The sequence below is a fragment of the Hemicordylus capensis genome, chromosome 1 (assembly GCF_027244095.1).
Source record: "Hemicordylus capensis ecotype Gifberg chromosome 1, rHemCap1.1.pri, whole genome shotgun sequence".
Lineage (NCBI taxonomy): Eukaryota > Metazoa > Chordata > Lepidosauria > Squamata > Cordylidae > Hemicordylus > Hemicordylus capensis.
The window spans coordinates 68896971-69041149 of NC_069657.1; the positions used below are offsets into that span (position 1 = coordinate 68896971).

Consider the following 144179-nt stretch of genomic DNA (forward strand, 5'->3'; position numbering starts at 1 on the left):
AATTTGAAAACATTTTAAAACAACAATTAAACAATTGCAATAATTAAAAAACCTGAAACCAGGTTAAAATATTAAAACAGATTTTAAAACCCTGGAAAGCCAGGCCAAACAAAATATATTTTAAGGGCTCTCCTGAAGGCTAATAGAGAATTCAAGTTACGGATTTCCGCAGGGAGCGCAAACCACAGCCCCGGAGCAGCTATAGAGAAGGTCCACCTCTGAGTCGCAACCAGAAGAGCTGGTGGTAACTGGAGACGAACCTCCTCAAAGGACCTTAATGTGCGGTGGGGATCGCGCAGAAGAAGGCGCTCTCTGAGGTAACTCGGGCCTAAGCCATTCAGGGCTTTAAAGGTAACTAGCTGAACCTGCACAGAGCATCTGTGCGGTAGTACACTGAACATCCCCCCTCTCCGCCCAGCAACTTGCCCTCGGCTTGCACTCTCACCCCCCCAACTTGCCCTCTCGCTCTCGCTCCTGCACCCAACTTGCCACCTCGCTCGCGCTCCTGCCCCCCAACTTGCCCTCGCCCTCTCCCCCAACTTGCCCTCTCACTCGCACTCTCCCCAAACTTGCCCTCTCGCTCATGCTCTCCCCCCAACTTGCCCTCTCACTCGCGCTCTCCCCCCCAACTTGCCCTCTCGCTCGCGCTCTCCCCCCCAACTTGCCCTCTCGCTCGCATTCTCCCCCCAACTTGCCCTCTTGCTTGCGCTCTCCCCCAACTTGCCCTCTCGCTTGCTCTCTCCCCCTAACTTGCCCTCTCGCTCACACTCTCCCCCCAACTTGCCCTCTTGCTCACACTCTCCCCCAACTTGCCCTCTCGCTTGCGCTCTCGCCCGCCAACTAGCCCTGTTGCTCGCGCTCCCGTCCCCAACTTGCCCTCTCGCTCGCGTCCCCCAACTTTCCCTCTCACTCACGCTCCCGCCCCCAACTTGCCCTCTCACTCGCGCTCCCCCCAACTTGCCCTCGCACTCTCCCCCAACTTGCCCTCTCGCTCACGCTCTCCCCCAACTTGCCCTCTCGCTCACGCTCTCCCCAACTTGTTCTCTCGCTCACGCTCTCCCCCCAACTTGCTCTCTCGCTCACGCTTTCCCCCAACTTGCCCTCTCGCTCGTGCTCCCCTCTTGCCTTCTCGCTCGCGCTCTCCCTCCAACCTGCCCTCTTGCTCGCACTCTTTCCCCCAACATGCCCTCTCGCTCGCACTCTTCCCCCCAACTTGCCCTCTCGCTTGCGCTCCCCCCAACTTGCTCTCTCGCTCGTGCTCTCCCCCACATCCCTCTCGCTCGTGCTCTCCCCCCACTTCCCTCTCGCTCGTGCTCTCCCCCCCACATCCCTCGTGCAATCCCCCCACATCCCTCTCGCTCACGCTCTCCCCCCACATCCCTCTCGCTCCCACTCTCCACATCTCTTTCATTCCCGCTCCCCCCCCCCACAATTCAGCCCCCATCCTTGACCCGTTGTCGGCTGCTTCCCCCCCACATCCCTCTCGCTCCTGCTCCCCCCACATCCCTCTTGCTCCTGCTCTCCCCCCACAACTTGCTTCACTTGCTTCCCTCCCCCCCCCCGCACAACCTGGCCCTCATCCTTGGCCTGCCGGCAGCCACTTTCCTTCACTCTGTTGGTGGCCACTCTCCCTCAGCCCGCCAGCGGCCCAGCAGCAGCTGCTTCTCCTCAGGCCACCAGCTGGCCTAGCAACAGCCACCTCCTCAACCCAGGCCCGCCACCGCCTCCTCCCTCCTGAGGCAGGTGGGGCTTCTCCCCCCCCCCACCAGGCCATATCTCCCCTACCAGGCCGCTTCTCCCCCCGCACCCCTTCCTAAGTCCACCAGCAGCCTCCTCCGGGGCGGCGAGGCTTTGTCCGCCACCCACCCACCCACCTCCCTCCATCCCTGCCTGCCAGCCAGGCAGCCATTTTTGGGTGGCCATTGCCTCCTAAGCCCATTGTCTGTTCCTGCCTGAGCAGTAGCTCCGCACCCTCCTTTTCACTGGTCGTAGCTGTAGTGGGGGCGGGGCTTGCCAAAAACCCACACACATCCCCACATAGTTCTCTCCTCAGTCCTCCATAAGAGAATTAAATATATAGATAACCAGCACTTTGTATTTTGCCCGGAAACTTATCGGCAGCCAGTGCAATTGTTCCAAAACAGGCATAATATGGTCTCTCTGGGTTACCTCAGAGACCAGTCTGGCTGCTGCATTCTGAACCAATTGAAGTTTCCGAACTACATTCAAAGGCAGCCTCATGTAGAGCGCATTGCAATAGTCAAGCCAGGAGGTTACCAGCCGGTGCACCACTGTTTTGAGGTCATCCTCTTCAAGGAATGGGCACAGCTGTCGAATCAGCCAAAGCTGATAGAAAGCACTCCTGGCCATGGCCTCCACCTGAGATACCAGGGTGAGGCCTGGGTCCAGGAGTACTCCCAAGCTGCTTCTTCTGGGGGAGTGTAACCCCATCCAGCGCAGGAAGATCTAACTCACCCCTCAGATTCTGAGCCCCCACAATGAGCACCTCTGTCTTGCTTGGATTCAGCTTCAATTTGTTCTCCCTCTTCCAGCCCATTACGCCTGTAGGCAGGCATTTAGAGAATGAGTGTCATTTCCTGAAGATGAAAAGGAGAAGTAGATTTGGGTGTCATCAGCATACTGATAACACCCAGCACCAAATCTCCTGATGACCTGACCCAGCGGTTTCATGTAGATATTGAAAAGCATTGGTGACAGAATAGAGCCCTGGGGGACTCCATATAACAGCTCCTGCTTTGAGGAGCGACTGTCACCAAGCTCCACCATCTGGGATCTACCCGAGAGATAGGAACGGAACCACTGCAAAGCAGTACCTCCTATTCCCAACTCCCCCAGGCGACCCAGGATACCATGATCGATGGTATTGAATGCCGCCGAGATTTCCAAGAGGACGAACCATAGACCGTTCTAAAGCCAGTTTGAAATGGGTCTAGATAATCAGTTTCGTCCAAGACCGCCTGGAGCTGGTTGGCCACCACCCTCTCGATTCCCTTGCCAAACCAAGGGAGATGGAGATTGGCTTATAACTATCCATTGCTGAAAGATCCAGGGAAGACTTCTTAAGAGGTCTAACTATCGCCTCTTTCAAACAAGGAGGCACCCTACCCTCCCTCAGCGATGCATTTATGATATTAACTACGCCATCTCCAATCTCTCAGCTAAATCAAAGCAGCTAGGTTGGGCAAGGATCCAGAGAACAAGTGGTAGGCCATACAGCTCCAAGCAGCTTGTCCACGTCTTCAGGAGTCACAGATTGGAACTGATCCAACCCAACACTGCAAGAGGGATCCCTGGATACCTCTCTCACAGTCCCTGCAGAAATAGTGGAGTCCAAGTCAGCCCAAATACAGGAGTATAACATGACCATAAATGGAGGGAGAGGTCGTGCAAGAAATACAAGGAACAAATAATTAGGATCGGGGATAACTTTCCAAGAACTGGGCTCTTATACATAAACTCCAGTCTGCCCAGCTTTTTAGACAAGGTTCCGGAGCCCTTAATTGCTGCCAACAGTTCGGTGTCCCTGATCGCAGTATATCCACGTTGCAGAAATTCTGCCTACTGTGTTATTAAGTCGCAAGAACCGCACTTGGGGGGTGGCAACTCCTTTTTTACTCATGGCGAGGAGCTGTTTTTGTTTTGTTTTAGATGGTTACTAAATACGGGGAGGAAAGCTGAGAAACCTCAGTGTGAAGCGTGTCTTGCAAAACGGCAAGAACAGAAAAAGAAAACAAGAAAGCGTTAATTCCACAAAAGGCGTCCGGGGCCTTGGAAAGCAGAGCCTCCGTTGGATTCTTCTTCCTTGTGCTGTCGCAAGGGGCAGCACCGATGTTTGTTGCGGCCTGCAAGCAGGGCGGAAGAGGCCCTCGGTACCGCCCACCGCTGTAACGGTGGCAGCAGCCAGGGGCCTGGCGCAATAGCGCTTGCCCCTTTCCTTCCCCTGGGCTCTGGCTCGGTGGGGCTGTCATGGCTCAGGTGAGCGGTGCATGGCAGCCGCGGACTGAGGCTGCCGAAGCGTCCCCGGAGCAACCCGAGAGCTATCAGCTCCGCCAGGAGAACGAGCTGCAAGTGTTGGACTCTATCTACGGGCGGGACTTCCAAGACTTGCGCCTTGGCCAGCCGTGGAAGGTAAACGCGAAAGAGACTGGTCTAGCCTGCTCTCTCAGTGGCAGGCAGTTTCCTGCAGAGGGTCTCTGTGTGTGTCTATAGTTGGTAGCTTAAGGCTGCAATTCCAAGCACACATTCTAAGGAGCAAGCCCGTTGAACATTATGGGATTTACTTCTAAGTAAACGCGCATAGGATTGTGTTGCAAGGGAATTTGCTTAAATTTGGACAGAGAGGTAGGAGTATATATGCCCCTTGAGAGTGAACTAGAGCATTTCCTTGGCTCATCATAGCCCTTATTTTCTCCTCCTATCACTTGCAAAGTTTGCCTACTTATTTGCCTAAAATAAAATGTATTTTAGTACCTACTTCTCAACAAACGTTTTCAATGCTTACTTGACAAAAGGAAAGAGAAGATTTTTCCCCTGTCCCAAAGTGGCTCACAACTTTTAAAAGACACAAGGGAGGCACTAGTGAACAGGGGCACATTGCTGGGTGGGTAAGAAGTTGCTCTCCCCCTGCTAAATATAAGAAAGCTGCCATTTTAAAAGATGCTGCTTTGCACCCAGCTAGCAAGGGTTAACATGCTTTAGACACCTAGGCACTGCATTCATAATCAAGAATGCCTGCATCCAGGTGTGTAGCTATAATGGAGCAGATGGGTTCAAAGAACCCTGGGGGCCCAGCTCCTGAGGCCCCCCAGCTCCATCCCACCCTATTTTCTTCATTATCACTCTGAGGGGCCGCTGGGGAAAGAGATGAACACTACCCTCTCCCCTAGGTATGCCCCTGCCCACATCAAACTTTTTGATGTGTGGTTTTGATTTCAGTAAAGAAGGAAACTAAAGCCTGCTGCATCAAAAGAGATGCCACACAGCTTGCTTGGAACAGCACCTTCTAATGTGATGAGTGCACCATTTGTTGACCTCTTTGCCTGTGGCTGAGATGGGTTTTTTCCATTTGCTTGGAGCAGGGTAGAAACAAACTACATGGCAGTAGCTAATCCACACAGCGGGCCACTGCACACAAATGGCTCACTGGATGTTGCTGAGGCTGCACAGTAGCAATTTCCAGTGTGTAGCAGTCATCTTATTAGAAACAGACCTTAATAGTTGTGTTGGAGTAATAATTATTCTGGGGAACTAATCTGCTTTCTATTGGTCCATCTAGCTCAGTATTTTCTACTTTGACTGTTGGTGGATTATTCCCGGCCAACTGTCTGAGATTCTCTTAACTGGAGATGCCAGGGATTGAACCTGGAATCTTCTTCATGCAAAGCATGTGCTCTACCATTGAGCTGTGGCTTTTCCTCATTATATGATCTTCTGTATATGATATAAAGGGAGAAACCCTCAGGTTAAAGGAATTGATTCTGCTTTTGCTAGCTTATACCTCTGAAAACTAATATCCATTGAGTGAAACTGACTGTCATGACCGCATCTGCTACTATGAAAGAGTTGCACTGGCTACCAGTTCTTTTTCCAGGCCCAGTTTGAACCTTTTAAAGACCCAAATGGCTTGGAACCAAGGTTTTTGAAACTCTACCTGCTCATCAGCTGAGGTTGTCTTCTGAGGCCTTTCTCCTGGTACTCCTCCCTTCAGAGATGTGGTGGGTGGCAACCAAAGAGGGGATCTTTCCAGTGGAATCTCTTCCCAACACTTGTACCCTTGATGCCTTCATTTGGTGCTGGGGAAAGTCCATCCTATTCTCCCAAGCATCTTGTAGCATTGTTTAACTTTGGTGGTGTGTTTTTTAATCTCTTCCATGTGAAATGATATTAACAGCTATTGTTTGTAGTGCTCTACGACTCGACGGCACAACTTTAGTTTACTGCTTATCACCACTGTATTTTTATTGATGCTTTGTTGTCTCTATATCTATGTGTTATAATTTTGTTTGCTGCCTTGAGACTTGTTTGTGATAAGACAGGGTATAAATCTGTATAATAAATAAATTACTGATAGGAGAAACATTCAAATATACTTAGGCTGAACTGTTTAATAATTGACAGTGGTATGGTAAGCACAGCTCAGTGAGCAATCAAATATTCTTCATCATAATACTAACATGGTGTATCACACTTGTATCGCACTCTTCCTCTTAGGAGCTCAGAGCAACATTCATGGGTGTATCCCAGTTTATCCTCAGAACAATCCTCTGAGGTGGGTGAAGCTAAGAATTTGTGATCTGTCCAAGGCCATCTGGCAAGCTTTGTGGCTAAGTGAGAATTTGGGCCTAGATCTCTCAATTTGACATCCAACACTAGTCATTATGCAGCAACTTTGATAGTAACATATATACAAATGATACTTTTTAAAGTGTCCAGTTCATTTTTTAATTCTCTGTATTTTTACTCTCACTCTTTTTCTGGTGACCTCTGAATAATTCTTGTTCAAATAAAAATCTGCAATAACATCAAACTTTGGTGAGGGGATTAAAATAGCTTGGAATATTTCCTGTATAATCTTATTGAAAAACCTAGTTTTGTTTTATTACAATGCAATACAACAATGTTCTAAAATATTTGACTGTGTTTCAGTAGTCAGCTGACAGTTATTGTTTGACCTGTTGTATGTCTAGCAGTCAGTGCATGAAAATGTTCAACAGTGGAGGCTTCCTCAGATTCCCCTCTGATTATCATGGGCTTGCCCAATTTGTGACCCACTAACCTCAATGAAGCCCACTAACCATCTATTATGGCCTACTAAATGCCCGACAGTCCCTCTACTTGCTGTCCCAGGCAAGCAGCAAAACCAGGAACTTTGTGTCTCTGATGAGCTACCATATGGGGCTGGTACTCTTAAATCATCTTGATGGGTCACAAATTTTGAAGACCTGGATTATCACAACAAGTTTGGGAACCTGCTTGATTCAGAAATTATATCATTAGTAAGTACTATTGTAGTCACCTAATGGCGCAGTGGGGAAATGACTTGACTAGCAAGCCAGAGGTGGCAGTTTGAAACCCTGGTGGTATGTTTCCAAGACTATGGGAAACACCTATATCGGGCAGCAGCGATATAGGAAGATGCTGAAAGGCATCATCTCATACAGTGCAGGAGATGGCAATGGTAAACCCCTCCTGTATTCTACCAAAGACAACCACAGGGCTCTGTGGTCACCAGTAGTTGACACCGACTCGATGGCACACTTTACTTTTAAGTATTATTACTGCATTAGAAGCTAATACTACAAAAGTCCAGGAAGATGAGACCTCTCTAGCTAAAAGAATGGTTGTCACGCAAAGGTCCCTCTAATATAGCTGCTACTCATGGAAGTTTTAGTATAGAAAAAATTGTGGCAATGGCGTAATTGTTGCATTGTGACATTAACTTTTGTGACATGAATTAAGCTCTGGATTTTACATTGCACGCAAATAGCTTGTAGAACGATTAGAGAAACTGACAGTACACTGGCATAATTGTTGTTAAAGCTACTTGAGTTGCTGAATAGATCACAAGGATGATTTTTGCTGGACTTTTCCATTGTGCACAAAACTTGGTATGTCTTGTCTCATCCCCTCTCCTTTTCTTCCTGAGTGTTCCTTCCGATACCTTAGTGTGTGGTATTTACTAGACATAATTTCCTTTCTGCCAAAGTGAGCAAGTTAGATGATAAGTACCAAAGGGAATTGTCTGCTTTTACATCTCCCAACTGCTGCTGCTAAACTGCAAAGCATCTTGTGTATACTAATAACACCAATAATTCCTCTTGCATTCTGTTACATTAAGCATAATTAGCAGGGCCCTCTTTGTGCTACTTTCCCCAAAGGCTGTGCTGCTGCAGTGCTTCTCCCAAGATATTTGTGTGTGTCACTTGATAGAATTTCCTTTGTACTATTTAATGCTATCCTCCCATGATCTCCTGTTGTGTGTGTGCTTACATATGTGTATGTATATACATACTGTACACATGTAGTGTGATAACCTGGGGTTTGCATTCAAGGGGAATCATGTTGGATCCTGTAAAGAAAGAGCCCTTCTGTTTCCAAGATCAACTTGTAACAACTTTTTAATATACTTGTAACAGCCTTTTAATAAAACATTGTCAGAGGAGGATGACCTCAGAACAGTGGTGCACCAGCTGGTAACCTCCAGGCTTGACTACTGTAATGCGCTCTACGTGGGGCTGCCTTTGTACGTAATTCGGAAACTTCCGTTAGTTCAAAATGCGGCAGCAAGGCTGGTCTTCGGGGCAACCTGGAGAGACCATATTATGCCTGTTTTGAAACAGCTGCACTGGCTGCCGATATGTTTCCGGGCAAAATACAAAGTGCTGGTTATTACCTTTAAAGCCCTGAATGGCTTAGGTCCAGGTTACCTTAGAGAGCGCCTTCTTCGGTCTGATCCCCACCGCACGCTAAGATCATCTGAGGAGGTCCGGCTCCAGTTGCCACCAGCTTGTCTGGTGGCGACCTGGAGGCGGGCCTTCTCTGTAGCCGCTCCTGGACTGTGGAATGCGCTCCCTGCAGACATCTGTAATTTGAATTCTTTATTGGAATTTAGGAGAGCCCTAAAGACCTACCTGTTCGGCCTGGCCTTCCAGTGCTCTTAAATTGTTTTAAAGGGTCTTTGTTTGTGAACCGCCCTGAGCTATTTTGTAAGGGCGGTCTAGAAATCGAACAAATAAATAAATAAATAAATTGAACATACCTTGTCTTTTCCAGTCAAATAAATGGTTTGAGAAAATAATTTGGGCCCTCATCATAAAGAAGTCCTATTTTTACAGATGCCAGCCAATGAAAGATTTTAAAACATCAGTTGTTTGCTTGAATTGGTTTACGTTTAAGACGTCAACATAGCAATGAATGTGACTTTTAGAGGCTCCTGAAGGATGAGGTCAGTTCCTCTTTTTGTTTGAAATAATTTACAACTTGGAATGGCTCATTCTATATACAGACCAGGAAGAAAAGCAATTTATTTGTTTTTTTTAAAAACAATTTGGCTTAAGGGGAAAGAAAATAATGCACAAGTTCTACAGATGCCCTAACAGGCCCTTCAGAAGTTTCAAAGAGTTTTATTTGTTCTGTGCCTCATGGTTAATGGTGATGGTGGATTTTAATGGTTTGGCTCAAACATATACATGATAGATTGCATTGATTAATTCAGCCCTGCCTGTTTCTTTGTTTAAAGAGGCTGTGGTTCAGCAAAGTTATCATGGATAGTAGTGTACTTCCCCCAAATTGCGACTATGCTTAGGTAGTCTTGTTTAGAATGACCTGCTTACCTATAGTTTTATATTTTATTATTTCATTTGTATACTGCTCATCCAAAAATGGCTGAGGGCTGTTTACAATAAAAACTAAAACCACTTAAAATATCAACATAAAACATTAACATAAAACTCATTTTAAAAACATTAAAGCCACTTAAATGTTATTAAAAGCCAATCTGAAAAGATGGGTATTTATGATTGTCTTGAAGGCCTCCAGGGATAATAAATTCCTTATATACATAGGAAGCGCATTCCACAACTTAGGGGCAACTACTAGGGATGTGCACAGAACTGGGCGGGGTCCCTCGGTCCCTATGTCACCAGAAGTACCGGACATATGCACATCACGCTCGTTCGCCCAATGCGCATGCTCGCAAGTGCACGCACCGATGCACGTGCTCCTGGGGCACTTCTGGTGATGAAGGGACCAAGGAGGCAATGGGGCATCAAGGAGGTAAACTGCTGTCCCAATGGTCCCTTTGCAAACAGAGTGCTGGTGGGGGGAAAGTAGAGGGAGGGCTAAGTGCACCCTCGCCCACCCTTAAAGTCAACTGCCCTGCCTTCAAACTGGTGGAACTGCTAGTCGTTCAAACCAGTTCAGAGGCCCGTAAAGCAACTACTGAGAAGGTCCAATCCCATATAAAAACAAGGCTGAGAAATGAAACCCAGGACTACACAGGTGAAGAGAATGAGTTATACAAATTTGGCCGCAGGCAGTAGGAAGCAAGTTTAGACCTCACCCTAATGGTCTTCCCAAGTGCATTCCTTGTGCTTTTTCTCCCACCAAAAATCACTCTTTGAAGCTGCTGCTTCAAAGGCAAATAACAGTTTTAGTGGGCAATTTTTGACAGAAATCCCATAATCTATGGAAGTCGGGACTTGTAGTGATCAGACTCCCCTCCCCGCAAAGAGTTAACAGGAAGTGAAACCTTGTCTTGAATGGTGAACTCCAGGAAAGCCAATCTCTAGAGAGCAGTTGCTGGGAATTCTGGGAACAAGAAGGGCAGTCTTTGTTGGAGAGAAGTGTGTGTGGAAAGGCTTAGTGAGGAGCAATGGAGTTTGCTCCCTCATGGTCAAAGCCAGCATGGAGGTTTCTCTCATGGAATAACTCTGCAGATTCTTAAGAGAAATGATTGCAGGAAGCCTGATTCTCCTCAGGAATTGGGTGAGTTCAAGGAAAAGGAAATTCTGCATAGGGAACAGTTTGTTAGTCAGATTGCATGTTAAAAACTTATATTTCTTTGTGTGTGTGTTTTGTATAGTCCTAATACTGTTTTATTATAGTTTAGCTGCAATGTAATTGAAATAAGAAACACTAGCCTATGCCTATCCTAACTAGGGTGTTGCAAAAGTCTCTATGAACACTTAAACTTGCCTAAGACAACCTATTTTTGTAATCTACTAAGTATTCTTAACTGTATCTAAGAAAGCTAGAAAGCCTCAGGTGGAAGCAGGAGAGGAGAGCTGGTCTTGTGGTAGCAAGCATGACTTGTCCCCATAGTTAAGCAGGGTCTGCCCTGGTTGCATTTGAATGGGAGACTTGATGTGTGAGCACTGTAAGATATTCCCCTCAGGGGATGAAGCCACTCTGGGAAGAGCAGAAGGTTTCAAGTTCCCTCCCTGGCTTCTCCAAGATAGGGCTGAGAGAGATTCCTGCCTGCAACCTTGGAGAAGCTGCTGCCAGTCTGTGAAGACAATACTGAGCTAGATAGACCAATGGTCTCACTCAGTATATGGCAGTTTCCTATGTTCCTATGTAGTAATTGAATAAAACAGGTTCTTTAAAGTCTTTTCTTTCTACCAAGCCTCTCTGAGTTGGTTTTTAACTCAGGAAAAAAGCAGGGGTGAAGGGGATTTCCTTTAGTGAAATCACATCCTCAGACAGTTAGAAGCTATCAGTTTTCTCTCCAAGTGCAGGCTTGCATGTGGAAGACTTTTATACTTGCCCAAGAGCAAAATAAAGAGAGTTTTCCCTGGGATTCCACCCCAAGCTCAGGGAGGTTCAAGCTCTGTCATTAAGAGGAGTGGTGGCAGCAGCATTTTAAACCTACTGGGAATATAGAATAGCTCTAGGAGAAGCCTAACCAGGCAGCTCAAGCAGGGATGATTCAGCATTTCTTTCCCTCACGTGAGCTTGCTCTGAGACAAAGGCTTTAATCCGCTACAGGACCAAAGCTGGACCAATTCAAACAATATTCCAAACTGGCCCCCTAAATGTGGGGAAGGAGTATAGATGCACATGACTTTCCCCATGTCTGGCCATCTGGTGAGCCATTGCCTAGGTTGGGGTGGGGTGCTGTTTTAACTGTAGCAGTAAAGCTGTACATTGAGAGGGTGGTTTGAACTCACCTGCATGCCCCCTGAATGATTAGGCAACAGTGTGCCAGGGTGGGAGGAAGGTGTTCCCTTCCCCGTGTATTTGGAGTATTGTCCAAGCTGGCCCAATGTATAGTTTGATCCTTACTCTCACCGATTATAAGATTCTACAGGGGGAAGATGTGTGAGAGAAGCACTGTACTCTTCCTCTATGATAGGAGGAAGCCTTCCCTACACACACACATAGAATGTCATAATGACAAGTGTTTTGCTAGTTAACCATAATTTTCTCTTTTCTTTGGCATGGACTTTGAATAACTCTGTATCTGTAACTTGTGGCTCCATCTGCAAGGCAGTTAAGATAAAATAACTTCAGTCTTTTGTGCTGCTGAAAGACACTTGCACCAGTGCAATGTTGTGAGTTTAGTAAACTCAGTGAAGCACAGTGTTCTCCGCTGTAAGGCCCAGGGGCCAGTGGTGGCTCCCATAATCCCTAAGTGTGGCTTCCTGACAAATTCTTTATTGACTGTGTGAAGCTTCAGATGAAGTGAATGCTCTGCAGAGTCTTCCTGGTACCATGTAGAGGTGAACATTATGACCAAACAGTGCTGCACTTTCCCATCACTGGTGGTGCTCCTTTAAGGGAAACTGAACCCTCCTAAGCCCCTGTACCCTCTTGGGAAGCCTGCACAAAGTACTGGGGAGTGTAGCCCTTCCCAGAGTTTTCCTCCTAGACCTCGGAAGAGAGGGCTCTGTCTCTCTTAAAGGGCACTCCCAGCACTGAAAAAGCACAGTGCTGTACAGAGACTTACACAGTGGGAAATATATTTTACATTGAAGAGTGCCTGCTTGAAAAACAGTGAACATCTCTGGCCTAGGATGTTGCACTGGTGCATCAACTAAAAAATAGTGCAGCTGAGCAGTGCAGATGTGGGCAAGGAGTGTGAGGCAGTGGGCAGCAGCAGCTCTAAACACAATCCTGTTGGGTCAATGGGGGTGAGGACTCACTTGTAACTTTGTGGCTACAAAACACAAGTTCTAGCTCAAAAGCATAAATTCTATAGTCACATACAATCCCAACTAATAAAAATGCTGAATGGAATTTCAATGTTGACAATTTTTTATGATATGCGTAGAAGTAGTCGTTACAGATCTTTGCAGAATGAATTAGCCTATACATCGTTTTGGATATTAGGCTGTCAGTTATTTCCCTGTAGCCAGGGGTGTGCACAAAACTGGAAAACCCAGTTAAGTTTGAGTATAACCAGATTCGAACTGAACTGGATCTGTTCCGGTTCTGTGCACACCAAAGCCAGGCCCAGGCTGGCTCTAGTCTGAACTGGTTTGGGCCCAGTTCAGGGGATAATTTTTTTTAAAGAACAAAAATGGTGAACTTGCTGCCATTTGTTGGGTGCTGTTGAAGCCACAGCGGGTGTGTGTGTGTGTCTCCTGATGTCCCCCCTTCACCCCAGCCATTTTCAGCCCATTGCAGGCTGGTTTTGGCACATCTTGGGCATCTCTGAGGTGGCGGTGGCCATTTTGAAGGCTACTGTGCATACCCAATGGCCATCTGCATGGTCTAGGTCATGACCCAGCCACACAGATGGCCATTGGGCATGTGTGGCAGCCTCCAAAATGGCCACGGCCACCACAGAAACAGGCCAAAAACAGCTTGAAACAAGCCAAAAATGACCAGGGATGGTGGAAGGGGAGACATCAGGAGGCACCCCACATCGTGGCCACAACAGTGCGCACGCACACACACACACACACACCCAGAGCCCAGCAATGGCAGTAAGTCTGCCATTTTTGTTCTTAAAAAACAAAACACCCCGTAGTGGTCCCGGACTAGCCCAGTGGGTTCAACTCGAGCCCATGAGCTGGGCCAGGTCATTGTCAGACCAGCTTGATTTCAAGCCAGTTTGCACATCCCTACCTATAGCTAATAGTTAGTAAGTTTATTGTTGTAACCACAGGTCATAACACACATATTAAAGCATAACAAAACAACATAAAATGTCATAGCTAATACATCATGCTTCAAGAAAAACAGATAAGACATATTAAAACAGTAAGAAAAACATAACTAATTAAATAAAATGCATGAAAATAAAGAGAAATAATCCTAAATACCTAACTGTAGTTACAATTCTGATGGGTACAACTTGAATAAGAAAGCTAGACCTGGAATGACAACTGCTGGATGTGTAGCAGGGCTAACAGATACAGGTCCCCCTCCCCACCTAATTTTAAAAGACAATAAAGCAAAAAATGGCTCCTTGATAACTAACATAAGGAAACAAATCCACCTGCAAGTAATTAACACATTCTGTTTCAGAGCCTGTGAATTTATCAGTGATCAGACCCAGTGTTTTTTCTCTTATTATTCTGTAAAAGAAGCAACGTAGGACATAATGTTTAATGTCCTTTACCTGCCCCTGGCCACAGGGGCAGAGGTGCTGTTCCACGGGAACATTGTGAAATCTACCCTCAAGATATGCCTTCCTTAGTGGTGCGTTGGTGAGGTTGAGTAAGTACTGCAAAATGGACCTGTTTTTCTTAAAGTGAGGATACCACAGGGATAACTTTGAATGCTGAACCGAACTAGTGTCTCGGTTGGCATCCCATTCAAGGAGCCAATCATAGATCCTCACCCCCACCCCAGGACTTAAGTTCCTCTAGTGAAGGCAGAGAGTACATTTGCAAAATATGGGATAGCATATCTACCCACTGATTCCCCTCTTGTTAGTGCCAATAGCATGTCTTAACTAGATGGTCTTCTGGAAGGTTATCAAGTTTCTTAAAATATTTTAGCATATCAGATGGACTCTAATAGCTAATCATGCAGAATGGCTTGGACAGGAAATCTTGTAAATTAGCAAAGATGCATTCTGTCACTTTTGTAGCAGCAACAGGGAAGGTTCCGTTTCAGAGTTTTCGTGGTTGGCTAAAAGCCACCTAATGGTGCAGTGGGGAAATGACTTGACTAGCAAGCATGAGGTTGCTGGCTCAAATCCCCGCTGGTATGTTTCCCAGACCATGGGAAACACCTATATTGGGCAGCAGCGATATAGAAAGATGCTGAAAGGCATCATCTCGTACTGTGTGGAAGATGGCAATGGTAAGCCCCTCCTGTATTCTACCAAAGACAACCAAAGGGCTCTGTGGTTGCCAGGAATCGACACCAACTCAACAGCACATTTTCCCTTGAATGGTGTGGCTAGAGTCATGCTTTTCTCAGACATAGCTAGCATCATGCTGCGTGCCACTTGATTGCTTGTTGTTGTCCTACATTTGGATGCCCTTGCTAGAACATGGGCATGCTGTAGTGAATCCTCACCAGGTTTCATGTTCTTTCCTAACAAATAAAATGTTTAATTCAGTACTTCTAAAAAATTTACTGCCTAACTGCAGAGTTTGATATAACTGCCTCCCTCTGTGCTTGCTGGATACACCTTATGACTCTGTTTTTAGAAAATATAAAACCTGTCAGTTCCTCTCTTCTGCTTTGGTAATTACTAATTTTAATATTTCCTAAGAATGCGGGAATATTGTTCCTTTGTTACTCAAGTCCTTTGTGCATGTGGAAATTGGTATCTAGCACCTAGGGGGCTGATCAACTTTAATTTAGTTAATCTAGTTTAATTTAGTTCCTCATCAAAGACTCCTGAGAAAACTTAGCAGTCATGGGATAAGGAGACAAGTACATGTGTGGATCGCTAACTTGTTGAAGGACAGGAAACAGAGGGTAGGGATAAATGGAGAGTTTTCACAATGGAGTAAGAAGTGGGGTCCCCAAGGGATCTGTACTGGGACCAGTGCTTTCTTATTTATTCATAAAGGATCTAGAAGTAGGGGTAAGCAGTGAGGTGGCCAGATTTGCAGATGATACCAAACTCTTTCAGGTAGTAAAATCCAAAACAGATTGTGAGGAGCTCCAAAAGGATCTCTCTAAACTGGGGGAGTGGGCGACAAAATGGCAAGTGTGGTTCAGTGTTGGTAAGTGTAAAGTGATACACATGCAGACGAAAACCCCCAACTTCAAGTATACGCTGATGGGATCTGAGCTGTCGGTGACTGACCAGGAAAGGGATCTTGGGGTCGTGGTGGACAGCTCATTGAAAGTGTCAACTCAATGTGTGGCAGCTGTGAAAAAGGGCAGTTCCATGCTAGGGATCATTAGGAATGGGGTTGAAAATAAAACGGCTAATATTCTAATGCCCTTATACAAAACTATGGTGTGGCCACACCTGGAGGACGGGAGTAATGTGACTGTTAAACCTCTGTTTTCTTCCTTTGCTTTGTTTATGCTTCAGATACGACCGTCTCCAGAAATCAATCTTGTTTTGCGACCTCAGGGCTTGACTGGTGATGATGGAGTTTATGCCAGAGTTGACTTGTATGTCAAATGTCCTCAAAATTATCCTGATGTGTGAGTAAATAATAAATATATTATGTAGTTTCTTAGATAACTAAAAACAAACAAGAATTTGGTAGTTGTATGATTTGTTATGAATAATGAAATAGATTTTTATCTGTGTAAATTCATCATGAAGCATGTTTCTGGGTGCACAGCATAAGTGCCATTGGATAATGAAGAAGAGTGGAGGCTCCAGCCCCAAGTGGCCAGGAGCAGAGAGAGACAACAGCAGTGTCTTATGCCAAATGAGCAGAAAATGGAAGTGCCACAGCCTATGGGGTGTGCAGTCTCCGAAAGTGTCTCTTGAGCAAGGACTCACATTCCAGTTGTGTTAGAATTCCATCCTTCATCCTGATTGGTTTCCTTACTGAGCTATTTACTGTGATATATATTTGGGAATGTATTCTACAAATAGCAAACGTGGAAGAAAAAGAACAAGAAGTCTTATTAGTAGGGAGAGGAACATAACTTGTAACAGTTGTAAGGGTTAGCCTCCTTTTATGGAATGATAAAGTTCTTGTGATTCAGCAGCTTATATTGGAGCAGTACAAAAATATACTTGCTAAGTGATGTGTGTGATTTATTACTTCGATGATGTATCACGATTGAGGGATATATTGCTGTTGTATACCTTGGATAATTATTTGTAAAACCTAGCTCTTGTCTCATTATTCTTTCCTCTGCTCTAGTGTTCCGGAACTTGAGCTGAGAAATGCAAAGGGCTTGTCAAATGAAAACATTAACTTGTTAAAATCCAAACTTGAGGAACTGGCAAAAGAGCGTTGCGGAGAGGTAAGCATTTTTTATTTTGGCATTAATATGTATGTATGTATTTGTATCCTGCCTTTCGTATGCTCAAGGTGGTATACTAACATTGTATACGTTAAAAAGAGTATGTTAACTAAAATACAAAAAGTAAGTAAAGACTTTTTGGTGGTTTCCCTTTCCCTCTGTGCTGAAACTACCTCCTCAAGGGTCCTCAGCAGAAGGTTAGCCTGGATGTTGGTCCCTGTGGAATGCATACATCAGAGCTGCACAATTTTGGCCCTCCTGCAGATGTTCCATCATCTCAGACTATAGGCCACTGTAGCTGGGAACGGGGTTGATAGGAGATGTAATTGATGCTGGTCTTGCGGTAGCAAGCATGAATTGTCCCCTTTGTTAAGCAGAGTCTGCCCTGGTTTGCATTTCAATGGGAGACTACATCTGAGTGCTGTAAGACATTCCCCTTAGGGGATGCGACCCCTCTGGGAAGAGCACCTGCATGCTTTCATGCAGAAGGTTCCAAGTTCCCTCCCTGGCATCTCCAAGATAGGGCTGAGAGAGACTCCTGCCTGTAACCTTGGAGAAGCCACTGGCACTGCCAGTCTTTGTAGATAATACTGAGCTAGATGGTCTGACTCAATATATGGCAGCTTTCTCTATTCCTATCAACAGCTGGAGGGCTGATGTTGTGCAGCTCTAGCACAAGTGATACTACTTATAGAAAACTGTCCTTGGAAGCAAGCTCTTTGGGTTAAAGGAATACGGAATGTGTAAGAATAGAATTGGGAGAATTGCACAGTTTTTCTGTTGGAAACTGCCTCTGTGTTGGAGGATAGGAGGTTTTCCCTTGTGAGAAGTTCCAAACTCTGTTACACTAAGAGTATTCTAATGGCCCCTAGTTTGCACCCTTGGAGCAACCCTTCTTGGAAGACACTTGCCTTTCCCAATACTTCATAGAGCATATGAAAGGACATGTCAGCAAGGTGAAATGCATTTGGGGTTGTCTTGCAAGTAGTAATTATTAATAAGAGGCAGCCCACTAGGCTTATTTAATGTTCACAATACTGTATTTATCAGAATAGAAGATGACTTCAAATATAAAAAGAACCCCTTAAAACAGGTTAAATACAGGTCTGGCATGCATCTGTATACAGGTTTTACCTGTATTTAACCAAAAGGAACAGGACTCTGAATTTAAGACAACCCCCTGATTTCTAACATCAAAGAACTTGGGGTGGGGGGAACGTAGTCTTGGATTCAGGTAAATATAGCTTTACGGAAATTGCTCACCTTGATTACTGTGTGACACCCTGACCCCTGTTTATGGAGTCATTTAGGTTCATAAAACATGAACCTGATGCAGCTTGCTGTTCAGTCTTGGGTAACTTGTTTTTTGGACCACAACTCCTGTCATCCCTGGCCACAGTGGCCAAAGGTTGTGGATGAAGGGAGTTTTCCAAAACCAACAAATTATTTAAGAATATATTTTGTCGAGTTTCTTTATATTGTTTTGCTGACTAAAGAGCAGCAGGTCCTGTGTAAGTGGGGAGTAGCCCTACTAGTACATACGTATATTTGTTTTTGTAACCACTGGTCATAACAGAACATAAAACATAGCATAACATCACACACACACACTCTCTCTCTCTCTCTCTCTCTCTCTCTCATATTCGTCGTATAACAGAAAAGGAAGTCTTAATAAAATACAATTTAAAAATAATTACCTAAAATACCTATCTACAGTTACATCAATAAAATAGCATATAGAATAAGACTAGACCTAAACTACAATTTAGAAGAAGGTTTAGTAGATATACATCTCTTTCTAAGTGTATTAGACAATAAAGCAAAGTAGCAACTTGATAACTAACATATGGAATCGCATCTGCGAGAAGGTAGTTTAAACATTCTGCATCGGAGCCCTTAAATTTATCAGTAATTTGCCTTGGCATTTTTTCCATTTTCCTATCATAAGAGGAGTAGTGTAGGACATAGTGGATAATGTCCTCCACTACGAGGACAGAGATGCTGTTCCATAGGGAGTTTGCAAAATCTACCTTCAGGGGGGGGGAAAACTTCTGTTTCTCATAATAATAGTACCAAGGTGAACACTTTGAGGACTGCACTGCAACGGGGCGTCTTGACTCTCATCCCACTTGAGGAGCCAATCTCTGATTTTTTCTCTCTGCTCCAAGACTTAAGTTAATCTATTGAGGGCAAGGAATACAACTGCAAAATATAGGACAGCAAATTTGCCCACTTGTTCCCATCTGTATAGTACAAATAGCAGGATTTAACTAACTGATGTCTTGGGAGGCTTTCTAGTTTCTTAAAATACTTTAACAATGCCGGATGTACTCTAACAGAAAATGAGGGCAGCCCTATCTCCATTCTTAGATAAGCAGCAGGACTGCCCTGGGGGAGGCCCAGAATTTTCCTCAGGAAATTGTTCTCAACTATTTCCATCTGGGCAATAATTTTCTTAACCCACCCCCAAATCTCAGTCCCATGTAGCATCTGTTATATCACCTTGACCTGAAATATTTTAAGTGCAGGGGCTATATTTCCCCCGCTTTGTAATAGTTGTTGTTGTTGTTTAGATAGCCCCCACAAAGTGTTGAGCACTTGTTAGAGCTACATTGAGATGCATCTTCTACACAAGAGACTTAGGGAAGGAAACTCTCAAATACCTAAAAGAAGAACATTGCTCTATTTGTTGAGCATTGATTGGCCACTTGTGCTTAATGTTTCTGCTACCAAAGACTACCACCTCTATTTTATCACAGTTAAGCCTCAGTTTCTCCTTTTCACACTAATTGGCCAGTCTAACTTACATTCTTCTAAGTCCACTCTCAGCACTGGAGATAAGTGCCATATCACTGGCATACATTAGGATCAAACCTTTGCATCCACTGAGTGAAGAGGAAAAAAGTTGTAATTCTATAGACAATGCAATACCATTGATATAGAAATTGAATAAGAAAGGAGCCAACCAGCAGCCCTGTTTAACACCTCCCTTCAATAAAATAGGATCAGGGAGAGACCCTCTATCTATCTATCTATCTATCTATCTATCTATCTATCTATCACATTTATGAACCGGCCCATCCAGAGGCTCTGGGTGTACAACAACTTTTTAAAAGACATAAAAACACACAATGCTAAAAACAATATAAAAACCATTAAAACCATTTAAAACCAATTAAAATACTTTAAAAACAACAACACTACTTTACAACCTTGTCAGCCCACTCTCACCCTAGCCTTGATATTGGAATGTAATTCAATTAATAACCTAAGTAGCTTGGAGATAATTGGGAGATAATTAGAGGGATCCTGCCTGTTACTTAAAAAAAAAAAAGAATATATGATACTTTGTTTCCAGTTTATGAGGTATAACACCTGTGTTATTTATTATTTTATTTATTACATTTATAAACCACCTCATCCAGAGGCTCTGGGCGGTGTACAGCAAGTTTAAAAAACATAAAAACAAACATCATTTAAAACACACTACTTAAAACAATATAAAAACAGTTTTAACACAATTTTAAAACAAATTAAAATACTTAAAAACAATTTAAAAACCTTGGAAGGCTAGGCATGCGCCCCACACACCAGTGAGGCCCCTTGTGCATGACCTCACATGCATGAGGGTGTGGCCCGCTCGCTGAAGGGCCTGTCCAAGCCCCTCTGGAGTGCATTTTCAGCCAGCGTTTGCTGACTGGGGATATTTATTTCCTTTTCTGTGGCCATGCCCACAGGTGCGTGACATCACATGCAAAAGGAGTGTTTTGCCCTCCAGGACTCATTCCCAGCCAGTGAACGCTGGCTGGGAATAAACCTTACCTTAACAATATGGGGTCTACTTATTGTGTTAAATTAGACAATGCCATTTTATTGCCAGAAGAGACTTCTATCTTGTCAGTCTAATGTTAGTTTTTAGGGGCAACATGCCTAATAAACTAGGGTTGGTCTGGATGGCAAGCTTGTCCTGAATCAACTTGCTTCCCAGTCCATAAGAATGTTTGCAGCAAGTTAAAACCAAAGCAGTTTTCCATAGCTATAAACACAGCTTGGCCTGTGTTTCGGAATAATGGGATTTTAATACCTATAGCTATTGCAACTTAGATTGTAATATCTTCTGCAGAAAGGGACACAGAGGTTGAACTTAGTAAATTTTGATCATCCGTTCAAAGTGCTCTAATACTATACTTCACATATTCACGAGACAGACTGCATAATTATAAAGGACTAGTATTTTTAAGCCCGTTAAAATAACGGGCGCTAGTTGGGTTACGTTTTTCCCCTCTCCTCTCCCCTGCCCCACTCCTTCTTGCCCCTCCCCTGCCCCCCCCCAAATTTTAAATTTTCTTCTTACCGGCCCACCGCTCCTCCTCCCGGGTGGCAAACAATTAATTTTGGAAGCGGCAGCAAAGCAGCAGCAGGAGGTAGCGACTGGGTCTGATGCCGGCTGCGGCGGGCCCGCCATGCCACGCGGCCTGACGTGGCCGCTGCCGCCGCTTGTCCGTTGTTGCGGCCGGCTGCCGGACAGCCACCGCTCCCCCCCATTCCCACCTTCAGCCCCTGGTATCAGGGCCCACTGCGGGCTGCCCATCCGCTGCCGGGGCGGCTCCGCAACCACCAACCGTCGCCCCGCCGCCGCCATGGGCCCCATTTGCCGCTGCCATCGCTTCCTTGTTGTCCCGCCGCGGCCATCGAGCCCTGTTGCCCCACCGCCGCCGGCATCGGCCCCAGTCGCCGCCGCCTCCTGCTGCTGCTTCGCCGCTGCTTGGAGGTCCAGACCAGGACCCAACATGGCCACCTGGTGCCTGCGGCCGTATCTTTCTCGGATGTTCTGGGCATGCGCTCCGCGCATGCCCAGAACAGCCAAGAAAGACACGGGCGCAGAGACACAGGTGCACACCCAAGCCTTTTATTATAGAGGATTCAACTAATGTGATTGAACTAGAAAGTTCTCCAGTTTACTTGTATGATTAATTTTTACGTCATTGCTAATTGCCTTCTATACGAATTGCATATCTTGTACATTTTCTTATTATTAACCCTGAATGTTGTAATTGGAGATGGCTGAGAGGAATTTTTCTTTTTTGGGGTGTGGGGCATGGGAGAGTGCTTCTTCTCAGCCCCATTCTGAAATGTGCTGCTAAGAGCTGATTCTGGTGCATTCAGTTTAAGCAACTTTGAGCATTGAAAAACATGCACGAAAAGATTCTGAAACGATATTTGGCAGACATTTCCCAATACTGATCTTATGTGTTCATGGGGTTTTTTTAAAGTTAGAAATGGCCCAAAGATTTGCTCTTGTGCAAGTCTAAACTCCAAGTATTCCTTCTCACTTGCTGTACAGTACACACTTTAGCAAATCAGATTTTACATTTGTTTTTCCTCCCCAGGTGATGATATTTGAGCTGGCACACTATGTCCAGTCATTTCTCAGTGATTACAATAAACCACCTTCAAAGTCTTTTCATGAAGAAATGCTAAAGAATCAACAAAAGGAGCAAGAAAGGCTGGCCCAAGAAGAACAGCGACGGATACAAGATATTCAGAGAATGGAAGAGCAAATGGTGAGAACAATAAATAGTTGATGTCTTCCCCCTCCCATCCCACTGTATTCATATAAACACAGAAATAGCCAAAGCCTTCAGTCATGAACTTTTAGTGCCAATGGGAGTCTTGTAGTGGAAATCGATGTGATGAATATTGTACAAGCAGGCTATAACTGAGTCTTTTACATTTGTATAAGTAAGGTAGTTGTCTTCCTGAACAGCAGGAAGTCCTTCAAGCATCCATGGGGTCTTCATTAAGCTTCACAAATGGCTTGAGAGGGGGTGGGAAATGGATTCTAGTGGTCTTGTTTGTTTGCAGAATTGCAGTCTACTGGTTGACATTCAGGCTAACAAAGCATTGGTGCTATTGGGGCTCTCTGGTGCTTCTGGAGAGTTCAACTAACTCAGTTCCACCATTTGTCAGTGGGAGGGCAAATTTCAGTTACCTCTCCTTCCCCCAGCATGCCCTGTGCCACCCAAAAACATGTCTCTTAGGGACATCTTTCGATATGACACAGTGCTTCTGGGGGAAGGGGCGGTCATCAAAATTCACCCACTCTACAGGTGAAACTCGGAAAATTAGAATATCGCGCAAAAGTCCATTAATTTCAGTAATGCAAATTAAAAGGTGAAACTGATATATGAGACAGACGCATTACATGCAAAGCGAGATAAGTCAAGCCTTAATTTGTTATCATTGTGATGATCATGGCGTACAGCTCATGAAAACCCCAAATCCACAATCTCAGAAAATCAGAATATTACATGGAACCAAGAAGACAAGGATTGAAGAATAGAACAATATCGGACCTCTGAAAAGTATAAGCATGCATATGTATTCAGTACTTGGTTTGGGCCCCTTTTGCAGCAATTACTGCCTCAATGCGGCGTGGCATGGATGCTATCAGCCTGTGGCACTGATGAGGTATTATGGAAGACCAGGATGCTTCATTAGCGGCCTTCAGCAATTCAGCATTGTTTGGTCTCATGTCTCTCATCCTTCTCTTGGCAATGCCCCATAGATTCTCTATGGGGTCAGGTCAGGCGAGTTTGCTGGCCAATCAAGCACAGTACACTGTATACTTTTCAGAGGTCCGATATTGTTCTATTCTTCAATCCTTGTCTTCTTGGTTCCATGTAATATTCTAATTTTCTGAGATTGTGGATTTGGGGTTTTCATGAGCTGTACGCCATGATCATCACAATGATAACAAATTAAGGCTTGACTTATCTCGCTTTGCATGTAATGCGTCTGTCTCATATATCAGTTTCACCTTTTAATTTGCATTACTGAAATTAATGGACTTTTGCGCGATATTCTAATTTTCCGAGTTTCACCTGTACGTAAGCACTGATGCAGTATTAGTCTGGAACTCTTCCATAGCACCAGTGCTTCATACTCCAGATGCCAGGCACTGTGTCTGCAAATCTAGCCCATATACTTACCAAATCACATCCATGGTATCCCTTTCTGCTGATGTAAAAATGATATTTGATTGATTGATATATAAACTGCCTAGCACCTAGATCTCAAGGTGGTGTTCACCTTTAGTTCACCTCTGAATATCATAAAAATTCCTGGGACCAATATTATTCCTTGCATTGGTTCTGCAGTAGCCTATCTTTGCCATGTACAATGGGAAAGTACTTTTTCCAAATTATGAAGCTCTTTTCTCTTGACATGTTTACTTCCGTTCCATACTATGTCTGCAGACTGATGTAGTCTGTCTTCATTTGTGGTGGTTACTCCTTTTAAAAAAAATATGTGAGAAATCAAATCCTTATAGTCTCATTGAAGTAAAATTACAGATAATTTCATTGCAGTAACATTTATTACAGCAACGTGAAATTCTTAATGAGATTCAGAAAAGGGAAGAAGAAAAGAAAGAAGAAAGGAAAAGGAAAGAAATAGCAAAACAGGTATTTTATAAATACAGGTGTATAAAAATATTTTTTAGTAATCTTGGATTACAAAGGGCCAACATCCAGACTAATGTTGCATTATTGGACTAGTGTGTATTGTCATACAGGGTGGGAAGGGCATTTTTCAGTGATCGCTCCCTGCTTCCCTCTGCAGACATCTGTGCCTCTTAAAATATGTCCCTGTGGTCTTCACATCCCTCAGGAACATATTCTTGGGAGGCACAGGCAGCTCCAGAGGGAAGCGGGAAGATCACTGAGAATGATCCCCTTGCTCTCCTTGCATTATGAAAAACATTCCTCCACTAGTGAAAGTTTTCATTCCAACACATTAATTATTTCAGTGCTCCTCTTGATACCTCACTCCAGCCTGCAGGCCCAGAAATAAAGCATGTATTTCTCTGTAAAAGGAGGAGGAGAATGGGACTTTAAAGTGATGGTGTAGACGTGGCATTCATTTGTCAAAAAGCTGTTCTGTAAAATACTTGACTCAACTGATTAAATAACTTCTTAAAAAGAAGTTGGGGGGCTGTATGTGCGCGTGTGCTTTTGTGTGCATGTACAGTTTTCCCATGGCACACTGTCTGCTGTTTTGTATAGGAGGAGAACGCCCAGGTGTGTTCATATATGGGTGGGTGAGTGATTGCATACTCAGCTACTCAGAAACTTTGATCTGATTGGTAAAAGGGTGCACAGGTCTACCTTGTCTATCCTTCATTTTAGGGAGAGGGTTTGCCACCAAAGCATACAGCATTGAGGGGGCTTTTTTAGGATCAAAAACACAAAAACCTTATTTGTATTCGGCATAGCTACCGCGTCGTCCCTGCACAGGCGCAGAAACCCACTTCTTATGGATCTCGACGGATCTCGATCCAGATCCATTCTGTATCCATTGCTTAAAGGCCTCAGATATTTCTGATGTACACTGCCCTCTTGCTTATATTTTGAATCTGACACAAATATTGATTTCATGATTTTCTGTGGTGTTTCCCCAAATCTCTGTATCTGCCTCAAAATATGTCTGCCACAATCTCCCCTTTAGTGCTGTGATTTCCCCCACCTCACCTTGCTATGTTCCTTTGCCAAAAGTAAACAACCCACATGCACAAAGAGCAATGCAAGAATTGTGCATAAATGCCCTGCCTGCTGTGTAGGATTGCCGATTTGCAGCACTGTTCCTCACAGTGTCAACCTTGACATTTGTGAATAATGTTTGTTTGTTTTAAATATAACTTTTACAAAATTCTGTTGTATTTTAATGTTGTGAAACCGCCTTGAGATGCATTATGAAAGGTAGTATAGAAATTGAACAATAAATAAAATAAAATATTGCAGGGAATAAATAAAAAAAATTGCAGGAAAGCTCATAGTAGTTTGTGGAGGTGCTGACCTCCCCCAATCTGTCCAACAGCGGAGTGAAGCCCCAGTCAGGTACCCTACCTGTTTAGCTGCTATAGTATTATAGTGCAACACAAGTATTCAGTTCTCTCCCCTCGCTCCTTTTGGTCTTTCTAGGAACGGTTGGAAAGTGCAACAATCCAGGAAATCTCTACAAGTAGAGACATTATAGGGAACAAAATAACTCCAAATGGAGGTACTACAGAACATGGAGGGAACAATAAATATCGTGCAAATTCCACTGGACGTTCAAAGCAAGTATTGGTGTTCCTATCCTCTGAATGGGAGTGTGTTAGTAAAATAAGGGTACATGCATGCACCTCATTTCACATTGTACACATGGTGGAGGAGGTATGTGTGCAAGCCTGTTGTCCCAGTTGCTCACAGATTTAAGATAATGCTTCTCTGTACTTTTGCAAAGCACCACTAGCTCTCTTTGCACATGATGTTCAATGTACAGACCATCTTTGTACTGCGTATGCATATATAATTATTCACATATGTTCAATGCACATACATGCACACCCACATATCCTGCATTTGGTGGGGCTTATACCCAGGTTCACTTTAAAAATGAATGCATATACTGTACAGTCACTCACACAAAAACATGTACAGACAGTGTAATGTTTGAATGGGACTGAATTCCTTTCTAAAACTAGAATCCTTACAGGTATAATTGGGAGATGTCAACTTAGTAGCCCAGCATTACAAATACATAGCGACTTTGTTGAACATAGAGAAGTGCAACCTTTTATTTAGTGTACATAGCTCTCCAAATTGTCATATTGATGATAAACTTAGTTGAAATGTGGATTGATGGATGTTTCTTTTTTTTGGTCCTTACAATGGTAGTTGGGAGTCTTGGGTTTGAACTGAGGTTTTGAGGCTTAGGCTGGTACACCAGCATGGATATGCAAATGGAATCCATTTCTTGCCTGTTGGAATATGGAATTGGAAGTTATCTCTTAGGTTTTATGACACCTATTGTCTATTCAAGAGTTTGGTTTTCTTAACTAAAGTTTTGTTGTGGCTTTCTCTTTGCTATATTGACTAATACAGTTGTTGCTCGGAATTAACGTTTTTCAGTAGCTGTAATTTAAATTGTCACTGAAGCTGATGCTGTTGGAAACACAATATGACTTTGCATTAAGCCTGTACATAGGAAGCTGCCTTATCCTAAGTCAGACCATTGGTCCACCTAGCTCAGTATTGTGTATGCTGACTGGCAGTGGCTTCTTTAAAGTTTCAAGCAGGAGTCTTTCCCAGCCCTACCTGGAGATGCCAGGGAGTGAACTTGGGTAGATGCTCTACCACTAAATTATGGCCCCAGGGCTTAATTAACACCCCTAGGGAACTAAAGAAGCTCTCATTGAGCAAATAAGAGAGTAAAAGTTAAAACTAGGGATGTGCAAATTGATTCGGGTACAAATCAATTTGTACCCAAATCTAGCTGATTCAGGTGATTTGGAGACAAAACAAATCACCCCTGTGGTCCATTGGTTAGATTTGGGTACAAATCAAATTGCGCTTGATTCAAATCGATTCGAGATTTGCACCCCTCTTATTAATCCCCCCAGAACCCCAGCTTTCATTTTAAAAAAGAAAGATAAGCACTAGCCCTTGTAGAAGTGGAGTTAGGGAGCAAAATGTGTGGTCACTATTTTTTAAAGTGTTTGGATTCTTTGGTGTATAATAACTTTCCTTCAATGAAACCCTATGAGGATTCATTACACACCTTCATTTCTTCTATTCATTTTGACTGTCTTTTCAACAGTGCCCTGTCAACTGCCATGTACCAACTACACCCCACTACCACCCACAAGGCAGTGGGGTACTACTCAGTTTATGTTCTAGGATTTTTTTCAAGTGTTTAGGCTCTTTGGTTTCTAATAACCTTTCATCATAATGAATCCCTATGAGGATTCATTACACATCAAAGAGTCTAAACACCTCAAAAATTCCTAAAATATAAACTAAGTACACAGTGGGTTGTAGGGTAGTTGGAACATGGGATGCCACTAATTCCCCCCACCCACCTACAAAGTAGTGGGGTCAAAATGAACAGAAGAAGTGGTGTGTAATGGAGACACCAAAGAATCTAAACACTTCAAAAATAACTAAAAAATAAATTGAGTACCTCAGTATATATATGTATGTGTGTGGCGGGGTGGTGGTGTAGTTGACACATGGCAGTTGACAGTTGGCCCTGTCCAATGATAGTCAAAATGAACAGAAGTAATGAAGGTGTGCAATGAATCCTCATAAGGATTCATTATGAGGAAAAGTTATTAGACACCAAAGAATCCAAACACTTGAAAAATAATGATTGCACATTTTGCTCCATAATTCCACTTCTACAAGGGCTAGAACTTAACTTTTTTTTAAAAATGAAAGCTGGGAATCCATTTTAGGGTTAGGATATAGCAACTTCAAATTCCCATTGTTTCCTATGACGGAAATGTTCAAAATCAATAAAAAATAAAAAATTCATTAAAAATCAACCAAATGTCCCACTGCCTTGGAATTTGGATGGTAGGTGTCACCCATGGGGACCTACTTACCACCCAAATTTGGTGCCCCTAGGACCTTGTTAAGTGATCCAAATCAGCCCGTATCTGAATCGAATCAAAGCGAATACAAATCGAATCTGGGGTGATTTGGAGGGGGTAGATTTGGATTCAAAACAAATAAGGGGTGATTTGTTTGGGGCACAAATCAAATCCAAAAAATCGATTTGTGCACATCCCTAGTTAAAACTATTGGTTTTTGCTTTGTAGAAGAGAACGACAACATTCTGCATGCAGTAATGAGGATTCTCCAGGAACTTGTGAATTGTTGTATTTCAATACCAGTGGTATTGGTCAGCTTAAAGTACACAAAGGAAAGTGTATAGGTAAGAGGAACAGTTGTTTTGCATGAAAGGTTTCACTGCTGCAGATGGGCAATGACCGAGCTAAGGGGGAGATCAAACAACGCATCATTGATGTAGGATTGCAAGAGGAAGCTGCTTCTGTTTCTAAGCCCGTCTGTCTCGGGGCGCAAAGATAGCCAGCAGGCTATCTGTATTCTATTATTATCCCCAAATTCAGACGTGCATTGACATTAGCCCGAATGGACGCCCTTCCATCTGCCGTTCTAGAGGGCAGGTTCAAGGGCATCCCTTTCCCTGCCTGCCTCTGTCCTTGCGGTTCTGGCCAAGTGGAGACCAGTACACATTCAATTTTACATTGTGATTTTTTTTTTAGGAAGCCCGCTTGAGATTAATCTCCCCCTTATTGTCTAAGTTTTTAGGACACTCTGATTTTTATTTGAAGTTTTTATTACTTAACCCAGATGAAAAAATTATTAATATAGTGGCCAGGTTTTGTTTTATAATCTGCAAAACTCAATCTGATCTTTAGCAATGCATTTCATAAGTAGTTTATATATTTCTCTCCTCTTTTAAAATTATATTTACATAATGCATTGTTTGTATTTCTTGTATATTGGTCTATGACCATAATAAAGTTCTGTTCTGTTCTGTTCTGAAAGGTTTCAGTGCATGTGAATACAAGACACTTTTAAAACTGAATAATACCTTGCTTCTTTTGCAATCTGCAATAACAGCTGGCCAAACTTTAGTATAGGGTGCAGTTCTCTGTTATGCATCCCTACCTCCCCTTTTTTATCCTGGCTTGTGAAGACTGTGAACATTAAGTTCTCATTAAGAACCCTTGTGTGCAATTTTACAATATTTGCCCAAAATATAGCTTTTTCATTCTGCTACTGGAATTGTTGAAAATTTTACAAATGTTTTGGTTTATTTTTAACTTGAACTATCCTAAGTTCATACAGAATAGTATTTTAGCTGTAAACTGTTTAATGGCTTTGGCATCTAAGAATTCCTGCATCAAAAACTGATGTGTCTTCTTTCAACATTTCTGTGTATAGATAAAGATGAGCAGCTGGGTAGATCAGTGTACAATGCTTTGGAGATGTGCACCGGCAACTTTGTTCTAGTGTATGAATGGGTACTTCAGTGGCAGAAGAAAACTGGAAAATTTCTCACAAGTCAAGAAAAGGAAAAGATTGAAAAATGCAAAAAGCAGGTGATTACGCTTTTATGCATGTTTGACCTTGCACTTGTGGTGTAGAACAGGACACTTTTTAATGCTGAATTCAGTTGAAATTGGTATACTGAACACTTAGCATGCACTATATGGAACTTGTACTAAACTGGTTGAGAGCCAGACTGTGAATTGAGAAGGCTGCATTGATAGCTTTGGAAGAAGAATAAAGGAAAAAGCTTGTTGCTTCTACAGAGCGTGTCGGCTAAGAGCAAAACAAAGAAAAACCCTGGCAGATTCTGAGGAAAATTACTCAGTTAGGCATTACCTAATGGCCTTTTAATTTCAATGGGACTGCTTTGAGCAAACTTCCTCAGTGTGTCAGACCCTGTAGAGATACAAGGGTTGGTTTTAAGGGGTGGTATTCTAAAACAGTTTTACATAGAACTTCTGCATACGTACACTTGTGCCTCCCTCACCACCACTCCCAGGACCTGTGCATTCTAGTTCTTTCTTGTCTTTCCACTATATAGGGCATTCAGTACAAAGGTGGGAATGTTAGTGGACACGAAGTGTTGTGGCTTTTCGTCTGCTTGGTTGACCCTGTTAAAATGTCTTAAACGGAGGCCCTCTTTAGTGAGAAATTAGACCAACTTGTTAATTTGGCCAACATCCACTGTTTTTTCCTTTCTAACAGATCCAGGGGGCAGAAACAGAATTCAGCTCTCTGATGAAGCTAAACCACCCAAATATAGTCCACTACTTGTCTATGAGCAGTAAAGAGCAAAATAATTCAATTGTTGTCGATATTTTGGTGGAGCACATTAGTGGGTCCACCCTTTCGATGCACTTGGACAAAGAAATCCCCATTCCCATGGATCAGCTGCGTCATTACACAACCCAGCTACTGTTGGCTCTTGACTACCTGCACAGTAATTCAGTGGTCCACAAAGTTCTGAGTGCCTCCAGCATTGTGGTGGATACTGAAGGAAACATCAAGGTGACAGACTACAGTATTTCCAAGCGCTTGGCAGATATCTGTAAGGAGGACATCTTTGAACAAACCAGAGTTCGATTTAGTGAAGATGCCTTGCCGAACAAACCAGGGAAAAAGGGAGATGTGTGGCGACTGGGCTTGATCCTGCTTTCTCTCAGCCAGGGACAAATCACTAAGGAATATCCAGTCACGATCCCAAATGACTTGCCTGCTGACTTCCAGGACTTTCTGAGAAAGTACATAGATAACTAATTACTTTTCTCCCTCTTTGATCAAATATAAATATATTGTGGTTGTTGATTTAGAATATATTTATACACAGTTTTTCAATTTAAAAGGTTCTCAAAGCAGTTTGGAATATGCAAACTGCAAAAGAAATATGAAGATTGTGAGTCCCTTAGCAATAATTATCTATCTGAAAAGAAACATCAGTAACAGCTGCTGGAGAGATCCTATGCTGGATTGAACAGAGACAGTTGCTCTCCCCCTGTTAAATATAAAAGCGCCACCATGTTAAAAGATGCCTCTTCTTAGCATATGCATTTACAGATAAATGCTTATGATTAATTGGCAGTGTTAGTTAAGACTGGGGTCATAATAGTACTTATCATAGTGGTTTGTTTTAAACAATTCCTAACCCAGACAGGTAAGTTACATTAACTCTAAGTTACAGTTAAGTTATATTACAGATAAGTTACATTATTGGACAGCTAATAACAATTAAACAACAAAAACATTTAGAGTGTGTGTGTGTGAATGAAATGGATAAACAATAAGAACCAAAAAGGAGACCCAAAGATAATCACAGGCCAAAGAGAAAATGTAATTCAAATTAAGGCACACCATAAGCCTGAAGAAATAAAACTGAACTGAATAACACCCACTCACAGAGGAAAGAGCCAGACGGATCTCCTAGGGTAGGGAATTCCACATCCTGAGTTCCTCTATAGAGAAGACTTTCTCACATACACTGCAGTCACGCTTTTGATGATGAGACAAAAAGCAGAGCCCATTCTGCTGATCTCAGTTAGGAATTATATATGGAAAGAGGCAGTCCTTTAACCTAGTCCAATGACATTTAGGGCTTTAAAGGTAACTATCTGAACCTGTACAGGTCATTGGTGCGCTAGGACTTTTTTGCTCTCCATGCCCCCAGCCACAGCACCTGCTTTATTGCCTCCCCGCTGCTCACTCGCCCCACTCCTCTTCCCTATCTGCATATGGAACCTCCACTGCCCAATCACCACAGTGCTTCTGTTCTGTTACCTCCGATTGGTAAAGCACTGTGTAGGCGGGGCTTGCCATGTACGACCTTAGTGTATTAGATAATAGAAGATATATAGATGATGACTAATTAGAATTCCATTCAGCAACAAATGAGCATCCAATTACATTGAAATAAAAATGAAGTTACATGTTCCAAAAAGCTGGCCCCAGTTAAGTCTTTTGCACTAGCTGCAGCTTTCAGGTGATTTTTCTGAGGCAGTCCCACCCACAGTACATTACAGTAGTCCATTTCCAGTATAAGCTGTGCATGAGTGTAGATAAGTCTTCTTTTCCAAGCAGTGTTACAGTTGACTCAACAGGTGAAAAAGTACTCCTAGCCACAAGCACACCATTTGAGCATCTAGAAGCAAAGCTAGGACTGGGAGTTATCCCAAATTATGTATCTGATTTTTCAAGGGAAGTTCAACACAATCCAAAACGTGGACTGCAGGGTCACAATCTAATAGGGATGTGCACAAAAACAGATTCTGCATTTTGTTCTCGAAACAAAAGGCAAAGTGTTTGAAACGTTTCATCAAAACAACCAAGCCAGTTGTTTCAAGGAAACAAACTTGAAACTATTTGAGTGCCATTTTGGAGGGCTGGCTTTCCAAGGAGATCTGGTCTACCGATTGAGGTTGGAGGGTAGACCAGGCCTCCGCCCTGGAGTACCACACGAGGCGGATAGATCAGGCCTCCACCCCAGGCTTAGCATGCCAGCTCACCTCAGAGACCAGATCTGCCCTCCTCAAGTGGCGGGTAGACCAGGCCTTCGAGGCAAGCCAGTGCACGAAGTCTGGGGCAGGGGCCTGGTCTACCCGCCAACCCCAATTGGTAGACCAGCTCTCCCTGGAAAAACAGCCTTCCAAAATGGCACTCGAAATGTTTCAACCCGAAAAGGGATCATTTTGTTTCAAGCTTTAGATGGGCCTTTTTGAGGGTGTTTGCTTTTGAGCTCTGAATACTCGAAACATTTTCACATCCCTACAATCCATATGTTCTGGGTTTCTAGGTGGGAACTATACATACTGTGTATGAAGGCATTTATAATTGAATATTTTTATTGTTAAAGAAGTATTTGTTTGAACTTAGTGCCCTTAGAGGGGAAGTAATACAGGATAATCCTATATTTCTCTTAACAGCTGGGTTGCTCCCTACTTGCAGCTTATCTGTAAATGTTACATTTCAGTGTACATTAATTTTCTATAGGGCTCTTCAATCAATCAATCAATCAATCAATCAATCAAATCTTTATTACAGTCATAGACCAGCACAACTATAGGGCTCTTTGTTTATGTAAAAACAAACAAATAAGATTAATAAATTGTTTAATAAATAAGATCACAAAGGATTATGAGTTGGGGTATTGAGTTAGAATCCTGTAAATTTCTAATTATTCGTGTATGGGAGAGGTCATTGTTTAGCATTTTAAGGTGCTAAAATTATGTTAAGCAAAACCATAATTTAAACCTGTATTGTTTTGGATTATGTTCAGGTGTGTTTGCTTGGAAGATAAAGAAAGGTGGAGCCCTCAGCAGCTATTACAGCACAGTTTTATAAACCCACCACAAATGAAATTACCTGTAATGGAAGAAAACCCAGATGGTAAAAAAATTTCAGTCATTTCTAATATATGCTAGCATGTCAGTAATGGAAATTAAATATACCAGTGCACATGTAAAAATAGTTCAGATTGTGCTAAGGTAATAATCAAAAGATTACATTTGTATAAAATGCCTTTCAAGATTGAGGCAGCTTTTATGATCCTTTGGAGTTGTTTGACTTTTTGATGCACATTTATTTAAACATTTTGTTAGAAGTTTTCATATATAAAACTAATGCAAATCTGTAATTTCTAAGAACGGTTGATAGTATAAAAGTAAACATTGGAAGACAAGAAAACATTTTGTACAAAATATTTGCAAGATGTTTTTTACCCTCATATATTTCATGTTGAGAACAGTGTGAAAACCTGTTAATTCATTGAGCGGATCTCTTTATTTGCACATACCCGTGCTGCTTAGATTACTTGTATGACAATTTTAAAATGTTCCAAAAGGCAGAAAGCAAAGCGCTGGGAATAATTCATTCACTAAATAAGAATCAAAATACACCAGTTACATTACAACATATAACACCAAAATATAGCTCACTGTTCCACTCTAGAATCTTTGGAAGTAGATAATCAACTCTAGCATCTTTGGAAGTAGGTAATCATCTTTCAATAAAATCATTTCAATCAAAGATGTAACTGAACTCATTGAAGAGTTCAGTTGAAGAGTTTTGGAAAACAATAGGTGAAGGCTCTATACTGAGGGAAGCTGAAGTATAATACAGAAATGAAGCAATTATTCATGGACTTAATATTTTACTTATTGCCATCTTTCTGTTCTTGTATTGGCCAGGCCTCAGTGGCCTTGGTCACATTAAGTAGAGAGCATTTTGGATTTCTGAACATGGCAATGCCTTAGCCTGGTATCTTTATTGTTTGAAGCTTAGATACTCTTCCATTTAAGTTTGCAACATTAGGACAAAAGAGTCAAAATTTAAATACTGTTTTTACCTGAATCCAAGATTAGGGTTTTTCCAGGTTCTTTGATGTTAGAAATTGAGGGGCCATCTTACATTCTGGGGGCTGTTTCTTTTGGGTAAATAGAGGCATAACCTGTTTATAATATCTCTTTTTTTAAGGGGGTCATCTTGAATTGCAAGGATATATTCTGTTCCGCTTGTGAGCCCTTTGGGGCTCCATCTTATTTATGTATTATTTGTCTAAATAAATAAATAATAAAAATAAATACAGTAGCTTGTGCATATGGCTTTGGAGACTCTGAAATACAAATCAGTTCTTAGTATTTCCTTTCATGAACTGGCACTGGCCTTCCTCTTTTATAAGCGGAAGAGATTTGAAACTTCTCCCAAGACTTGATAATGATTCTGAGTTTTATTGGAAGATTCTTGCTCCAAACACAATTTATCAAATAAAATAAGCCTGTGTTTCCACAGAGGTTTTTAACCTACCATATTATGCATTATATCAACTCTTGAATACGATCATTTAACATTAAATTGCTTTTCTGTGCTTTACTTCTCACTGATGACTTTTCTGTTTTCAGATTCAGCAGGAATAGATGATATTGAAACTGTTATTCCCAGCAGTCATATTGCTAGTGATGTATGCTTCACAGAAACACAAAGGCAATTTTCTCGTTATTACAATGAGTTTGAAGAATTACAGCTACTTGGAAAAGGAGCCTTTGGAGCAGTCATCAAGGTATATAAGAACAGCCCTGCTGGAACAGGCCCAAGGCCCATCTAGTCCAGCATTCACAGAGTGGCCCACCATATGCCTCTGGGGAGCCCACAGGCAAGAGGTGAGGGCATGCCCTCTCTCCTGCTCTTACTCCCCTGCAACTGGTATTTAGAGGCATCTTTCCTCTTAGGCTGGAGGTAGCCTATAGCCCTCAAACTAGTTGTGCAACTAAAAATGCTGCTCTGAGCTCCTTGAAGGAAGTGTGGGATAATAAAACCAGAGATAGTGCTAAGAGACTAAACTGTGAGCCAAGAAGCCCATGGCTGAAATCTTGCTTCTGCATGAACTCACCTAGATGGCCTTGGGCAAGCCACTTTTGCTCAGCCTCAACCCATCATTTCCAGTATGTGGATAATCATGCTAATGTCTGCCATCCAAACTGCATATGACATTGAATGCATCATTAGCCCAGAAGCACTTAGGGTTTTTTTGTGAAAAGCAGCTGGATCAGGGGCAGATATTAGACATTTTGCTCTGTGGAATCTTTCTTTTGTGAAAGAAATAATGGAGCAAGCATTATTCTTTTTAGTCCGTAGTAGTAGTAGTGAGGATTATTATTACTAATAATTGTCATTATTAATTATTATTAAACTTCTTAGCTGCCCCATAACAAATTGTTCTCTGAGCGGCTCACAATAACACAGTGGTAAAAACATTGAGTTTAAAAAACACACACAAAGGAAAATTACAATAGGAAATAGAAAATACAATACAAAACCTTTAAAAAACCTTTTTTTAAAAAAATCAATTTTAAAAAGCCCGAATGAACAGAAATGTCTTCACCTGACATCTAAAAAAACAAAGGGACAATGCCAAGTGATCCTCACTGGGGAGGCTATTCCATAGATGGGGTGCCACCACTGAAAAAACAATTTTCAAAGGGAGCCCTATGTACCATGCTTTGCAGTAATCTAAGCAGGAGGTTCCCAGAGCATGGGTAACTGTGGGCAAACTTATCCCCATCCAGGTAATATTGCAACTGGCATATCAGCTGAAGTGGATAGAAGGCGCTCTGAGCCACAGAGGCCACTTGAGCCCCTAGTGACTGCTGGGTCAATGACACCCCCCAGACTGTGGACCTGGTCCTTTAAGGGGAGTGCAACCCCATCTAGAACAGATTGAACAATATTTAACCAAACAGATGAACCACCAGCCAACAGTACTTCTGTCTTGTCCGGACTGAGTCTCAATCTAGGTTGAATCAATCAACCTAGAAGTGAAGCAGTCAGTGCAGTGGGGTGTGGATGGGTGTGTGTTTCCACTGACTAGAGCAGGAATACACAGTTTTGGGCTGGCCTTGGTTGTTAAGCCAATGTTGTGGTCACCTGACATTTGTTCAGCCAAGGAAACTTTATTTATTTATGTATTTTATTGTTAAATTTGTATACTGCCTTTCATTAAAACAATCCCAAGGTGGTTCACATAGAACAATTAAAACAAGACTGTAAAAATTACACAATTAAAATATTAAGCTATAAAATAAAAACAGAGATCTAACTAAAAAGATTTTAAAATACATGCATAAAATAACCATGCAAAATACAAAGAAGCAGCAGAGGAGACAGTCACATAAAAGCCTGGGTAAAAAGCCAAGTTTTCAAATGCTTTCTAAAAACTGTGAAGGAGACCGGGGAGTGAATAGCCACCGGGAGAGCCTTCCACTGTCTGGGGGCAGCAACAGAGAAGGCCCTGTCCCGCGTGCACGACAGCTGAGCCTCCCTTGTTGTCTGCACCCGGAGCAGAGCCCCCTCAGATGACCTTGTCAAGCAGGCATCAACCCTTGGGAGCAGGCGGTCCCTCAGGTATCCAGGGCCCAAACCGTTAAGGACTTTAAAGGTCAAAACCAGCACCTTGAATTGGACCCAGAAACAAACGGGCAGCCAGTGCAGCTCTTTCAAAATGGGTTTGATGTCATCCCAAAGGGCAGCTCCAGATAAAATCCTAGCTCCCGCATTTTGCACAAGCTGCAGTTTCCGAATATTCTTCAAGGGCAGCCCCACATAGAGCGCATTACAGTAATCCAGCTGTGATGTGACTAAGGCATGGGTAACTTATCCCCCACTTTGTTTACTGCTGCAGGAAAGGTGACTGTAGGGCATTAAGGTGCCGCTTGATTGAGGTTTCCCCAGGTGCCACGACCGATCAGGAGCCAAAGACAGCCTCACTTCCTTTCCTGATCCAGACCAGGAAAGTGTGGTGGAGGGGTTGTCAAATTGGTCCTGCGACGTGCCTAAGGCATTCTGTGCACCTTAACAACACAGCAACTAATCAGCCCCCAGCCTCCCTCCTAACTTTGAACCAAGCTAGCTCCAAGGCTGGGGTGTGTCGCACTTGTGAGATGGCAGTGGCACACTCGCTGTGGAAAATGTGGAGGCCTGGTTTAGAGCTTCCTTGGGTGAGAGAACACGAGGCGGTTGTATAGAAGCTACTATGTTGCATGACTTTGACGGAAACCTCTATCCTGCTATATTACATTTATTCAACGGACAGGTCCAGAACAAATTGGATGGCTGCTGTTACGCAGTAAAGCGTATCCACATAAATCCCACAAGCAAGCAGTTCCGGAGAATTAAAGGGGAAGTGACTCTGTTGTCACGTCTGAACCATGAGAACATTGTGCGATATTACAATGCTTGGATAGAGAAACATGAGAAGCCTTTGCTCAGTACCCCAACAATGGAAAGCTCAGAAGGGAAAAAAGCAGTTGACAAGCAGGCTCTGAATGGGAAGGGAGAAGAGTCCATGGATGCTATTGAAGCAGATGCCCCTCCTCCTGTTCTGACCAGTTCAGTTGAGTGGAGCACCTCGTGTGAGAGATCGTCAAGTGCCAGGTTCAGTGGAGCTGATCAGGAATCCAGTGATGATGATGACGATGATGAAGGTGGAGGAGTATTTTCACATTCATTCTTGTGAGTAAGGATGTAGGCTGTATGTGTGAATGCGTATGTGTCTTTGGGGCAGGAACTGTTAGTGGGCCAGTTAAAACCATGCTCTCCCTGCTCATGTGATTAGGAAGGGGATGTGCCAAGAGTATGGACACCCTGATGTCCTCCCAGCATGTCCCTATCATGGAGTGGCGGCACCTGAGTGGCCATTTGAATGAACATGGGAGGGCTACTGGATGAGACCTGCTGGGAGTTCATCAGTCATCTGCTCTCTTAGCAGCAGTGTTCCTAATTGTGTGGACAGTAATAGAATCATCCAAACACGCTCATTGTGACAGTGCAAACAAGCCAGGTTCACATGACCCATCAAGCCATAGTTTGTTGCACAGCAACTCTGAGCCTGTGTGCTCCCTCCTTCCCTTTAGCTAGCTGCTGCTCTGCTTGTCATGTGGATCCTGGAGCTGTGGTTTCACAATGGTGTACAAGCCAGGATATGGCCCTAGGAAACAATCCTGGTGTGTAAACCATAGCTAAACCACAGTTTCCAGGTTCAAACAGCTTGTGGTGTTGTATTAATCAACTAGGATTTTTCGCATGCAGTTGAGCACGAATGGGGCGGAATGGGGCAGAGGTAAGCAGGCTCAGTGCTTACGTTCCACTGTGTTCCTGATACAACAAATTATAGCTTGTTAGATCATATGATCTTTCAGGCAGCTTTTCTGCCATTCCTGATCTTCTCCTCATGGAATCTCCCTCTCCCTCTCTCCAGAATGTCAGGGCTCCATGGTTTGGAAAGCACTGCTTACAAATACTCTTTTCTTCCCTTTCCCTTTTATATATTTATTTAGGCCAGCAGCAGATTCTGAAAGCGACATCATTTTCGAAAATGAAGATGAGAGCAGCAAAAATGCTACAACGGTAAATATGAAATAGTTGCTGCCGGGCATATATATGTCTGAAACCTTCTCCTGCAAAATTCTATCCTGGCAATCTGATGATGCTCATAGATGGGATGGCAAAGCCGGCTAATGGAACATCTAATGTTTGGCATTCATCTCTTCCCAACTTAGCATTAAAAGCTGAAGCTGACAGATAAAATCTCATGTAGAGGCAGGCAGTCAATGGAGGGGACTAGGCCATGCTAGTGCTTCTTAGTGTATGTGGCTGTCACCAGCATTCTTTAGTTCACCTTTACCTGTGGCATCTTTGTGTGTAGTGAGGGTTCTACTCAACAAGCATTGCTACTTGCTCTGGTACTGGACTCAGATTTGGAGTCAAATTTGATCCAAACCTGGAGTCAAATACTTGCACTGGAACTGGAGTCAAACGAGGATTTACAATACTGTGAAAGTAGCAACTGGGTTTTCTTTTGGATTCTGAAATGCGGAACATTCTAATGATTATGGCTGTTCAGGCATCTGCTTGCAGTAAAGATATTGATAGGTAATTAGATTGCAGGTTGCACGAACAGTGAAGCAAGAGCTCTAGCAGTCTGCCTAGACTCTTGATTGGCTGCTCATGTTACTGCCAGGCTACTTTGAGTGGTTAGCTTGGGGAGCTAAGATGTCTTCCTACAGTGGCCTGCCATGAAGGCCAACCATCCCCACTGTTGCTACCTGATAACAGACCCCTTTTCCATAACTTTCTGTGGCCATTTAATACTTCCAGTTTAAATAATTATGTTTCTTTAGTCAAAGTGCATATGTTGCATGTTTCAGCCTTCTCCCTCTTGAGGATGAATGGCTAATGGACAAGATCCAGTGGTGCTAGAATGCTGAGTAGGGATCAGCATTCAGTTTGCTATGGATTTGCATATATTGGCTTGGAATCCACAAATTGGTCATAGAATGGAGCTTTCCTGTCCCTCTGCATTGTAGCCCCTCCAATGTCTGAAAAGCTGATTCTGAAGGTTGCTGGGCCCCTGAGAACAGCATGGAATGTGATGCAAGGGCGAGTTGATAGAAACTGCAGACTTCCTCTTTTGTTAATGGAAGTGCTTTCTACATATATTAGGGTCCATTAATTTATCTATCATATCTATATACTGCCTGATGTATGTATCTCTAGGCAGTGTACATAATCCAGAATAAGAATTTTAAAAACCATTGAAACGCTTTCACAGAATAAAAACCAAACAGTTTCACAAAATAAAACACATAAACAGTTTAAAATTAGTTTTAATTAAAAGTCTGAGAAAACAGGTATGTCTTAAAGGTCTTTTTAAAATCAGTCAGAGATGGAGAAGCTCTTATTTTGATTGGAAGTGCATTCCAAAGCCCAGGGGCAGCCACAGAGAAGGCCCAGTCCCAAGCCGCCACCAGATGAACTGGTGCCAAGCATCTCCAGATGAGCTTAATAGGTGGCAGGGCTCATGACAAAGGAGGCACCCTCTTAAGTACCCTGGACCCAAGCCATTCAGGGCTTTATAGGTAATCACCAGCACTTTGTATTTCGCTCAGAAACATATCGGCAGCCAGTGCAATTCTTTTAAAATTTATTTATTTTTATTTAACATATTTATGTACCACCCAAAATGCAAGTTTTGGGGCAGTTTACAACAATGCAATAAAAACAATAAATAAAACACTATAATTTCAACAAATTATAACAATTTAAAATGTAATAGAACTTTAAAACTTTAAAAATCATTGAACTATTAAAACAGTATCTAATTAAAAGCCTGGGTGAACAAATGTGTCTTGACTGCCTTTTTATAAGTTATAAGAGATGTGGAGGCTCTTATTTCAGCAAGGAGCGCATTCCAAAGCCTCAGGGTATCAATGGTGATGGCCCGTCCCCGAAAAGCCACCAGACGAGCCGGTGGCAACTGCAGATGAATCTGTATTATATGGTCCCTTCAGGTTGTCCATCAGACCAGTCTGGCTGCCGCATTCTGTACCAGTTGTAGTTTCCAGACTACATTCAAATGCAGGAGTGGAGTACATCACAGTGGAGTGCGTTACAGTAGTCAAGCCTGGAGTTTACCAGCATATGTACCACTGTTTTAAGGTCATTTGCCTCCAGAAATGCAGGTAGCTGACATATTAGCTAATAGCCTCCTTAAGACAAGGAGGCATCCTACCCTCCCTCAGATAAGCAGTTGTTATGTTTATGTAATGTACCAGACACTCTCTGACAACCTGATAGTTAAAAATAAGCCAAGTTGGGCAAGGGTCAAGAGAGCAAGGGGTAGGACACACAGTCCAAAGCAGCTTGTCCAGGAGTTACAAGTTGAAAGTATGGCCACATAAGAGGAATTGCTGGATACCTCCATAACAGACTCTGCCCTAATTGTAGAATCCAGTTCGGCCCAAATAAGATTTTGTCCCTTTTGTACTTTTATATCCTGCCCAGTATTGGAATGTGCTCCCTGTTGAAATAAGAGCCTCCCCATCTCTGGCAAACTTTACAAAGGCACTGAAGACACATTTATTCACCCAGGCTTTTAATTATTATTTCTCTATGTAAACCACTTTGGAAACTTTTGTTGAAAAGCGGTATATAAGTTGTTGATGATGATGATGATGATTTATGGTTTTAAATGATTTTAATTGTTTAATTGATTTAGTTTTAGTTTTAATTGTTTTTATTTTGCTGTAAACCGCCCTGAGCCATTTTTGGAAGGGTGGTATATAAATCAAATAAATACATACATAAATATTAACATGCTGAATCTACTGTACTGTAGTTAAGTTTCTCTCTGCATGATAACTTATAGCAAAAGCAAGCACTCACATTTATATGCAAGGTCACATGCTTCTATATGCAGATAACAAACCTCCTCTTGCTTGGGACATATTAATTTGCACCCAGTACCATGTGATGATAGCCACCTAATGGCACAGCGGGGAAATGACTTGACTAGCCAGCAAGAGGTTGCCAGTTCGAATCCCCACTGGTATGTTTCCCAGACTATAGGAAACACCTATGTTGGACAGCAGTGATATAGGAAGATGCTGAAAGGCATCATCTCATACTGCGTGGGCGGGAGGAGGCAATGGTAAACTCCTCCTATATTTTACCAAAGACAACCACAGGACTCTGAGGTCACCAGGAGTTGACAACAGAGACGTTCAATGGCACACCTTACCTTTACTTTACTATGTAATGATGTTCAGGAACATGCATGCCAGTGCTTGATATAAAGTTAAATGCAGAGGGAACACAGCTGGATTTGGCATGTTAACAGCATGTATAATTCCACTCTGATTAAAATTGGAATAAGTGATCAGTTGATTTGTGAATCTGGTTATTTGAATGTGGCTGGAGAATGATGGTTGCTTTCTTTCTTGCATTCTATTTTATGTTAATATGCCACAGGATGAAGATTGCAATGGGAAGGACACTCATAGTGAAGAGGGTAGTGCATCCATGATCCAGACTTTACACTATCTATACATTCAGGTCAGAAATTTTGAATGACATTTAGTTGCAGAGTCATGCACTTTCATTATCACATATGTGAACACAATTTTGTTCCTGGGTCATGAACAAAGTTATAGAATGTAATCAGCATTCATGTTATTGGCTTATAAGAATTGGAGATACTGGTGAGATTCTAAATTGTCATACTTCTGTGAGCACATTTAAGACTTTGGAGCATGCCCACCTGAATTCACTGCAGCCTCCATTATTAATACATCATTTTAAGAAGAAAAAATCCAGTGCATCCCATGTTTAATTGGTGACAAGATTTTTGGATGCATCTTAAACTATTTTAGATCAGATTTTAATCTTTCATCCCATCTCAGAAGTTCATGTTGGGTACTGTGTCTGATATCCAGAGTAACTACAGAGAAAGGGAGGAGTTAGAATAAAATGGCGGGGAACACTGAGGTCCTTGGAGAAAAATTAACCCTCAGGGATGTATTTTTGGGAGGCACAATGGGCTGCAGAATAAAGTGGGTGGGATGGGGGGTTTGAGGTCAGTGAAAATGGCTTCCCTTCTAGCACACATGCCAGTGAAACAGGAAATCTACAAATTGGAACTATGAATGAATGCAATATATACATATTAGATCCTCACAGCACTGCAATTCAGAATGTGTTCTGTACTAATCACAATCACTAACCAAATGTAGCTTCCCTTTTTAAAGTTATTTCTTCCTCTTGCATCTGAAGATGGAATATTGTGAAAAGAGCACATTACGAGATACTATTGATCAAGGCTTATACCAAGATACCAGTCGCCTTTGGAGGCTTTTCCGTGAAATTTTGGATGGATTAGCTTACATCCATGAAAAGGTTTGTAGTTTCATGCCAAGTGAATCTAACTCATCTGGTATTCTCTTTGTTTTATTATTGTTTACCTCGGGATTGTCCACCATTTTATTCTCCCTGCAACCCTGAGAGGTAGGTTAAAGGTAAAGTGTGCCATCAAGTCAATTTCGACTCCTGGCGCCCACAGAGCCCTGTGGTTTTCTTTGGTTGAATACAGGAGGGGTTTACCATTGCCTCTTCCCGCACAGTATGAGATGATACCTTTCAGCATCTTCCTATATTGCTGCTGCCCAATATAGTACTAGTGGGGATTTGAACCAGCAATCTTCTGCTTGTCAGTCAAGCATTTCCCCACTGCACCACTAAAGGTGGCCAGAGGTTAGGCTGATGGAATAGTAAATGGCCATAGATACCCAGTTAGCTTCATGACTGGTCTCCCCAATTCTAATGTGATATTCTGTTCATAACCTTATAATGGGCTCACATTATCTGTTTTTGCATTGTTTGGGAATGATGTATCATTTAATAAGCATGTGTTTTTCATTAGGTACTGCAGACTTGGCTGTTGATTAAAAGTTTGTCAAGCACTGGATAGCAATCAGATTTTGGACAATTGTCCTTGTGACCATTGCAGTATATGTGTCTATTACATCAAAACAAAAAAAAACTCAAAATCCTGTGATTGGTGAAACATATGGTATTAGGTGGATGAAAAATATTTTAATTCTGACATTGCTGAGCTGTTCTACATGATAACAGGCCCATGGGATCTGAACTATATAGCAATAATGACAAAATCTAATTAAACTGTGTCGTGAAACTTTTAAACATATTTTAATTAGTTAGTAGAGATTTGAGCATTCTTTTAAAATATGTGAAACATCCCCCCATTTAAACATATGTTACCTATTGATTACTAACGATACTCAAGTCCCCTCATATCAAATTGTTTTTCTTTATTAACAGGGAATGATTCATCGAGATCTAAAACCTGTCAATATTTTTTTGGATTCTGATGATCATGTGAAAATTGGTGACTTTGGTTTGGCAACAGATCATCCAGCATATGCGGCAAGTACTGTAACTAAAACTGAATAATAAAATATACTTTTAAAATCATCTTGAAAATAATGTGGATGTTATCTAAATTTGTGTAAGTAATATGGAATAGCATCATTTCTATAGAAGAGAACGTTAATCTCCATAGTGCATTGCACAGTTCATTAGTGTTTTATTGCTTAAATAGTGTTTATGACATTTTTATCTCGTCCTTTCTCTAAGGTGCTTAGGGCCCTGTATGTGGTCTCTTCCCCTGCTGTCCTTATTAGGTAGGTTAGGCCAATAGTGATAATGACAAGGTCAAGTTTCATGACCAAGATTTGAAGCTAGTAAACCATAGGCTTAGCATCGATTGGACAAGGAGGGGACAAATGTCCCCTGCCCACAGGGTCTGAGGGGCCCCCAAGGTCAGTCCCTCGCCCTCATGAGTCACCCTCTTCTCCTGCTTGCCCTGGTGAGCTGCAAGCTAAGTAGCCTGCTGCAGTGCTTCCTTCTTTCTGCCAAGCAGCTGCTTCCGAGAGGGACGGAGCGAATGGCCAAGCCAAGCAGGGGAGAGGCCGCTGCAGCCGTGCAGGAGCCTCTGGAGGAGGGCTGTGGCCCTGATCCGTCGCTGCCCCCAGCAGAGGAGGATGGCGATCCCCGGGGCCCCCGCACCCGGTTCTGCTCCATACCGTATTTATTATTTCTCTGTGTAATAAACCCTGCTAACTTGGCAAAGAGGCACCTTTCAATGTGGTGATTCTCTTTATTTAGCAGGGGGGGAGTAACTGGCCCTATCCACCCCCAGCACAGTGCCTCCAGTGACTGTTGCTGGTGTCTAGCTTATGTTTCTTTTTAGACTGTGAGCCCTTTGGGGACAGAGAGCCATCTTATTTATCTATTATTTCTCTGTGTAAACCTCCCTGAGCCATTTTTGGAAGGGTGGTATAGAAATTGAATTATTATATAATTCAATAATTATATAATATTAATATATAATATTAATATAATATAATTCAATAATATAATATATAATTCAATATTATATAATAATAATAATTGGGAAGGACTCAATGTCTAGATAAAACAAACGAGTCAATAACACTTGTCTGACTGTGTAAATAAATACTACTAATAGTAATACAATTGTTATTGAATTACAAATACAAAATGGTTTCAAAATCAAAATCAGGCAACCTCCCCTTTGCTTTCACCTCAAAAACCCAAATGCTGTTTAACAGAAAAGCAACAAGAACTAAAGCAAAAAATAACTGAGCGTGTGAACCAAACAACCACCAGGGTTTGACTTCCAGCTGTAGTGGTTAGAGTGCGGGACTAGGAGCGGAGAGACCCGAGTTCAAATCTTCATTCAGCCATGATACTAGCTGGGTGACTCTGGGCCTGTCACCTCTCTCTCAGCCTAATCTACTTCACAGGGTTGTTGTGAGAAGAAATACCGCTCTGGGCTCCTTGGAGGAAGAGCAGGATATAAATGTAATAAATAATAAATAAATTAATTAAAAGATGTAAATGCTGCACTTGCAGAAATAACCAATAATTTGCAAGGAACAAACCAACTAATGTACAGTGCAGCAACAATAACAACACAAGAGCTCGCATATAAGATCAGTGGACCTGTAAAAAAAAAAAAAAAGTAGTACATCACCTAAATGGAAGATTAGATTAGAAAATAAAATCACCAGGCTTAGATCAGATGCAAGATATGAAAGACAAGAAGCTGAAGAATGAAAACACCAAACAGTGTCTGATCCAAAAATACCATCTAGATTCAAGGAAAATTAGAGAAGTCCTGGAAATAATAAAGCAGCAAATAACAGCAGTGTCAAAGAAGATTAGCAGATATGAAGCCAGAATTACACAACACAGGCAGAATCTCCAATTCCAGTCAAATCAGAGATGTTTCTACCAAAGCATAAAAGGAGACACTGCAAGAAATGTAGAAACACCAAATAAAGAAGAAACAGTGCAATTCTGGGGGAAATTATGGGACAATCCAATAGATTATAATAAAAAAGCAGGCTGGATGAAAGAGGTCAAAATATGTAATCAACAAATGCAAGATCTAATAATAACACCAGAATTAATAAGTGAAAGGGCAGAGAAAATTAAAAATTGGACTGCACCAGGCGATGATGAACTGCATGGCTTTTGGCTTAAACACCTAACAAGCCTTCATAAACAACTATCAAAACAGTTCAATCACATTTTGCAAGGACGTGATATTGAACAATGGCTAACAACTGGGAAAACCCATCTCATAATGAAAGACCCAGCAAAAGGTGCAGTTCCAAGTAAATATAGACCATTAACCTGCCTGCCAACCATGTTCAAATTATTAACTGGAATAATAGCAGATGAAGTAATGCAACACTTATTAACTAACTAACAGCTTCCAGTTGAACAGAAAGGAAATTGCCCGAACACCAGAGGCACAAAAGACCAGCTGCTGATTGACAAAATGATTTTAGAAAATTGCAAGAGAAGAAAAACAAATCTAAGGGTTGCATGGATTGACTACAAGAAAGCCTTCGACTCATTGCCTCACACATGGATATTAAAATGTTTAGAAACAACTGGTGTCAGCAAAAACAGTCAGATATTTATTTAAAAAGCAATGAGCATGTGGAGTACACAGTTAACAATCAATGGTGAGACACTTGGACAGGTTAGCATTAGAAGACGTATTTTCCAAGGGGGCTCACTATCCCCTCTGTTGTTTGTAATTGCCATGACTCCACTTTCACAAATACTAAACAAAACAGGCCTCGGATACCAAACATCAAAAACGTCAAGTAAAATCAACCATCTGCTGTACATGGACGATCTGAAGTTGTATGGAAAGTCTCAGTCAGAAATCAAATCACTGCTAAACACTGTCTGTATATTCAGTAGCGATATAGCAATGGAGTTTGGACTATACAAGTGTGCTGCATTAGTAATGAACAGAGGAAAAATAAGAAAAACAGAATGAATAGAACTGCCCAATGGAAGCAAGATCAAGAACCTGGAAGAGAAAGAACATTACAAATACTTGGGCATTCTCCAGGCTGATAACATCGCACACACTGAAGTTAAAAGAAAAATTGGAAGTGAATACATCAGGAGAATTAGAAAAACCCTAAAGTCTAAACTCAGTGGTGGGAACACCATACAAATAGGTGTTTTTAAAAAACACCTAAAAACATATCTCTTCAACCAGGCTTTCTCAGCTTTTTAAAACTTGTTTTTAAATTGTTCTGATTATTTAATTGTTTTACAATGTTTTTAATTGTTATTGTTTTTATGCTTTATTATTTTTGTTTTAATTATTAACTGATTTTAATGGTGTTTTAATGTAAACCGCCCTGAGTCTTTTTGGAAGGGCGGTATAAAAGTTTTAATAATAAAATAAAATTTTAAAAAACAGTAGAGGAGGAGAAAAGAGGCCTTGAAGAATATATCAAGGACAGTGAAGAAGATGGACTTCAAATGGTCAAGAATGAGAAACTATTCAACACCAATGAAACAAAGCAGGCCTACAAGAAAGAACAAGTCAAGAACCGAGCAGAAAAATGGAAAAATAAGCCAATGCATGGTCAATATTTGCACAATATCAGTGGAAAATCAGACATCACCAAGATCTGGCAATGGCTTAAGAATGGCAACTTGAAGAAAGAAACAGAGGGTTGAATACTGGCTGCACAAGAACAGGCACTAAGAACAAAAGCAATAAGAGCAAAAGTGGAAAAATCCACAACAAACAGTAGGGGTGAGTCCGAACAGGTCCGGCGGCCATTCTAAAGAATGGCCGAACTGCCGGACCGGTTCGGCCCTTGCTGGTTCGGGTCCGGGTGGGGGGTATTGCTTTAAGGGCGGGAGGGCTTGCTTACCCCTCCCGCCTCTTTGCTCCCTCCAGCGCCCGTATTTAACAGACTAACGGGGTGCTGGAAACCAGCCGCCCCACCGCCACCCCCCCCCCCCACCGCGGGCAGATTTACCCACCAAAACTACCAATACCCCTGCCGCCGCCGCCCGCCCGAGGACTCACTCGATGCTTTAGAAAAAACGAGAGGAGCTACCGGACGGAGCTCCTCTCGCTACGAAGGCCTGCTGCATACTGAAGGCGCTTTGCGCGCGCATGCGCACGCCGCAAAGCACGCCGATCGCCAGAGGCCCGGTCTACCCGGCCCGGCAGGTAGACCGGGCCTCCGACGATCGGAGGCCCGGTCTACCCAGCCTTTTCCCGGCGGGTAGACCGGGCCTCTGGCGATCGGTGTCCTTTGCAGTGCGCGCATGTGCGCGCGCGCAAAGCGCCTTCAGTATGCAGCAGGCCTTCGTAGCGAGAGGAGCTCCGTCCGGTAGCTCCTCGCATTTTTTCTAAAGCATCGAGTGAGTCCTCGGGCGGGCGGGCGGGCAGCTGGGAGGGAGGGCCGGCGGGCGACGGCGGCGGCAGGGGTATTGGTAGTTTTGATGGGTAAATCTGCCCGTGGCGGGGGCGGCTGGTTTCCAGCGCCCCGTTAGTCTGTTAAATACGGGCGCTGGAGGGGGCAAAGAGGCGGGATGGGTAAGCAAGCCCTCCCCGCCCTTAAAGAAAGGCCCCCCTTCGGTGCCGGTCCGGACTGCTCCGGACCGTGCACATCCCTAACAAACAGCAAGTGCTGCCTTTGTAAAGAAGCAGATGAAACTGTGGACCACCTAATCAGCTGTTGTAAGAAGATCACACAGACTGACTACAAACAAAGGCATGACAAGGTAGCAGGGATGATACACTGGAACATCTGCAAAAAATACAAGCTACCTGTAGCCAAGAATTGGTGGGACCATAAAATTGAAAAGGTTGAAGAAAATGAAGATGTAAAAATCTTATGGGACTTCCGACTACAAACAGACAAACATCTGCCACACAATACACCAGATAGAACTGTAGTTGAGAAGAAAGAAAAACAAGTCAAAATAATCTACATAGCAGAATAGAAGAAAAAGAAATGGAAAAAATCACCAAATACAAAGATCTACAAATTGAAATTGAAAGGCTGTGGCAGAAAAAGACCAAAATAATCCCAGTGGTAATTGGCGCCCTGGGTGCAGTCCCAAAAGACCTTGAAGAGCACCTCAACACCATAGGGGCCACAGAAATCACCATCAGCCAATTACAAAAGCAGCTTTACTGGGAACAGCCTATATTCTGCCACGATATCTATAACAACAGCAAGAACATTGACAATAAAATTCAGCCATCCCAGGTCCTTGGGAAGGATTTGATGTCTGGATAAGACAAACCAGTCAATAACACCTGTCTGACTGTGTAAGTAAATAAATAAATAAATAATGTTGAGCCAGCACTGCAGCTCAGTGGGGAAATGGGATGGGGAAGGTTTGGGTGGGTTAAGTTGCCCGCCCCCTTACATCTGACAATAGACACAGGGGGTGTGGCTTGGGGTGCTGGTGCACATGTACTTTGCATGCACGATGGAGGCCCCCTGGCCCCCTTTGTCCCCTGGCCCCCGGGAACCTTGCTATGCCCCTGTAGTGCACATTATGTTGCAGATGCAGTGTTGTTGATTGCACAACCCAGAAACCAGTGGTGACTCCCCTTGTCCCTAAGTGCAGTTCCCTTATTGTTTGTTAGACCTGCACAAAGCTTTGACTGAAGCAGAATACTCCCTTGATACTATGCAGAGGCAACTGTTTCCATCATGCAGTGCTATGAAGGGAAATGGAGCCCTCTCAAACCATAGTGTCTTAGAAGGCACACACAGAGTGCTGGGAAATGTAGTCCTTCTCATTGCTTCCTCCATAGAGCTCTATGAGGAAAGCACTGGGGAGGACCTTGCTTCCTCACACTCCGTCCAAGATGGTGCTGGAGCTTGACAGGACTCTGTTTCCCTTGGAGAATCCCCCAACACTGGCGGGGAATGCAGCATTGTGTGGAGGTCAGCATGGTGGGAAATGGCTCTTTTGCCTAAGTGTACCCTGCTTGAAAAGTAGTGAAGATCACTGTTCTTTTGCATATAGATTTTGGAACACAACATTTTCCATTTAAAGCCATCAAAGATCTGAGATTTAGGATCCTTGTGGTCAGGCTCACTTGCATTTCTTTTTCAGACCGACACTAAACAAGGAGAAGTAGTTTCAGCTGATCGTTTGGTTAAAAGTGATCCATCCAGTAAGTATAAGTACAAATCTTTTAATGCCTGCTACTAGATTTGTGCCTGCAATGAACTAGTGTCCTTGGCATTGTTGAATCAGAACTGAGCCAGCCCTTGGCCTCAAATTGGCTGATGATGACCCCTGACATTCCTGGCACACAGCAGCTGTATAAAATGACTCAATGTTTGCCAGTACTTTCATGTCTGAACAATAAGAATACTCCTTTAAGTATTGCTACGTATGCCGTATTAATGTTCTAGAGATTCTAACATTCTGTCTACCTGCCTGGTTGTTGACCTGAAGTTCTCCCAGGTCCTGCTACCAAACATTTTGCTGCTTCTGGATAGAACTTTGTGGATTTTGAAAAGTGAATTTCTTGACTATTGCTTTGTGCTTAGTCTCTTGCACTTTTTTCTGATTTGGAATATTTTCTACTTCTGATCTAATGTCCCGTGTCCTGTCCCCGCCACCATTATTATACTTATTTTATCACCAGAGCAGAAACTGCTACCAGCTTCTATATATTTAAAATTGAGCGAATTTACCCATCGCCTAGTCCAAGGATTCCCAAAGCACTGCGATTTTGATCCAGAGCTGCAGAAGTGGAAAATCACTCATGCGATGGGGCTTTACCTCACCCATTGTCCTCAATGAAGCCTGCTGTGCTTGCTCCCCTCTCAAAGCCATTCCTGATGGTTGGGGGCCTTCCAGAACATCAGATGTCACACTGAGTGCTGCAGTGGGAGGGAGAAGTTGGGCAGTGGCACCTGAATTGCCACTACATATGAAGGACCCTGCAATGTTTCATCAAACAAATTAATCAATTGAAAGTGCCCCTGATTAATTGCATAGCTTTTTAAAAAAAAAAAAAAAAAAACATAGGAAGCTGTCTTATACCAAGAAAAAAAAAACATTTATTTCCCGCTCATCGTAAAACATAGGCTGTTCCCAGTAAAGTTGCTTTTTGTAATTTGGCTGATGGTGATTTCTGTGGCCCCTATGGTGTTAAGGAGTTGTTGTTGTTGTTGTTACTACTACATTTATATCCCGCTCTTCTTCCAAGGAGCCCAGAGCAGTGTACTACATACTTAAGTATCTCTTCACAACAACCCTGTGAGGTAGGCTAGGCTGAGAGAGAAGTGACTGAGAAGTGACTAGCCCAGAGTCACCCAGCAAGTATCATGGGGCTGAATGGGGATTTGAACTCAGGTCCCCCCAGTCCTAGTCCAGCACTCTAACCACTGCACCACACTGGCTCCACTTTCATCAGTTCACTTCATCAAACTAATTAAGATTTCTTGAGTGACAGCCCTAATCCAATATGCATAATTTCTGCCGTACTTCCTGTATTGTGGAATGATTGGACAGAGATGATATCTCTCAGTCTGTTCCTGCTTTGTCATCTTCCCAAAGTATAAGGCACCTCTCGGTGTAGGAGATTCTGCTTTTTAGAAAGCCAAGGCTTATTTGTATAGGTCCTGTTGCTGCTGTTTCAAAAGTAGTTCTTTCTGGTGCCTCCCTCACAGGTGGAGCCTAAGGATATGAGCAGGATGCTGGTTCTCTTTTGTTCCATGTTTGCAAGCAAAAATAACTGCTCTTGCTTCTTAAAACACTGAAAAAGGCACAGTGAGCAGGTTTGTGGCTCCAGTGAAGTAGCTGGTAACAAAGTTTTGTCTTTACAGGTAATCTAACAGGGATGGTTGGTACTGCTCTTTATGTGAGTCCAGAGGTCCAAGGGAGTACAAAATCAACATACAATCAGGTAATCGCCTCTTAGGAAATTACATTCCTTTCAAGGAATACATCTGGAATGTACCTAGGAAGCTGCCTTATACTGAGTGGGCTCAGTATTGTCTACACTGACTGGCAGCAACATGACAAGGTTTCAGGCAGGAGTCTTTCCCAGGCCAGCCCTACCTGGAAATGCCAGGAAGTGAACCTGGGACCTTCTGCATGCAAACATGAAGATGCTCTACCACTGAGCTAGGACCCCATCCCCTGAAGGGAATATCTTGCATTGCTCACATGTAGTCACCCATCCAAATCCAAATGCAAACCAAGGTGGGCCCTGCTTTGCAAAGGGGACAATTCACACTTGCAATCACAAGACCAGCTCCCCTGCCCCGTATAGCATAGTCTTCACCATACTGAAAAGGTCATAACTTCAATTCCAAGAACCGCAGGCAAAGTTCTGCTCATGCAATTGGACTTTAACCCTTTCTCTCAAGCCCCTCACACCCTCCCCCTCTTGGCAAGCCATTTCTAATGGTCAGGAGACCCTTTGGGAGGAGGCTTCAGCTGCTGAGGGAGGATGGGCAGGAAGTGCCTCCTGCTCACAAGGAGGGCTGCCAAACTGCCTTCTAGGTGTGCAAGAGCTCTTTCAACCCAGGAATCTGATTTGGATCCAGAGATTTCTCTGCACAAGCCGAAAGTACCTCTGGTGGCACATGCGGGTGGGGCACCCCTGGGACTCTCCAGAATGGCATTCAGAGCAGTGCAAGGTGGGGGCAGTCAGTCTCTCTCTTGTATCTGTATTTGTGTGTCATTGTCACTTTGATGCCCACTCACCCTGCATCTGTGGAAGTATCTTCTTTCTGCAGACAAAGATCATTGAATCTAACACTCTGTCTACAGCAGGCATTGGCAATGGACAGAAATACAACTTCAGCATCTGCAGTTCCGTTGAAATCCTGCTTCCCTATAGGTTTACCAGTTAATTTTACAGTCATAGTAAACTTTGGTAAAAGAATTCAGAAAACAACATCAAATATGCTTCACCAACGTTGTTTTATGGGTCTGTCGTCAGGTTAATCTGGACAGCTTTAAGGCATAACTATGCATCTTTGGGACTCGGGCTCAAATTAATGCACAGAATGTTAGAAATGCTTAGGCTCTTATAATCAAAGCTTGATATCTGTATTAGGAAGAGGGTAGCAATAGAGCTCTTGCAAATCTTTAATCACATCACTTCTTTAATCTTTAATCACTTCTACTTTCAATTTCGTTCTAGAAAGTGGACCTCTTCAGTTTGGGTATCATATTCTTTGAGATGTCTTACCACCCAATGTCTACTGCATCAGAAAGGATCTTTGTTCTCACTCAGTTAAGGCTCGTATGTATAAAAGCTTCATGATAAACCTGTATGTCCAGTGTTGTTTGGTGGTGGAGCTGGAACTTTCATATAAGCAGCTAGAAGTAAAAACTGTTGCTTATTTCATGCAAAGTTTTCTTTGTGAATCCGACTTGAAATTTGCTCTGGGGGCGGGGGAATACTTTGATGTATAGTAAATAAATGGATCGCGTCTTCCCAATGACCTTCCCCAAGGAATTTTTAGTTTTTACTTACATGTACCTGAGACATATGGCCAAAGTCTTTAGAGCTTAGGTATAGTGTCTATTATGTACAATAAAAGATAAATATGGTACAAATTTTAATGGAGACAAAAGGAGACAACTTTCGTACTCACTTTGCTGCAGGGGGAGAAGTTTCCTTGTTATCCCACACTGTTGCTACTTATGCTGTAAATGCATGTAGGAAATGTATTTGCAGTCCCATAGTACATGAGTAGATATTACATTGGGTATGTTCCAATGCTTAACTGGCCTTTAGCTTTGTTGTCTGTGTGACGGTTCAGAAAGCCACAGAATCCACACTGTCAAGTGGCACAAGTGCTAGTGTGAAAACTTTGCCAAAAATGAAAGCTTAATTTGAACACTTGCAGAAGAGTTGGTGTGTAGTCACACCCTTTGATGTTAAGTCCTGGTTAAATCTAGCTGGTTATTTGTTTATTTGTTAGCAGTCTTTAAATTATCTGTTATGAATGCCGAAAACATCCTGGCTTTGGGTCTGCACATCTTATGTAACTTTGTCTGTGACTGATTCTAATTCACTTTATTCCTCAGCCTTCTATTGAATTTCCAGAAGACTTTGATGAAGTTAAGAATGCAAAGCAGGTATTCTTAATCCATTTTAAAATGAATTGCTATATTCTGTACTAAAAATTTAAATCATTCTTTTTCCTTCCTTTTGTTTCAAACTAATACATACCTAAGCAATTACCAAATGATACTTGAACAAAATAAAAGAAAATTCAGAAAGAGATAATACATTACTGACACTAAAGTGTATTTTTCCAAGAAGTACTTTAATGCTGCCATGCACCTGCATGGTTCACTGGCATGATTCTGAAAGATTAATTTAGCCTACACTGGACCATATGCCACCTATTGTATATTGATCTCAACACAGAGTTATTTAAATGTTTTAGTTCTAAGGTGAATGAAAGTCAGGTGACTTTAGAAAAAATCTTCCATTAATGGATTTAAATTAGGACTGTATATTTTCCAGAAATTGGTTATCGCCTGGCTGCTGAACCATGATCCTTCAAAGCGACCAACTGCTATGGAGCTGCTAAAAAGTGAACATCTCCCACCTCCTCAAATGGAGGAGTCTGAACTTCATGAAGTTCTTCATCATACCTTAGCAAATGTGGATGGGAAAGCTTACCGGACAATGATGGGCCAGATATTCTCACAGCGCATCTCTCCTGCAATAGATTACACTTATGACAGTGATCTCCTCAAGGTTCGTTTTAATTGGAGAAAACAAAAACCTGCTGTTATAACTCTTATAACACCAAATGGTTAGGTGTCCCATTTAACATGGTAACAAGCCAGTTTATGTCTTAGAGTGGCTTTGGATGTTACAGCAACCCAATTCTCACTGCTTTGCTTTGACTTCATGTGTGCAGTGATTTGTGCATCTATTTAGACAGAAGTTAGAGGACAGTGCCCATGAATGTTCCCTTACGGTAACTCTCTTGTTTCGTTCCTGGAAGTCTCTTGGGGAGGGGGAAAGTACAGTATTCCTGAGCCTAAATGCCATAATGCAGAGTATGCTGTAGGCTGTATCCAAAGAAAGCTACTCATGACTAACTTAAGTCCCATTAATTTCCATAAGTTAACAAGTATTACACACAAGTTAACATATATTACAAGTATCACACGGGTCTAAAAGTAGTTTTAATAGATCGCTTCTTTTCAGTGAATTAAGAGAAGTTGATTAACTTTCTTTGGATTCAGCCCTATAACTGTTAAGCTGTAAATAATTATAGTTTTTACATTAACTTAGTGGAAACTTGCTGTAATGCAAATTATTCACTGAAAAGAAAGAGCTGCTAAAACTACTTTTAGACCCATGTAATATTTGTTCATATCTGTGATGGTTTGGCTGTTGCTCAACTGAGTAAATGGTTGTGCACTCACTGTTTCTTTATAGTGTAGAAAAAGTGTTCCTTATGCTCTATATTAATTCTTGCTCTTAGGGAAGTTTTTCAGTTCGATCAGCCAAGATTCAACAACATGTATGTGAGACAATCAGCCGGATCTTTAAAAGACATGGTATGTGTGTTTGTTTTGTTGCTGAATTTGTTTTGGACGTACATTGGGAGTGTGTCTTTCCCCTCTGAAATGGAGGTGTAGCTTATGCAGATATACTCTAAGACTTCTATCAAACAAAGATTTTGAATAATTGAATAAATTGTTCACATTTTGAAAAGCAGTCAAAAACATGGGGTTATATCCCTAAGATTTCCTTGCTTCACAGGAAATCTGGAGGAAGCACAGCTTAGCAGCCATGGGTGTGTTCATTCCCCTGTAACAAACCATGATTGGGCAGACTTATGGTCATCTAGCAAGGATTGTTTGCTGTCAAATAATTAAACTGACTGTGCGGACAATTTTGTCACAGAACTTTTTCTTTTAAGGTCGTAGCAGGGAGTGGGGAGTATAGATGATTGTGTGAATTGTTCTAGAATACAGTATGTGCCATTTCAAGGCACATGTATAGGAAAACATATCAATGAACTGTGACATGAAAGAATGAAAAAGCTCACCAAAATTGACAATAATTATTTGGATGTCAAGTTAAAAGGACCACTCTCTCCTCTGCAATTATTACTCGGAGAAACCTTCTGTCCCAGGTTGAGTCTGACAACAACCATTTTACCTTTTGAAAAATAAGAATATAATGTAAAGTAACTTTTCTGAAATCACCTTTTGATAAAGTCACCATTTGTACTGTGAAATTCATAGCATTTTGACCATTTTGAATAGGAGCTATCAAGTTGCATACCCCGCTGTTATTGCCTAGGAATAGAAAACTATACGAACACAATGAAGCTTCATACTTAATGGATCACAGTGGAATGCTGGTGATGCTTCCTTATGATCTCAGGGTGAGTACTAGTGGGATTTTCAAGGATCTCTGTCCAGTTTCCTTTCCTTTCCTTTGTTGGGTTAGGGCTGATTTAGACATTCAGATGGGCATATTGTTCAGTCTTCCATATAATTTCAGAATTAATATAGGATTTGCTTCTTTGCAAACACCTTCACCCTACCCCACTCCACCTCCCTCCTTCTTCTTTTTTAACAATTGCCCCATATGTAGAAAGTTTACATAGACAGAGTTTCTAGCCTTTGTCAAAGGAAGAAGATTCACCCAAAATACATACAGGATAATCAACAGCTATTCTCAAGCCTAACAAACTAACTTCATTATTTCTTGTCCTCAGTTTTTGAGACCAGTATTTAAAGTGTTATCCTTTCTAATAAATAAAACTAGTTTTATTAGTTTTAATGCTGGGTTTTAAATTATTTTATTGTTTTAACCATTTTTTGTTTTGTTTAATTTGTATTGGTTTTATTGTACACTGCCCAGAGATGCCGGTTTTGGGTGGTATAAAATATGTTAGATAGATAAATAGACAGATAGAGTAGATTAGAAGATTTTTGACAAGCTTTTTCCTTTTCTCTTTATTCTCTACTGAGTGTAGATGTTCTGGCCACTTAATACAAAAGGAGGGAGCAGTCCTACAATTGAAATAAACAATTTCAAGAGCTTAACAGTAGAATGACAATAATTGAATACTTTAAATAAGACTTGAAATGAATTAGCTTAAATAAGAATACGTGGCTATTAATGTATAGATGAACTTTTAAAGTATAAAACATGTTTTCTGTGCAAAACTGTCATGAAAAAATGCAAAATATCTAAATGCATTAGATATTTTGATTTGTCAATCAGCAGTTAAAGTGAACTTTTGAAAAGGTATGGAAGCTATTTCATTCCTTTTCTAGAAATATGAGAGGCTTAATCGCATAGTAGAAACCCTCATCTTCTCTCTTTTGTGAAATGGTATGTTCATTGCGATGCCATTGTTTAAAAAAAAAAAAGACATTACAGTTGTCTTCTTAATTTTACTTTCTAACGTACTTTGCTTCTTTTGATCTTTATATTTTCAGATTCCGTTTGCAAGATTTGTAGCTAGGAATAATATAACAAACATAAAAAGGTAAGCAAGTTGGCAGAGATTTATTTTATTCTTTTTAAAAATTGATCTAATATATAGTTTTAGCATGTGTAGATTTTGTCCATTTAAAACTAAGCACACACTCATCTGTAAGGCAGTGGAAGGGGGATAGCTCAGTGGCAGATTACATGCTTTTTAATGTAGTAAGTCCTAGATTCAGTCCTTGAAAACTCCAGTTAGAAAAGGATCTTGGCTAGCCGAGTTGGAAAAGATCTTCACAGAAGAAATATGAACCACTTCGGGCTGAGTTTATTAGATAATATAGACTAATACAGTAAAATCCAACCTTTTTAAAATTGATATTCCCAACATGTTCCAAATAAAAATCTCTTTCAAGGGACTGCTTAGTATGCTTCTGAGATGTGCCATAGAACTGATATGCAAAGAAACATAGCAAATGTTCTTTTAGAAGAGTGGTTGTCCCCCCCCCCCGCCGCCGCCGCCCCCCCCCCCCCCAATTTGGAACGTATCTGAGAATATTGACAACAGAGAAAAACTGTGGTTCTAGCAGCTGTTCTTTTTCTTCTGTGTCATGTGGTTGGCCACAGCTGCTTAGCCCCTCCCCCCCTTGTGTTGCCACTGAGAGAGATTCCCTGCCCCCAGAGACCCTGGAGAGCCATTGCCAACTGGTCTCAATTGAACTGGCCCATCTCTCTACCTCAGTGTCTGGCTCAGTAGAAGACGATGCTTTCTTCCTCCTAGATACTGTATTGAGCGGGTTTTCAGGCCTCGGAAATTGGATCGCTGCCACCCAAGAGAGCTCTTAGAATGTGCGTTGGATATCATCACTCCTGCTGGCAACAGTTTTTTATCCATTGCAGAAACAATCTACGCCATTTCTGAAATAATCCAAGAATTTCCTGTGCTGCAGGTAGGTGTATGCTGCAGGTCTGCTGTACTTGCCCTTCCAACAGATGCAAGGAGTTATTTTAGTTTAAAAGGGGAGGTGGTGTGTGTGTGTTAGGGTTATATTGGGTCACTGTGTAAATAGCAGACAGAAGGTGGCATCCCCAGTCAGGGCCGGTGCTACCATTAGGCCAACTAGGCAGCCGCCTAGGGCGCAGACCTCAGAGGGGTGCAGAGCGTAGAGTGTCAAGGTGTCAAGAGTGTGAGAAACCAGAATAAGGAGTAGAAATTAAACACACAGAGGGGGGGAAAGGATGTCAAGAAAAGTGAGAGTTCTGCAAAAGAAGATGGTATTGTCCCTTGGAGAAGCCGCTGCCCATCTGTGCAGACTATACTTAGCTAGATGGATCAGTGGTCTGACTTGGCAGTTTCAGGTTTTGTGCTTTCCATTTTTTCTACAAAACATCTGTTTTTGAAAATCAAAGTTGAAATTGGGGGGGGCGGGGGCGTGCAAGTACTTAGCCTTGCCTAGGGCGCAAAATATCCTGGCACCAGCCCTGTCCCCAGTAGTGCTCTCGGAAGGACCTCTTGTGGTTTGGGGGCTCATTTATGCTACCACTAGCAGAAGAAGATTCATCTTAATGCATGTTGCGCAAGGAACTCCCTATTTGTTCTACATGAGCTTGTGCAAAGAGTTCGTGATTGCATATAAATGGAGATGTGCAAGAGTTTGTGGAATAGGTTGTACTTTTGCAAGGGCTGGTCTGTGAAACTGTACAGAATGATGTGCCAAGAGCATGATAACCACCATATGACACAGAGTGCTTATTAAGTATATGACTATTATGTGGTGCATAATGTGATTAATCTGGATCCTGCCAACAGTTTTTAAAAATGTTGTTAATATTGCTAGTGCCTTGGCTATGCAAAACCTTGCAGAGTCTCAGGAAAAGTATACAGATACACAAAGAGCCCCGCCTAAACACAAATATATGCATTATGCCTTTATGTGTGTTAAGTCATTTATAATTAGGATTAAAACTTGGTTGAATCACAAATCTGTATTCTTGCTTCATAAAAGGTAGGTAAGATGTGACATAAAGGTGATCTGAATAAAACCTAGATAAATCCAGGTAAAATATATACCAAGACAACAAAACATACTCTCCAAGGTTAAAAAAAATAATCAAATATATATAAAGAGATCTGTAAACATATGAAATATATATTTAAAAGTCCAAAAAGGGTATTCCCATGGGAGTCCAGAGTTACTCGGAGTTAACAAGCTTCTAGATCCATAATGTAGAGTGAACTGTTCTGCATGTCGCTTGTTCTCTTGTGGTAAGGCACAGCACAAGGAGTTACTTTTCCAATTTAATGTCCTACGCCAAATGTGTTTCACCCATGGTGGTCTTCATTAGTGGCATTAGTTCTGAAGAATCATACTCCTTGTGTTCCCATGTAATGATTTAAGCATTCAGCATGTGGGTCTACTTCACTCCAGATCGGTAGCTGTGAAACACCTCTCTCAGTGATCCTGCCAACATTTTTTTAAAAATGTTGTTAATAATGCAAGTTTGAATGACTAGCTGGGATCCAAAGAGCTGCTTCAGCTCTTGCAAGGAGTTTGTGCTATTGCAGTAGGAACTTTTCTTTCTTTTTTCCCCCTTTGAAAATCTGCCTTCCATGCCATATTACAAATTGTTTGTGAAACTCTCTTTGGCTTCAAAATCAGTTTTGCCATGTGTGGGGAGGCTGTTGTTCAAGAAGAACTAGTCTAAAGTGCTTTTGGGCTAACAGAACTTGTTTGACGCGTCTTTGAATCTTACTCTCAAACTGTACACAGCTAAGATTGTTAGCAAGCAGTTTAGACTATGGCTCCTCTATTTAGTACAGTTGTACTAATTTTAGTACTGTTACATCAAGTACAATGATGGTATGAGGGGGAGACAGAGATTAGAAAAATGGAATTGTTGGATGTTGAAATCTGAAGTTAGTCATTATAAAAATGCTAATGGGGAATAACATCTGCACTATTCTTCAAGGAAAGAAACTACAGTATCTTCTTGAATCATACTGCCTTATTGAAAGCAATCCTTCTGCACTGTGGGATACCTGAAGATAAGCTCAATCAAGTTTACAGCATACTGTATGATGCTGTGGTAAGTTGTTTGTTCAATAACTATAACACTACTGGATTGGTTGCAAGAGAAAAACAAAGTGCAGGCCTCTTTTGAATGTTTAAAGGGGTAACCAAAAGAAAAGGTTAAGTAACTGTTCACCAGAAGGACCAAAGCGCATGGCTTCAAGTGGCAAGAGACTGCACATTTAAGATGAATATTGAGTAAACTGACTGCAATTTGGCAATTCAGCCATAGTTTGGTTTACCCCAATCCAGCTAATCCACTTGCTGGATTAGGAGCCATGAGCATAGTTCTTTTATTACTTGGAATATGTATTTGTTCAGCTAAAATATTCATAAAGTGGTTTATGTTGCAAAGGAATAAGATGGTTTCTTGCCCAAATAGGCTCATATAATGAATGAATAAGACACAAGGAACACACCAGCAACAGGCATTGGGATGAACAGGAAGGGTTGCTCTCCCCTACTACTGTAAATATGAGGGCCACCATTTAAAAAGGTTTCTCTTTACCAGTTAGAATGGAAAGTCAGATGTGTATCTGGTGTGAATGCTGCCTATTTGCACAGAATTGCTTTACTTGGGATGAACATTTGAATGTGAAACTACTCAGACAAATACTTTTTTAAAGTGTAATTAGAACAGGATTGAGGAGTACAGACTGGCTCAGTTTAGATGTAAGGCCAAACTATGGTTCACTCTTGTATGAATGAGGCTCAAGCTTATACATTCCCTCCTCCCCTCACATGCCCCTGTGCTTCCTTTTTGCAGCAGACCATTGCAGGTTGCCATTTGGGCCCAGCTCAAGACCCACCAGCAATTTAGGTGGCTTAGTGAGTCCTTGTCTCTTTCCCCATCCCCTTACTCATGACACACTTTGTGCACCATAGAGGAAACCACTACCACCAATAACCCTGCCCGCACAGATGCTTTTCCTCCTCTCCATCCAGCACCCCCTACTCAGGTTTATCTTCGCATCCCCCACTAGGGATGTGCATGGAACTGAACAGGTTGAACATGAACATTGAACATGGACAGGTTGAACGGCAGGCGGGTCCGCCGGTTTGAAGGAGGGGGGGATTCTGCTTTAAGGGTGAGGGAGGGTACACTTACCCCTCCCTCCGCCTCCCCCCCCCGCCTCCCCCCCCCCCCCCCGGCACTCCATGTTTTTAAAGTCCATCAGGGCCTCAGTGTACCTTGCTGCCGCCCCATTGCCACCTTTACTGGAACTAGGCGGAAGTATCCGATGTGCCTGTGAGCGCCGGACATGTGCACGGGCACATTGCAGGCACAGACGCGCACATGCAACCACTGGATACTTCCGCCTAGTTCCAGTAAAGGTGGCGATGGGGCGGCAGGGATGTACGCTGCTGCCCCGATGGACTTTTAAAACACAGAGTGGCGGGGGCGGGGGTGGAGGGAGGGGTAGGTGCACCCTCCCCCACCCTTAAAGCGGAACACACACACACACACCCTGCCTTTGAGCCTCCCTCGCCTGGTTCCATGCACATCCCTATCACCCACACAACACATAGCCCCTTCCCTTCACTCTTTCACCCCTCCCATGCTTCCCAACACCTCCTTCCCCTCCTCCTTACTCCCTTTTCAGAAGGCAAGGGATTAACGGTGGCAAGGCTCGCAGGGCGAAAGGAGGCACAGTGGGATGGCAATGGTGGCTGGACTGTCCAATCCGCCACCTCACTGCAACCCATTGGCAGGCCAGCCCTGTTGCCATTCCATCCAAATTGGGCAAATGGTGGTTTCTGCAAAACTTAGTTTGCTTGCAACCCAGAATTGGAAACCACCCTTTTATTGTGTTTGCTAGCAAGCTGTGGCAAGGGGGCAGGAAGGGGCATCTTCATGTAATTGGTGTGAGATCTGAACTGCGACATGGTCTCACCCTTGCCCCCCTTATTTGTGCTGCTGAAAACAGCAACAGCCATTCCTCATCTCATTCTGATTTCATGAGAAGAGCACAGAGATAACACCCATGTTCTTTACTTAATGCACAGTCTCATTATCAACCCATTAAAACATTTGGGGGCCCAAGGAAGGTGAAGGCATTCTTACTGGCCAAGCAGCCAAACATCAACATGTTAGTCTTTCCCTCCAGATTGTGATGTGATTTAAAACATTCCTCCAGGGCAGACAGAGACCTGCCAGGGCTCACAGGGCAAGAAATGTATAGTTAGATATCACTGGCGTATTGCTTATACTAGACCCCACATTTATCCAAACCTTCCCTGAGGTTCTGCATTTAGAGATGTACAAAATGTTTCAACTAGAAACAGGCAATTTCTAGCTTGAAACAAAATGCCCTCTAAATGAAGGGCCTGTTTCAAGCTTGGAACAAAACAACCCTGTTCTGATCAAAATGTTCTGACATTTAAAGTGCCATTTTGGAGGCCTGTTTTTCCCTTGCTGATTGATTTTCTGGCACTGGCTTCCAATTGGCTTGCAATCTCTTTGCTTCTTGGTTGGCTTGTTATCATCCAAATCAGGTGTTGTCATGGCCAACTGTGCCCCCATTGGCTGGGTGGAGGGAGGAGGGAACACAAAAGGAGGGATTTTCAAAATGTATTCAAAGGGACTGAGAGGCAAAGGCACTGGCTCATTTGGTGGCAACCCAAAACTGAACCTTCAGGGTTGCCCTGGGACTCTGGAACATGCTCCCAAAAAAATCAGAACCTCTCCATCTCTGGTTATGTTTAAGCAACATCTGAAAATGCACCTATTTTATCAAGTTTTTAGGCCATAATGTTTTTAAAGTTGTATTGATAGTTATTTTAAGTTGTTTTACATGATTTAATGTTTTGAGCATTATTTATGCTTTTAATTTGTTAAACTGTCCAGAGATCATATACGGGGTGGTATATAAATGCGGAATGAATGTAGTTCAATGTAGTTCAGAAACTTTAGTTAGTTCAAAATGCGGCAGCCAGATTGGTCTCTGGGGTATCCTGGAGAGACCACATTATGCCTGTTCTCAAACAGTTGCATTGGTTGCCAATATGTTTCTGGGCAACGTACAAAGTGCTGGTTATTCCCTTTAAAGCCCTGAATGGCTTAGGTCTGGGTTACCTGAGGGAACGCCTTTCTCTACAAGATCCCCACCACTCATTAAGATCATCAGGAGAGGTCCGTCTTCGGGTGCCACCTGTTCATCTGGTGGCAACCTGGAATCGGGCCTTCTCAGTTGTCACCTCTGGGTTGTGGATCACACTCACCGAGGATATAAGACGACTGTCTTCCTTGGAGGCCTTCAGGAGAGCCTTAAAGACCCATCTTTTTAGCCTGGCTTTTAACAATATCTAGTTTTAATGTTAACTAGTTTTAATTTTAATCTGCTTTTAATTGGTTTTTTATTTTAATTGTGTATTTTTGATTTTAATGTAAACTGCCCTGAGCCAGCTTTGGAAGGGCGGTGTATTAAGCAAATAAATAAATAAATGAATAATAAAAGGAACCATAAATTTCACATAGTAAAACCCTCAGAATCTTAATTTGTTTTTAAACTGGGACTACAAGAATCTCTAATGTACTTTGTTGCAGACGGAAAAGCTAACCAGAAGAGAAGTGGAAGCCAAGTTCTGCAACATTTCTGTGTTGCCAAACAACGTAAGTATTTTGAAACTACCTTATTGTCCTTTTATGTATTAAATTGGTATTGCTTTCATAGACAGCACCACATGAGTTCAAGACTAGGCAAGTATTCTCTCTTGAAACATGACCCTTCCTTGTGCTTCCTTCCCTTGCTTTCCCCATTGATTACCCTACTGGCTGACTACTGCTGGAGTTAACAGCTGCTTGCTTGCATGGAATAGATTATTTCATGCAGAGCACTTGATAAAATCAAGACCAGGTCTTACAGGGAAATAAAGTATTTACATTGTAAGCATAACCGTTCATACATACAAGAGAGTTTGACCTTGAGAACCTCTCCAACACCATCACACACTGTTATTTTTCCACTGGTCTCTTTTTTTTTTTTATAAAGGAATGTGTCAAGTGTCTGCCAAGTATTCATTTGTCCTTTTTTACTGAACTCACCTAAGCTGTGATAAAAAAGGACAGCTAGAAATCTTCAAACAGGCACTTTCAAATGTTTGTTTTGCAGTTGTGAAACATATGTGTGCCTGTGTATTGAAAAGTGGTTGAGCATCTTTTGTCTCATCTTTCGATGCCCTCTTCAGAAGCTGATCTTCTCTTCACTCCTGGATTATTAATCAGAATTGAACATCTCCCTCAGCAGAAAGAGAAGTGGGGTGGGGTGGGTGGGGAAAGCAAGGCCTACCTGGACCTCACTCCCTTAGCAGCCAGCCACTTTGCATCAGAGGGGCCTATTCCACTGGCCTCCTTTGACCCATTTGTGTATTATGTTTCTTTTACTAGTTGTCAAGAGTTTTTCTGCTGTAAAAGACAAGCTATGAATAAGTAAAACAAACTTTATCCCGGCCTTGCAGCTGTTTAGTAGCAGTTTAGTTCAGTCCTTCAACGTGTGGTCCTACATACTTAGGCCTTGTATTTATTCCTGTGTTTTATTTTACAGGTTGCTCGGCTCTACAGATTTATTGAGCAAAAGGGGGAACTGCAAGACCTAACTGCATTGTTAAACCCCCTGTTAAAGCAAAAAACAGGGGTCACCCCACTAGTGAAGCTTGGCATGAAAGAGCTAGAGGAAACAGTGGGTTTATTAAAGCAACTTGGTATAAAATTTCAGGTTTGTAAGAATTTAAGTCAAATGGAATGGGTTATATACCAATAGTTTAGTACTGTAAATGACTGAGACCACTTTTCTAAGGGTCAAGTAGACATTCACCTCATTGCATTGTTAAGAAGCATGCTTACAACTGGAAATGCCATATTTTAAAAAAAAAACAGCCTCAGAGGCCCGACCCTGGAAAATGGCTCCAGGAGAAAGAGTTAATCCCTCCCTCCCCACATGTTGTGGTCTGAACCCTGTCAGTTATGTTTTTCTGAAGAAATGGATGTCTCAGTAGTAAGCCCACCTGTAACAAAAGGCATGAGCTGTAGCTAGTGGTGTTAAATGTGCAACATCTACAACTTTGCAATACGTAATATTGGGCGCTTGAGGGTTGCAGTTTTTACTGCACAGAACAAAGATACAAGCTGCTGAAGCTTAGACTTGATCAGCTTGTTTGGGGGGCCGGTTCAGATTATCCTTTTTCCGCCCACACAATTAAAATCTTGACATCCTTGTGGCACATTCCTTTATTGTGGGGGTGGGAAACAGTTTGTCCGAATTGCTACTGTACATGCAACCCAAATACTAGTTTAAGCTTGCGTTTGGGTTGTGAAGCGCGGCAGTACAGATGAACCAGCTGTTCCATATGATAAAGGAATTTGAAGGGAGGACATCCGCAGAAGACATCAGGAAGGGCATGTTCTCAGATTATTGTTTGAACTGGCCCTGGGTCAGTTTCAACCATTACTGTACACCCAGTGCAGAAGATGAGCTTGGGATAGGCAGGTGGCCATGGACCTTGTGTGCCCTGGTTGGTAAAAAGCCAGTCAAGAGGTGATAGATACTCTGTTCTTAGGTGTTATTGCTGTTACTTTCAGGGAAAGGAGGCTGCCTGATGACCATAAATTGTCACATCAGCTGTTGCTTGAAACAGTTAAATATTGATATATTGGTTCCCCCAAAAGCTGCCACCTAGTGTCTAACCTTTAAAGCACATAATGAATCCTTTTGATTCCCTCTTTGAACTTTTCCCCATTTATCTGCCCATTTCTGTGCATGAGCCAAGAATGAATTCTGCCATTTCGTGTGTGTCTGTCTCTCACATTTGTAGGATAGTCAATCACTTTTTCCTGGACTTGGGAATTTTAGTACCACACAATTTGAAAACACCACCTTTTTAAAGTCATCAAGTCATGAGATTCTAAAATTGTAATACTTTATGGTCTTAAATCTACTGACTTCTGTTGGTTTAAGCTTATTTAATTCTGCTTTGCATTGTGGCCTTTTGTCCTGATTTGTTGCCAGCCATGTTTAAAGTATCTGCATCTCCTAAAGATTACTACATTTTAAAAATGTAATATTAAAATAAGCTTTATTTTAATTATCATAAACTTTATAAACATTGATGGGACGCACAGTGAACACTTGAATATTGCAGTTTGCCTTAATTTAATTGTTGTTTGAGTGGCTGTTTTGTTGGATACGTTCTTCTGGACATTTGTCTTACTGCTTATATGTACGTGTTTTTGTGCTGATTATTTCTATTGAGCTAAGCATCTTGTCTTACAGGTATCCATAAACCTGGGACTGGTTTATAAAATACAGCAACATAATGGAATTATATTTCAGTTTATTGCATACGTTAAACGCAGACAAAGAATCGTGCCTGAAATTCTTGCTGCTGGGGGTAGATATGACCACCTGGTAATTGTTTTTAATATACTCTTAATAAAATTAAAAGGATGTGATTGTTAATCATTTTCTAGTGTAATTATGCTTATTGTCTTCACAGATTCCACAATTCAGAGGCCCGCAAGCAGTTGGTCCAATTCCTTCAGCAGTTGGAGTCAGCATAGCTATAGACAAAATAAGTTCTGCAGTTTTGAATATGGAAGAGCCTGTACGTTTGTGTTTCTGCTTTCCACTTTTCAAGCCGTGTCAATAAAGAACAAAGATTTCCTTGAAGAACTCTCTGACATTAAATATTCCATATAAAGATGGGGCTTCTCCTTCCTCTTCTGTGTCTCTTTCTTAATGTCCTTCCTTTTTCTTCTTCTGTTTACTGTGTTTGGGTTCTGGAAAGCAGATACTGCTGTGGATTCATTTGCTTTGCATTCTAATCTTAATGACAAAATTCAGACTTTGGACTAATTAGTCTTGACTAACTGTTGTTGGAAGCAGTGAGGCATGACTAATTTAAGTCCCATTAATTAAAATGTGACTTAGTCATGACTAACATAGTCTAGTTCCTGCCTCTTGTTTCACTTATTATATTCATCACTCTAATAAATAAGAGTCATACAAATGGTGGGGGGAATGCAATATTTATGGCTTTTTCAAACTGTATCAAATATCTATAAAGCATGATTCAGGAAAAAATGACCTCTTTGCTTTTGTTTCAAGCAGGTCTCCCTCCAAAATTCTTGTTTGGAGTTTCTTCCTTGCTGAAAAAACTCTGATCTTCTACACACATCTGATTCAGCACAAATAAAAAATATCCATTATTTAACCAATGATATTATCAATATTTAGCAGCCAAAAGTGCCTTAACTCTACCAGAGCAAGATCCATTGGCATTCCGAATTTAAATAATGCTACAAATATTGGTGGCTCCAACTTTTCCACATGCTCCCCTTTCTTTTCTTCCAGATTACAGTGAGTTCTTGTGACCTGTTAGTTGTTAGCATTGGCCAGACGTCGATGACAAGAGCCATCAATATTGTTCAGAAGCTCTGGGCTGCAGGAATTGCTGCTGAAATCATGTATGACTGGTCCCAGGTAAGACATCTTTCAGTTATATATCAGGCCTAAGATCAGCTCATGACTTTCTCCTTCCAGGAACCCCAGAATAAGAGCCTCAACAAAGGCTAAGTCTGCCTTTAGGCAATTGTTGATTATTTATTACTTTTTTACAGAACAGGGAGAAACTTTGTATTTTCTACCTCAGCAGACAAAATGCTGAGGGCAGAGGTGCACCTAGGTAATTTTGGAGCCTGGACCTAAAGGCCTTTGGAGGCCCTCCTTGCTGCAAGTTAAGCATCATTTTTAACACGTAGGTTTTTGACAGCACAAACCACACCACCCAGGACAGACTAAAGAGGATCTGGGGGACGCCAGGGGGTGTGGAGGCCCTGGACATTGGTCCTGAGGTCCAGGGGTAAGAGCGCCTCTGTCTGAGGGTCGTGTCTGACCACAGGCTTCTTCCATGCTGGTATGTTTCCATTGTTTTCAGTGGAGATACACCAGTGGCGGCCGGAGCATGTCCCCCCACCCGCCACCTCCCTTCTGTTCAAGTAAAGGCCATCCAAGAAAGGAGTAAAAAAGAAAGTGCCAAACAACCCACCAGTTAGTCTGCTGTTGAAAACTATAGAGTTGTGGAGAGCAGGTTAGTGGGCAAATAAGGTGCCTAAGACAGTTGTAGAACCTCTACTCACCTTTTGGAAACCTCTTACCCTGTCATTCTATGGTGCATGGAGAAAAAGAAACAATGGCTTCATTCTGGAGACTGATGACTAGGTTGAGTCAAAGGGTCCTGGTCAATGGAACAAAAAAGGAGAGGTGACCCCCCTCACAGGTATATTTATTTGGCCTGATGTTTTTCAGAAAAATCCTTTTTTCCAGGATTTGGTCAATGATATTGTAGAAAGAGGACTAAAACCATTCTTCACAACTTTGCTGCTATCTTAGCAGTAGACTTGCAAAGTATGCAGCAGAATTGCAATGTGTGGTTTTAGCTTCTTTCCATAATGTTGTTGACCAAGCCCGGAAAGTGCCTTTGAAAAAGGACTTTTCTAAAATGCATCAGATCAAATAAAAATACACTTGTGAGGCTTCTGAGGGTCACGTCTCCTCTTTTGCTTCTTCAGTAGTGCCCTCCTCCTCCTTCCGGTTACCCTGGTCGATGGAAACATAATAGCCCTGTTCAGACATTCAGTAGAACACCCTCTGAACATGCTTACAGGACTTGAATCAGGTTGGAAGTCCTGCATCCCAGTCTCCTGATAATGGAGGCATGCAGTCGTGCTTAGTGTTTCCCTGTTCAGACGAACGCTGCAGAAAGCGTGAAGAGCAGGGCTGGGAGGGTGAGTGACAGGCAGGGGGTGGAACTTCTGACCCAATTCAAGCCCTGTAAGCGTGTTCAACAGGCATTTGACTGAACACCTAAACAGGGCTGCAAACAAGGCCTTAATGTGTTTCCATTGAGGAAACTACCCTTACCTAAGTTTACATTATGAAAGTAGTGAGATGTAATTGCACTGATGGTATTTGAACCATTTCAGTGTGAGGATGTGGGGCCTTGAAGAGCCATTCAAAACAATCTCTTCCACACATTTGCCCCACTAGCCAGTCCTCTGTCTCCCACCTTGCCACTTGAATTTCCAGTGGAAATTAAAACTCTTACTGTCACAATGGGATGAAGAATGCATTAGCAGGTACATTAAAATGAAGAATAATGAAGAATACATTAGCAGGTACATTAAAATTGTATTTATTACGTGTATGTCACACACCCCTCCCCTTATCTTCAGAACAATCCTGTGAGATAGGAGGCGGAGAGATTGTGCCCATGTATGGTTTGTGGGTGAGTGGGGATTGGAATCCATCTCTCCCCATTCCAAATCTAGACTCTTAATCACTGCACCATTCTGCCTTTCTGTGTGTCTTTCCAGTCTCTCTTTTGATATATGAGCACCTTCTGTGATATAGATATTAACCTTTGTATTTCATTTTTGTTTTTTGTAACTCATACTTGTTTTAGTCTCAGGAAGAATTACAGGAATATTGCAGATGTTCTGGGATCACTTATGCAGCCCTCATATCCGATAAAGAAGGAAACCATGTAAAGGTAAATGTTTGGCTTACACCATTCCATGCTCCCTTTTCTCTTCTATGCTCTGCTTTGTTTGCCCAATCGCTTTTAAAGCTGTACAGCTTTCCCCCCAAAAATTACTTTAATAGTTTTCTTAAAATAGTTTTAAAAAACTATTTTCTGAACCTGCAGATTTGGACCCAAGATATGCATGCAAAGCTCTGCTTATACAATGGAGCTCCCCCACCCCCCACCACCTGTTGCAGCCTCTTGTGCCCGACCCCAGGCACTCCTGGGGGCCAGGAGATCTTCAGCAGCAAGGCAACCCCCCCTCTTCTGCCCATCCATTCCACGCAGAGAAGTGACACTATTGTTGGGGAAAGGGTTTGATGGAGTATCATGTGAATGCAGCAGGAACAGACTTTGATCACATTTTGAAAGGCCCTACACAATATGGGATAAATTATTTTGTTCTCAGAAATTCAGAACTGAGCTTCTTGTTCACCTAATTAATGATGATCTCACTGCATCTGGTAGTTATCTTTAAAAAGTGATTCATCTGTTCTAATTTGTATCTGTCTTTTGTACCAGTACCCAACCCTTCATTTTTCTCCAACTGTAATTAGTCCTTTTAAGATCTAGCAGTATAAAGATCATTCAAACATTTAATTTTGTATTTTTTTAGGTGAAATCATTTGAGAAGGAAAGGCAGACAGAGAAAAGGATTTTGGAGTATGATCTAGTAGATCATATGGCCCAGAAACTAAGGACCAAAGTCTGTGACGACAGAAGTTGCAGGTATACCCAATCACTGGGGTGATGGAGAAGATGGAATGCAACAGTAATGGCATTTTGTTGGGAAGCAATTTAAAAAGAAACCTTCTTCGAATTGGCAACTTAGGTGAAGGATTTCTAGTTCTTCTTAAAGCTTTATGAACAATGTGCCACATGATTGTTTGACTTCTGCTTCAAATATCTTCAGTTATGTCCATTTTTACTTATGCAAGTTGGAGCCACACGCTTTGGCTTAACTGTTCTCATCTTCACATAGTGGTTGATATCCAAACTAATGTTGCGTGCCCTGAAATTGTGCACACACAAAACAGGAGAGGAGTGATTTTCGCCCACTATTAAAGAACAGAGTGCAATTCTTGAGCTATCTGAGCAATTCATTTGCTTTCTTTTTTAGAGAAACTTCTGATAATCTACCAGTACAAAATCTAAAGGGATCATTATCTAGTTCTTCAGGTATGTAATTACTAGAGTGTTTAAGTTTTACATTAGTCCACACAACCCAGTGGAGCAGCAGACACCACATATTAAGCTGAATAGCAAACTCGATCAGTCTTCCATTTAGTAAGAAAAACCCAATTCTGGTGAAACGTTGTTTCCAAAGTTTAAATTTAACTTTGCAAGAAACCTGCAATTATTTTGTGCAGCTTGGCACCCAAAACACTTTTAAGGGCATGGCGCACTATGAACTTGAAGAGAGAGAATATTTTTTGTGTGGGAGTAAGGAAAGTTTCTAGTCAAACTTTTGTACCCTTTTTAGGTATCTTTGAACCACACGGAACTGCAGTAATTCCAAATATCAGTATTGTTGCACCAGAGAAGTTATCTGCAAGTGCTCGACGGCGTTGTGAAATTCAGGTATTGAGGATTTAGCTCTTCTCCCAATATTTGTGTGTGGGAGGGGGGAGTGTTTGTGCAAGCAGGCAGCAAACTCTCACCCAGAACAGTTCCCTGCTTTGGGAACTTTTGTTGAAAAGCAGTATATCGATATTCGTCGTATTCCCATCTGTTGGAGAAAGGTGAGACCCACAGTTCTTGAATTATTTAGTGCAGGTGGGTGGGTCTTTTTCAATATTTCCATCTCAGCAGAGCTGCCTGCCTCCCTTTGCAATATACATGCCATGAAATGCCTCTCTGTTGAGTCATCACAGTTGATATTCATGTGAGTGTTGTTTTCCCCACCAAGTAACTTCTGAATGTTGTGACACGAAACAACTTGCAAAGAGTTTGACTTGAGAGTATAGAGTTTGAATATGATTGTTCTTGTTGTTTAATTTAAAAGGGAGAGTGGGGTGGGGTGTGTGCTCATGCCATTTTCTTTCTTTTTGAATCCAAATTTAATTTCCAGGTACAATCCAGACTCCAGACCTGCATTACTACCCTGCAACAGAAGACCAGTGAGGTTGAAATTTTAGCAGTAAGTCGCTTTGCTCTGGTCAAATGGGACTCTTCTTCATTGAGCTGCTAGAGTTGGCGTTTGTCTCTTCAACAAGGCAGTTGCCACAATGTAATTGGTTCAGAAACATGACTTGTAGCTGAAAACCACTTATCCTAACTCTTGTGTGGAACGTATTGCCCAGGAAGGAGTGTTTTCTGTTGGCAGCATCACTCCACAGAATGTTTTACATTTGCTGAATCCTTGTTAATTGTCAGAACCCACTAACTGTTTTCATACATCATCTGAAACTGTAAACTTGAAACTCATTTGGGTCCCCCTAAAGTTTAACCAGCCTATGGAATCTGGCCTTCAGAAGGTTGCCAGCTGGTGCAAGGATAGTATTGAAGGTGCTGGTGGTACTCCTGGCACTGCTCCAACTACCACTATTATGACAATGGAGGGACCGCAGTGGCCGCTTATCTTTACCACCGAGTAAATGCCTGCTGGATTAGTAAGCATTCAAAAGGAAAAGGAGAAGAGGAGGAAATATGGGTGGTTTGGCAAGAGTCTTCTAATGCTTTTCTGTTAGCCTGGAAACAAAATGTCACTTCTCCTCTCCCTTTCCAGTTTGATTTACGGAGCTGAGACAGCATGAATTCTGCTATGAAGTTGTACTGCTACTGCTCTGCATTTATAGAGGCAACAATAGCAGGAGTATTGTCCCTTTCCCCTTTACCTTATGTTTATGCCTGGTGGTTGTGATGAGAGCTGGGGGAAGTAGGGAAGTAAAGAGGGTGGGTCAGGGTGTATGGCCCATCAATTCAGTACTTACTAGGCTTGTCAAACTAGTTGTTCGCCCCAGATGTACCCTCAAGGTCAGGTCTGCATGGCAGTTGCAAGCTTTCTTAATGTGGTGCTTTGCATGTAGCAACTGGGTCAGGAATCATATTGGGACATCTGTACACTATTTCTGTCAAGCACAGGGAGAGGCAGGAGACATTAGACTATCAGTTAATGTCTGCAGGCATGCAAGTTAATGGCCAAGGGCATATCTAGACATCCGAGGCCAAGTGCTCTTCTCTAGTCTAACCAATACAGCACAAGCACATTCAAGAGACTGCACTAAGAATAGCTTTGCTATTCCAACACCATGGGAATGTTGAGCGCCTCCAATATACTTCAGTGCACTTCTTACTCTCTCTCCCCCATCAGGTGATCTGTAATAGAAAGCTATTGGAAGCACCTTGCTCTATTAAGAGCTAAATCTGTACCATGATCTTAAGTCCCACCCTGGAGCCTCCCCAGCAAAACTGAAATAAGTTCTTTCACCATCTGTCACAGGATTGAGTCACCACTGTAGCAATATTGCTCCCATTATTCCCAAGGGGAGCAGCATTGCTACAGCAGTGATGCAACCTGTAGGAGCCATAGAGGGCTCTGCATGTTTGCTAGCACTGTCAGCAGGCTTTCCGACCTCAGAACCAGCACATGCACCCCACTCTTCCACACCCTGTATGTAAGCCACTCTTTCTTGTAACTCCATGCATACAGAGAAAACCAGAGGCGGAGAGTATGCAAGGTTTAGATAAAGGATGGATATTAAAAGGTTTCGAGAACCCCCGTTTCAGACTACCTAGTGTTTGATCTTAACTTTAACCACGAATAAAATATGTTTAACAAGCATACCTCGGGTTTAAGAATCCATGACTTAATTTTGTGCTTGTTTTGTTTTTGCAGGTAGATCTGCCAAAAGAAACCATCATACATTTATTATCACTGGAGGTAAAATTGATTTGATTTAGACTATAACAAAACCCAAACGTTAATACCGCTTTTAGTATAAAGAACTCAAATGTGGAAATCCCACATGCCTGAGACACCAAGGGCCAATTCTTTGCCCAACCCCTGACCGATTCTTCCACATAATTTAAGGCTGTGAGTGCACCTATCCTCCCCCACTCCAACAATATGCCAGAGGACCCTTCCTTAATCATGTGGGGTGTGATTAATCCAAGCACTCTGTGCACTTGCAAATGCTACTTTAAAGTTCAAATAAACTTTTTAATCAAAGTGCAGTGCATAGGAAGGGGTGAGCATCTTATTGCTGTTGCATGTGACAACTAAGAATGCTGCTCCCTCTACCTGTCTGTCTTTCCCCAAGATCTGTTGCGACAGGCCTAGATTGTACACATTCCTAGGCAGTGCTTGAGAAGTTTGATATTGAATGCTAGCTTGGATTTTATCACACAGAAGCCATATCTGCTTGCTTTTCCTTCAGTGTGATGCAGACGAGCAAGCATTTTATACGACTGTGAAACAACTGATGTCGCGACTGCCAAAGCAAAGATATTTGAAATCAGTTTGTGATGAAATCTACAATATCAAAATTGAAAAAAGGTAAGAGTACTTCAGTGCATTAGGAGATGTAGCAAAACATGATTTTTCTCAAGTTAATTGAACCTAACAAGAAGTTTGATAAACTTCAGAAAAGCAGACACTAAGGAATGAATATAATCAGCAAATATGAAGTGGAAGTTGGAGGGTTAGGCACCAAGAGGCTGCTTCAGTTCAAGGGCTGCTTAATTTTGTGGAGATGAATTTATTTATATAAAATAGTATATCCTGCCTTTCTTTCAAAAACTCATGGCAGGCTACAGGGTGAATTGAAAAACAAGCAAACAGTTACACTGTAAAAAGACACAACTTCAAGGAAATCCAGATGAAAAGGTGAGGTTTTCCAGCTGTCAAAACATCCCCAACAAGGGCGGACAGTTGGATTTCCCAAGGCAGGGAATTCTACAGAGCAGATTAGCCACTGAGAAAGCTCCCTCTTGTGTGACCACGCAACACACCCCTGGGCACAGAAGTGTACCCAGGAGGGGCCTTTCAATATGTAATAGGTTGCAATCTGGGCTACACTTAGAAGGTGGCACAACCTGAACCTCAAGCCAGATACTTCAGTCACCAGAATAGTGACTAGGTCCTACCCCAGTGATGTTCTAGAGCAGAGATTCTCAACATTGGGTCTCCAGCTATTATTGGACTTCAGATCCCATAATCCCCAGCCCTAGTGGCCTTTAGTTGGGGATTAGGGGAGTTGAAGTCCAATAACATCTGGGGACCCAACATTGAGAATCCCTGTTCTAGAGCACACTTCTCTGCTTTTGTCTGAGTACATGGCAACCATTCACTTATGAGAAACACTAAAGTGCTGCACGTGGACACAGTTCACCTACCACTGTTGACTCGGATCAGCTTATGAAAAGACTGCATTGCCACTGTGAATGGAGTCTGTTTTGGCTTGTTAGAGCTGATTGATGCCCTTGTTATGGAACTTGCTAAGTGACTAGAAACGCTTCTAATTTTGCCTCTTTCTTTTCTCCAGAGTGCCCATACTTATCTACAGTTACAGAGATGACTACTACAAAATTATATTTTAGTCATGGATGTTTAATGGGATTAAGGTAGAGCACCATCTGGAACCAAATACATACTTCATTATATTGCTGTGAAGAAACATTTGCACTTCCTTGAGTTCTGGAGCTGAGAGCAGAACTAGGACAATTACTGCCTTTAGTTCAGGTGCTTGACTCAGTCTATATATATTCTCTAAAGCTGTAAATTTCCCCAGAATGTATTGTACAGAATTTTTTTAAAAATAAAGTCCTGTTTTTGGTGATGTTGTGTAGCTTGTAGCTTACTATTTACACAGAACAAGGGGAAGGAAGTGCTTGAAGTTGAGAGACTCTGCTTCCATTGAAGTTGAAATCTATTGAATTTCACAGAAGTATGGTGTCTGCCTCTCTCTCTGCTCCTTGTATGAAACAGCAGGAGTATCGCATAGGGAGACTATTGCTGAAGTTTCTAGTGGTGGCAACAGATGATGGAGGTGGAAACTCCCCCACTGTAGGTCTAGAACTATATTCCCTAGAAGTGGAGGCAACAAGCTGGAGTCCCAGTACATGCAAGTCCACTTCTCTCCCTATTTCCACTAAGTCTGGGAATTTCAATCTTTTAAAAACAAATATTCCCCTTCTGTCTGAAATCCAGCTCAGGTATCCCATTGAGATTTTTAGAGCATGAATGTACGCACATACGCATGTGCACACAAATTTAAATGCTACAGTTATGAAACAGTTTGGATGTAAGCCCGTGACTACAACTCTGTTACTCATGACTACTCCCATTGAAATGGGACAGTAGCACTACTCATGAATAGCTTAATCTGAGTGTAAGCCTGTAAATCTTAGAGGAACAGAGCTGAATCCTAATCCCAAATCAGTGAGTGGGGAGGGCTCAAGAGTACCTCCAGGGTTATGAACCCCTGGTTGGGAATCACTCCACTAAGTAATAACTACACACTCTTATTTTTCTTAAGCCAAATAAAACTGCAGAGATGGGCAAAGTACTTCTAAAAAGTATTTTAGATACAACACACTTGGTAAACAACCAATACAAATACAAAATGGTATTCTAAAATAATCTAAATCCAGTGCCTGAAAAAAGGAAACAATTTTGAGATGTTTGTTACTTCTCTGAACTGGTTTCCTTTAAGCAATACAAGTTTTTCAAAGATTAAATCACTCAAATTGTGTCTTCTAGGGCTGTGAATCATCTCAGCAAAGAAAAATAACTGTTCTGTGGGACCACTTGATGTTAGACTTGTATTCTTTCTAAAAAAATATTTAAAATATTTATTGAATTTCTATACTGCCTAATATAGAAATCTCTAGGCAGTGTATAGTTAACATAAAACATTTAAAATCACAACAGATAAACACATTAAAATTTTAAAATTAGATTTCAATTAAAAACCTGGCAAAATAGTATGTCTTTAGGGTCCTCCTAAAAATAAACAGAGAAGGAGATGCTCTTATTTCATCAAGGAGTGCATTCCAGAGCCTTGGGGCAGCCACAGAGAGGTCTGGTTATGATTGCCGCCAACTCATTTAGTGGCAACTCGGAACTGGGCCTTCTCTGTGGCTGCCCCAGGGCTCTGGAATGCGCTCCCTGATGAAATAAGAGCATATGATAAAATAAGAGTCTTGTATGGATTCAACTTCAGCCTGTTATTCCTCAGTAAATACGAGCGCTGGAGGGGGCAAAGCGGCAGGAAGGGTAAGTAAACCCTCCCCGCCCTTAAAGGAACCTCCTCCACAGTGCCGGACCGCAGCTGTGCGGTTCCGTGCACACCCCTACTGGCCCTTTCCATCCCCAGCACAGAATCCCTCCAGTGGCTGTTACTCATGTCTGCCTTGTGTTTCTTTTTAGATTTGAGCCCTTTTGGTACAGGGAGCCATTTTATTTATTTTTATCTATGTAAACTGCTTTGGGAACTTTGGTTGAAAAGCAGTATATAAATATTTGTATTCATACAAATACTTTCCCATGGAGACCTGGGGCTTGGTTGTCTTGGGTTGGGGGGAAGGAGAGTTAAAAGCAGGCTCTTCCCCCCCTCCCCCGCCTCAGTGGTCATGAGTGTCCCACTCCCAGAACAGCCAGGTAACCTGGAAGGCCAGCTAAGCACTCTGCATGCCCTCCAGCAATCTGAACACATAGCTCTCTAAAGGTAAACTTCAGAGAGTATGCTGATGCTGTTTCACAGAGGACAGAAATGGAAATTCGCTACCATTAGTCAGCCACAGTAAAAAATAGGGGACACAGACAGGGAGATATTTGTAAGCTACTCTGCCAAACAACCTGCCTTAAACAAATTGCAAATTTATACAGACTGGACCAGAAGAACTTCAGCCTCCTGGGTCGTTTCTTGTTGCTGCTACAGAGACAGAGATACAAGACTGCTGTGAGGTAGGGAGTTCTCTTGCATCCAAAATCCGGGCTGCTACCCCCCACCACACTCCCGCAACAACAGACTCCCATGGCACCCTCCTTCCATTCTACTCACAGGGACTGTCTCTCTCTTCCCCCCTTGGATTTTCAAACTCGGCTGGCTGATCAGTCGGCAGCATAGTAAAACTATTCAAACTTCAGGGGGCAGAGTGGGAAGAACAAGAGCACGCATGCACACAGACACAGATGCTTGGAAGCCAATGGGCTGCCTGCTTGCAATAGAAAGGCAGCTCCTGAAGCAAGAAAGCAGAGCAATGATTGGCTGAGATGTATTTTGGTTTCAGCAATGTATTTTTAACAAAATACCTTGGCAAACGTATTTTAGATACAAAATACAAAAGTATTGAAAATATATATATTAAATACTTGTATCTTAGATTACTGCCCATCTCTGCAAAACTGCCTCTGCCTGTTCAAACTCTCTACTCCATTCCTTGGTTAGCAGCCTTCTGTCTGGGAAGCTAGAGCTGGAAAGTAATTTTCTGGGGCAACTAGGACAACAGTTCCCTGCCCAAACATTAAGCCAGAAATAGTATTGCATCTAAACAATACAATGGAATCCCCCCAGCCTCCAGTGATTGCATGCACAGCAGTTCAGTGTGGCTGGGGCCCGTCTAGGATCATCTGCAGGGAAGGTAGGCTTAACCTTGCCTTTCCCCTGCCCACACGATCATGTAAAAGGCCCCAGTATCTGGCTTTTCTAAAGTTTAACTTTATGCATTGACTTTCATTCACCAGTTTAAAAGAAGTAGAAAATTCTGCCTCTGTCCCCTTAGCTTGCCCGTTCTCTACACTGTTCATGCTAAGGCCTGGAATTTCTTTTAAATAATACACAGGAACAACCCTGCTGGATCAGGCCGAAGGCCTATCTAGTCCAGCATCCTGTTTCCCACAGTGGCCCACCAGATGCCTCATATGAGTTAACACTTCACCATAATTTGTCCTGCTAGCTTTAAGAATATTTATGAAGGAGGACTGATAAGTAATAGCTCAAGCCTCTGAAGAGTTTGTTTATATGGCGGCTACAGGATGGCAGTGACTTGGCCAAAATGAAAACAAGCTTTACCTCAAGGACAAAATATGGTATCTTAAATCTGGATTAATTGTTCAACATGGGCAACAATAGCAGCACTGACTGAAGTTAAGTGTTATGTTGCTACTGCAAGCCCAAAAGAAAAAAAACCCTCAACTCTAAACATACTGTTCCAGCAATGCTAAAACACAGTGCCTGTCCACAAGGCTTCTCGCTCTTGTTCAGCTATCCTGCCCCAGTAAAAGCAGCATAATTAAATCAAGTAGGTTTGCTTTGCACCAAGTTCTACAGAAGTATCTATCAATCTAGTACAAGTGCTGAGAAACAGGCATTGCTGTTAAATATAAGCAAAGTAAAAACTGCTTTCAAAGAACCCAAAGCACTCAACAGCTGCATGGAATGCAAACTGTCCAAAGCAATGACAATCAGTTTCCAATTAGATCAAGCCCAACACAAACACCAAGCCCAAGGAGCAGCAGAAGTTCCTTGAGCATCATTCTGTGACCATAAAAATCTTGAAAACAATAACTTGTGAAAGAGTAAACCAAACACCAAATATTTTTTTCAAGTAGCTTAACCTAATTAAGCCTGATGTAAAAAAAAAAAAAAAAGACCACATCATAGATCGTTTTGTGTTTTTAGAAAGGCAAGTAATGAATGCTGGTATAAGAGCATTTCAAAAATTGTTTATTTTTGTAGCATTTTTCCAAAGAAAGGTTCTTAATCACCCGCTTCAACAAAAGATCAGCGCAGAGACAAAATTAAGCAGCCAGAACAAGCAGCTGCAATTTATAACTTGTGGCTATTTTTGCATACCACAATCGAGAAAGCACCTTCACTTTCATTTTTAACGAAATACTATATTCCAGTTATCAACTGGACATGAAGTCAAAAGATAAGTGGCAACATGGAAGAGAAACATATTAGGGAGTAGAGTTTGGGTCCACTGAAGGAAGAGTAATATAGTGCTCCATCATTGCATTGCTTTGCTTTTCTTCGTTTTGCTTTTCTTATCTTTCTTCTTTAAGCCATCCATGTTAGCTCTGAGCAAGTTTGAATAGGCCTGCAACAAGAAATGACTTTTTAAAAACATATTCATGATTGTATAAGAGTTATAAACAGGGTTACAAACATTTGCAGCCACTAATGTGGCTAAAAAACAAAGGTGTGCGGCTGCTGCTGCTGCTTCTTTTTTAAGAGTGCTGCCTCCTCTAACCCTCCAATTTATAATTGAGGGGGCCCCAGCCCTAACTACAGACATATGGGGGAGGAGGGAAGAAGGAGCGAGAGGCCAAAAGGAGAAGGAAAAAGCAAGCTCTACCGAGCCCAGCCAAAACCGACTGCCCCGATGGCTAGAAAGGTCTGGTCTGGGAGAGTGGCACCTCCCCCTGGAGAAGTCCTCTGCTAAAGACCCTGTCTACCAAACCCCAGAAGGAGGCGCCACCCCTAGTGTACCAGATGCCCTCCAGCAGTCTCGGAGAACAGGAATTCACAGGTAAGGAAAATTTCCGTTTCAAGTGTCATGATTGTATAAAAGATAGAAACAGGGTATATATTAAAATACTAATATATTTGAAAGTGGCCACACTGACTTGAGTGCGGCAACACAATTAAAGCTTTTTTATTAAAAAGAAAATCAGTACGACAAAGCTATAATGGAATTATATTTGTTTATAGATTTTAGTAATTTAAACTTACTCCATAAACAAACTATTCTTAAACAGTAGATTCATATAGAAAACTTACCATCTGGAATTTGTTGACTTCCTTTGAACTCACCTATAAGAAATCAGACATGTTAAGCATTTTTCTGAGAGAGCAAGTATTTATTCATATAAATACCTACTCCCTTTGTCCTAAGACCCCAGGGCAGTTAACAGGATAAAACAATAAATATTCGATAAAATAAACAAACACAAGATAAAATAAAACCATTGTCTACATATTCACAAAAAACCCAACTAGTCCCACCTATCATCACTTTCAGCTAAAATATGGGTGTTAAAGCATCAAATGCTGCACAAGGCCATGTAGTACGTTTCCGAAAAAGAGAGTGTGCCACAGTAATTTGGAAGATGTACGTACTTGGGATCTGACATTGATTAAAGCTGGTTAGTAAGTCAGTAGGCTTGAATCTGAAGAACAGGAGGCCCTATTCACATATTATGTTACAGTGAGGAAAATAAGTATTTGATCCCCTGCTGATTTTGTCTGTTTGCCCTCTGACACAGAAATGACCAGGCTATAATTGGAATGGTAGGTTTATTGTAGCTGTAAGAGACAGAATAACAACAAACAAACCCTCAAAAGCCCAGTGCCCAAAAGTCAGCGATGGATTTGCATTGTAGTGAGGGAAATAAGTATTCGATCCCCTATCAACCAGCAAGATTTCAGGCTCCCAGGTGTCTTTTCACTATATGCAGGTAACGAGCTGAGATGAGGAACACCCTCTGTAAGGGAGTGCTCCTAATCCCAGCTTGTTACAGTACCTGTATAAAAGACACCTGTCCATAGAAGCAAGCAATCACTCAGCTTCCAAACTCACCACCATGCCCAAGACCAAAGAGCTGTCGAAGGATGTCAGGGACAAGGTTGTAGACCTGCACAAGGCTGGACTGGGCTACAAGACTATCGCCAAGCAGCTTGGTGAGAAGGTGACTACAGTTGGCACGATAACTCGCAAATGGAAGAAACACAATATAACTGTCAATCTCCCTCGGTCTGGGGCTCCATGCAAGATCTCATCTCGTGGAGTTGCAATGATCATGAGAACGGTGACAAAGCAGCCCAGAACTACACGGGGGGAACTTGTCAATGATCTCAGGGCAGCTGGAACCATAGTCACCAAGAAAACAATTGGTAAGACACTACGCCGTGAAGGACTGAAATCTTGCAGTGCCCGCAAGGTCCCCCTGCTCAAGGCAGCACATGTACAGGCCCGTCTGCAGTTTGCCAATGCACATCTGAATGATCCAGAGGAGAACTGGGCGAAAGTGTTGTGGTCAGATGAGACCAAAATCGAGCTCTTTGGCATCAACTCAACTCGCCGTGTGTGGAGGAGGAGGAATGCTGCCTATGAGCCCAAGAACACCATCCCCACCGTCAAACACGGAGGTGGACACATTATGCTTTGGGGGTGTGTTTCTGCTAAGGGGACAGGACACCTTCACCGCATCGAAGGGACGATGGACGGGACCATGTACCGTCAGATCTTGGGTGAGCACCTCCTTCCCTCAGCCAGGGCATTGAGAATGGGTCGTGGATGGGTATTCCAGCATGACAATGACCCAAAACACACAGCCAAGGCAACAAAGGAGTGGCTCAAGAAGAAGCACATGAAGGTCCTGGAGTGGCCCAGCCAGTCTCCAGACCTTAATGCCATAGAAAATCTGTGGAGGGAGCTCAAGGTTTGGGTTGCCAAACATCAGCCTCGAAACCTTTCTGACTTGGAGAGGATCAGCAAAGAGGAGTGGGACAACATCCCTCCTAGGTTGTGTGCAAACCTGGTGGCCAACTTCAAGAAACATCTGACCTCTGTGATTACCAACAAGGGTTTTGCCACCAAGTACTAAGATATCTTTTGTGAAGGAAACGAATACTTATTTCCCTCACTACAATGCAAATCCATTGCTGACTTTTGGGCACTGGGCTTTTGAGGGTTTGTTTGTTGTTATTCTGTCTCTCACAGCTACAATAAACCTACCATTCCAATTATAGCCTGGTCATTTCTGTGTCAGAGGGCAAACGGACAAAATCAGCAGGGGATTAAATACTTATTTCCCTCACTGTAAATCTGTGCACAGTGTGTGCATGTACAAATCTGTACACAAGTACAGTTCTTAAAATATTATGTTAAATGTGTGTGCAATAGTATACTTCCTATCTATGCACTGCCTTTGAGAATGCCTGCAACCAGGTTCACTTTTAAAATGAATGATTTATAGTTATTCACACATGTATAACATAATGTCTGAATAGGGTCTGAGATGAAGAAGAAAGTGACTTAGTATTGTTCCATATACCCTTATACTAGCAGAAGACTTCTCGCAGTGCAGGGCCACAATGTATTTATTTAAAATATATTTATACCCCATCCCTCCACTACATTACTGCTTGGGGCGGCTCATAACATTTATAAAAGTTACAATATAAAATCAGACTAATAAAATTAACCAAATTAAGCAGGTTAAAAATCAAAATTAGCATTTAAAATTCCAAATTAAAATCTTAAAGCTAAAACTAAGAATTATAAAAACTAAAAACTAAAGAACCTACTAGATATACACAACAGGTGAAACATTAAAAAGCCTCTTTTAAAAGATGTATTTTTAGTTTTTTTTAAAACACAGAGAGGGAACATGGCAAAGCTCTTCAGGGAGGGCGTTCCAAAGCCAAGGGGCTGCAACTGAAAAGGTCTTGTCTCTAGTCCCCGCCAATTGGATCTCTGTTAGTGGCGGGGCCATGAGCAGGGCCTGTACTGATGAGCAGAAGGGCCCTGGCAAGTTCATATGGGTGAATGCGCTCTGACAGGTATCCTGGCCCCAAGCTGTGTAGGGCTTTAAAGTGCACCTTGAATCTAGCCCAGAAGCAGACTGGTAGCCATTGAAGCTGACGCAGGATGGGTGTAATACTCGTGAAGCAACTTGCACCCACGAGCATTCTTGCGGCAGCATTCTGAACCAACTGAAGCTTCCAAACTGTCTTCAAGGGCAGCCCCAAGTAGAGTGCACTGCAGTAGTCCAATCTGGACATTACCAAAGCATGAGTGACTGAGATCAGGTCGGACTTCTCCAAGTAGGGTTGCAGCTGGCACACCAGCCGTAGCTGGTAAAAGGCACTTCTGCACACCGCTGCCACCTGTGCCTCCAAGAACAGCATTGGGTCCAGATGACCCCCAAGCTGCAGACTTTGTCTTTCAGAGGGAGTGTGACCCCATCCAAGATCAGATTTACCTCACTACTAGGATAATCAGTTTTACCAACCCAGAGCACTTCTGTCTTATCTTAGTATCGGGGATACTAAGGCTATGCAGCTGCGTCTGTCCAACATCTTGGACGGAGACCTGGTTGGATAAGCTGGGTAAGATCGGTCTCTCTCAGCTCTGTCCTCCAGGTTTCCAGATCGTGCAACAGCCCTGCCTTGAGGGTCGGGGAGGGGGTGTTGCAGTCATCTATCGAGAGATCCTCCCCGTTTCCAGGTACACGGTCGGGCAATCTCAGAAATTTGATTGTTTGTCCTTGAGGGTGGGCCTCCAAGATAGGCTGAGGATTCTGCTGGTGTACCGACCACCCCACTGCACTTCAGTCTCCCTACCTGAGCTGGCAGGGGTGGTCTCGGAGGTGGCCTTGGGTTCCCCCAGGCTTATTGTTTTGGAGGATTTCAGTGTCCACACTGAGCCCCCCCTAGTGGGTGTGGCTCAGGATTTCATGGCCTCCATGGCAACCATGGGCCTGTCTCAGTTGGTATCGGGCCCTACCTACATGGCAGGACATACTCTGGATCTGGTTTTTGCTGACCGGGAAATAAATGATCTGGAGGTGGGGGAATCTGAGACGACTCCCTTGTCATGGACAGATCATCATCTGGTGGGGTTTAGTTTACTGCTCCGTCTGCCCTCTGCAGGGGTGGTAGGCCGATTAAGATGGCCCGCCTCCGGAGGCTTATGGATCGGCTTGGATTCCAGACGGCCCTCGGAGAGTTTCCAGTGACCCTGTTGAGGCCCTGGTCAATCTCTGGAATGGAGAGACAGAGCGGGCTGTTGACACGGTTGTTCCTAAACGCCCTCTCCAGCTTGGTGGAGCCCAATCTGCTTTCCTCGGAGCTTAGGGCGATGAAACAACTTGGACGATGGCTGGAACGACACTGGAGGAAGAGTCGTGATGAATCCGACCGAACACAGGCTAGAGCCCATTTTACGGACTACTCTGTGGCGGTGGGGGCAGCGAAGAAACGTTTTTTTGCCACCTCCATTGCATCTGCTCAGTGCAGACAAGCAGAGCTGTTTCGTGTGGTAAAAACATTGCTCCACACATCCCCCCAGGTAGTGAGGGAGGAATTATCTACAGCCCATTGCAATCAGTTTGCTTGCCACTTTGCAGATAAAGTCGCTCGCATCCATTCCGATTTGGACTCCAGAGTTTTGGCAGTTCCGGCAGACGTGCCTCTGGTACCATCTGGTCTCGTTGTGTTGGATTCTTTTCAGTTAGTGCGGCCTGAAGATGTGGACAAGATCCTGGGCAGTGTACGGGCGACACTGTGTGCTCTTGACCCTTGCCCTTCATGGCTAATAAAAGCTGCCGGGGAGGGTACAGGTAGATGGTTGGAGGTGACTATTAATGCTTCATTAAGGGAGGGCAGGATGCCACCATGCCTCAAGGAGGTGCTGGTAAGACCATTATTAAAAAAGCCCTCCCTTGATCCCTCCAAATGGGACAACTATAGACAGGTCTCTAACCTGCCCTTTTTGGGCAAGGTGATAGAACGTGTGGTGGCGTCCCTGCTACAGAGGGTCTTGGATGATATGGATTATCTGGACCCTTTTCAATCTGGCTTCCGCCCTGGGTATGGAACTGAGACTGCCTTGGTTGCTCTAGTGGATGACCTACACCGGGAACTAAACAGAGGGAGTGCGTCCCTGTTGGTTCTGCTTGACCTCTCAGCAGTGTTCGATACCATTGACCATGGAAGGCTGCCTCTCAAGTATGGGAGTCGGAGGTACTGCATTGCAGTGGTTCTGGTCCTTTCTTGAGGGGAGGGTCCAGAAGGTCGTGCTGGGGGACTACTGCTCGGCTCCGTGGCCACTGGCCTGTGGGGTCCCGCAGGGTTTGGTCTTGTCCCCTATGCTGTTTAACAGCTACATGAAACCACTGGGAGAGGTCATCCGGGGACATGGACTGAGTTGTCAGCAATATGCGGATGACACTCAGCTCTATCTCTCCTTGTCATCTGATCCTAGGGAGGCAGTGGATGTCCTGAATCGGAGGCTGGAGGCCGTGATGGGTTGGGTGTGGGATAATAAACTGAAATTGAATCTGGACAAGACGGAGGTACTGTTGGTCAGTAGGAGAGCCAATCGGGATGAGATTTTACCGGTTCTGGATGGAGTTGCACTCCCCTTGAAGGAGCAAGTACGCAGCTTGGGGGTACTACTGGACCCGGGTCTGCTTTTGGAAGCTCAGGTAAAGAGGGTGGCCAGGGGTGCCTTTGCACGGCTTCGGCTACTGTGCCAGCTGCGTCCTTTTCTCGAGAAGGCAGATCTGGCCAGTTACCCATGCCTTAGTCACGTCAAGGCTGGATTACTGTAACGCGCTCTATGTGGGGCTGCCCTTGAAGAATATTCGGAAACTGCAACTAGTGCAAAATGCAGCAGCTAGGGTTTTATCCAGAGCTGCCCGATGGGAGCACATCACACCCATTCTGAAAGAGTTGCACTGGCTACCAGTTCATTTCCGGGTCCAATTCAAGGTGCTGGTTTTGACCTTTAAAGCCCTTAATGGTTTGGGCCCGGGGTATCTGAGGGACCGCCTGCTCTCAAGGGTTGCTGCCCGCTCGACGAGGTCATCTGAGGGGGCTCTGCTCCGGGTAACGACAATGAGGGAGGCTCAGCTGTCGTGTACTCGGGACAGGGCCTTCTCTGTTGCTGCCCCCAGACTCTGGAATGCTCTCCCAGTGGCCATTCACTCCTCAGACTCCATCACAGTTTTTAGAAAGCTTGTTAAATCTTGGCTTTTTATCCAGGCTTTTACATAGTTGTTTTTATTGCTGCTTCTATGTGTTTTTACCTGTGTATAGTTTTTATGCTTGTATTTTATAGGTTTTTAATTTGGTTTGTTTTTATATTTTTAGCTTAAATATTCTTATTGTCATTTTATTGTATGTTTTTTAACTTTTGTAAACCGCCTTGAGATTGTTTTTAATGAAAGGCGGTATATAAATTCAACAATTAAAAAATGCCCTCTGTTGGGTGTTGGAAGAAGTTCCGCCACAACAGCAGGAACTCTTCCAATAGTCAAAACTGTTGGAAGGCCCCCCTGCTGTCATGGCAGAACACTGTGGACATCTGATGTATCTGTTGGGCCCCTCTGCTCTGCTCTCCTCTCCTTTACTTGGGACTGGGTGGAGGCAGGAGAGAAGTTGCATCACATCATCTGTGCTCTGGAAAGAGTGCTGAAGCAGCTGTTTTGACTTCAGCAGTTTTCATTTAAAAGGCATCCCCATTTTATTTGCTATGCAAATGATGCTGAGAACTTTTGTTGTTGTTGAAAAGGGGTATACAAAGAGTTATAACTCCTCTTCTGGATTTGAGGTCACTTTTCTGCCAAATCAAACAGCCCTTATGTAAGCAGAAGAGGCTTTCTGCCAGAGGTGTGCAAGGAACCAGCGCCTGCCAGTTTGAAAGTGGGGGGGGGATATCTTTAAGAACAGGGGAGGATACTCTTACCCCTCCCATCGCATTTCCCCCACTGGTGCTGCCTTTTAAAACGGTCTGGCGGGGCGGAAGCATACCTCCTCGCCCCGATGCCTCCTGGAAGTGCTGGTGCACATGCGCACGTCACACACATGACATGAGCTCACGCACCAAGCACTTCCAGCCACTTCTGGTCCAAGGAGGCACCAGGGTGGCAAGGAGATATGCTGCTGCCTCTGCGGCGGGAGGTGCAAGAGCACCCTCCCCTGTCCTTACAGATATCCCCCCCACCTTGGAACCGCCGGATGTTTGGCCCGGGTTCAGAGGCCGAGTTCAGAGGCCCCTACTTTCTGCTATTGGAAGGGCACTCTTGGATCCAATCCATATCTCATTTGTGACAATGTAATAAATAAATAATAAATCAGTATGTAATTCTTTACATTATTTATCCATGCTATAGAGTGGGTCCTGTCTTAACCAGAGTTATATTAGGAATCAGTTGAGTGAAGCCAGCCTCTGTCACCAAGAGGCACTACCTACCACTGTGCTTATCTTTTTCTTCCCATCTGTTGCTCTTAGAAGGCATTTGTTGTCTACCGGTTCAAAACCCTCCACGTGACCCTTTCGTGGTATGGGTCTTGTCCGACCATCATCTATATTAAACAGAAGCACAAAAAATGTAAACATAGATAAGCTAGCAAACTTTGAGTTACACATGATTCAAGAATGACAGAACTGTGCAAGCTTGCACTTCTATGGCTGTGAAGTTTGCATCAAAATTGGTTAGAATGCTTCTCCACTAGAAGAATTCTAATATGTGGAGTTGAGGAACAAAGGCTTTATTATAATATTATGGCTGCTGCACTTTTGCTTGAAGTTGAGTTTACAGAAGCAACTCTGAGATCACATAAGTAGTTTCAATCAATTGATCCATTTTATACAGTCAACAGACCAAAATATTAGGAGCAATTTCTGGGCAGCATGTTCACTATATTGCAGTTCAACTGGCTCTGTTCAGAGGAATCAGACTCATGGTTTCTGTTTCCCTTAGGAATAACACTGAAGAAAAATGATATAAAGCAAACACATTGGCACATTTGTTGCTCTCATCTGCTATAACAGTGGATAAAATACTTACATTTCTTTAGAGTTATATAAACGCTGCCTGTTGTCCTGCATTTTTGAAAAAGCCTTGTAAGCTCTGTCAAAAACTGTCAAAGAAAGGGGAAAGGGGAAAAAAGAAGAAGTTGCTTCTAGCTGGAAACTGTCAGAGAAACATCAACAGTGTTTACGGAGTCTGTGTCCAATGCTAGCCAGCAAACACAACCCATCTGTAGTGCACTTCAGAATGGTGCTGTCCAGTTACAATAAATCGTAACAACATTTTCTCCATGCTAAGACTCTACTAGCACAGCCTTGAATGACTTATGCCCAGTAAGTTAACCCAAATTTAGAGGCTGCATTCCTCAAAAAGAGGTACTCTAACCAGGAAATCTGTAGCCAGTTAAAGTTAATGGCAAGGTACCAGTTTTAAATAAATTACTTCAATTGGTGCATTTGTGCCTTTACAGTCTTCCTCAGTATAAAGTATTGAATAGCTCAGGTGACAAATTAACAGAACCAAATAATCAAAATTCAGATGAGGTCAAAGTAATGTTCACAGAACCCCAATCTCAGAATTAGCCCCCGTTTTCTCAACTGTCACCTTAAGTGGTGCAGCAGGAAAATGCTTGACTGACAAGCGGAAGGTTGCTGGTTCGAATCCCCGCTGGTACTATATCAGACAGCAGCGATATAGGAAGATGCTGAAAGGCATCATCTCAGACTGCGTGGGAAGAGGCAATGGTAAACCCCTCCTGTATGCTACCAAAGACAACCACAGGGCTCTGTGTCTGCCAGGAGTCAAAATCGACTTGACGGCACACTTTACTTCTCAATGGCGGCATTTCCCGTCTTATTGCTCTTGGGTGCAGAGAACAGCCGCAGAGCCTAGTGCTGAGGCGCAACCCTAGAGCACACAGAGAAGAGGAAAGGGCTTCTGAGCAAGCGCCGCAGAGCAATTCCCCCACCCCTGCGTAATTAGGAAAAACAGGGGAGGGATTTCCAGACATGGCTTCCCAAGTAAGATTTGGGGAAAGAGGCTAGAGATAAAGCGCTAGTGCCCTACGGGTAGACTAGTGAGGAGCGCTGCTGCTCTTTCTATCAATTGCCCCCCAACGACTCTCAAAGGGAGGGGGACACCCATTAAGAGCAGCCATCCACACCCAATCAAGTGTGAGGCGGCGAATCACAGGCAGCGGCGCCTCAGCCCAAAGGGGTGACTCCCGGGTCCAGCCGCGCCCGCCTGCCCGCCCGCCCACCGGGAGAGGGGGACGGGAGCACCTGCTCGCTTTCCAACAGCACCATCACCCGACTGTCCGTTCACCCGTCCTTCCCTCGCGCCTCTTCTCCCAAAGCTCAAAAACAGCCAGCAATCGAGCGCCTCGTCACAATTCCGAGAAAGAGCAACCAACCGGCCCGGAAACGGAATTCCTCTCAATACCATAGAGCAGGCAGCAAGGGGCGCGACTAGAACAGAAACAGCAAGCATCCGGGTTTTTCGCTGGCGGCTGCCCCCGCAGGGCTCTTGTCCTCTTGTAAACAGGAGGCTTCACAGATGAGCAAGAAGCCAGTCTCCGAACTTAGGCTCAGCTCTCCAAAGTGACAACTCCAGAAGATTACGCAAAATAAAATACTTCTTCACACAACGAGTCATTAATTTATGGAATTCGCTGCCATGGCCGGCTTTAGAAGGGGGTTAAATAGCGCGTTAGGAAGTTCTAGGAGTTCACAGCGCACCGTGGATTCTGGTTTCCCTAGAAAGAAGAATCACTGCAGACTTATGGTGTCTTTAAAAGATTTGGTTTATCGACCCAAATGCACCTTAGCACATTAGATGGTTGAGAAGAGCCAGTGCGTGTAGTGGTTACCGTGTTGGACTAGGACTGTGGAGACCTGAGCTCAAATCCCTGTTCAGCTCAATGGGTGGTTCTGAAGCAGTCACTTAGCTTAGCCTACTCACAGGGTTATTGTCAGGATAAACAACTATATACTATATACACTCCTCTGGGCTCCTTGGAGGAAGAATGGGATATACATGTAAAATGGAACGTGCTCCCTGCTGAAACAAGAGCTTTCCTGTCTCTGACAACTTCTAAAAAGTCTTTGAGGACTTATTTTTCACCCGAACATTTAACTTGACTTTGGTTTTAAATTGTTTTAAGGTTTGCATTTTTGGCTTAATTTGTTTTATGTTGTTGTAAACTGCCTGGAGATGGACGTTTGGGGCAGGATACAAATTTGATAACTAACTAAAGAAATGAAATAAAGAACATCATTGTTAGAAGTCAGCAGTGGGTTACATCAGAGAGGCCAAATCTTGCATCCTGAGCTGGTACAGCTCCCTCCCTTGGCTAAAATCCTTCATCATGTCTCTCACTAGCAGCTTCTCTGTCCTTTCCCACACCTGCTTCACACATAGATACTTTGCAGAGGAGGGGAAAACGGGATAGAGTGATGTCACCTTCAGTCCCAGGTTGCAGGTGAGTCCTACTTGTGGCCAGATCACTCATTCCGAATAGGCAGTCATTAACGAAAATGGACTCACAAAATATTTTCCATCCAAACTCACAACACAACGCATTATTCATGAAGAACAAGTCTCTCAATGGCTGCTAGTCATGATGGCTCTATACTACCTCTGAGGTCAGGCAGTATGTCACTGAATACTAGTTGCAATGAAGCAATAGCAGGATAAAGTATTGTTTTTCTCTCCTGGTTGTGAGCTTCCCAAATGAAATGATTGTAGGGTTGCAAACTCTGACTGAAGCTATTCCTGGAGATCTCTTTTGCCTTTCCACCCCGAATATTTTCCAAAATAGCAAGCCATTTAAATCCATAAGTGCTGTCAATGGTGACCTGGAAATGAATGCCAATTCATTCCTGGCGACTTCAGGCGAATCCTGAAGTGGTGAGATAGACAACTAGAGCGCAAGTGGAGGAAGATTCGGCGTGAGTCTGATTGAGCACAACACAAAACGCATTTGAAGATCTATGCTCTGGCAGTGCAGGTGGCAAAAAAGCAGTTCTTTTCTGCCTGAATTGCTTCCAAAAATTCACATCCTGCTGAGATGTCTAGAGTTTTGAGGGGGTTAGTATGTACCCCCTCCCCCTTGAATTTAAACTTGGAACCATCAGTCACTCGCTGTGACGTTTTAAATGACCTTTTTTGTGGATAAAATCTCTCAGGCTGAGCTGAATTCCACAGTTACTGTAGAATCTACTGTGGAGGTGTCCAGCAACTCCTCTTATGGGATTAGATTGGATCATTTTTAGTTTGTGACTCCTGAAAAAGTGGACAAACTGCTTCAGACTGTGCATCCTACAACCTGTTCTCTTGACCGTTGTCCAACTTGGCTTAGTAATTATATCATCAGATAGGGTAAATATTATAAATGCTTCTCTGGGGGAGGGCAGGATGCCTCTTTGTCCTAAGGAGGCTATTATTAGACCACACTTGAAGAAACCTGCATTGGATCCCTCAGAGTTAGCTAATTACAGACCTGTTTCCAATCTTCCATGGTTGGGCAAGGTGATTAAGCGGATGGTAGCCTCTCAGTTCCAGGCAGTTTTGGATGATGCAGATTATCTAGACCCATTTCAAACTGGCTTCTGTGTGGGCTATGGGGTTAAGACTGCTATGGTCAGCCTGATGGATGATCTCCAACTGGCAATCGACAGAGGGAGTGTGACTCCACTGATCCTTTTGGATCTCTTTGAGGCTTTTGATACCATCGACCTTCTGGACCGCCGGAGGGAGGTGGGATTGGGTGGCACTGTTATACAGTGGTTCTGTTCCTACCTCTCTGGTAGATTCCAGATGTTGTCACTTGGAGACTGTTGTTCTGCAAAACAAGAACTAAAGTGTGGAATTCCACAAGGCTCCATACTGTCTCCAATGCTTTTTAACATCTACATGAAACCGCTGGGAGAGTTTATCAGGAGGTGTGGTGCTGGATGTTATCAATATGCTGATGACACCCAGATCTATTTCTCCATGTCAACCACATCAGGAAATGTCATATCTTCTCTGAATGCTTGCTTGGAGGCAGTAATGGGCTGGATGAGGGATAACAAACTAATCCAAAAAAGACAGAGGTACTGCCTGTGCGGGATCAGGACCTGAGACATGGTTTAGATCTGCCTGTTCTGGATGGGGTTACACTCCCCCTGAAAGATCAGGTATGTAGCTTGGGAGTGTTCCTGGACCTAAAGCTCTCCCTGGTTTCTCAGGTTGAGGCAGTGGCCAGGAGCGCTTTTTATCAGCATTGGCTGATACGACAGCTATGTCCATTTCTGAAGGTAAATGACTTAAAACAATAGTACATATGCTGGTAACTTCCAGTCTTGACTACTGTAATGCGCTCTGCATGGGGTTGCCTTTGTACGTAGTCCAGAAACTACAACTGGTACAGAATGTGGCAGCCAGATTGGTTTCTGAGACAACTTGAAGGGACCACATAACACCGGTTTTAAGGGAACTGTACTGGCTGCTGATATGTTTCCGGGTGAAATATGATGTGCTGGTTATTACCTATAAAGCCCTTAATGGCTTGGGCCCAGAGTATTTAAGAGAGCGCCTCCTATGTCATGAACCCTGCCAACTGTTACAATATTCTGGAGAGGTCCGGTTATGGTTGCCACCAGCTCGTTTGGTGGAAACCCAGGACCAGGCTTTCTCTGTGGCTGCCCTGGGACTTTGGAATATGCTCCCTGCTGAAATAAGAGCATCTCCTTCTCTATTTGTTTTCAGAAAGACCCTCAAGACTCACCTGTTCTCACAGGATTTAATTAGAATTAATTTCAATAATTTGTTTTAATAATTGTTTTATGTTACTCTTTTTGTTTTTGTTTTTATGCTACTGTTTTATTGTTTGTATTTTTATCTGTGCTGGTTTTTAAATATTGTTTTAAATTTTGTACACCGCCTAGAGATTTACATATCATGCGGTATAAAAACATGATAGATAGATAGATAGATAGATAGATAGATAGATAGACAGATCATCAGTCCTGGAGATTGGCAACCTGAGATAGTTGGCTACTGTGGAAAAAAGGATGCTGAAATAGATAGGCCTTGGTTCTGATGTAGCAGTGCTCTTCTTATGTTCTTATGCTGGAACAAGCAACTTGCTGTCCCACAAGATGCAAATCTCCAGGTGACCATAGCTTTTTCTGGAAATCCAAAACTACACAGGGCAGTTGATCTGAACATTATTTATGCTACTGTTATTGGCTGACATGCTACACGCCGAATCAGGGCTGCTGCAGACTCATAAGGCAGCCCTGTTGCAGTAGAGAACAGGAGGTTGTGCAAGCAGTGCTACTGCAGTTGCTCCAGTTCACAACAATGAACAACTGCCGTGGCCTTACTAGTCTGCAGCAGCCCTGGTTTGATGTACAGCAGCTCCTGTACCACTGTGCATCACGTCAGCAATTGCCTGTTATTCCAACCACAGGCAATGGAACTGGAGAAGGAAGCAATATACTGATTTAAGATACTGTGTGGCTTCCAAATGGATATGATGTTAAGTTGAGAAGAATGGGCTTGTTTATGTGCCTCCAACAGCTGAGAACACAATGCATTTGCACTATGACAGTATGACACTTTCTGGATCTTCCATGAGCTTGTGAAAGATGTCTCTAAATCACAGCCTCTGCAAGTTGAGAAGACGTTTAATGCCTTTAGGCATCCTCTTCAAAATGTTGTACAGGCTGTATCCAACATTCTTGTAGTTCACCTTGGTTGCATCTTTCCTCTACTATTACGTTACCTACCTGACAGATCAAGTGCACAGAGTTACTAGCTTTGCACAGATATCAATGCTAAATTTTAAAGATGAGTTTCTCTGTGAATGCAGGTATGGCCTTATTCTGATACCAAAAGATGTGGATGAAATCATGATCTACTGTACATAAAACAATTGGCTGATTGGAAGCACATTCATTCAAGGGCCAGAGGTCAAGACACAAGCACTTAATTGAAAATAAGAAAGTAATGCCTAAGGGTGCCTATTCCTCACCACTGCATAGCCACAGTCATTCATCAAATATCAGGGTTTTCAGGAGAATAGGTGAAGGGTAGGGGTGTGCAGAAAATTTTGATAGTGAAATGTTTCAACTCGAAACGGGCCATTTCAAGTGTTTTGCGCTCAAAACAGAAGACCCTTAAAATAAAAAGCCTGTTTCGAGCTCAGAGAAGAACCCCCATTTTGATGGAAACGTTTCGAGTGCCATTTTGGAGGGCTGTTTTTCCCTTGCTGATTCATTTCCTGGCACTGGCTTCTGATTGGCTTGAAATCTCCTTGATCTTGGTTGTCTTGTTATCATACAAATCAAGTATTGTCATGGTTAACTGTGCCCCCATTGGCTGGGGGGGCACAGATGGAGGTAATTTCAAATTCAAAATGTATTCGAATGGACTGGGAGGCAAAGAGACCCCTTATATTGTGCCTCACTTGAAGAAGGGGATAATCAAGACAGGAGAAGGAAGGTTTGATTTTGTGGTTTTCTTTTCTCAGCACTGAGAAAAAGAAAATAGCATGCTATGCTGTTGCTGCCATAACTATCTGGTTTTGCTGGATCTCAGATTGACAAAGGCAGAACTTGGGTGCCTGACTTTCTTGAGTTGAAGTTTGTTTTGTTTGTGAGATAGTGTTGTGGTGAGAAATAGACAATAGCAGCTCTCTCGCTCTCTCTGTGTGTGCAGTATTTCTTGGTGATTGCTGTGATGAGCTCCATGTCTCGCCTTGAGACTAACTTGTACTTCACTCACTGCTCTAGTCTGCAATCTGCATTAAAAGATGTATTCAGTCAAAAATGTGGCTGAAATTACTCTAGTTGAGCTTATGGCTATGCTTGCTGCTAAGTAAGGGTGCTGCTGGGGAATCTGTTGCAATGCTAGGAAGTAACGTAAGAAGTCATAATTGTGTGTGAGAGAGAATTTGTGCCAATGATGTTACTGCAGCACAGGCACTGTGTTTGGCAGGTCAGTGATTCCTTTTAGGCCATTTTTGGACTGTGTTTGAAATGTGTGTTCTGTGCTGGAAGAGGCAGATTCCCTTTTACTGTGTGCTTATGCAAATTGCAATGCAAAACTTGTGTGCATGCACACTGTGAGTGCAGCTTGTTTTACCCATAGGATCCTATGGGGGTTTGGGGGAAAGGTTACAAATTTGTTAATAATCACCCACTTGCCCATTTTTTTCATGGGTTGGTGATAGGTAGCACCCATCATGCCCTACCACACAACCCACTCTGGTGCCCCTAAGAGCTACCCATGGGGAACAATGGGGTGTTCTGAGTTTCCTATGTTCCCTATGGCCGGAACACTTGAAACGTTTTGAGTTGTTTCATCGAAACAACTATTTGTTTGGCTGCTATTTTCAGTGAAAATTTTTGGCCATTTGCAATTTGTTTGGAGCTCGAAACAGAATGCAAAATCCATGTTGTGCACACCCCTAGTGGAGGTTGCTAGTTTTTTAGCACTGAAAATAAAGAATATACCCTATTGTATTATATCTATATCAGCTGTGGTGGTGCAGTGGGGAAGCAGCTTTCCTAGAGTGCAAGAGGCTGTTAGTTCAAATCCCTGCTGGTGTGCTTCCCAGACTGTGCTTAGTAAATAGTCACCTATTTTGGGCAGCAGCGATCTAGGGAGGTACTGAAAGGCATCATCTCATACTACATGGAAGGAGGCACTGTACTGGTGAACCACTCCTGTATCCTACCAAGAAAATCACATGGAATGTGATTGCTAGGAGTCAACACTGACTCAATAGTACAATTATATTCATAGGAATGTGATGTTTTACACTAAATTAATTGCTCAAAAGAAATGATAACCCAGGACTAGGTTTTGTTATGTTTTTTTTCAGAGACAGTGGATGAAAGAGGCCCATGCGCTTCTTGCCTTAAGTCTTAAGCACTTCCCAAATGACATTTTTAGATACAGAAATGACTAGATACAGATACAGAAGTCGAGTAGTCCCTTGACTTCAAAACTCACGATGAGAAGCAGCCCTGAGTAACCCGAGTGGTTTGCAAGTGTCTGTGCTGGTCTGTGATCATAATAAAGGAACTGAAAATTGAATTTGCAAGTGTCTTCCTATTTTTCTAAATCATAAAGGCAAGGCAAGATGACAGGCATCTGCTTACTCCTTACTGAACCCTCTGCTTGAAAAGAAATCTGCTTATATTTAGCTAAGGTATCAGTAGGCGGCGCTGTGACTGCACAGAGAAACTAAAGTTAATCCTCTGTCCTGAAGCCAGGTTTTATTTTTAAAAACCCACTAAAAACACTAGTTTCCTGGACTTTTGTTGTAACCTAGAACTACTTTATAATGCTTAGTTAAACACTGTCACAGAAGAAATAATAACAAGTAGCCATCATCTCTGAAGTTGTCTAAGTAGAAGCACTAAAAATAAAGTATGGTATTTATTCTACAGATTTACTTTTCAATAGGAAGTACAAGGTGCTACTGGAATGGCAAGGTGGTTCAATTATTATCCCAATCCATTTCACAGTGTTATTCTAAGGTCATCATTATGCCTATTGTTATGTGGCAATAGCTAAAGTGCTCACTTCTGTTATGCTAATTGCCCATTATAACTGCTTCTCCTATTGAGGTAGAAGTCAAACAAAATGCACCATGATCTTAATAAGCTTTACTACTGTTGATTTTCTTTAAAAGCTCCTGAAGATTGACATTTTCAAATATGACTGGGACCCATCCAGTTTGCCTCAAAGTAGGAATGCCAACTCTTCCCCCCACCCACCCCACTTCCTGGCAGGACTTTGCTGGCTGTAACAGCTGTGTGACAACTGGAAATGTATCAGGTGAAGCTTTTCCTGGCATGCACATGCATAAGTGAGAAAAGCTTTACATGCTGAATTTCTGCTTGTCATGCAAATGTTAAAAGGCATTGCTAGGGAAAAAAAATAGCTGGCAATCATTTATCAAAAACCTTGTAGGTCAATTGGATAAATGTCAACAGTGGGTTGTGGCATAATACAAAGGAGCAAAGAGCATTTCTGCTCACACACCATCTGGTGGCTCCAAGGCTGCCCCCACCATGAAGCAGACCACTTCAAGCAACAGATTATGGGCTAGTTCTCAGGGTACATCAGAGAGCCAGTCTTGCAGCGGAAAGCTTGAATTGTCCTCTTTACTAAGCAGAGTTAACCTTGGTTTGCATTTGGATGGGTGAGCATTGTCTACCCTGAGATATTCCCTAAGGGGATGGGGCTGTAGCTTAGAGGTGGAGCCAGGGGCGTAACAAGCCTGGAGTGGGCCCAGAGACAAAATTTTAAAATGGGCCCCTCGCTGATACACACACACACACACACACTTCACATGTGACTTGCCTCTGGGGGGCCCCTCGAGGTTTGGGGGCCCCAGGCAGCCGCCTCCCCTTGCCTAATGGTAGTTACGCCCCTGGGTGGAGCATCTGCTTCAATCCCCAGTTCAATCCCTGGCATCTTCAGGTAGGGCTGGGAAGGGCTCCTGCCTAAAACTTTGGAGAGCCACTCCATGTGGACAATACTGACCAATGGTCTGACTTGGTATAAGGCAGTGTCCTATGTTCTCCTATGTTCTTCCCAGTCCCTCCCTATGGATGGCCTGCAACAAAAGCAAGGCAAAATAGCACCATGCTGCTTTGGCTCCCCACCCCCGCTTCCTCCCTCCCTCCCTTCCTTCCTTCCTTCCAGGAAGGAGGATAGGTTTAAAAGAGATATGGGGCAGGGAGATGGGGAGTACCAGAGAGATGGTTGATCGGTGTGCAAAGCCCTCCAAAAAGGGAAGCAGTAGTCCACTGCACAGTTACCAATACGGAGCTCAGTAAATCCTTTCGGCAGCCCTGCATACAAGACCCACCTTTTGCTACCTCACTCCCAGGGCACATTCAGTGAGGCAACACACAGTCTTCATTGCTGGGGACAAGATGTTGAAGATAGAGGGGCAGAGAGAAATAGCTACCATGAAGGGAAAGAATGGCACAGCATATACATTTGGAATGAAAATAGGGAGAAATAGTAGAGAGAAAGTATATGAGGAAGAAGTGGCCGGTAGAAGCAATGTGGTGCTTTTGGCTAGTCAAAAAGCAAATTCTGGCAAATCAATTTGAAAGAAAACAACGTTATGAATGCGAAATCTGCCCTTCTGGCTCTTGGCCATGTCATGTTGTAAACTGCCCAGAGACTTGCATTTTGGGCAGTATAGAAATATGTTTAACCAGTAAAATGTGACTGGACCCAGAGATGAAATCTGGAGAAAACCTATGGCAAAAAGGGATGAATGAAACCAACTTGATCACTGATTCTGAAAGACAGCCTGGCAGTTGGTATAACACTGCTGATGCAGTGCTTTTCCCCCTGCAAAAAAGCCACCATAAAATGGAATCTCAGTGGATGTTACAGCTGATACTTATACTTCATGTTTGTACATTCAGGTTCAGATTGATGTATGAGGACCTGGAATACCAGTGTATTACCCTTTATCAGAACTCACCAGAAGAGCCATTCCCATGTCACATAATACACACCCTCTCATCATATAAGGAAAGTTTTGTCTATACAAAAAGCTCATGTAAGAAGTGTCCAAGTCTCCAGAAGTAGACAGCTATGAAAAAGGGAAAGGGCAAAAAAGAAATTACTGAGTGTCAGGAGTCGTGTCTGGATTATACTTGAAGAGGGAAAGATTGCTTCTTAACTATATGGATCCATTTTCTAAAAGACCACATATAGCACTGGACAGAGTGGGACAGCATTCAATATCACTAGTTGTCTTGCCAGAATATTGTAGAAGAGTTAATAAGAAATAATGGCTCTCAGTTTATGACTCATTTGAGCAAGTCTCTTTGATCTCTTGAGTTCCAGAACACTGTAACAAGCCATTACTATGGACAAACTGAATGGGATAAGATCAGAATCAAGACATACAGATACTGATGTAAAGTCAGAAAGAAGACTTCCTGACAGGATCATTTGAATGCTGTGCATGCTGATTAATTTCGTAGCTGCTGCAAAGTAAGAATTACATTTATATGTAAAAGTGTGTGTGTGTGTGTGTGTGTGTGTGTGTGTGTGTGTGTGTGTGTGTGTTGCTACAGCCATTTAACAAGTGTCTCCAAAAACTAGTAGAGGAGTAAAGGTTGCAGTGGCAATAACAGAAAACATTGAAGGTGGGGGCACAGAAGGGGCAAAGTGCATTTTTGGGCAAGCAAGATGTATCCAATGTGTTCGATTTCTGAAAAAGAAATGGGAGCTTGAGGGGCAAACTATTACTCTGTCCAGCACATCGTACCAGCTACTGCTGAATATTTGTCTGCAAACATTTAGAAGATATGGCAGGCACATAGAAAGGACCCCAGGCAGATTAGAAATCACAGACTCCTCAACATCTGATCTACAGAGTGAGTGAATCATCTCCACTTAACAGAATTAGATAACTCAGCCAGGATCAATTATACCACTAGAACTTAAAGCTAGAAGCATGAACAAAACAAAGGCTGTAAATATAATTTCTTTAAAGAACTTTAAACAAAGAGTTCAATCATTGCCATAAATAATCCTCCTGGCTCTTGGCTACATTCCAGAAATAATTATTGTGCTTCAGGAACACCCATCAGAAACTGAGAGGGTATTGCATCATTACAGAATGAGAACATTACACAGTGAGGGTGCAGAAAAGTCAGATGTTCCTGATGCTCTCTGAACTGATTGAGATTGGGTTACAGTGACAGTACAAGAGAAGAAAAAGTCCCTGTCAGGGACAGCATGACTCACACCCAAGGCTGCTGGCATTCAGTCAATAGGATCCCATCCAAAAACCTATGCTTTGCGACCTGCTCACATGCACTTCCAAACAAAATGCTTACTTACCATCCCATGAATGAAGGCTCCTTCCTTTCACAGAAGGAGAGTTATGCTCACAGAATAGGCCCTTCCATGAGTGTCACTTTCCTTCCATGCAGAAAGGGCTTTCATTCATTGTGCAATAAGGTAAGATCCAACCCATTGTGCACACGATATTCTGTGTGTCCACTTTCTCTAACTGCCTGTCCAATAAGACAGTTGTTTGCAAATTGTTTTCCTTGTGTCAGGCAGGCCACAGCTGGGGAGGGTGGGCCAGTTCTGGAGCAGGCAGATAATGGAGGCAAAAGCAGCAGTTGTAGTCAAGGCACACTGGGGATGAATACCAGATCTAACCAATGAGGATCAAGAGGTAACAGGCATAATCAGGAATGGGCTGGTGGTAAGAGGTAAAGCAAGGGTGTGTTGCTACTCTGGCAGGGGCGTAGCAAGGTTGGAGTGGGCCCAGAGATAAGATTTTAAAGTGGGCTCCCCCTCACTGAAGCTCAGCTCATGAAGTACACTCACATCAGTTTCGGAGGATGAACACAACTGAAGGAAGCCCAGGCGGGTACGTGGCTGGGGGAGTCAGTCATGTGACTTGCCTCCGGGAGGGGCCCAAGGCAATGAGCCCCCAGACAACTGTCTCCCCTTGCTCTATCATAGTTACTCCCCTGTGCTCTGGATCAGTGTTTCTCAAACTTTTTGGAGTCAAGGACCGCTAAATTCTTCGTGCAGAGTTTCAAGGACCGCTACATTCTTCATGCGCAGTTTCCCGGACCAGCAGTTAGTAAAGGGGTTTCAAGTCTGTCTATCTATCTCTCTATCAGACTTCTATACTGCCCCAAACATGCATCTCTGGGCAGTTTAGAATGAAAATAATATAAGCATTAAAATAATTAAATTTGGAATCTTTTGCAAACATGGAATATTAGGGGTTCTTAACCTTGGGTCTCTCAGTTAAACTCCCATAACCCCCAACAACAATGGCATTTGGCCATTATGGCTGGGGATTATGGGAGTAGAAGTCCACCAATGTCTGGGTACCCAAGGTTGAGAACCCCTGAATCTAAAAGCCTGGGTGAACAAATTTGTCTCCAGTATGTCTTCAGTATGTGCGGGGTGGGGGTGGAGGTGCTTCTGATTACTCAGTGGAGAGGGTATGTTGGGCCATTAGAAAAATTCAAAAGCTACATGGGGCCAATGAAAACAACATACAAGCAAGCCCCACTGATGCAAGAGGGAAACAGCGTTCCCTCTCAAGGCGCCTTGACCACAACAGGCAGCTGGGTTTCAATCAACCAACCTTTGGCTGCAAATAATGAGCATGCAAGAACCAGCAGCCCTTCAAGTGGTGCCCACTGCCATACTTTTTCCTCCATGCCCCCGCACCGCATACAGTTTGAAGCTGTAAAGATAGGGAACAAGATAGCTGTAGGAAGATCTCAGCAGCACATGGAGGCAAGGCACAAGAAGGGTCCCATGCCTCCGTGATACTCTTCCTCTTCCGTGCCATGTGCAAAATTGAGGAAGTGAGTGCCTTGATTTCAGTTTGGGGGGGGGGTTGACTCCCAGTCAGGGACCGGCACTCAAGCCTTCGGGGACCGGCAGCGGTCCAGGGACCGGTGGTTGAGAAACACTGCTCTGGATAGATTACTCAGAATGAGGAACTAAGCCTTAAGCAACTGTTATACAGAGTCAGCCAGGCTCCTATTGGTTCCACGGGTCACCTGGGCTGATGGGTTGCAGTACTGGCTGGGAGCTCAGGCAGTAAGGCATCTAAGCCCTGCATGCCAGAGTTCCTGTGGTTGGAGACTCTTGGTGGTTGGAGACTCTTGGTGCCTTACTCCTCAGCCAGTGTGTAACTGCTATGACTCAGGGTTCAATCCTAAATCAGCATTTGAAGCTGGCCTCCTACCTTTGTGTCCTCCGTGTAAGCTTTTTGCCATCTCCAGTCTGCAGTCTGCTGTCCAGTGGCACCTCTTGTTGTGCTTCAGCCAAAATGATCACCCTTTACTCTGCTGTTGCTCCTGACCACTCATTATGACTACCTGTGACCACATTCTTTGTCTTGGGCCTTCCTGAGAACATCTTTGCAGTTCAAATGTCTTCCATCTCTTGTTTTTTTCTGTTTAACTCCAAGCACAACTTGCTCTGTTGATTCTCGATCATGACCACGCTAAATGGTCATGATGAGCAGAGGCGTTCTTACCCCTGGAATCAGCGAAGCCCCTGGGGGCCCCAAAATCCTTTTTAGTCCAGAGTGGTGTGGTCGCCTGGCCGAGCATGATGATGTTTATTTTCCAGGGGAGGAAGGGCCTCCAATGGCCTTTAGGTCCAGGCTCTAGAATTACCCAGGTGCACCACTGACGATAAGTAATAGTGAATGTTTTTTGGTTTTTTTGCTGGAGTGTACAATGAGATCCTACCACTGATCTCAAAATGGCTGCTGTTTCCCGTTTCCATTCTTTGCTGGTATTTCCCAAGAACGGCTTCCCTCCATGCACCCCACGCATGGAACACCTTGGTTCCTACCACCGTTACACTTCTATTGATACATTTCCCTCATTGGATTGTTAAAACTACTACTACTACAAATATTTATATATCACTCTTCAACCAAAGTTCTCAAAGTGGTTTACATTGAAAAATAAATAAAATATAATTAGTTAAGAGGGGGAAAGTGGCCAGAACATGACCATAGATGTTCATGACCATAGATGTTTGTGATAATATGAATTCTGGATAATATGAATTCTGTGATAATATGAATTAGTAAGCAGGTTATTTTGAGCCTGATTCTTCTGTTATCACCAAGACATGGGTTCAGCCATTTTCTTGGATATTTCCTACTCATAATTTTAAAATATGGATAAGGAAATGTAATGTCAGAAGTGGTCCTGCCATTCCAGATGTATGTTATGTCCAGTAGTTTGGACTACTGACTACTTATATTGTAGTAAAGGTTTGATTCGGCATACATTTTACTTTTCATTTCATAAGGGGTGCTCTAGGTCTAGTTGTTCATTTTGTATGTACAACCTGAACAGCACTAGACCATCTTACAACTGGCTAATTGAAAAGGCAAATTGTGAATAATGCCTCTTTGGATTTTTCGGTTTGCAGCATACCAACCTAATAGTAACTATCTTTATGGTTGCATCATCAGTGTGGTCAAGTAATGAGAGTGTTGAGCTTGGACTAGTAAAACCTGAGTTCAAAACCCTATTCAAGCCATAAAACTCTCCTGGTGGTCTTGGGCAAATCAGTCTGTGGTTTTTTTTACACAGGCAGAAATCCCATCTGTTAAAAGTGGTTTCAGTCTGAACTAATGTATTTTATTATTTGTGTTATTATTTGTGTTAAATTACGGTTCTCTGTCTTTTTTACTCAGTTTACAGTAGGGATGAGCACGAGCCTGTTCAATGCTTTCTTTTTCAAGTGCTGAACAGGCTTGAACGCTGGCATTCAAGCCGGCTTGACAGGCAGGGAGGGATACCTTTAAGATGCAGGTAAGGAGCTCCTTACCTCCTTGCCCCCACCCCACTGCTTCCCCCTGCTGCTGGCGCTCGTTTTAGAAACAGTCACACAGGGCTGCTGCAGTGCTGCCTCCTGCAGCCCCATGCAGCTGTTTCTAAGATGAGCAGTGGTAGGGGCAAGCAGTAGAGAGGGGCAAGAAGGTAAGGACTCCTGGATGGATGGATGGATGGATGGATGGATGGATTGATGGATTGATGGATTGATGAATTGATTGATTAAGTGCCGTCAAGTCGGTGCTGACTCTTAGTGACCACATAGATAGATTCTCTCCAGGATGATCTGTCTTCAACTTGGCCTTTAAGGTTTCTCAGTGGTACATTCATTGCTGTCGTAATCAAGTCCATCCACCTTGCTGCTGGTCATCCTCTCCTTCTCTTTCCTTCAGCTTTCTCCAGCATTATGGACTTCTCAAGAGAGCTGGATCTTCGCATAATGTGTCCAAAGTATGATAGTTTGAGCCTGGTCATTTGTGCCTCGAGTGAAAATTCTGGATTGATTTGTTCTATGATCCGTTTGTTTGTTTTCCTGGCTGTCCATGGCATCCTCAAAAGTCTTCTCCAGCACCAAGGAGCTCCTTAACTGCATCTTAAAGGTGCCTCTCCCTGACCTGCAAGGGAGTGCATGAACAGCTCCTGCACATCCCAAGTTCACAGTGTGTTTTATTGTACTGAATGTTGGCTTAAATCACCTTGAATGTAGTCAGAAAGGCAGGGTATAAATATTTGAAATAAATACACTCAACCTAATCTACTTCGCAGGATTGTTATGGGACTGAAACATTGCTCTGAGCTTCTTAGAGGAAAAGTGGAATTGAAGTGCAACCCAGAAGCACATAGGAACATAGGAAGCTACCATATACTGAGTCCACTGACTATGGGGCAGCTATTCCAGTGGTGGTGGGGAACAGAAGAAGTAACATTGTTGTTGTTATTGTTGTTGTTGTTGTTATCTACATTTTATATCCCCGCTCTTCCTCCAAGGAGCCCAGAGTGGTGTACTACATACTTAGGTTTCTCCTCACAACAACCCTGTGAAGTAGGTTAGGCTGAGAGAGAAGTGACTGGCCCAGAGTCACCCAGCAAGTATCATGACGTTGACAGGTCAGCAGGGCGTTGTAGGGGAAGGGAGATCAGAAACATAATTGCTGTTTCCCCTTCTGGCTGTCCTGCCAGCTCTTTGACCTTGGAAAACAATGCCAACCACCCACAGAGCCTCGTCTTGCTCCTTTGTAATGCCAGGTTGGCCCAGAATAAACCTGAAATCATCCATGATCTGATTCTAGATGAAGGGGCCAATCTGGTATGTATTACAGAGACTTGGCTGGGGGAGGCTGGTGGCCCGGTCTGGTCCCAGCTTCTCCCTCCAGTGTACTCTGTTGACTTTTAATTAGATCCCTCACTTTTAATTAGATCTATGATTCTAAAAAAAAATGTTTTTAATACTGGGTTTTAAATATTTTGAAATTTTCAATGTTTTAAATTATTTTAATTGTTAAGTGATTTGATGTTCTAAATTATTTTAATTGTAAACCACCCAGAGATGCAAGTTTTGGGTGGTATAGAAATGTTTTAAACAAACAAACAAATACAAATACAAATACACCTCGCTGTCCCCGAAAGACATGAGTCTCCAGCTGCTCGAAGCCCCATTGCCTAGAAACAGGTACAGTATAGTGGTTGTCCAGCTCTCAGGACCCCAATCTATAACTTCTTTTCAAACCTTCCCCTTCCTGCTTTCTTAGCCTCTTTCTCTTGCCTACCTGGGAAACTTACACAATTAGACCTTAAGCTAAAACACCTCTTTGTGGCTGTTTTTTTAGAAACATACTTTGTTGCTCTTTAAAGTTATTGATTTAATCACACCATTCTCTTCCTGTATCCCCCTTTAATTTTAATACATTCTTCTTTTAATTTTGAAACTATATCCTTGTCTTGAATCCAGTCATTTCTTTAGTCCAAACATTTGCACAAATTAAAACTCGTGAAGCCGACCCTTTTAACAGTTAATTCCCCACACAAGCCCGAACATTGGAGGTGCCGACCAAACAACCCTGGGTCAGTTTCATTAACAGTTTTTGGTGGAGAATGCAGGCAGTAGGCTTGGACTCCTAAAAAGGCCAACCTGAAGAACCCTACAAATTTGGTCATGCAAAGTTTGGTGCAAGAAATCCCGGATTTTTCTCATTTTATTTCTGTTTCCTCTTAACACACGACAACCTGCCAAGAAATTGTTGGAGGGCAGAAACTGTTCGAAAGTTAGACTAGTCTTTTTCTCTAAGTGCTAAAGTTTAAAAAGTTAGGGTAGAAATGTTTGTAAAAGTAAAGTGTGCCCTGTGGTTTTCTTTGGTAGAATACAGGAGGGGTTTACCATTGCTTCCTCTCACACAGTATGAGATATTGCCTTTCAGCATCTTCCTATATCACTGCTGCCTGTTATAGCTGTTTCCCATAGTCTGGGAAACATACCAGCATGGATTCAAAGCTGTACCATTCCTATTGTATTGTATTTTAAGTTTGAGGAGTCCTCGGTGGATAAGCATGCACTGCTCCTAAGCTTACAAGTCTAGTGCTTTGAAGTTATTGCTCTAAGTCTGTGCTTTAAGTGTTTGTTCTAAAGTTAGTGCAGCCAAAAGGTTCCTGTTAGAGCACAGTGTTCGGTAAAGAAGCGCTTGCCTCTTCTTGTCCTTTCCCTATAGCCTGCAGGTTTCACCAGAGAAAATGCTGCATCCCTTGGCTATCTTTGTGCTTTTAGAAGCTCCTGCTCAATTTGCTCTGTACAGAAAATTAGAGGACACTTAGCAATTTAGTCTCATGATTTGGAAACCAAAGAGCTCTCATATGGGGGCAGGAAAAAGCCACTTGCATATCACAAAGAGACAGAAAAGCCTGTTCTGCCCTGGGGCACTGTGCAAGCATACCCTAATTTGATCCTCTCCAACGTCTGGCTCTCGAGGCTTTAATGCCTGAGTGTCCAGCGGAACCAAGCAGATTTTCGCTTTCACCCCTGGTCAGCAGGAATGGTTGTAAAATCTTCCCCATGGCCCTGATTACAACAGCTGATTAAGTGGTCCAGTGTTTCATCTGCTTCTTTACAAAGGCGGCACTTGCTGTTTGTGGTTGATTTTTCCACTTTTGCTCTTATTGCTTTTGTTCTTAGTGCCTGTTCTTGTGCAGCCAGTATTCAACCCTCTGTTTCTTTCTTCAAGTTGCCATTCTTAAGCCATTGCCAGATCTTGGTGATGTCTGATTTTCCACTTATATTGTGCAAATATTGACCATGCAGTGGCTTATTTTTCCATTCTTCTGCTTGGTTCTTGACTTGTTCTTTCTTGTAGCTCTGCTTTGTTTCATTGGTGTTGAATAGTTTCTCATTATTGACCATTTGAAGTGCATCTTCTTCACTGTCCTTGATATATTCTTCAAGGCCTCTTTTCTCTTCCTCTACTGTTTGATGGACCTGCAGCATTCCACCTGAGCTGCGAGGGAGGTATAGCCTATCTACATCACTGCGGGGGTGCAGAGCATGATTGATGGTCATGATTTTCCTGCTCTTACGATCTAGCATCTCTAGCTCTGCCTGGGTCCAGTCTATTATTCTTGCAGTGTATCTGATAATAGGTATAGCCCAGGTGTTTATGGCTTATATGGTGTTCCTGCCATTGAGTTTGGACTTGAGGATTTTTCTAACTCTCCTGAATTCTAATTCACTTCCAATTTTTCTTTTAACTTCAGTGTGTGCAACGTTATCAGCCTAGAGAATGCCCAAGTATTTGTAATGTTCTTTCTCTTCCAGGTTCTTGATCTTGCTTCCATTGGGCAATTCTATTCCTTCTGTTTTTGTTATTTTTCCTCTGTTCATTATTAATGCAGTACACTTGTCTAGTCCAAACTCCATATTTTTTATTTTTTATTATCATTATTACCATTATTATTACATATCTGTGTGAATGAATGTAGTGCATTCAGCTAATTTAAGTGGCAAGATTATTCATGCAAAACTTGGTATCTGTAGGTCATACCAAGTATCTGTAGGTCATACCATCAGTAAGTATGATTTTAATTGACACTAACGAACCAACCCAACAACAAATGCTTCAAAATATATAATAAATATCAACTGGTAAATTTCACCATACCCTATTAACTGAATTACAATACCTTTTCTTTATATATTATTTGCCTATCCTCTTTTCTTGTTAACATTACATGCACCAAACATCTGGGCACAATTTAAAAGCAGTCTGAAGAACAGAAGGCACTTCTACACTCCTGTTTTCATCAGTTATTAACCCACCTTTCATGCTGACTAATAGACCTGCACATTCCACCAACTTTATGTTGCTTATAATATACTTAAAGAACAATAGAATGTCTGGCTGGAAGACTCCTCATGGCATATGTAATTAAATTCTCTGTCCTAAGGCATAGGAGAGCCAGCGTGGTGTAGTGGTTAGAATGCTGGACTAGGACCAGGGAGACCCGAGTTCAAATCCCCATTCAGCCATGATACTAGCTGGGTGACTCTGGGCCAGTCACTTCTCTCTCAGCCTAACCTAATTCACTGGGTTGTTGTGAGGAGAAACTCAAGTATGTAGTGCACTGCTCTGGGCTCCTTGGAGGAAGAGCGGGACATAAATGTAATAATAAGAAGAAGAAGAAGAAGAAGAAGGCAAGACACCACAGCTCCCATCCATCAGTTCTTTATATTATGTATGTATGTATGCATGTATCTATGTATGTATTCATTCATTCATTCATTCATTCAATTTCAAAATAATAATATTTATTCAAAATAATAAATAAATAAGATGGATCCCTGTCCGCAAAGGGCTCACAATCTAAAAAGAAACATAAGGTAGACACCAGCAACAGTCACTGGAGGTACTGTGCTGGGGGTGGATAGGGCCACTTACTCTCCTCCTGCTAAATAAAGAGAAACACCACGTTAAAATGTGCCTCTTTCCCAGGTTAGCAGGGGTTAACAAAAGAGGGAATCTGACAGAGCTTTTGAGCAACCATATTAACTTCAATGTAAGAGACAATCTCCCCTCACAGGTCCTCATTAGATATATAGTGCTGCCTCCATGTGTCAGAAATCCCTTCCATTGGGAGAAGGATCCCATTCTCCAGAACCGGGAGATGGCAACCTTCACCAACCCACCAGAGTGCATTCTAATTTATAATGATGTCCTTTGGAATGCACAAGGTTGTAGCTATAATTAAGCAGATGGGTTCAAACAACACAGGGCCCCCAGGTCCTGAGGGCCCCCCCCAGCTCCACCCCTCCCTATTTGCTCCATTATCTCCCTCACTCTGAGGGGCCGCAAGGGAGAGGGTTGAACACGGGCCCCCTCTCCCCTTGCTATGCCCCTGGGGATGCATAAGGCTGCAACCACCTTTCAGAGGCTGGTTGGTACTTTCTGGAGTTCTTGCCGGACTTTTGCTTTTACTTCTTTAGATGCTGATGCTGATGATGCTGATGATGATTAATTGGATTTCTATACCACCCTTCCAAAAATGGCTCAGGGTGGTTTACACAGAGAAATAATAAATAAATAAGATGGATCCCTGTCTCCAAAGGACTCACAATCTAAAAAGAAACATAAGATAGACACCAGCAACAGTCACGGGAGGTACTGTGCTAGGGGTGGATAGGGCCAGTTACTCTCCCCCTGCTAAATAAAAGAGAATCACCACTTTAAAAGGTACCTCTTTGCCAAGTTAGCAGGGGGATAACCTCATTATCTTTAACATCACATAGATGACATCATTATCTTTAACATCACATGGGAGGAATATTTATAGCACCTCCAGGAGATATGTTCTGCCTCGACAGCTGCTGGGCTCCATGCCAGCCCCAAGAAAAGTCTACCTGGGGTCTAAGGGTTAAAGTGTCTCAGCTAGTTGCTGGGTTCCTGCTGCCACCTGACAAAAGAGCAGCCACAGACACCCCTCTCCCCCAAAAAGGGCTGAGGCAGTTTCTGGTCTGGTGAGCTGTGGCAAATGTTTTATCCAAAACTGTGCTTCTCTCCTCAGCCCTTTAATGTCCTTGTTGTGAATGTCTCTGCCAGATAGCTAAGAAGAACTCTCTATGAGCAGACAGTTTCCTCTGCACAGAAAGTTTTAACTTCAGCTCTGGTACTCCCGAAGCCAAAAAGAAGTAATTGACTGGTGCAATATAGATAGATAGATAGAGTATGTATGTGTGTGTATGTGTATAAATAATATCAAAATCCCAACATGTTTCAAGCCAGGGCCGGATGGCATCCATCCAAGAGTCCTCAAAGAACTCACATTTATTTATTTATTTATTTATTTATTTCTTACTTACTTACATTTATATCCCACTCCTCCTCCAAGGAGCCTAGAGCAGTGTACTACATACTTAAGTTTCTCCTCACAACAACCTAACAACAAGGTTAGGCTGAGAGAGAAGTGACTGGCCCAGAGTCACTCAACAAGTATCATGGCTGAATGGGGATTTGAACTCGGGTCTCCTCAGTCCTAGTCTAGCACTCTAACCACTACACCACGCTCGACCTCCTTGCTAAATATATATAACTTATCCCTGCAATCAGGCTGTGTACTGGAGGACTGGAAAGTAGCAAATGTAACTCCGATTTTCAAAAAGGGATTCAGGCCGTTTAGCTTAACATCCGTTCCAGGCAAATTGATGGAAAACATCCTCAAGGACTTCTGTTGGTGTACCGATTGCCCCGCTGCCCAAAGGAATCCCTTACTGAGCTCGCGGACTTGGTCACAGAACTTGCATTGGAGTCTGACAGACTTCTGGTACTGGGGGACTTCAATGTTCTTTTCGAGACCAACTTGTCTGGGGCAGCTCAGGAGTTCATAGCGGCCATGACAACCATGGACCTATCCCATAGTTAGTGGTCTCTGGATCAACGCATATTGCAGGTCACACACTTGATTTGGTCTTTTATTCTGATCAGGGTGGTGTTCCGTGGGTGGGAACTCCTGTGATATCCCCATTGTCATGGACAGATCACCATCTGGTTAAGGCTGGACTTACAACCACCTCTCACCTCCGCAGGGGCGAGCGGCCTATTAGAATGGTCCGCGCAAAGAGGTTATTGGATCCGGTAGGATTCCAAGAAGCCTTGGAGGGATTCAATGTTGGCTCTGCTGGTGATCCTGTTGATGCCCTGGTTGAGAACTGGAACAACTTGCTCACCAGGGCAGTAGACACGATTGCTCCCAAGTGTCCCCTCCAACCCGCTTCAAATTTGGCCTCTTGGTATATGCAAGATCTACTGGGGCTGAAGCGGCAAGGTAGGCGACTGGAGCGCAAGTGGAGAAAGACTCAGCTCGAATCTGACAGATTATGACATGGAGCACATCTAAAGATCTATGCTCAGGCAATACAGGCAGCAAAGAAGTGGTTCTTTTCTGCCCATATTGCCTCTGCGATTTCACGTCCGGCGGAGTAGTTCAGGGTTGTGAGGGGGCTAGTATCTGCCCCCACCTCCATTAAACCAGAATTTTGAATCATCAGTTACCCGCTGCGATGTGTTTAAAGAATTTTTCGCAGATAAAATCTCTCGAATTCGGGCCAACTTAGATGGAGACTCGACAATTAATTTGATGTCTGAACTGGAGGTGTCCAACTATTCCTCTTATGTGATTCAACTGGATCAGTTTCACTTTGTGACTCCTGAGGATGTGGACAAGCTGCTTGGGGTGATGAGGCGTACCACTTGTTCTCTTGACCCTTGTCCAACATGGCTTGTTCAATCTAGCAGGGAGGCTGTTGTAGGCAGCTTGGTAGAAATCATAAATGCTTCTCTGAGGAAGGAAGGATGCCTCCTTGTCTTAAGGAGGCAATTATTAGACCTCTTCTAAAGAAGCCAGCATTAGATCCCTCAGAGCTGAGCAATTATAGGCCTGTTTCCAATCTCCCATGGCTGGGCAAGGTAACTGAGAGGGTGGTGGCCTCTCAGCTCCAGGCGGTCTTGGAGGAAACTGATTATCTAGACCCATTTCAAACTGATTTTCGGGTGGGCTATGGGCTGGAGACTGCCTTGGTCGGCTTGATGGATGATCTCCAATTGGCAATTGACAGAGGAAGTGTGACTCTGTTGCTCCTTTTGGATCTCTTGGCGGCTTTCAATACGATCAGCCATAGTTTCCTTCTGGAACGTCTGAGAGAGTTGGTGGTGGGAGGCACTGTTTTACAGTGGTTCCACTCCTATCTCTCAAACAGATTTCAGATGGTGCCAATTGGAGATTGTTGCTCTTCGAAATCTGAGTTTAAGTATGGTGTCCCTCAAGGCTCCATACTTTCTCCAGTGCTTTTTAACATCTACATGAAACCGCTGGGAGAGATCATCAGGGGATTTGGAGCGGGATGTTACCAGTACGCTGATGACACCCAGATCTACTTCTCCATGTCAACCTCTTCAGGAGCTGGCATATCCTCTCTAAATGCCTGCCTGGAAGCAGTAATGGGCTGGATGAGGGAGAATAAACTGATCATGGCTGAATCCAGATAAGATGGAGGTACTTATTGTGCGGGGTCAGAACTCTAGAGATGATCTTGATCTCCCTGTTCTAGATGGGGTCACACTTCCCCCAAAGTTTGGGAGTACTTCTGGATTCACACCTCTCCCTGGTTTCTCAGGTTGAGGCGGTGGCCAGGGGTGCTTTCTATCAGCTTCGGCTTATACGCCAGCTCCTCCTGTTTCTTGAGACCAATGACCTCAAAACAGTGGTACATCTGTTGGTAACCTCCAGACTTGACTTCTGTAATGCGCTCTACATGGGGCTGCCTTTGTACGTAGTCCGGAAACTTCAGTTGGTTCAGAATGCGGCAGCCAGGTTGGTCTCTGGGCCATCTCGGAGAGACCACATTATTCCTCTGTTGATGGAGCTACACTGGCTGCCAATAGGTTTCTGGGCAAAATACAAGGTGCTAGTTATAACTTACAAAGCCCTAAACGGCTTAGGCCCTGGGTATTTAAGAGAATATCTCCTTTGCTATGTGCCCCACCGCCCATCAAGGTCACTTGAGGAGGTCCGTCTCCAGTTGCTGCCAACATGGAATGCGCTCCCTACTAAGATACGAGCCTCCCCATCTCTGGCAATTTTTAAGAAACTTCTGAAAATACATCTCTTCAACCAAGCTCTCTCAGCTTTTTAAAACTTGTTTTTAAATTGTTTTAAAGCCAATTTTAAATTGGCTATTTAATTGGTGTTTTATGATGTTTTAATTGTTAATTATTATTTGATGCAGTTTTATAATTTCTGTTTTAATTGTTAATTGATTTTAACGGTGTTCTAATGTAAACCACCCTGAGCCTTTTGGAAGGGTGGTATAAAATTTTTAATTATTATTAATAATAATAAATAAATAAGGATGAAATTGTAAAGCAAATACAAGAACAGGCCCTGCTGGGAAAGAATCAGCATGGCTTCTGCAAAGGTAAATCTTGCCTCACCAACCTTTTGGACTTCTTTGAGAGTGTCAATAAGTCTGTGGATCAAGGTGATCCAATTGACATAGTATAACTGGACTGCCAAAAAGCTTTCGACAAAGTTCCTCATCAAAGACTCCTGAGGAAACTTAGCAGTCATGGGATAAGGGGACAAGTACATGTTTGGATCGCTAACTGGTTGAAGGACAGGAAACAGAGGGTAGGGATAAACTGAAAGTTTTCACAATGGAGGGAAGTAAGAAGTGGGATCCCCCAGGGATCTGTACTGGGACCAGTGCTTTTTAATTTGTTCATAGATGATCTAGAAGCAGGGGTAAGCAGTGAGGTGGCCAAATTTGCAGATGATACCAAACTCTTTCGGGTAGTGAAATCCAAAACAGATTGTGAGGAGCTCCAAAAGGATCTCTCCAAACTGGGTGAGTTGGTGGCAAAATAGCAAATGCAGTTCAGTGTTGGCAAGTGAAAAGTGATGCACACTGGGACGAAAAAACCCCAACTTCAAGTATACGCTGATGAGATCTGAGCTGTCAGTGACTGACCAGGAGAGGGATCTTGGGGTCATGGTGGACAGCTTGTTGAAAGTGTTGACTCAATGTGTGGCAGCTGTGAAAAAGGCCAATTCCATGCCAGGGATCATCAGGATGGGGATTGAAAATAAAACTGCTAATATTATAATGCCCTTATACAAAACTATAGTGCGGCCACACCTGGAGGACGAGAGTTGGTCTTGTGGTAGCAAGCATTACTTGTCCCCTTAGCTAAGCAGGGTCCACCCTGGTTGCATATGAAAAGGAGACTAGAAGTGTGAGCACTGTGTAAGATATTTCCCTTAGGGGATGGAATTGCTCTGGAAAGAGCAGAAGGTTCCAAGTTCCCTCCCTGGCATATCCAAAATAGGGCTGAGAGAGATTCCTGCCTGCAACCTTGGAGAAGCTGCTGCCAGTCTGTGAAGACAATACTGAGCTTGATAGACCAATAGTCTGACTCAGCATATGGCAGCTTCCTAAGTTCCTATGGAGTACTGCAAAAAATTCTGGTCACCACATCTAAAAAAGGACATTGTAGACTGGGAAAGGTGCAGAAGAGGGCAACCAAGATGATCAGGAGCCTAGAGCACCTTTCTTATGAGGCAAGGCTACAACACCTGGGGCTATTTAGTTTAGAAAAAAGATGACTGCTGGGAGACATGATAGAGGTCTATAAAAGCATGCATGGTGTGGGGAAAGTGGATAGAGAGAGGTTCTTCTCCCTCTCACATAACACAAGAACCAGGAGTCATCCCATGAAATTGATTGCCAGGAAATTTAGGACCAAAAAACGGAGGGACTTTTTAACACAATGCATAATCAACTTGTGGAATTATCTGCCACAAGATGGGGTGACAGCCAACAACCTGGATGGGGTTTGGATAACTTCATGGAGGAGAGGTGTATCAATGGCTACTAGTTGGAAGGCTATAGGCCACCTCCAGCCTCAAAGGCAGGATGCTTCCGAGTACCAGTTGCAGGGCAGTAACAGCAGGAGAGAGGGCATGCCCTCAACTCCTGCCTGTGGCTTCCAGCGGCATCTGGTGGGCCACTGTGTAAAACAGGATGCTGGATTAGATGGGCCTTGGGCCTGATCCAGCAGGGCTGTTCTTATGTGCTCATCAGGGGGAAAAGATTGAGGAACGATACTACAGCACTTAATCAATCAATCAATCACTATTCCAAATTACTAAAAAGATAAAACATGGGATTTTGTTACATATATATCTTTTTTTGGCTCTTGGTTTTGGTAGAAGTGAGCCACCTAACGGCACAGCAGGGAAATGACTTGGCAAGCAAGCCAGAGGTTGCCAGTTTGAATCCCTGCTGGTATGTTTCCTGGACTATGGGAAACACCTATATCGGGCAGCAACAATATAGGAAGATGCTGAAAGGCATCATATCATACTGCGTGGGAGATGGCAATTGTAAACCCCTCCTGTATTCTACCAAAGAAAACCACAGGGCTCTGTGGTTGCCAGGAATTGACACCGATCCAACTGCACAACTTTACTTTTAACCTTTGGTAGATGTAATAGTAGTAGTAGTGGTGCCCTCTTTTTTTCTCATCTGGTTCTCCTGAGCCCAGATTTTTGTCACCCTTTTGTATTGTAGACAGACATCTCAGCTATGGGTCTGGGAGCCATCTTATCATTGGTCCATGACAGACAAAGAATTAGCTGCAAATTGCAACTATCAGAATGTCGATATTCAACCATTGGGAGGTACTCACAGTGAAATGGCTGTGATGACATTTGAGTATTATCTGGCCAGTGATCCATTCCTCTTGGCAACAGGCCATGCACTGCTACAGTGGATCTACAAGCTGAAAGGTTGTAACACCTGTGAACTGTGGTGGTATATACTGGCACTGGAGCCAGGCCAACTGCAGATCTCTCCCAAGGAACTCTCATAAGGATGGGAGACACTCTCACAAAACTTTGGACAGTCCTGTTAGCATTTTTATGATTTTTAGGGCCTGTATAAGATGGGGAAGGAGGAAACTGATCAGGAGGCTGCAGGGTGACTGATGGGGCTGAGCTCATTGTGCCCAGAGTTTGAGTCTTGATTGAGATCAAACCCCATGAGAGAGAAAAAGGGGATGTTTGAGTAAAGCTTCCCCTATGTGTGAGGCTTCTGAGGGGAGGGAAAGGAGGGAGTCAGACTGAGGGTGCCCACACTTTGCTCAGGTCAACAGAGAACTCTGAATTGTTTGAAAGCTGCATGTGTGTACTCATCTAGAACTAGTTTTCATTGGCTGGAGCAGGGAAGGAGTCAAAATTTAGCAAGGCTACCTCATACTGCCTGCCATTTCAGGGCCCTTTACTTAGCATTAATTAAAACCAAAAAACAAAAGCCACCACTGCAGCACTAATCCAGACCAGTTTAGTCTCCCCTACAGCCCCTTAACCTGGATATGCTTAAATTAGTAAAGTATACTACAATGCTCAAGTTGTTATTGCAGGTAAGACCTTTCTCCTTTGAGAGAGACCTCTTGTCTCTTTTCCACTTCTGTTATAGTGGATTGGCAGTAGCATTTGACACCTTTGGTAAAAGTATTGTGGCTCCTCTGTTTTGCGCTCTCCAAAAGGTCAGCAATTGCTTTCCCATATTTAAAAAGCTTGTCAGAATAGAGCTCTTCATACAAGCTCAGGCAGCAGACATTTAAGTATTGCTGAGTGCCTTATTATCAGGATTGTACAGTTATCTTTTGGCAGAGAAGTCCTGGCAGCACAGAGCCTCTTAAATCTGAAGGAGATTAGCAGCTCTAATGCCTGGCCTCTGCCTAAGTGACAAATGAGTCCTACAGCACATTCTATAGCTGAAAGCTGTACGGGACAAGACCGAAACCCTTACAGAGGTCAAGTAGTTTTCCATTTAGCATAGAGCAGAGTGCACCATTTCATTCTTTCCAAGTATTGGCCAACTGAAGGGAGAGGATATTAGTAAAACTGAATCAACTAATTGTGATGACAGATGTCAGGAGTAACCTTGGCCTCCGAAACAGCCGGATTTGGAAACATTATGTATAAAGTTTCTGCTTCTGCTAGGAAGGTGGGATCTCAGAAAGCACCACCAGAGAATACCTTCTGACTGCTGTTGTAGGATTATGGTCTTCTTTAGAATCACGTGTTTTTTTAAACACCAGCCCCCGGTGCATGTTATTGCTTTGAAAATTTAGCCCAGGAATGTCATATTTGAATCTTTTCTTTTACTAGACTTCTGTTCCTATACCTAGTTCTTAAATCTCTCCATTCTGTTATAGTATGAGTGGGTTCATATGTTATGCAGTTAAACATAGTATGTGTGTAACTGTATGTTCACACAGATCTGTATTTACATACTCTGTAAACTCGTCATATTGCCTCCTCCCGCGCAGTATGAGATGATGCCTTTCAGCATCTTCCTATATTGCTGCTACCAGATATAGTACCAGCGGGGATTCAAACCGGCAACCTTTTGCTTGTTAGTCAAGCATTTCCCCGCTGCGTCACTTAAGGTGCTATTTGCATTCTTATGTAATATTAATTTAACATGCAGTGTAAAGGTCACAGTGCATGATGATGTTGTATGTGTATCAAGAATTACTGGCAAGATGTGTGAATGGTGTCTTGACATTTGATTTGCCTTATGAAAACTAGGTGGGAAAGGAAACCACAAAATGTCAAGTTTGAAAATATTGGGCAGGTTCTATAGCTTGGTGATAGAGCACCTGCTGTTTTGCATGCAGAAAAGTCCAGGGTCAATCTCTGGCATTTATGGGTGGGAGAAGATACTCATCTGAAATCCTGGAGAACTGCTGTTAGTGTGGATAACACAGCCTAGAAGAACCAACAGCCTGGACAGCTAAGGCAGTTACACATATATGTTAATTTTTGCCCCAACCTTAGTGTAGTGAGTCAGTCCTACTTCCTTTCTCCTTGGGATAAGTTCTTTTCGCTCAGCAGATCTCTCAATGGGTTTGTGAACCCATTGGGTTTGGTCCCAATGGGTCTGTTAGTCTCAATGGGTTTGTTAACGTGGAAGTTGGTCTGTTTACTTGCAATGGAATTTTTTTGCAGGAACTAACACAGGATTGCAGTATTAGTCAGACAACTAATCTCAAATACTTCCACATGGATTCATCAAGAGAGCTCAGGAGCTGTTTGCAGACCCTAAAACTGCAGTACAGCTGCCCCACTAAAATTATTAGATGATAGAGAGAAGAAGGAATTATCCCAAGAAATATGCCAAATTTGCATGAAGGATTTTCTTTCTGCACACAGATGAAATACTGTGTGCAGCTCTCTCAGGAGAGGTTTTGGAATACATACTCTTCCTCCTCATCTAATTGTATTTTCCATCCCATTGTGGGGAGGCTCTACTGATGAGGACTTGGATTTCCCCAGGTCCTTCTCATTTCCTGGAACTCATGTTTAATACGTGAAGGAACACAGGGCTTTCAGATTGCCAGAAGAAAATATTTCAGGGTGGATTTAAACTCGACTGTTTTCTAAGCATCTGCTTTTGGATTCATATCCTGACTCCTCTTCTTTTGTTTTTTTCATTTCTGATTGCTCCATGACCATCCTCTCTTAAGTATATTGTCTTAAGTATATTGTCTCTCATTTCTCTCTCTCTTTCCCCTTAATGTCTAATATTGCTCCATGTTTCCAGAACTGGCCCAGTACAAGCTGTGAAATCAACATAATAAGATGGAACCAGTGATGAAGGTGAATTGCATGTTTGTTGATTCTCTCTCTCTCTCTCTCTCTCTCTCTGCACAACTCCATACTTGGGTGAGGTGTCTGTCGTATAAAGGGTTAATCTCCTATAGGGGAAGGGCTTGGTGATGTCATCCAAAAGGCTCCATGCATGTCATGTAGTTGAAAAAAAGCTCTTGGGAAAGGCAGGCTTGTCTCAGCTCTCTCAGTGTAATACATGGTGCCAGAAGGAGAGGCGCGTTTCAGCATGGGCTACGGGGCAGGGGTCCGTGGCCTCCTGCCTCCTGGGGGGGCCTCAAATGCTCTGGAGCCCCAATGCCCCGCCACTGCTGCCAGGCCCCGGCCATGTGCCACCACTATTTCCCCCTCTTCACCGCCGGGGGGGGGGGGAGCAGAGCAAGCCACACACACCGCGGTGGCAGCGGACACAGGGGGGCCTCCTCAGCCTGTGCAGACCAGCTTCCTTGGCCAGTATGCGTGACATCATAGGATACGACGCACCATATGCCAACAGTGCATGCATGCAGGCCAAGGAGGCCTGCCTGCACCCACCACCAGTGGTTTGTGGTCTGCTCTGCTCCACTCCCCCGGCAGTGAAGAGGGAGAAATAGCGGCGGTGTGCAGTGGGGGCCGGGCAGCAGCGGGGGCCAGATCGGGCAGTTATTTTTAAAAAATTAAGGAGGGGGGCTCTCAGCGGGGGGCGGGGGTTGTGCTCAGAAGCCCTTTGGCCTCAGGTCCGGGAGCCAAAAATACCTAGGTGCACCCCTGGCCAAAAGTGGCTGAATCTAGCCTCAGTGCTCACAAAGACATCGGATTCTATATGATCCTATACTGCTCTAATAGTACCAGCAAACACTACAGGACTCTTAAGACAGACTGGGAAGCTTAGGTTACTCAGCTGCAAACTCTGAGGCCTACTGCTTGTGAAACCATGGGGGCTCAGCGTTGGCATAAAAGAGTCGGCAGCGGCAGACCCTGCTTCAACGGGCCAAGGCTCTCCAACCTTATCCGTGATGGGATCCTTTAGGATTACATCTCCAGAACAGTTTGATTTCTACTCTCCTGCTATGTGGCCAAAGTGGATCAGATGCTTCAACAGATTCAGAGATGTTTCTGGGTTGCTGGCAAAACCTGAACCCTACCAAGTCAGTACCCTAGGGAGACCAAGCTGATGAAATACTGATGTCTCTGCCATTCCCTGAGGGCAAAACAAAAACCAACCACCACCACCCCTCAGTATGGTACAGTAGTCCATGCCTTTAACAGACCATCTCTATATATAATTCTCTAAGGTGTACCCATGGCTAATCCTGTGTGTGGCTGCTCTCGCGAGAGTTCATGAGCAGAAGCACCATGGTGACTAAGCAGTGGAGATTCCATATGCAGATAGGGAGGAGGAGACGGTGAGAGCAGAAGCACCATGGTGATTGGGCAGTGGGGATTTCATATACAAATAGGGAGGAGGAGCCTGTGGCACCATGGTTATTAGGCAGTGGGGATTCCATATGCAGATAGGGAGGAGGAGCCTGTGATGGTTAAGGTCAGTTAGAATGCAACTGTTACTGGTCAGAAGACAGGGGCGTAACTACTATTAGGCAAGGGGAGGCAGCTGCCTGGGGGCCCCCACGCCTCAAGTGGCCCCCCAGAGGCAAGTCACATGAGGCAAGTCATATATTGTGAAGTGTGTGTGTGTGTGTATCAGCGAGGGGCCCATTTTAAAATTTTGTCTCTGGGCCCACTCCAGCCTTGTTATGCCCCTGCCAGAAGATGTTCTTGATTGTAGAAGGGTCACTATGCTGTGGTGTGTAGATCTCTCCCAAATGTCCATGAAGTCACTGACAGTACTACAGCTGAGGAAGAAACAGTACTTCTGGATGAAGTAACTGGACACTCTGACCATATGGCTGTCTGGTTGACAGAGATAGATCTTAATGGTCAGCCAATTACCTTTAAGATTGACACAGGTGCTGATGTTACAGCCATCACAGCTTCCTAGTATGATCCACACAACCATGGCACCCTCAGCACTCCAGCCAAATGTCTGAGGCAACCAGTGTTCCCTCTAAGGCGTGTGAACGTGCACATGCTTGCTCACAGGTTTTTTAATGTCCTTTCAGCTAATTTTGATCCTGCTCAGGTTGGATCAGGAAGGCCTCACTCTGAATGCATGTGCACTGCCTTCATACTGCTGCCCAGAACAAAACTCATTCCATACACAGATGAAAATAAGTGGTTCTAGTAAGAACTAATCAGCCTACTTTCCTTTCACTGTCTCTACATTTGGACTAAATTTGGTGCAAATTGAGGACCACAAGTTAGATCTCTTACGCCTCAAATGTTCATGTGTCCACCATCTTGGACTGGGGTGGATGTCATCATTACAAACTGCACCATTGAGGTGTCCCTGTTTGTCACTCACTACAGCTGTTCCAAATTTGGTTCAAATCGGTTAGACAGTCCTCAGCCTCAAAGGTTTATGCATCCACCATCTTGGATCAGGGTAGGTGACAGCATCACAAACTACACCGTTGGGGCATCCCTATGTGTCCATTCAACGGCAGAAAATTTGGTTCAAATGGGTTAGACTGTCCACAAGTTTGTGCACTTGCACCTCAAATGTTTACGCATCCACCATCTTGAATAGGTGTGGATGACATCATCCCACTGTACCTTTCTTAGCAGACATATTTGTTCAGTTGTGTCAGGTCAACACAGATTCAAATTTTGCCATTGGGCTTAGGTACAGCCACCATTCCTGCACACCAAAGTGTTGGTTCCTCAATTCTTCTGATCACTCCCATCTGTTCCATTCTTGTCAGCTCTTCACTGACTTTTTCCATCAATGACAAGGACACTCGTCTGGGTGTGGCCTACTTTCTGTTGATAAGTCACCTTAAGTGGCGCAGCGGGGAAATGCTTGACTAACAAGAAGAAAGTTGCCGGTTCGAATCCCCGCTGGTACTATATTGAGCAGCAGCAATATAGGAAGATGCTGAAAGGCATCATCTCATCCTGCGTGGGAGGAGGCAATGGTACACCCCTCCTGTATTCTACCAAAGAAAACCACAGGGCTCTGTGGGCACCAGGAGTCGAAATTGACTTGATGGCACACTTTACCTTTTAGTTTCTGTTGAACACACGTTAGCAAAATTGGCAGGAGCCACTGTGTTTACAAAATTAGATGCTAGGGCTGGTTTCTAGCAAATTCCTTTGGCTGAGGTATCCTCTAAGTTAACAACGTATCACTCCATTTGAGCGATACTGCTTCACAAGATTACCCTTTGGAATTTCCTCCACCCCTGAAGTCTTTCAGCTTAGCATGTCACACATGCTAGATGGCCTGGAAAGAGGGTTGTTGTTTTTTGCCATGATGAGGATATCCTTGTATTTGGTTCTACAAGAGCACAACATGACGCTCGTCTGAACAACATCCTAAAAAAACCTCCTAGAAGCAGGAGTTAAATTAAATGAGAAATGCAATTTTGCCAAATCTGAATTCATATTTTTGGGACATTGGATCACCTCACAGGGTATTAATTCAGCCAGACCCCACCAAGATAGCTACAATCAAAAGTTTACCAGCACCCTAGGATGTCCAACAACTGCACAGATTTCTAATCTGGCAACAATCACAAATCCATTGAGAGATCTGCTGAGCGAAAAGAACTCATCCCAAGGAGAAAGGAAGTAGGACTGACTCACTACAGAAAATAACTGAGGAGTCAAGGCAGGGGTCATAGAGTGGAGGCAAACCAGGGACAGGTAAGGGGACCCTCACTAACTATATCTACGCACAATGCCCTCAGTGGTCATTAGGATAGTTGGTATGAAAGGCAGGTTCTGCATCATATGGGCCCTATATGCTCCTGCTGCACCAGCCCCACCCCAAACTGAATTAACCAGTTGCTTATTATCCTCACTGCACCTGACAAGGAGAACTGGTCTTGTGGTAGTAAGCATGAATTGTCTCTGCTAAGCAGGATCCGCCCTGGTTTGCATTTGAATGCATTTACATGTGAGCACTGTAAGATATTCCTCTTAGGGGTTGGGGCTGCCCTGGGAAGAGCACCTGCATGCTTGCATGCAGAAGGTTCCTTCCCTTCCCTGGTATATCCAAGCTAGAGAGAGGCTGAGAGAGACTCCTGCCTGTAACCTTGGAGAAGCCACTGCCAGTCTGTGTAGACAATACTGAGCTACATGGGCCAATGGTCTGACTCAGTATAAGGTAGCTTCCTATGTTCCTCAGAAGCATCAACTGGTTCCAAATGCTGCTACAAGGATGCTTGTGGGCACTAGTCACTATTCATCCATTCATCCATCCATCCATCCATTCATTTAGATTTCTATACAAGGTTGACTCAGCCTTCCATCCTTCCGAGGTCGGTAAAATGAGTACCCAGAATGTTGGGGGCAATATGCTAAATCATTGTAAACCGCTTAGAGAGCTCCGGCTATAGAGCGGTATATAAATGTAAGTGCTATTGCTATTGCTATTGCTATACTGCCCTTCCAAAAATGGCTCAGGGCTGTTTACATTAAAATAAAAACAATTAAAATCAATTAACAATTAAAACATTTAAAACAGTTTTAAAATCCTGGAAAACCAGGGCAAACATTTACACAAAAAACAGTTCAAAAACTCTGGAAGGCCAGGCCAAACAGATAGAATTTTAAATCTTTTTAGTCAGATTTGTTTTATATTTTAGCCTAATATTTTAATCGTGTCATTTTTATAGTCTTGTTTTTAATTTTTGTGTAAACTGCTTTGGGATTGTTTTAATTAAAGGCGGTATACAAATTTAACAATTAAAAAAATATAAAAATTAAAAGGTCTTAAGGACTCTCCTGAAGGCCAATAATGAAATCTGATTACAGATTTCTGCAGGGAGTGCATTCCACAGCCCAGGAGCAGCTACAGAGAAGGCCTGCCTCTGAGTCGCCACCAGACATACCAGTGGTAACTGGAGACGGACCTCCTCAGATGACCTTAATGTGAGGTGGGGATCATGTAGAAGAAGGTGCTCTCTAAGGTAACCTGGACCAAAACCATTCAGGGCTTTAAAAGTAATAACCTGCACTTTGTATTTTGCCTGGAAACATATTGACAGCCAGTGCAACTGTTATAAAACAGGCATAATAAGGTCTCTCCAGGTTGCCCCAGAGACCAATCTGGCTGAAGTTTCTGAACTACATACAAAGGCATCCCCACGCAGAGTGCATTACAATAGTCAAGCCTGGAGGTTACCAGCTGATGCACCACTGTTTTGAGGTCATCCTTCAATGAATGGATGCAGCTGTCGAATCAGCTGAAGCTGATAGAAAGCACTCCTAGCCATAGCTTCCACCAGAGATACTAGGGTGAGGCCTGGGTCCAGGAGTACTCCCAAGCTGTGTACCTGCTCCTTCCGGGGGAGTGTAACCCCATCCAGCACAGGAAGTTCTAACTTGTCCCTCAAATTCTGAGCCCCTACAATGAGCACCACCGTCTTGCTTGGATTCAGCTTCAATTTGTTATCCCTCATCCAGCCCATTACTGCCTGTAGCCAGGCATTTAGGGAATGAAAGCCATTTCCTGGTTATGAAGATGAAAAGGAGAAGTAGATTTGGATGTCATCAGCATACTTATAACACCCAGCACCTCAACTCCTGATGACCTCACCCAGCAGTTTTATGTAGATATTAAAAAGCATTGGTGACAGAATGGATCCCTGAGGGACTCCATAAAACAGCTCCTGTTTTGAGGAACTGTCACCATGCTCCACCATCTGGAATTTACCCGAGAGATAGGAATGGAACCATTGCAAAGCAGTGCCCTCTGGTTGCATGCCTCTGGATCCCTCAGGCAATCCAGAAGGATACCATGGTTGATGGTACTGAATGCCGCCGAGAGATCCAGAAGAACCAGCAGTGTCACACTCCCTCTGTCAATTTCCTGGTAGAGATAATCCATTAGGCCGACCAAAGCTGTCTCAACCCCCATAGCCAGCTCTAAAGCCAGTTTGAAATGGGTCTAGATAATCAGCTTTCTTTAAAACCACCTGGAGCTGTTCAGCCACCACCCCCTCAATCACCTTGCCCAACTAAGGGAGATTGGAGACTGGCCTATAACTATCCATCGCTATCCATATACATATACATGTGTTTCACTCATCGTGCAGCCACTTCATTGGTTGCCAGTTTGCTTATGGGCCAGCTTCATAATACTGGTTTTGCCCTCAAGAGCTTGAGACTGCGATATCTGCTAGATGAGATTCACTCATATGGATCTGCCAGGGTCCCCACCTCTGACACAGATTCATTTCCCTGCTAACATTCATTCCCCTGAGCAAAGAGGCACCTTTTTAAAGGATGATTTTCTTTACTGAGCCCCAGGGGAAGAGCAACTGGCCCTATCTAACCCCAGCACAGCATCCCTCCAGTGGCTGTTGCTGGTGCCTATCTTAAGTTTCCTTTTAGTTTGTGAGCCCTTTGGGGACAGGGAGCCATATTCATTCATTCATTCATTCATTCTCTAAGCTTTGGGGGCTTTTGTTGAAAAGCGGTCTATAAATAATTGTAGTAGTAGTAGCAGCAGTAGTAGAATTTGGCAGGGACTAGGGACAGGGGCTTCGCAGTAGTGGCCCCCCGTCTTTGGGATGCCCTCCCAGAGGAGCTTTGCCAATCTCCTTCCCTGATAGAATTTTTAAAAGTTTGAAAACCCTGCTATTGAAAACCCTCTTATTAGTTTAACCCATTTTAGCCCCTGCATTTTTGCTCCTTTGTTTTTTGTCTTTTTGTAAGATTTATCTCAGTTTATTTTATATTATTTTATTATTGTCTGTATGCAAGCCATCTACATAAGAACATAAGCATTTTATAAGCATAAGAACATAAACATGAAGAACTCAAGCAGCATATCCTGGAGGACAAGGTAAAAATGCTTTAAACAAACAAACAGAGATATACAACTTGGCAAGCATCCCCTTTAGCATCAGCCCTACCCTCTCAGCTGTCAAGCTACTTTGTGCTACATCCTACCTCCTCTACAGTAGGTCAGCTGGCTACCTGAAGGGAAGTTGTGGCTGTTCCCTCTACCTTTGTAGGCCTCTCCGCCATTTCCAGAGTCCTGCCCCATTCACCTTCTACTTGTTTCCTTGGTCCTTTTTAATCTCCCAGCCATGCAATGGGCCCTCCAATGGTTTCTTGATCCTCCAGTAGCTACAGGCCAGGGCTCCCTCTGAGGTGGTCTCAACCTTAGCCTTAGACACAGCTTGCCACCAGGGCTCACACTGACTGTATAACTAGTTCACACAAGAGGTGTGAACAGATGCCTCAATGAAGGACAACCACCTTGTGGACTGACAACACATTACCTGCCATCTTTCAGCACAGAACTGAAAATTCTCACGCTTCACAGTCAATGTGATACACATGTTTGTAAACTATGCTTGAGGTGTAAGCCCCTGATTTATGGGAGCACAGTGCATACTTTTTTCTTTAAACAAAGTGCTATTTGGAGGTCTGCATAAAATCGCATTTGCTGGTGTCTGTTCTGTGTATCTAGCAATCCACACTTGTTTCTCGTGGGAGGGGGTGAAGAGCATTGCTGAAGATAGTATGAGTCATGAACGAGCTGGAGTTGGCTTTGTGGTGCTCGCTTCTGCCAAAACAAGTGTGCTGGCAGAATGTTGCTGTTTGGAGGAGGAGAAGGAGGAGGAGAGGAGGAGGAGGAGGAGGAGGAGGGGAGAGAATGGAGGGAGGCAAACAGAATAGAGCTCACTACTGTATATCCCTCAGTACTTAATGGATGGCCTGCAAGGTTTAAGAAGAATATATGACTTTTTGCAGATTTTATGTCTGTGCATGCTGCAAGCAAACACTTTTGCATTGCCAGATACAGATCTTCAGGGCAGTCTGCATTGCTGGGAGATACACACTAAGGTTGTTCACACGACCTTACTCACCTGGTCCTGGGGAGGGCTTCAGGGAAGGCAGGAGCTGTCCTGCCTTCCCTCACATGACTCTTGCCATTCTTGGGCTTGCTAGCACCACATGCCCACATGAGCGGCATGCAGCAACTCTGAGCATGGCTGAGGAGCAGGACGACATCAGGCTGTGGCCTCCCACATCCCACAATGCACCACATGACAAGCATGGGGGATTCCCCTGCAAGCCAGGTGCTCTAGGGACCCAGCTATGTCTGCTCGGGCTGACACACAACTGCGGACCTGGGTAGAAGGGCGCACTTGCGGCCTACTCAGGTAAATGCCTGGGTAAAAACCTTGGGCTATCTGCCAGGGGAGCGCCAGGATCCGCCTCAATCTCAATGCTTCACACGAGCAGTTCTGTGGAAGCCTGGGTAGGGCTGTTCTTGTGAACAACCTTACTGACAGCGTGACTGATATAGTACCTGCTTGTTAATTGTGTGTGCTTGATTTGCTCCCCCGTTTTGTTAAACAAATGCCAAGATGCTTGCAGATTTGTTCATCCACTGATTATGACAGTTCACAAGAGATGTGATATAATTAAAATGCTAGCATTTCTATAGCACTCATCCTGAGTGTTGAAAGCACTTTGCTTGTATTTTCTCAGTACCCTACATGATGGCCCACATACACTGTTAGTCCATTTCCAATCCACGCAACAGCACAGGCTGTAGTGCTACCACCAGTGTTCCTTCTAACAGGGATACCCAGATGTTGTTGACTACAACTCCCAGAAGCCTCAAGCAAAAGCCATTGCAGCTGTGGATTCAAGGAGTTGTAGTCAACAATATCTGGGAATCCTTGTTAGGGTGAACACTGGCTAACACCCGCCTAAAGCTGTGCTGTATGTGGACTAATATCCCTATAATGTAGGCTAATGCCAGTATGACTATCCGAGGGGCGGAGCTATAATTGGGTGGATAGGTTCAAAGAACCCAGCCGCCCAGCTCCAGAGAGCCACAAGGTTCTCCCGCCCGCCAGCTCTGGCCAGCCTCATTCCCAGCCAGTTTGGTTGGCTGGGTATTTTCTTCACTCTCTCCCTGGCTCCAAGGGATGCCTTGAAGCGAGAGAGAATACCCAGTCAACAATGAAGCCGGTTGGGAAATGAGCTCCAGAGGGTCATGCCGGCCTTTCTGGGTGCTGGCCACACCCCTTACATGTGTCATCACATGCAGGGGGTGTGCCTGGAGTGTGTGCAGGGCCACCGGGGAGAGGAATGGACATAAGTTCACTCTCCCCTAGTTATGTGCCTGCATTATAATACCACTATTACTGATTGGTGAGAGACTACTGGCTTGGCCAAGGACAACTAGTGAGTTTACAGTTGCTGTAATATTTGAACCAGGACCCTCATAGCTCATCGTCTTAGAACACAACCAAACAGTATCTCAATATGTGTTTCAAAATCCATAATTTCTAATATGATGAGGGGAGGCATCTTGCGGGAGGGGGGCATTGAATCAAGGAGTACATAAACCTCATGTCCAAAGATTCCCCCCTGCAGTTGGTGTCTCCACCAGAAGAGAATTCCTTCCTGCAGCTTGGATTACTTCCTGTCTCAGCTGACTGTGGGGCGGGAGGGGGGGGAGAGACAGCTACTAATGGGGCATTTGCAGGGGAAATTCAACAGGTGGGTTAAAAGTTATGTAGCCTATCCTCCTTGCAGATTCTTCCTGCCAATGCCCTTCCTTCCTTTGCATTCACATTGTAAGGCAATATGGGGTTATGGAACTCCATGTTTGCTTTGAAACATGCGTTTATTCTTAGCCAGTGTGACACAAAAGCTGTCTACAACTACAGAATGACAGGCATTGTTACCAACCAATTTTGTGAGCTCTGGGCAGCAGAAATATTACAAATTGGTGCTAGAAGATCACTGATCATATTCCTCTTAGCTACTGCACTGAGTAAGAGAGTATGGAAGATGCTGTGACTAAAATTGACACTCCACTGTTTCAGGATAGGTTTGTAATTCAGCTTGCCCCCCCACCCCAAGTAATCACGTTCGCTTCTATTTCTTGTTTGTGGGCAAGGGGATTTTTTTCATGAAAAGACATCCTCCCCATCACCAAAGTTCTGTTCTATATGGTTTCACAGAAATGAACAAAGCAGGAATCTTGATTAAATGAACAATTAACTAGGTAGTATAAAACAGACTGTACAGCAACACAAAAGACATAAACTGTATGCATGTAATAGGACAAGAATAAAACTATTGCAGTTTCAAACTATTGCAGTTTCAAAGCTGAGATATACTGTGCATTCCAGCATTTCCATAAAGGCACAAAGACAATGGCTGATATGATGCGGAAAATTTATCAAACTAGAAATTGCCTAACTTGCTCATTTAATTTCAATGGCATTACTTTGAGTAATTTTCCTCATGCCAGCCATTAATTATATCAGTGACTGAAAACAATTGTAATTATTATATTAAAGAGATAATATAAGAGATTTAGGGAAAGAATTCAGCATTGATTACAGATTTAGACAAAGAGCCAGTTGGATGTTCTTCCAAGTGGCCAACTTGGAAGAAGACCCACAGAAAATTAGTTCCCTTGTACTGTGGACAATATTTTTAAAAGTTCAAACTGCAAAATGATCTCATAGCTAGGAATTTCACCCTGGCCTTACTATTTGTATATTTCTTAGCAATAGCTGCTGTGGAGTTGGCACCTAATCAGTAGTGAGGATGTGGGTTAGGTAGCACTTGATAAGATCAGTTTAACCTTTGTACTTACTTTCTAAATCTGGCCTATGAAAATTACTGAAATAAGGCCACAACAACAAAGCTACATCTATTATAAGCTATGTTTATTGACTGTAACTAACTTCTAGTGACTGAACATGAAATTTGAGGCTCAGGGATCATGATTTAATGATTTCCCCAACCCAAGCTGCATATAGTTGCAGTGCTTGGTACCTACTCAAGTGTAAATCCTAAGAATTTCAATAGATCATGTGTATGTATGATGATAAAACACATTGCATACAAAACCCCACAGCTTCTGAAACTGCCTTTATGAATGTTATATAGAAGATGCATCTTAAAGAAGCAAAGAGTTAGCGCTGTCAAATCACACATTATGTAGAATGTATCATTAAAAGAGCTGCTTAAGCTTGGCGGCAAAAGGCAGTTGTGGGGGGCCCTAATTTGGATTGGGATCATGGCACGCGGGGAGGCATGGGTTAACTTTTCCCTGTACTGTTTTTCCCATTGTAAATCATCTTCCTCAGCTGCTGTTTGCCCCTGAAGCAGCTGGTTAAAAGTAGACATTGCCAGGCTTTAAACATCTCTCATGAGACATTCTACAAAACATGTAGCTTGGCTCTCAGAACAGCCAGAAAGGCCTTGTAGTTCATCTCCCTGCTGAACCACCCACCAGCCACCCAATATTTCAGCAAATGCAGCCCAGACCAGTGTATGTTATGATGAGCTAACAAGAGGGACACAGCGTATGGAGGACAGCATCATAAGATTCAAGATGGAAGCCAACAGACATGGTTCACCATTGTTATCCAATCTGACCTTACTCAGCTAAAAAAAAAAGGGGTGGTGGTGGACTATTATCTGGATCATTAGATCATGAAAATAATGGAAAATAATGAAGAATTTGCAAAGGATACATTTGCATGCACATCTCCCTACACCCAGCACTTCTGGTTGTGAGAGTCCCTTATGCCTGAGAGAAAGAAGCCTGAAGAACCAAGGTCATACCTATAAGAGGAAAAACCATTTTCTGAGCCCAGCTATTGCAATGGAAGTACCAAAATAAGATTCACAAGTTAGCCATAGCCTTCTCCACTTCTGCTTTGAACCCAGTGAGGCAGGGCTGTCCTTTGGGCATGGCAAACCGGGTGACTGCCCCAGGCCACACTCTTTTAACTCCCATTAGAATTAACTGGAAGGGGCCCCACACTGGCTGATTTGCCCTGGGCCCCGCACCCCGTCAGGGCTCTCTAAGGGCAGCCCTGCAGTGACGTATCTTTGATCTGCCCCACATTTGTACCACAGAGAATATGTTTTAATTTCTTTATCATTGTCACCAACTGCAAATTAAAATAGTATTTCATGTGCAGCTGAAAGCAGATAATGGAGCCACAGCAAAATTTGCCAAAAAAAAAAAAAAAAAAAAGGAGAGAGAGAGAGAGAGAGAGAGAGAGAGAGAAAGAGAGAGAGAGAGAGAGGCAGGTCTTCTATAATCTAGAGGGAGTTTAGCTTGGTGGTTAATGGAAGCAGCAATTACTAAATCAAAATGCATAATGGGACTGTCTCTAGACAGCGATAGACTTTAGATTTCCTACAGGTGGTGGTGAGCATGTGCCTTTAGGCATGCCGTGCCTTTGAGTCCCCCCACCCCATTTCTATTAGCGAGCGTTTGTCCCCCTGTCTCCACCCCCTCCCAAATGAGTTGCGGTAGAGTCAAGAGGCTGTGGGTACTCATTGCTGATTAAATTCTGCTGACTGAGGAAGATGTCAAACTCTACCCAAAGCAGAGAGCCGCCAAGGAAAAGCTGCTTTTCTTTGCTTTTGACAGCTGGAGCCATGAATTTAAGCAGAGGTCTCACCTTCAGGCAAGTCAACAGCTGGGCAGAGAGTGCAGCCCCTCTTAAAGGGAGAGCACTCTAAATGCAGGAGTTTAGTGTTACAGAAAGGTGAAGGAGGAGTGAGAGAACAACAGAACAGTACAGAACAGAGCTGAGAAAATCCGGCGCAATTGTTTTTTAAAAATGGGTTATAGTGCTTGTTCATACTTTCTTTTTATTTCATTTTTCTCTCATTGTTTTAAAGATGCACCAGCAGCAAAGAAGAAAATTCCCACCTGCAGTATTTTGTTTTATTTTCTGACCTAAGAACTGCACAACTGGATTAAAGTCCAAGGGGTCCATCTAGTCCAGCTCTGATAAGAACGTAAGAAGAGCCCTGCTGATCAGACCAAAGTCCATCAAACCCAGCATCCTGTTTCCCAAAGTGGCCAACTAGATCTATTTTTACATATATATCCTGCTTTTTCTCTAAGCCTATAGCAGTGTACATGGCTTAGGTTTATCCTCACAACCACCTTGCAAGATAAGTTAGGTTGAGAAATAAGTGACTGGCCTAGAGCCACCCAGTTTTGAACTTGGTTTGCCCCAGTCCTAGTCTAGCACTCTAAGCAGAACATGTAGGCAAATAGTTCTCTTTTCCTGTAGCTTCCCAGCAACTGTTATTGAGGCACACTTTCCCTGAACCTGGGGTAGCAGATAGCCATCATGACTAGTAACCATTGGGGCTATTCACACATGTGTGCAAAACCGGGCTGAGGGAGCCCAGCCCAGTTTTGCATGTGTGCATGAACTACCAAGCTCAGGCTGATCCTGGCAGCAAACCCATCTAAACAGCCACCTTTGGAAATGAGGTTAAGGGAACAAGCGCTCCCTTAACCTTGTTTTCTTAATAGTCTGGCAGTCACGGCTGCTTGACAACTTGCACCACTTGCATGGTGCATCATGCTATTTCCGGGGGCTAGGATGACACACCCCAGCCCCCGACCCTCCCTACTGCCTTGGCACATGGGGAATCATATGAGTGCGCAGGGAGCGTGCCCAGCAACAGCAACTTGATTGTTTGAGGGGAAGGTCAGTTTAACCCGCCTTCCCCGCAGCCCGCTCTGGAGCCCTTCTCATGGATCGTGAGAAGAGGCTCATTGATTGATATCCTCCATGCGTTTGTCTAATCCCATTTTTCAAGCCATCTAAACCTAGTAGCAATTATGCCACTCCGAGGTAGCAAACACCACACATGAATTATATGCACTGTAAAGAATTGTATTATTTTGTCTGTTCTGACTCTCGTGCTCATCAGTTTCATTGGATAACCCCTGGTTGGTTCTAATGTTTTGAGAAAGTGAGGGGGGAAATCTTTCTATTCACTGCCTCCCCATCATGCATAATTTTATAAAACTATATCATGGCCCACCACAATAGCAATAGCAATAGCAATAGCAATAGCACTTACATTTATATACCGCTCTATAGCTAGAAGCTCTCTAAGCGGTTTACAATGATTTAGCATATTACCCCCCAACATTCTGGGTACTCATTTTACCGACCTCGGAAGGATGGAAGGCTGAGTCAACCTTGAGCCCTTGGTCAGAATCGAACTTGCAACCTTCTGGTTACAGGGTGGCAGTTTTACCATTTTACCATTTACAATAACCCTTTTTCTAAAGTAAAAAAGCCCCAGACATTGCAGTCTTCCCTTTAAGGGTAGGTGTTCCAACCCCCGATAGGCTATGTACCTTTCCAGTTCTGAAATATTCTTTTTGAGACTCCTTCATTGAGAAGGTCTGTTTAGCACAAGTATCTGTGCTATATCTTCTGCAGTGAAGTCAGATGCAAATAATTCATTCACCTTCTCTGTAATCTCCATTCCATCTCCTCCTGAAGCAACCTTCTCGCTTCCTTGTCATGGTCCATCTGCCTTCTTGGCAGATTTTCTGCTTCTGATTATTTTACTTTTTATTCTTCACTGTGATGTTTTAGCTATATGCTTCTCAAATTCATTTTACCCCCCACATCCCTTGTTGTCACTTACATTTCTTTTACCATTGTTTGTGTTCCTTTTTAATCTCACTTGGACACAACTTCCATTTTCTGAAGGAAGCTTTAAAAAAAAAAAAAATCAGTTGTGCTTTCTTGACTCTACTCTGCTGCCATTCCCTGGAACTTGATGTTATATTTTCTACTTTGTGGTATACATTCTAGTTACCTTAGAGCTATACCATTCTATTTGCCCTTGCTAATTGAGCAAAAGGGCACTGTTTAAAGTGCCAATTCTCTTATATTTAGAAGGGGGAGATCAACTGTCTCTATCCAGCCCCTGCACAGCATCCCTGGCCCTCTGTTGCCAGATTTGGTTTTTTTAAAGCCAAATTTTGGGTTACGGCCAGTGGTTGTTGCTGGTGTCTACCTTGTGTTTCTTTTTAGATTGTGAGCTCTTTTGAGACAGGAAGCCATCTAATTTATTTTTCTTTGTAAACCACTTTAAAAAAAATTCTGAAAAGCAGTGTAGTAGTAGTAGTGTGTGGTTTCTATTATTGTGGTTTTAAGTAACATATACGGAGAGAAGCTGGACTGAAAGAAGATGAGCATGGTTTTAAAGTTGGAGGAAGAAACATCAATAACTTGCGCTACGCTGAGGACACCACACTGATAGCTGAAAATGTGGATGATCTGCAAGCTCTAGTAATGAAAGTCAAGGAGCACAGTGAAAAAATGGGACTACAACTAAATGTAAAGAAGACTGAACTAATGACAACGGGTACAGCAACCAGCCTCAGAATTGACAATGAAGACATTGAAGTGGTCAATAGCTTCTGCCTTTTAGGATCAACCATCAACAGTAAAGGATCCAGCTGTCAAGAAATATGCTGCAGACTAGCACTTGGTAGGGTTGCAATGAAGGACTTGGAAAGGATATTTAGATGCCGTGATGTGTCTATACCTACAAAGATTAGAATTGTTCGGACCGTGGTTTTTCCTGTGACACTCTATGGATGCGAAATCTAGACTTTGAAGAAGCAAGATAGAAAAAGCATTGATGCTTTTGAACTTTGGTTCTGGAGAAGACATTTGAGGATACCATGGACAGCCAGGAAAACAAACAAATGAATCATAGAACAAATCAATCCAGAATTTTCACTCGAGGCACAAATGACCAGGCTCAAACGATCATATTTTGGACACGTTATGCGAAGACCCAGCTCCCTCAAGAAGTCCATAAGGCTGGGAAAAGTTGAAGGAAAGAGAAGAAGAGGATAACTAGCAGCAAGGTGGATGGATTCAATTACAATAGCAATGAATGCACCACTGAAAAACCTTAAAAACCTAGTTGAAGACAGATCATCCTGGAGAGACTCTATCTATGTGGTCGCTAAGAATCGACACTTTGACAGCACTTGAATCAATTAACGCATCCCGGAAAGATTTAACCCTCTTGACTTTCATTCAACTTCCTTTTCACCAGTCCCCTCATATTTGAGAAGTGTCCTCTTTTGAAGTCAAATGTGCCTGTGTTTCACTTCCTCACAATTTTCTATCTGCATATACACTAAATTTGATAACACAATGATCCCTGGTCCCTCTCAGCTCAACAATACTTTCCTCTTCCACCAATTTTTGTGCTTATCTTAGGGTTAAGTCTAGGGTTGCCTCCCTTCTGGTCAATTCCATGAGCAGTTGTTCTAATACATAGTCATTTGGGTATCTAGTAACTTTGTCTTTTTGTCATGACCTGAACATTTCATTACCCAGAAGGAATAGAGCCTGATAAAGAGGAAACTGAAGCAATTCCTAGCTGGCCAGTGCCTACCACTGTCAGAGAGTTTTGCAGCTCTTAGGATTTGCAGGGTATTACAAAAGATTTGTGTGGAAATACTCTGTCATTGCAAAATATTTGAATACCTTGCTATCTGACAACCTCAGAGGGAATAGATGGTGGAAAGATAGTCTCTTTGAGAAAGATGGGGAGCCTCATATCAACAGGCTTTTGAAGTTTTAAAACAGACACCGGTTTACATTCTGTGCAGCATCCTGCCAATCCAAGAGCGTGTGCTGGTTCCGTGCAATTCTAAAGCCTGACCTCACTGCTAGTGAAGGTGAAGAGGCTCTGTGGCAACTAAGGGTTGCGTAATTGGGATTGCATTCATTGGGAATGATGGTAGAAGTATAGCTACAGTAAGGACGCAATCCTTAGTGGCCACAGAGCCCCTCCACCTTCACTAGCAGCATGGACAGGCTTTGGAGTTGCATAGAGCCAGTGTGCACATACTGCTTTTGGCTCACCAAAATGCTGCACGAATGCAAGCCCCCGACAACTGCACTTGTACTGGGATTTGCTAGTTGGAAGCTACCTATTACATTATGCACACAGATGCCAGTATTACCAGACTAGGATAAGGCTTATATCAAGTACAAAATGGAACATTCCATAAGGCAGTTCACATAATCGTTAGAGGCTTCAGGAGCTGTGTGCGCTCCCAATTTTTGATCACCTGTGAGCAAACAACTAGGTTGGAGGAGGAAGGAGTATTCATCTGTGAGATGAGAGCTGGGTAGGATGGCGCCACCCTACCCAACCCAACACTTGCACCTAGTATTTTAATAAGGAAGAAAAGACTGTTGAAAATCGGTAGCACACACAGCTCCCAAAGCTGGGGAGGACACTTGTCCTCATTTTTAACAATCACATGGAGTGCTTTAATGACATAGCACAGGGCTTCCCAACCTGTGGTACTTCAGATGCTGCTGAACTACAACTCCCATCATCCCCTGCTACAATTTATTGTAGCGGGGGATGATGGCAGTTATAGTTCAGCAACATCTGGAGTAACACAGGTTGGGAGCCCTTGTCATAGCATATGCCAGTTGAGGATTACATCTCACAGATACCAGTGAACACAGTGAACACAGATACCCAGTGCACAAATCAGGGGCGTAACGAGGCTGGAGTGGGCCCAGAGACAAAATTTTAAAATTGGCCCCTCGCTGATACATACACACTCACTTCACATGTGACTTGCCTCTGGGGGGCCCCTCAAGGCATGGGGGCCCCCAGGCAGCTGCCTCCCCTTGCCTAATGGTAGTTACGCCCCTGGCACAAATTAGAATTTCTTACTTTGATATGGGCAGTCTGGTTTTCTCAAGGGTGCTGAGTTTACAGTGATGACAAAAAAAACAACCTGCGCATATATGTGCTAAGCACAGCAAAAGTGGACGGAGTCACCCATAGATGGTCTCTTTACAATGCTGAGATTGTACACCAATTAGACAAAGCGAATGTAGGCGCAGATGCTCTCTCTAGAAAGCAAGACAGTACTCTAATGAAAGATGAAAAAGCAAAAAACCCAAAGAGAATTGCTAAAATGTTTCCCAGCATTCAACAGAACTGCACAGAATGTAGAACAATGAAATGTGCAAGGCAAAGCAATTAACCAAGTGTGATCATTATCTGTAATGTGATTATTAGAAGAACCTTTGGACATTAGAAGGACCTTTGGATAGAAACAATAATCTAATCAAGACACTATATTCTGAGCATTAGAAAATCAATCGCAGAGCAGGGATCTTCTGTGATCAAGTTGCTACCCCTTCCTATTGGAAAAGGTTGCAAAAGAAGAGTAAGTATGCAGCTGACTTAAGAACAGTTCTTGGAGAGAGGTAAAAAACCTACTTTGAATGAAGAAAAGAGTGAAGAATATAATATACAGCTGTATTTGAGAAAATGGCCCCAAACCTTTAAAAAAAAAATCAGGAGGAGTTTTATGTTTCTTTAAGTGCAAAGAACAAGAGCAGAAGTAGAGCACTTGGTGGTACCCCTTGCTCCCCAGAAGAGAGCTTTAGAAGGAATTCATGATGAGATGGGCCTGTTTGGAGTAGAAAAGGACTAGAAATGGTCTAGAAAGAGATTTTATTGGCCTAAGATGACAGAAGCAAAAATGTTAATCATGTTAATATTGCATCAAGCAAAAATCTAAAGTGGAAAGAGCTGCTAAATTTGTGAACATACCCATTTCTGCTCCAACTTGAATGGATTTGCATTGCTTTCTTCACTCTGGAACCAGATTATTCTGGTAGTTTTCAGTGATCATTTTACTAAATGTACTCAAGTTTATCCCACCTGAAATCAAAGAGGTAGTTACATTGTGAAACAATTTTATAAGTAATTATTGGTTTCCTAAGAGCATTCACAGTGATCAAGATGCCTATTCTGAATCAAAGTTGATTATGGCCCCATTTGCACGCAATGCGGAACTGCAGTTAAATGGAGCAGGGGTTGGAATTCCTGTACATCCGAATGCCTGAAACCAGAGTTTCATGGCAAAAGCGACCTGAGGTTCCACCCACCAAACTCCAATTTGAACCTCAGATTTGTAGTGAGTTTCAATTCACCAACCTGAGGTTTGGGGGCGGCAGTGTTACATCTGAAAGCAGATGCCACCATAACTGGTTTGGTACTGTTTCTGGAACTAAAATCATAGAGAGGGTGGCCAAGACCCACCCAGGAATGCATCCACTCCATGCCTGCCTCGCTTCTCAATGGCCACCTCTCCAATCACTTGCCCCACCCCATCTCTGAGTTATTCAAAACATTGTCCATCAACAGGGACACTACCACCTCCCATCCCAAGCATCTAAGGCCTTTCAAATGGAAAAGTATATGGGGGGGGGGGATGCTCTCTTCCCACTCTGTCCCTTGTTCCTAACCTCCTGGCAATCAGACAAGAAAGGTGACGGGATAGCAAGATGGGCACTATGTGCTTTGTTCTTTGTTTACAAGCACATTCTGTCACAGTGGCATCATAAACCAGGCAACCCAATTACATCACTGGGAAGATGACATATGGCAGGGCAGCAATACCTGGGGCTGGATTTAAAAGGCAGCCCCATCCAGGAATTCTTGAGTGGCTTTATTTTCTGTACAATAAAGTTGGGGAAGTGGGGCCCAGCTCCTTCCCCTTGGGTTAACACATGCAGTCCTTTGGCTTACTCATGAGAAGAACCATACAGCAGGAGCAGCATTGCCTCGAGTGTGAGGATGATGGATGCTGCTCCGGAGTGGACCGCTCTTTCATGAGAGTGGAAGGCCATGGGGATACCCATTCACAACTCATGAGAAGAATCGTCCAAGCTGACAGTGGGATCAGACAGAATCACTAATAATGTGTGATGACAGCCTTTCTCCCAGGAACTGCTCTCTCATGAGAGTGTTAGGCCAAGGAGATGTGTATGCAGGCTGGACAGCTGATGCCACCAAGCCTGGTTGCTCAGCAGAAGCAAGCTGCAGCAATAGGAAGCCCAGCAGCACCTCTCCCTGTCTTGGCAACTGCCATGAAGAAGCAGTCCAAGCAGGCCCTCTTCCAGTCTGGTCGCTCATTGGAACATATCCATTTTTATTTTTGTCTGGAACAGTAACTCTACTCTCCTGGAGTCATTGATAATCAGGGCTCCCCCTCCTGCAATTCCGCACAGTGGCAGATCTGCATATGCTGCAACCCAGGAAATTTGAAGGAGAATGAGGATCTATTCCCTGTCCCTGTGTTTCTCTACTCTGCTCACCCAGGACTGCTTGGACACATGGAGCAGCAAATTTCACTTTGGGTGAATGAAAGGGTTGCCTATAGAGGAGGGGGTTGCTGTGTGAAAATTCTGTTATTAACCAGAGAGAACGGCAGCCCCACACAAGCATGGCCCCCTTTATTTGGCTGTCCTACCTCATGAGAGTGCAGTCCAATGGAAGACCGAAAATCACTGAGCCTCTGGTCCTCCCCAGTGGGCTGGCCCTCTCATGAGAGGGCTAATTCCCAGGTGGCAAGCTGACAGGGGCAGGAATGTGCTTTGGTGTCCCTGGACTGCTTAGCCGGGGTCGGCCAGTGCAAAAGCATCCCTGGTCATAGTGCCCAGGATCCTTTGTCCTCCCTCATAGACATATTCCCTTCTAGGAAGTCATCATGATCCCTTCCTGGAGTAACATAAAAATAGTGCCCCTCGGCATCCCCCTTTTGCCTGCAATTGTGCGTGTGCGAGGCTGTTTTGGTGCAGGGCTCTTACAAGGGCAGTGGTGCAACTGCTGTCAGAAGAAGGGCTTGCATGCCATTTAAAGGGATCTAAATGCCCTTTCCTTGATGAGGGCAGGTCGTCCATTCATTCTGAAAAGGCATGATCACACTTGGCACGCCTCCTTGAAGATCGTGGTCAATGGCTACCGTCCTGCTGATGTTCTGGTGCCTTGCCCACAGTCTGGCAATGCTAGCACTATGAAGCTTGCTGAGATGCAGCAGCCTCAGCTGACAAGGAAGAGGAAGTGGCTACCCTACCCTGAAACTGGAGGTTGCCAGGCCATGGTTGCCTGATGGAAGACCATCTGCTATGCAATTCATGGTTACAAAAATGAACCGTGCGTTCAGCAAACTCCAGTTTCACACTGCATGTGAATGTGGCCTACGAAACTGAGTAGAATCTCAGGAACTAAATCATGTACCACACCTTAAGGCAGAGGAAATCCAGTGGATTTAACCTTACCTTGGAAGAGCAAAAAGGGATAACCTGGAAGAGTTATGTCAGACCATTGGTTTTCTACATACAATTGCACAAGGCACAATACAACTGGGGAATTTGCATACGTTCTGATGTTTGGAAGACAATCTTGATTACTAACAGATTTGGCTTGGGAATTAAACTAAGAGGGCATTGTGAAGTGATTCTTCAGGAGTATGTAAAAAACCTGAGACACAGATTGCAGTATGGATATGAATTTATTCTCCTTAGTTGCAAAAATCTTGAGCAAGCAAACAAAAATGGGATACCAAAGTTGTTATGTCTAGTATAGTCCCAGGAGAGATGAGTCCTAGGCTGCAATTTGAGCCCAAGAGAAGCAGAAACTGTCTGATTGTTGGGAACCATTGATTCATGTAGCACTAAAACAATCTGAAAGGGATTTACTGCAGCCAGAGATGGATAAAGGCCCTGTATGCATCTTACACAGAAGCATGTTATTTCCTCCTCAGTACCTGAGCTGGATTTGTCAGGAGAAAACCATAGCAAGATTAGACAGAAGGTCATTGAGGCACTACAGAAGATCACTGACACACCAGATAAATGATGAGGAGAAAACTGAAGCAGTCTCAGTCTTCACTGAACCCAAGTCAACAATGCAATAATGGGAAAGAAGATTCACCTGGATTGCCTTTTTCTGTAATGCAGTTGCCGGAAACATCTACAGTTACTGAGTTAGCTAAAGAACCTTGAAGGAGAGGTCAAGCTAATTAAACACATTACATGATAATGTTCTTGATTCTGCAACTGTTATGTCAAGCATCCACAACTATTATTAATTTACTGTAATTATCATTCTATTTATTGGTGTGAAAGTATTAGGAGTCTGAAATTACCTGAGTCAAGTGTCAGGATGACAGTAGTTTAGCAGGGGAGAGTGTAACCTTGCTGGGTATGGTCCCTTAAATAGAGAAAGAGGGAGCACTTGGAGTTGCACATACTCATTAAGTTTCCTTTGTTTCGAGAGTTCATTTCACTTTTACACTTGCTGCTATGAAATGCAGGCCTGAGATAGAGGGGTTATTTGAATACTGTTTTGTCTGTGTAGGCCTGAGATGGAGGCCTGAGATGGAGGGGTTATTTGAATACTGTTTTGTCTGCCACGAAGCACCCAAAAACTTGCAGAGAACTGGACCAGTGGATTGGGTGTTTTAATCCAACGTCCCTCTGTCACTAAGTATTAGGCATTAAAACAAAACAAAACACCTTCCACGTGTATACCTACATAGGATGAGAAAAACTGGTAGTTGCTGAATGTCTGAGGACATGCTTGCACCAGAGTAAACCCCCTTTCCCCCCCCCTTTTCCTGAGGTAAAAACCGACTCTGAGAGGCTTGTAAAAAGAAAAGAACTAAAAAACCAGTTTTATTCAGTTACTACAGACTGCTTCCATTTGAGGCTTCTAGCTTTCTTAGATACGGTTAAGCATCTTAGTAGGCTTACAAAAATACATTATCTTAATGCACATTTAACTGTTTATAGAGTCTTTTGCAATGCACTAGGTAGAATGTGCATAGGCTAGTGTTTCTTATTTTAATTACGTTGCAGGTAATCAATACTAGAACAGTATCACAAAGCACACACCAAAGAAACAGAAATCCTAACATAAAGTCTGATTAAACAAACTTTTCCCTAGACTAAATTTCCCAAAGCCAAAGCTTCCTTTCCCTTGAACTCACCAAACTTTGGTTGAGAGTTTCAGCATCCTGCCCTCCGGTCTTTCTAGGACCTGCAGAGTTTTAGAGACATGGGAACATAGGAAGCTGCCATATACTGAGTCAGACCATTGGCCTACCTAGTTCAGTATTGTCTTCACAGAATGGCAAATCCAAGGTTGCAGGCAGGAATCTCTCTCAGCCCTATCTTGGAGATGCCAGGGACGGAATGTGAAAGCTTCTGCTCTTCCCAGAGCAGATCCATCCCCTAAGAGGAATATCTTACAGTGCTCACACATCAAGTTTCCCATTCATATGCAACCAGGGTTTATCCTACTTAGCTAAGGGGACATGCTTGCTACCACAAGACCAGCTCTCCTCTCTGCAGTCATTTTCCTGCAGCCATCCTCCATGGCCACATGTCCTGCTCTTCTAACCAAGACCTGCCCCTCTTGTTCCCAGAATTCCCCGCAACTGCTCTCTAGGTCCCACCCACCTGGTGTACTGATTGGCTGCCCTGGAGTTCACCGGCATGCCAGTCAAGACAAGGGTTCACTCCCTGTTAACTCTTTAGGGGGAGGGATGGCTGATCACGACAGACATACTTTCCAATTAATTAGAGAAGATCAATTACAGCATTTCTATACAGTTGTCAGACACGCAGAATACTTCTAATCAAATATCTGTGTGGACTCTTGGCTCATTCTGATTTCAAATCATTTGTGGCCTCTGTAGTGGATTAAAGCCTTTGTCTCAGAGCAAGCTTATATGAGGGAAAGAAATGCTGAATCATCCCTGCTGAGCTGCCTGGCTACGCTTAAAATTAAAACTATTCTGTATTACTGGTAGGTTAAAAATGCTGCCGCCACCACCCCTTTTGTCTACAGAAACTCTCTGGACTTGTGGTGGGATAATCCCAGGGAAAACTCTCTTAATTTTGCTCTTGGACAAGTACAAAAATCTTCCACATGCAAGCCTGCACATGGGGAGATAACTGATAGTTTCTGACCACTTGAGGATGTGTTTGCACCAGAGGAATCCCCCTTTTCCTGAGTTAAAAATGAACTCAGAGAGGCCTTTAAAAAGAAAAAAACTTTTTAAAAAACCCCAATTTTATTCAATTACAACAGACTGCTTCCGTCTGAGGCTTTCTCAGTTTTAAATACAGTTAAGAATACTTCATAGGATTATAAAAATAGGTTGTCTTAATGCATGCTTAAATGTTTACAGAGGCTTTTGCAATGCCCTTCGTATATTGGGCAAAGGCTAGTGTTTCTTATTTCAATTACATTACAGGTAAACAATAATAGAATAGTATCAGGAATATGCAAAAGGTCACACACAAAGAAATATAAGTTCTAACACAAAGTCTGACTAAACAAACTTTTCTCTAAATTAATCTTCCCAAAGCCAAAGCCAAGCTTCCATGCCTTGAACTCACCAAACTCCTGATGATAATTTAAACTTCCTGCCCTCCTGTCTTTCAAGGATCTGCAGAGTTATTCTCCTGCAGCCAACCTCCATGGCCACATGTCTTCCTGTGCATCTCCATCCTAGCTTCACCTAACAAAGAACTCCTTTCTTCCTGGCAACTGCTCTCTAGGTCCCCTCCCCCTCACCCCAGTGGACTGATTGGGTGATCTCTGTAGGTCACCAGCTTGTCAGTCAAGACAGGGTTCACTTCCGGTCAACTTTTTAGAGGGTGGGGAGCCTGGTCACTACAGCCTCCCAAACCGAAACTATGAGGTTCAGCACTTTCAAATCTGGATTCTGAAAGGGCTGAGACAGGTGGTAAACAACATGTTCAATACACACAATAGTAAAATTACGAGAAGCAAGAGAGCTGAACAAAATTTTGCACAGCCATTTGAAAACATGAAGCAAGCAAGCTGTCCTGAGTTCTGCAGAAAGAGGGCAGGATTAAAATGTAGTAAATAAAGAATGCCTGGCACTCAGTGTTCTCCAACAGTGAAAGAAACACAGAACCAAAGGAGGCTTGTGGTAGCAGAACTCTTAGGAGGCCTGCAGGCAATAGGGAACTTCCCTGGACCCCGCAAGCCTCACAGAGCTTGATGAGATAATATAGTTTGCTCTGGTTCAGCTTTTATTTGTCTCAGTGGGGTTTGCTTGCACCAGAGGATTTGCACATAGATTGTATTCTTAGGCTGCAGCTCACTTACATGCACCTAAGTCCTTTTGAAGGCAGATTCACTTTCCAGTATCTGGTACAATGCATGCATCTCAAAAAGATGAGATGTGCAGCTTCCCTGTTTAGATATTGCACTGGGAGCATGAAAAATAAATGT

General features: G+C 43.2%; 2 protein-coding genes across 2 annotated transcripts; one reads left to right on the plus strand and one right to left on the minus strand.

Annotated features, from left to right (window-relative positions):
* The first annotated feature begins 3585 nt into the window (after positions 1 to 3585).
* On the plus strand, positions 3586 to 76372 carry EIF2AK4 (eukaryotic translation initiation factor 2 alpha kinase 4). The gene is made up of 39 exons (XM_053282850.1): positions 3586 to 4149; positions 15974 to 16089; positions 16767 to 16869; positions 22260 to 22433; positions 24255 to 24335; positions 25851 to 25987; positions 28514 to 28629; positions 29667 to 29824; positions 30480 to 31015; positions 33541 to 33650; positions 35162 to 35319; positions 37849 to 38267; positions 39092 to 39161; positions 42564 to 42647; positions 43365 to 43487; positions 44430 to 44534; positions 50607 to 50667; positions 52334 to 52413; positions 53662 to 53763; positions 54555 to 54605; positions 55000 to 55236; positions 55976 to 56051; positions 56766 to 56887; positions 57954 to 58003; positions 58724 to 58892; positions 60913 to 61029; positions 64561 to 64626; positions 65558 to 65728; positions 67283 to 67417; positions 67506 to 67613; positions 68363 to 68491; positions 70473 to 70559; positions 71209 to 71321; positions 71713 to 71771; positions 72076 to 72173; positions 72664 to 72732; positions 74431 to 74475; positions 74972 to 75090; positions 76079 to 76372. The coding sequence occupies exons 1-39, from the start codon at positions 3988 to 3990 to the stop codon at positions 76131 to 76133; spliced, it is 4971 nt and encodes a 1656-aa protein (XP_053138825.1). The 5' UTR covers positions 3586 to 3987; the 3' UTR covers positions 76134 to 76372.
* Positions 76373 to 80242: 3870 nt separating this feature from the next.
* Positions 80243 to 90523, minus strand: SRP14 (signal recognition particle 14). Its single transcript, XM_053286908.1, has 5 exons — positions 90366 to 90523; positions 89122 to 89194; positions 88524 to 88636; positions 81323 to 81355; positions 80243 to 80639 (listed from the first exon to the last, which is right to left on the minus strand). The coding sequence occupies exons 1-5, from the start codon at positions 90387 to 90389 to the stop codon at positions 80550 to 80552; spliced, it is 333 nt and encodes a 110-aa protein (XP_053142883.1). The 5' UTR covers positions 90390 to 90523; the 3' UTR covers positions 80243 to 80549.
* Between the last annotated feature and the right edge of the window lie 53656 nt (positions 90524 to 144179).

What these genes read in the sequence shown, in the direction of transcription:
- SRP14 (XM_053286908.1), bottom strand. Translation starts at nt 90,389, where the DNA reads ATGGTGCTGTTGGAAAGCGAGCAG. An exon ending in TTATATAACTCTAAAGAAAT is followed by an intron (nt 88,637 to 89,121) that starts GTAAGTATTTTA and finishes TGTTTAATATAG; the next exon opens with ATGATGGTCGGACAAGACCC. An exon ending in AGAAAAAGATAAGCACAGTG is followed by an intron (nt 81,356 to 88,523) that starts GTAGGTAGTGCC and finishes GATTTCTTATAG; the next exon opens with GTGAGTTCAAAGGAAGTCAA.
- EIF2AK4 (XM_053282850.1), top strand. Translation starts at nt 3,988, where the DNA reads ATGGCTCAGGTGAGCGGTGCATGGCAGCCGCGGACTGAGGCTGCCGAA. An exon ending in TTCTCACTCAGTTAAGGCTC is followed by an intron (nt 53,764 to 54,554) that starts GTATGTATAAAA and finishes TTTATTCCTCAG; the next exon opens with CCTTCTATTGAATTTCCAGA. An exon ending in AAGAATTTCCTGTGCTGCAG is followed by an intron (nt 58,893 to 60,912) that starts GTAGGTGTATGC and finishes CTATTCTTCAAG; the next exon opens with GAAAGAAACTACAGTATCTT.